This window comes from Centruroides vittatus, unplaced genomic scaffold (assembly GCF_030686945.1).
Source record: "Centruroides vittatus isolate TY-2023 unplaced genomic scaffold, ASM3068694v2 contig_14, whole genome shotgun sequence".
Taxonomy (NCBI): Eukaryota; Metazoa; Arthropoda; class Arachnida; order Scorpiones; family Buthidae; genus Centruroides; species Centruroides vittatus.
Window position 1 is genome coordinate 95587 of NW_027120879.1, and position 144179 is coordinate 239765.

The 144179-nt window shown below is 33.5% G+C and overlaps 6 protein-coding genes and 2 long non-coding RNA genes across 10 annotated transcripts; 2 read left to right on the forward strand and 6 right to left on the reverse strand.

The window, feature by feature from the left end:
- Positions 1-3879: 3879 nt before the first annotated feature.
- On the reverse strand, positions 3880-4213 carry LOC136968123 (uncharacterized). The gene is made up of 2 exons (XR_010879608.1): positions 4048-4213; positions 3880-3970 (listed from the first exon to the last, which is right to left on the reverse strand). It is a non-coding gene; the product is annotated as an uncharacterized lncRNA (long non-coding RNA).
- Positions 4214-9663: 5450 nt separating this feature from the next.
- Positions 9664-91957, reverse strand: LOC136968125 (uncharacterized). 3 transcript variants are annotated; one of them, XM_067262084.1, is made up of 3 exons: positions 91707-91953; positions 90690-90706; positions 9664-10914 (listed from the first exon to the last, which is right to left on the reverse strand). In XM_067262084.1, the coding sequence occupies exons 1-3, from the start codon at positions 91904-91906 to the stop codon at positions 9884-9886; spliced, it is 1248 nt and encodes a 415-aa protein (XP_067118185.1). In that variant the 5' UTR covers positions 91907-91953; the 3' UTR covers positions 9664-9883. The 3 variants fall into 3 exon arrangements, with proteins under 3 accessions (XP_067118185.1, XP_067118186.1, XP_067118184.1); XM_067262085.1 differs by lacking the exons at positions 90690-90706; positions 91707-91953 and adding an exon at positions 12727-12929 and having other exon boundaries at positions 9664-10928; XM_067262083.1 differs by lacking the exon at positions 9664-10914 and having other exon boundaries at positions 89616-90706; positions 91707-91957.
- On the reverse strand, positions 18889-28915 carry LOC136968121 (cholesterol 7-desaturase nvd-like). Its single transcript, XM_067262080.1, has 7 exons — positions 28723-28915; positions 28454-28649; positions 25682-25870; positions 21661-21839; positions 21366-21593; positions 19126-19299; positions 18889-19041 (listed from the first exon to the last, which is right to left on the reverse strand). The coding sequence occupies exons 1-7, from the start codon at positions 28894-28896 to the stop codon at positions 18889-18891; spliced, it is 1293 nt and encodes a 430-aa protein (XP_067118181.1). The 5' UTR covers positions 28897-28915.
- LOC136968112 (cholesterol 7-desaturase nvd-like) lies at positions 54883-79771 on the forward strand. Its single transcript, XM_067262061.1, has 8 exons — positions 54883-55153; positions 56988-57190; positions 57264-57459; positions 63276-63464; positions 66804-66982; positions 67050-67277; positions 79360-79533; positions 79619-79771. Exons 1-8 carry the CDS (start codon positions 54883-54885, stop codon positions 79769-79771), a joined length of 1593 nt encoding a protein of 530 aa, XP_067118162.1.
- On the reverse strand, positions 81906-83061 carry LOC136968124 (uncharacterized). The gene is made up of 3 exons (XR_010879609.1): positions 83027-83061; positions 82181-82271; positions 81906-82108 (listed from the first exon to the last, which is right to left on the reverse strand). It is a non-coding gene; the product is annotated as an uncharacterized lncRNA (long non-coding RNA).
- Positions 91958-110955: 18998 nt separating the features above from the next.
- On the forward strand, positions 110956-113627 carry LOC136968127 (uncharacterized). The gene is made up of 3 exons (XM_067262086.1): positions 110956-110996; positions 111802-111869; positions 113287-113627. The coding sequence occupies exons 1-3, from the start codon at positions 110963-110965 to the stop codon at positions 113593-113595; spliced, it is 411 nt and encodes a 136-aa protein (XP_067118187.1). The 5' UTR covers positions 110956-110962; the 3' UTR covers positions 113596-113627.
- Positions 113628-125420: 11793 nt separating this feature from the next.
- Positions 125421-127509, reverse strand: LOC136968114 (uncharacterized). Its single transcript, XM_067262062.1, has 2 exons — positions 127244-127509; positions 125421-126465 (listed from the first exon to the last, which is right to left on the reverse strand). Exons 1-2 carry the CDS (start codon positions 127507-127509, stop codon positions 125421-125423), a joined length of 1311 nt encoding a protein of 436 aa, XP_067118163.1.
- Positions 127510-134941: 7432 nt separating this feature from the next.
- On the reverse strand, positions 134942-135655 carry LOC136968128 (uncharacterized). The gene is made up of 3 exons (XM_067262087.1): positions 135526-135655; positions 135077-135454; positions 134942-135008 (listed from the first exon to the last, which is right to left on the reverse strand). Exons 1-3 carry the CDS (start codon positions 135631-135633, stop codon positions 134952-134954), a joined length of 543 nt encoding a protein of 180 aa, XP_067118188.1. The 5' UTR covers positions 135634-135655; the 3' UTR covers positions 134942-134951.
- Between the last annotated feature and the right edge of the window lie 8524 nt (positions 135656-144179).

The following is a 144179-nucleotide window of genomic DNA, read 5'->3' on the forward strand; positions in this document are numbered from 1 at the left end:
CCTACGGATGCCCTGTTGGTGTTGGCCAACCTGATCTCCATTCATATTAAAATACACCACATTGTTTGGAAGTGGAACCTTTTAAATAAGGATTTACCCGAAAGGATGAGAGAGAACACACGAAACTCACAGGACATAATTAACGAGAATGACTATCCAGACAGCTGTCAGAAATTACTTCAGCTAATTGGCACCTACCATGTTGACACGTACCATTCTGGTGCGGAGGTAAGACAACATCCTGCCGAAAGCAACATCACGTTGATACACAAAGAAAACGACGAAAACATTGCGGATGTGAACTGAAGTATATATATCGATGGGGCAAAAAATGAGAATGGGATAGGGACGGCTTTTATTGTGAGAAACAATACCACCAACACAGTTGTTCACGAGGAATATTATAAGCTACAAAGCCCATTGCTCCAACAATCAAGCGGAGCTCTGGGCAATGTGTAAAGCCCTAACAACAATAACGGCGAAACTAAAAACCCTAAAAGGGAATTTTCAATTTCTATCTGACAGCAGATACGTCCTAAATGTGATAAAAGGCACGCAGAAGCGTACCTCAAAATAAGGAGAAATGTTTACTTTTGCTGGGTCCTAGGTCATAATGACATCAGCGGAAATGAAAGGGCGGACGAGCTAGCAAAAGAGTACTCACCTTCCTTCAACACGGTGCCTATAAGCTATCATAAATGGCTATCTTCAGAAGAAGGCTCTGTCCGCTTGGCAGTCTGAATGGACTGCGTCTAACACTGGGCGTACTATCTTCCGCTTCCTACCCTCAGTGCAGAGCCGGCAACGGCTTTTTCACATATTTTCCACCTATAGCCTTACTCAGTGTCTGACCGGGCACGGGAACTTGTTTTATTATCTACATCGGTTTGGGAAGAGCAACTGCAATTCCTGTGACTGTGATGGTGTGTTTTTGGGGATGTGTTTCATACTTTTATTGACTGCCCGCACTACGATGCAGAACAGCACGACTTATTTGTCTACTGTATGCAAAAGGACCAAAACTGGCCACCCCAACTCGACTTTCTCTGTGCGAACAAGAAGTCTTAACGGCACCTAGTGACTTTCGTCGAATCCTGCAGCATATTCCGGGCAACACAGACTTCAGCACAGCCTGCAACCTGAACTACAACAGCAAGATACTATTCCCACTGTTAAGGGACAAGCGGAAAAAGCTTGTTGGCCTCTCTACCATGGACAGTTTATAAACTCTCACATTCTGTGGTACGTGAATGTGTCTTTCTTGTGTACTGTGTAATGCTGTATCTCTGTTTCAATTTGACTTCATTGAACACGTTCGTGTATTGGCTTACAACATACTGCGTATTGATGCACTAGCCGTTAAACTCTTGTTGTTTTGTTCTCATTGTAAATTACAGTTTTAATCTTTCTTGTACACGCATTTATCTTTCTGTATTACTTCCTTTCTTACAATGTATTATTGGATTATGTGACTCGCTGTACTGATTGCATCATATGTTGTATATAAGTGCACCTACATTCATCTCTGCCAAATTGGAACTTTGTATGTATTTTATTACTGTTTTCATAAATAATTGCGATGTAAGATCTCAGGAGATCCCATTCCCACTTCCTTCCTTACTTTCCTCCTGTACTTCTCTCCCATCCTTCGCCAGGCTATGTCTACCAGACAGCTCCCTACTCTGTAACTCTACTCAGTATCTGAATACCAAACGTCTTAACAGCTCTGATTAATGGATAAATGAAGTTAAGTGTTTCTTGATAAGAAGAAACAGACATCTACGATTGAATATCGTGGGATAATTATTAATCAATAATTACAAATTGCTTGATGTATTAGTATGACCCACGATTTACACGAAATTTAGTGAAAGATTATTCTATATTTCTTAACATGTTACTTGTAATAGACTGAAGTATCGAAATGATTCATAAAAGTACAGATGTATAGTACCTGTACATATCGATTTTGTATTCAGGTAATATGGAAATTATATATCTTAATGCAATGCAATGTTGTATATAATTAATATAATGAGTATAGTTTATCAATATTTCCATTAGCATTTAAGAAATATTGACACGAAAGTAATAAAATAGAGTAGTGTGTTTAGTAAACAATCTGATGGATGTATTAAATTGTAGTTTTATAAGTTGTGTCCTAGGCCATGTTTTGAATAATTTTCGTTTATAATATACAGGTAGGATTTTAAGTGAGTAATTTATTGTTATTTATATTAAAATTTCACATTAGAAAATTTACTTTAAATACTTCTAAGTACCGTATTTCTTAGATTCGCAATCGATAGTAATGCATTTTCATTTGAGAACCACGAACAAAGAGAAACAATAAATATAAATTATAACATATTAATAACAACCATTTTTATTATAATAGAATTTAATTTATGATAGTTTATATGCTTATAATTAATGCGTGTAAGCATTAAACAAATACAAAAAAAAAATAGGTAAATTGATAGCCTTAAAAGCCTATTACATCTATAAGGCTAGAAATAAGTCAAACCATTCATATTTATAGTCCTCATTAACACGAAGAAAGAACGTAATTATCATTCAAATGCTTGCAGCTTGTATCTGACAATTATAAACTTTTTTGATGATATGTTTGTAAATACAAAATCTTGAATTATACCAACTCGACTAATGACAATTTACCTTTCAGAAAGAAAATTTACATTGATAAGCACTTTTTATATTTAAATTCAACTTTATTGGCTATAAAGAAAACAATTTAAAATTCATTATCCAGTTCACGTACACAGACATTTTGCGGAAATTTTACACAGTAATACAGTAAGAAGTAATTATTCGAATTATATTCTCGTTTAGATTTCACTTTTTTCCAAAGAAAAACTTTTCAATTCAAAAATATAAATCAACCAAAAAGTAAATATTATCCATAAGGTTTCTGTCAACGGTTAGAAATTTGTCTTCGAATTTCCTGGCATCTGTGTCTTCTCCGCTCACAAAGAAACTCAGATAAGGTGAAAACTCGACATCGGGTTGGACATTTTCAACGAGGAAAAAGAAAGCAAATAAACGAATTGACCAATACTTTTCTAGAAACAACTTCGTTTGCAGATTCGCTACTCCCTCTGAATTGCAAACGGCGTCAAACGAGAAATGCCCGTTGTCCAAAGAGTTAATATACGCGTATACGAACACTGGAATACGTACGCCTAGCTTCACCGGAAATCGAAGAGCCGTGACGTAACAATCTTCCCTAACAACTACTTCGCTGCTAAAAAACGTGTAACCTTTCATGTCACTTTTTCTGACTATAGAAGCATCTCCAAGGTTTTTGTACGAGACCAAATTACAATAATTTATTCTGTTTCTGGTATTTGTTTCTCGACTGAAGTAATGCGGATAAAAGGAATAATCACCAGTCTTAAAAGCATGCCAAATATGATTCTTTTCTGCTGTAGTTAACAAGTTCAGCGTATAAACACAAGATTGCAATTCGTTTTCATTTATGGCAAGAAATCGGATTTTTCCAATAAACGGCTCCATTACATTTCTTATTACATTCCTTTTCGATTCTTTATTCATCGTATGGAATTTGTCTGCACCCAAATTTCTTTTAACTTCTTCCTCGCTCCACTGGTACAAGGCTTGGAGTAAACGCAATTCACTGACGGATTCGTATATCCCTCGAGACACCAGTCTATCAATTGTTGCAATTTTACAAGACATAAAGTCGACTGTTGTAAATAGTCTTTCTCCGAGTTCGTCGAAAGCTTGCCAGCAAGAATAAATTATGACCAGATCACCGATCATACGTGCGAAATCGTGGATTGAGCAGACGGTATTCAGTTTTATTTGCTGAATGATAAATGATCTGCATTTCAGTCGTAAATTCTCTAACTCGTATCTTATACTTAGATTATACAGATCGAAAGCGCGTGTAATACAGGTCAATCCGGGATCGTCCGTCTGTACGTAGCTGTTTAAAAAATATAAATTATAATTTATCACAATGTATTGAAATTAATTGAAAGGTAAGTATTGTGAAAAACTTACGTAACGAAGTGTCTCAGGATCTCTATTGTATATGGCATAAACAGTACTTTCGAATTTCCGAAATGTCTAATGAGAAGTTCGAAATGTCTGTTCAGGACTCTTTTTAACTGAATTTCTGGTATTATAATTTCTTCGTCTTCGTCGTTTTGGATTCGTATATCATTCGAAGAAATCCTAAACAACAAAAAAGGTATTTATTATAACTTTTGAACAAACATCTCTGTTGTACGTTAGTTGTAGTATTTCCAACAATGGTGTATGAACAATAAATGTATGACTAATATTTTAAATTCTTTGTATGATCGTTCAGAATAGTTGATATTTGATTGTTTATAGATATTAACACTAATGGCAAAATGACCTTTTATTAATGTGAAGATTTTTGTTTATGTGTATGGTTTTTACGGAGTATGCTTTTGTTAAATAAATGTATCTTCGATACGTGTTCTACCATTTCCGGTCTAGAATTAAAAAGTAATTTTAAAAAAGACAAACTTGTCTGTACAATTTTCGTTATAGAAAATGTAAATAATCCAGGATTCTCGTGGAATTATTTTGTAATTCTTTATTAACAATAATAGGTTATTCTGTAACCTATCATATTCTGAATTCATGTGTATAGGTCATTGTATACTGTACTGTTATAACTGATAATGTTGGTCCCAAACTGCGATTTCCTGGAATTTTCCATTATTTTGTTATACAAGCCTGAAGCTTCAATGTTAAGTCATTATGCCAACAATATTTATCAATCAACATCCATTGTAAAAAGTGATTATACAAGTTTGTTAAGATTGGAAGCTGGAGACTTTTTCACGACTTGGAAATAACTTACAGAACTTTAATTTTACAAAAGATAAACAATTATATCTTATTTTTCGTAAGAGATAATAAAAAGTTTAGGATTTTTTCTATCAACGCTTATATCATTTTTAAAAATCATTATACAAATGACAAGAAATGTTTTACTTACAAGGGAAAGGTGTGTATAAGGTAACACCGTCGTACCTATATCTGTTTATCATATTCATTCTGAACATGATTTCTCCTGCTTTATAGATCGATAAATAATAGATCAGTCGAATAATTGAATTGCTCTGTATAGTTATTTGGTACTTTCATAATGTGAAACTAACTGTGAACAAATAACGTTTCAAAAGTGCTGCTTTAACACTCGTATTGGATCTATTGTGTTTAAAATGTCTATTAAATATGTCTCTTTGAAACAAAATTAAATAAAAACGTTTAACGATCTTAATGTAAATATTTACCAACAAAATAAATTATTAAAAATATTGGAATCTTATTCATCTTTGTACAAAATGTAATTAACTAATTCATTCATTCAACTGCCTTAAACAAATAAATTACCAATTTTACTTCTTAGAATTCAACGTCCCACCTACTAGTTGATGAAACTGAGGAATGAGCGATTTACACGTCGAGGAACCCTGAACTACCCGAATTAAATGTTGCAGAAATGAAGTGAATATAAAAAATCATTTCTGTATTGAAAAGTAAACAAAGCCTACTAACTTTAACGACAGAAAATAATTTCACTAAGAGAATGAAAATTTTAAGCTGCTTAAATCATTTGACTTTAAAAGAGTCTTTCGTGAGTTCGGACATTGTAAACAGAGGGTTATTTACACAAGGGAATAAGCTTATTATGAAGTTTTTCTTAGTCATTGTCTCCAGTATAACATTCGAAACTTTTGTTAAGTACTTATAGTTTAAATATGCTAGAAATATATATATATATATATATATATATATATTTCTAGCATAATATATATAATTATATATATATAATTATATAAAAATTCAGTAAGAGTACGTTCATTTGACTCGAACAAGTGATGAAATAATTACAAATAACAGACATGTCAATTATCACGTTACAAGTTTCTTTTTTTAATCTCTTGATAATAACAATAGAAGCAGTACATCATCGCTTTCTGTCTTAAATTTTATAGACCATACGATAGTTAATGGCAAAACAAAGAATTATTTAGGGCCCATACATGTAACAACGCTATAAACAGAAAACAATACAACTACTTACTGATTCTGCACCTTTCGAAATGCCATTTCTTAGACTCGTTTCCTTACTGGATTCGTCGAAGAATGAGGCTTAGAAGTAGAAGTGAATCATCGCGGTAATTGGCTGCAGATGCCACATGACTTTGACGTCTCCGACTCTCGCTTTCTCTCCCGCAGAAACACTTAATTTTTTAATTGCATTATTTGTGTATTCTGTATATCCGACATTAAAACTGGCTTTATACATGTATTTAGTGTGATCTCACATATTGGTTTCTAAGAAATTAGCATGTGAGTACGAAGACCATTACGTGCTTACGAGTAACAGCATGACGTTAAAGTCACAAAGTTGAAAATTTTACAATCAATTAAAGCCTTTAGAATTTACATTGTGTACAGCGTATCCGGTGGTGTGTTGTGTGCACGTCAGTTTCGTACTCACGTGGTTGTTGTATCGAGACCCGTTGGAGTAAATGTGGTTTTCTTTTACATTATAATTTTTTAATTTGTTATATTGTCAGATAGAAAAATTGATTTATTTTTAATAAACTACAAATGTATTGCAAAATAAACAGGTTAAACAACAAAATGGACTCGATTCAAGTGTCAATAACAATGAAGAAATGCTGCGTAACAATATTTATTTAAAAACAAAACATTTTCTGTATATTCGTGTTCAATATGTAATGTACTGTTCGTCATCGTCTTATGTCTTGACGTAATAATACAATTATTAAACAAAAACAATTGATATCCGAAGAGAAACCTCTGAAATGTAAAAAAAAAAAAAAAAAATTATAGTTTTGTAGATATGATGTGTGATTCAACGTTTTATTGCATAACTGGAAACAGAACGGCTTTTCTGCTGTGTGAATCCTACGATGAATCCTTAGAGTGTGACTTCCAACAGAATTCTTTGTCACAATTTCCACAGGAAAACTTTCTTTTTTCGAAATTTGATTTGTGAAATCTACGAAATACAAAATATTAAACTTGAATGTTAACGTACGAAATACTTCGTTTATGTTAATTATTACAAAGAAAAAGTTACTTCTTCACATCTTGGAAGTAATTACTTCACAACATTTTAACAAATAAACCTAAAGTTATGAAAAAATAAACGGGATTTAGTTTGAATATAGGTTTAAAATGAGGTTTAACCCTTTTCTCCCGACATCTTGTTTACGTTTATTTTGCGATCCCTCCTAAGGCAATATACGTCAGTCAGGCGATATTATTTTAAAAGTTCACCAAAAATCAAATTATCATTATATCTGTATGAAAAAAAATCACTTACATTTACTAATATCTTTAGTTTTAAATACGATATTTTTCAACGCATTTTATTAGAAAATTTTATAAGAAAAAAATAATATATATCAGAACTGACACATAAACTTGATATTTTGTAACATTTTGAGAAAACTAACATAGTCTAGTTACATAGTTGTTTGCTGGCACTGAGTTAGAAAGACGTAGAATATTGTTTTGTACTATTTGATATAACACTTATGCACGTATGTTTATTCGTTGTGAAATTATCGCACGTTATATCAAACATTTGTTTAAAATCAAAATTTTATACACTCAAACCTGTTTTTGTGCAGTCTTTTTTTTTGTGCGATTTTTTATATGTGCAATGTGTTTTGTGCAATTATTTTTGTGCAGTATACCAATGCGATTGAAATTCATATACCGCACACAAAAAATCACACAAAACAAATCGAACAAAAAAAAATCGCACAAAAAAAAACCGCACGAAAACAGGTTTGAGTGTACTGCTATCAACTAATATAATGGATTATTATACTTTATTCACTTTATATCGAACGAGATTATATCTGATGTTAATAAATTTTACAAAAATCGATATTTACCAAAGTAACGATCAATCGGTACCCTCGAAGTTTTGCTTAAAAAGCCAGGGTACCGATCGATCGGTGCCTTCGGGGACAAAGGGTTAATTAATGTTAATAACACAGATGTGTGACCAATATTTTCAATAAATATCGTATTAAATAATACAAATGTTTTAATCCCAATCATCACTTTATTTATTTTCCCCAGACATATTTATGTAGCTAAAATTAGTTTTAACTAATGTTAAAAGTTAAAAAGTTAATGTTTGATTTTAGTTTTATCTAAAATCAAAACATGTACAGCAGTAAATTCTAGTTTTAACTAGGCAAAACGGGTTATAACAATGACATCCAGTAAAAACTAGTTTCAACTAGTTAAAACGCGTTTTCACTAAAAACGGGTTTTTACTGTAACATATATACATATAATTACATATAATTATATTAAGACACGACGATTTAATTTACAATAAAGAAAAACTTCTTTTTAGACAATACATACAATATAAACGGCCGGATGGCCGAGCGGTCAAGGTGGCGAACAGGTCGAATAATCCCCAAGAGTTTTTCGAGGCGTGATCCATTCGGATATGTCGGGCCCTGTCTCTCACCACCCGGTCGCCCCATTGTGGGCCTGGCCGAACCCATAATGGGCCGTCTAAAAGAGGCCCTTTTAGTGCCCACAGGGCGGAAAGAGTAAAATATATATATATATATACAATATGTGTCTTTTCAATCAATCTATTCAAACACCGTTGAGGAACATGACAATTCTACGGCGGAGTCGACCTTTTATTTGAGACTGCTCGTCCGCCTTCAAATGTAAAACAGTCATTTATTCTTAAAAAACCATATTTACAAATTAAACACGCATCACTTAAGAGTACTTCACACGTAAATTCATGTTAATGTTCCCGCATTCATTCATTTTGTTTTCCTTTTCGCCCCGTGAGAACTAACGGTCCTTTTCATCACGTTCATTGCTGACTCGACTACTCCAACAATAGTGCGACATTATAGTAAAAAACGAGGCTAGATATATTGGGTTTTGTCCCTCACCAACCAGCCGAAAAAAATTACTGGGATATTTTACATCCAGATTAGCTCCCGTGTTTCCTGAGCATTGTTTTACGTTTTTCCCTGTGGGCATAAAGTCTCTTTCGTGGGATTCGTTTCCGTGATTCCAGAACAACATGACATCTTAACCACTCGAACTCTGCCCTACAGATTGGTTTTGTAAGTGAAATAAGTCAAAATTATATGAAAATAACTGTGGAATTGTTATTGGAAAAATAATAAGACCTAAACATTTATGACATTACCGTTTCGTCGTCTTATAAATGTTACTGCTACAAGAATAATGATTAAACACTATTTAAATATTAGTTTTCCTTACATAATTATAACATTTGCATATCTTATACAATGAAATTGTTGAACTCATGCAGTATATTAAATTGTTTTCGGAAATTAATTTCAATAAATAAAAATGGATATTTTAAAAATGTTTAACGTAGATTATTAAAAGTATCATATAGCGAAAAAGTTATAATTTATCGTAGTAAAATAATAATAAAAATAATTATTATTTTATATTTGTCTCATATGACATGTCATTGGTAGCACGCTTGTATTGAAATAAATACATAATACCTATTCCATATTATCTGATAAAAAAGGCGATAAAACTGAAAGACAGAAGTTCCTAAAATTTATTGTCTTTCAATAATTCCACAAGAATTGTTTCGTTTACAACAACTATCTTACGTATACCAAATATTTACATTGTGTAATTATTTAAATACCCGAAATTAATTTTCGAATTCTGTAAAAACCACACGTCAGTTCAATTACGAACTTTCTTAACAAGAAATGAAAGCATTCGTTGTGTTAAAAGTAAATAAAGTATCCGATATTAAGCAGTTTTACAAAATTTAGAAAATGAGAGAAATTTCACAACTCAATATTGTTTTCTCCCATATAAGTCTCATAGTTTCATCTCCGAGTTTGTATATTGGGGTATATTCGGGAGTGCGTTTTGAAATCTCAATGAAGGTCGATTTTATTTCTTCATTCGAAACCTTGACTAAAAATATGTTAAAGCTTCGCTCCCGCAAATATTTCATTTTTCGAAAATCTACAATTCCGTCCATATCACAGATCGCTCTCTCGTAGACGAAATCTTGCGAATACGTCGACTTCACACCGACTAAAACCTTTATTCCTTCAGGGTTTCGATGAGTAATTGGCAGCCTAACCGCATTCACTACACAACTTTTGGCAACCCATAAATCAGCCATAAACCGAAAAATTGGTTTAATAATTGTATTTCGTTTGAACTCCTCATTAGACATGAAATTTACGGCAGTTAACAAAGAATATTCAGAAGCTTTTCTCGGTTTAGCGTAAGCAGATATTACTGATGGAAGAGTCACGACATTTTTCCGAAATTGATATTTTCTTATGGAGTTAGCTTCTTTCGTCGAAATGCAAACTTTGCTAATCATGTTCAAGAGCTGTTCTATTAACTGTGGTTCCAAGATGGAGAATCTAATCAACGGCAGGAACGGTCTTATTATTTCTCCCTTCGAAATGTCTTCGTTTGTTCTTCTCAGTTTAGAAAATTTCAGCTCGACCCAGTCGAGAATCGCACGCAACAAATCAGATTCTTCTATTGTGAAAAAGACGGAGCACCTCAATAACTTGTAAATGGTACTTTCTGCACATTGCTTGAAATCGTCTGTGTGGAAATAGTTCTTTTCGAGCCAATGAAAACTTTGCCAACAATGAAATTGTAATTGTTTTTCGTCGTGTCTGCAAGCGAAATCGTGGATGCGACAAGTGTTGGTAAAGAGAATCGACTCTGTAAGATAATCGAAACACGTTCCTTTCAGTTGGCTAATAAAGTAACGTTTTCCGATGAGATACATTTCGAATACGTTATCCGCAGAAGTAAAAATAACACCTTTCTCCAAAAACCTGAAACGAAACATTTACAAAGTCAGCTATTATGAATAATTTACATATTATTTTACAATTTTTTCGCGTAAAGAGAAATCACGGATAATCGGAGACAGTTAAAACTTCTTTCGGAAGAATTGTCTTAATCTTTTTGTCTGGAAAGAACACGAAAAATAGAATTTCAGACTCGATCGGGGTGGTTAAAATGCCTCATCCATAGAAATTATTATTTCGAGAAAATATATTCTGACGAAGTAATGTGAAATTTTAAATTTAAAGTGAAATATGCTGTAATTGAAAATATTGCGACATTCTTTGATTAATGAAAACATTAAAATAAAGGGGATACTATAGATTACCACCTATGGAATTTCGGGTGTTTGGGTATATACCTGAACTCAGGAGACCGAGACGAGTTCAACGATACCCTACTTTTGGACTGGAGACGAAGAATAAAAAAGTTATCGTACTTTTTTCCAGCGATCGCGCGATGATAGGGAGTCGCGTCGCTCTCTCCGCTAAGTCGGCTTCGCTATCGCAATCAAGAGTCGCGTCGCTTGCCGTTAAAATTGCCTTTAGTAGACGTTTCCCCCTTTTTTTTTTTTTTACTTTGTTCAAGAACTACCGTGAATCAATAACTAGTGACGTTTAGCACACGGCGGCCTGCCGGTGGATCCCCTCCGGCAGGTCAGTCGGGAGCAAGAACAGTGGGAACGGCCGCCATGTTCGCTGCCATAAGTAACATTAACTGAAATGGCAATCGCGCGATGATCAGAAGTCGCGTCGCTCTCTTCGCTCTCGTATCGCGTGTTTAACCCTCCTGGAGATGACCGTAGTCCGACGTCATGGTTTGCAGATTTTACCGCAAGATGGCAGTACTAGCAACTATGGTGCCGTCTTCATGAGAGCATTAAAAAAGTATGATAACTTTTTTATTTTTGTCTCCGGTCCAAAAATAGGGTACCTTTGAACACATCTCGGTTACCTGAGTTCAAATGTATAATCAAAGCCCTGAAATCTTATAAGTGGTAATCTATAGTACACCCAAAATAAACATGGAGAAATTTTAATGGCAGGAAGGAAATGAACAAGGAAAACTTTTAAGTGTAATGTTAAATATATTTGGTTAATGTTACCTATGGTTCCAAAATGGCGGCTCGTCTCTGATTCAAGCAAATAGAAGAAAGGAAACAGTGGGGACGCACGTTCTAACCTAACCTATTCTAATAAATTACCATAATTATTACGAACAAAATTACTAGAATAAGTTAGGTTAGGTTAGAACGTGCGTCCCCACTGTTTCCTTTCTTCTATTTGCTTAAATCAGAGACGAGCAGCCATTTTAGAACCATAGGTAACATTATCCGAATATTTTAATGTTTAAAATAGGTCCAAAATTTCGAAAAAACCTTCAACCATTCTGTCGATTTTTATGCATCATTTAAAATATACTTGTAATTGGACTTCACACCGACTAAAACTTTTATTAATCGCGATTGGTAATTGGCAGCAAAATCGCATTCACGACATCATTCGGTCGTCCAATATGCGAAGTAATTATTTATTAAGTGTTTCGTTATTAAAAAATAAATGAATTTTACGAATAATTGCATTATTTCAATTCAATAAAGTATTTTTTCGTCCACTACTCTTCGGTTTTATTCCAATCATTAATTAATCTACGCAAAGTATTATAAATAATTGGAATCTATAAAAAAAATAATAGTCTTTTCCTTTATACGGGTTTTTGTATTGTTGCGAGGTAGATTAATACACTAAACACTAAAAAACGTATATATAACAGATTTGTACAAACCCGGCAAATTCATTGAGAATTTCGAATGTCAGAGGTAATTGCAGAATGAACTTCATTTCTTTCGGACACACAATTATAAACTTTTTCAGCATTCCTCCGTTTTGTATCAATGACGTTCGTGATACGACAACAGATTCTCCATTTTCGTTAAACAGAGTCACTTCGTCAAAGTTAAATCGTTGTTCTTCCACGTTTGCCATTTTAGTTCGTTCCTTACAATAATATTAGAAGAAACTCGTACGAATAATAAACAATATTGTCCGAATCTCTCAAAGTTTAGTCAACTATTTTCTTCCTCGACACTTTACACTCAAAGTTATGTTCACCTAAATAGAAGTTACGTCAATTATATTTCAGTTTTTATGCAAATTAGTAAATTAAATACTTAATACCGAACACCTTTGGAAAATATTATTATACTTAAATATTTATTATGCTAAATTATGCAAATTACCTGCTTTCTTAATCATGTGAATTTTATAAGACATGTTAACAAATCAGAAAATATGAATTAAAGAAAACAAATATTTTTTGAATTTCTAATTTTTGCAAAAAATTCAATTTCTTGTATCCGCAGTGAGAGAAAATCAAGTTATAAGAAAACCAGAATATAAAGTAGAAATTTCTCATGTATTTATTCAGTAGCATATAATCGCACTACAGAAATCCAAGTGTGTATATGAAAGTAAATACAAAAATAGCAATACGTGAGAAACGGAAAACGCTATTTCTTAAAATATAGCTTTCATTCCAATTGGTCTCATATTTATGTGTGTAAAACAGGAAACGGAACTAAGTCCCTGGTCAAACGCCTTAAAGACAAAAGGGTCGTTCTCATTGGGAAATGAGTCATAAACAATCGGAACTCTTGCGAATTGCAACATTTCCAATAATTGAAAGCCTGGACACTATGTAATGACGTTATACAAATATAACTATGTTTTTCTACGCCAATTATTGCTGATTTCTGCTGTTTCTGAAGTAAATTTTGAACGACCAGATAATTTTTCAAAATTTAAACTTTTACTCTCGTTGAACTTTCGTGATTAACAAGTTCAATTACTTCTTATTCATTCTTTTATCAACACTACTTTAGACAGTTCCAAAGTCGTCACTATTAAAGTTGTCAAGAATTCTTGATATATTCAATCATCAGTCTGTGAGCAATTTTCGGATTAGTTTTAATAAATGAATTATTAATAAATAAGTCTTTACTAAAAAAATATAACATTTAAAGATAATAATGGGTTGAATAAGATAAAAGTCTTTAAACGAGGAAGAAATGGAATTTGAGAAGATCAAGCAATAATTCTTGCATTAAATAGTTTAGCGAAAAATTAATTTTCAATCGATCCCATAATCAATGAAAAATCAACGTCCTTTTTTTATTTCCCTTTCAAACAAAGTAATGTGTGGTGTATTCAAATTCAATTATTAAACGGAATTATTACTCCAGTTTATTTTTCTCGTTATGTGAAACAACGAAGAGAAAATGTCTGGCTAACGACAGGTATTCTGATTAACTCAAATTGTTAACGTAGAACGGATATAAATTTACACAAAAGGTTTGTGATGTCGAGAATAATGTCTTTTATCCCGTGTCTGATTAACAATATTAAACGGAAACCAAAACTATTATTCAATAATAGTTCATTAAAAGGTTTGTTCCGTGTTTAATCAATAAAAGTTTGCGGATCACTGTTTGATAAACTGTGATCCTCACTCTTCACAGTCTGAAAAGAGGCGAAACCTGCGTTACGAAATATAACTCCGCAGCTCTGCTAGGTAGTGATTGCAATGGTTAGTTCAAAACTCAAAAGTACGAACTCTTTGTCTATAAGATAGTCGTAGGTGAATATGTCGGGGGTTGGTTTCTGGCTGAGGTAAATGCGATCCAAGGGTGATCACCGCACATACTTTTTACTTGTTATTTATAGCACGTTCTATTCGGTTTGTCTCTCAGAAAATTCTGTCAGTTTTTGAAAAGGCTACATATGAGTCTGTTATAAATTAAAGAAAATGCGTAACGGTCTGATTATGTTGTTTTGCAAATCACTGTAAGTAGACAAAAGTGTTGCATATTCTGAATATTGACGAAATGTAAAAGACATCAGTTTTTTTTCAATGTAGGTGTTTTGTACATTGTGTGTTTGAAATAGATATGTCTATAATGTATATGATTTTAATGTGTTTGTCAATGTTTGTGATCTGCTATCTGTTGTGGTAAATTGTTTTATGTGTGATTTTCGCTTTGTCGTTGTACATTTTGTACTGTCTATTTACAAGCTTTTAGTGTATTATATTTGCTACTTGACTATGTATATAATCAATGTATTGCATATGTATTGCAGTGTCCATATAATGTGAGTGTAAGTTTAGTGGTGCTGGAGTTACTGCTTTATGTAACTGTGATGTTTCTTCTTTTTGTAGACACATACTGTCGCAGTTCTGTATTTGTTCGTAGTGAAGGTTTACTATGTCAATCAGGCCATGTTCGCCATCTTTACGTAAAAGAGTTCATTTTTTAATTGTAAAAGTCTTGCTGTCCTTAAATTCTAATATTATTGTTAATTGTCTACTTGGACTGTACTTATTAATAGGATTTTATACTGGTGTTTAAAGATTGGCACAGTAATGAGAGTTAGTTCAGGAAAGTACAAAATTTTTTTATTATATCACCTGTAGTAATACTACAGGTGATATAATTAACAAATTTATTAAATAAAAGAAATTTATAATAAAGAAATTTTGTTCTTTCTTGAAGTTTTCCTCTGGAGTTATTCAAGATGTATGTGAGTCTAATATATAACTAACTCCAAAAGAATATGTGATACTGGAACGACATGTGTGCTTTGAACTTACCTGTATTCTGAGAATAGAGTTTAATCTACTTTGGTATTCTTTAATTAATCTCTGCTTTACTTGTGTATGTTCTGTTAGTTTGGCCTGTTCGAATCCAAAGTACCTGTAGAAATCGTTCTCTTCAATAAATTCAATAACGTCTTTATTTTCAAGTGCAAAATTTTCTTTCTTCAGAACTCCGTTTTCTATGTGAAGTGTTTTGCATTTCTCTAAGCAAAATTCCGTTGGTTTGTCCTTCGAGTGATAATACGTTATTTTCAGAAGTTGATGAAGCTGTTTTTGTGTGGATGCATAAAGTTTTATGCGTCCATCTACAGTACATGAGATGTAACAATGTAAACTGTGTTGTTTTTTATGTCTGATTTTGTAACCGTATTGCGTGTTGTCTAACATGTTGGATAATGAATTTAGGGCTAAGCAGAACCAGAGAAAACTGAAGGAATCTTCTTGGAAAATTCTTCGCCTAAAAAATATTTTGTTTGTTTGTATGGAAGTGTTATGAATCATGAAATGTATCGTTGTTCTCCAGTGCTGCATAGAGTTTTGGAAGAATGCAAAGACTGATGCATGAGTGATAAACGCACATGTATAGAATATGTAGCAGCCATCTGTGTGGAACACTGTAATGCTTTTCAGTACTCTATGTATGCCATGTTTATGTTTTTGTGTACTTGCCGTAGAATGACTGAACGTATTAGTAACTGTTTTTTGTATTCCCTTTGATTTCTAGGTAACATTTTGGTTGTTCTGTACAGAAGATGCATTTTTTAACATGTTCGTATATTTTGTTTGAAATACAGGATGTCAATAATTTTTAGTGTTGGAAGACATGTAATTGGTTTGTATTGTGTGGGGACTGTAGTATTGTTTTTAGGTTTAATACAGGTGATGCCCTGAGTAAAAACTTTTGGCATTTCTTGTAAATTGATGATGATGTGTGTAATGTGTTTAACTAGTTCGTGGTGTAGTGATGTAAACTTTTGGTACTAGAAATTGTGAATGATTTCTACACCAAGTGTCTTCCAGCTGTGTTCTGTTAAAAGTATAGCAGATATCATGTATGTTTTTTTCAGCATAGTGCATACTTGGTATGTTGGGCAAGATTTTGCACTCCTCCTCAATCCAGCCTGCATCAGCACTAAACCAAACAGAAGACCAATAAGTTGTGAGTTCTTTTGTTAGTGCCGCTGTGCTGTGTATCAGTGTTTGTTTTGGTACTAATTTGTCTGTAAAAACTTTTCATTGTTTGTAAATAACTTATTTTGTAGTTTTCGTAGCGTACATGTCTTGTATCGTTGAGACTACGTGCTTTGGCCGACGTTTTTGTTTAGTTTATAGATGTATTCTGTAATGTGTGTTAAAATTTTCATATTTTGTGTGTGTTTTGATTTTCTTGAAAATATATTTTTTTTAATTTGGTTTGTTATATTATTTTTCGTGTATTGTGTCAGCTTGCCTAATTGCTGTCTAACGTCATTTATTTGTGTTTCTGTTCTTCACTGTCAGGCAGACTTGTGATACAACTGAGTTGTGTGCATCTGTCTGTTTGTATTTTCAATCCATGGTGTGTCACTACTGTGACTGCCCTAGCATAGACTAATGTAGGAATGTCTGAGAGTGTTGTAACTGAATGAATGTAGCGTGGTAGTAAGTGAGTGTTTACATGATTTAGTGCTTTTTTTTACTACCTTTGACGTGTTAAATTTTGGAATTCGTGGTGTTTGTGTGGGATCTGTACCTGTATATTTAGTGAGTGTTTTCTGAAATAAAAGTGAAAGCGTATTAACTAAATCTATGTCTATGTTATCAGTGGTAAATGAAAAAGTGTCTGCAGTGTCATTAGTTGTAGTTGATGTGCGTGTGCCTGTTGTTGGATTATTTTGACAGGTTACATGATCTTCATGAATGTTAAGTGTTTCTGTCTGTTGATGTATTTGATCAGCAACCCATTGTTTGATAAGTTCGAGTGTTGTTTCTATGATAAGGTTGTGCATAATTTTTTTTTCTACCAACAACTCTCTCTTCGACGACAGTGAGGTGAGGATATTGCTGTGTGAATATACGGAGTAGTTGTTGTCTGTATGCTGTCATGTTTGTTTCGAGTCTTGTGATGGTGTAGTAAGTACGGATGATAAACTCGTTCGTTGTTATTGTTCATTTTATCCGTTGGAGTGGTTTTCCAGCCTTTGTGATCTTTGGATGCATTGTCACAGAAATATCAAGGCTAGGTTGATTCCTCACGTCTGTTGAGAGCATTGCAGTAGCCACGCTTCGGTAGGAGCTGGTAGTTATTGCCACCGATAGCCAAGGGAGACTGTTGTCTATTTTTCGAACGTCAGCCTAAACCAGGAAAGCAGACCTTGTTAATACGGCGACGTCGGAGTTAATATCACACTTAGAGCTGATTACTACCGTGTTAAATACCTCTGCAAAATGTGGGTGTGATCACAATTGGCTTCATTTCTCTCCATAGACCTAACTGACATGGGTGTCCCTACCAGAAGCTAGTGCTGCAGCCTGCATTGCCCTATGGTTCAGTAAAATTACTGGGCTCTCCCACCACGACCAGGTTGTGACCACGGAAGAGTTATTATTAATATTATTATCATTATTATTATCAACCCATTTCGATTATATTATAAGATTTCTAAATAGACTTCAGAGTGTTATAATAGATTCTATAACAACTTAAAGTTCAGTTTCTTTGTGAACAGAAGTAAGTGATTGTATGTAATGAACATGTAACTTATTACAGTCGGTTCCTAAACAAACAAATGACTATAACTACACGAGCCATCAATAGACAAATTTTTCACGTCGATTTCATATTAGTTATTCGATCTCAATTATTGTCATCATTGTTCATTACTAGATTAAACAATGTGATTTCTATTCTTATTTTGCTGTTTAGTAGTGTTTGTTATGCTATACGAATTTAATCTTCAAACTATATTAGAAATGAAATACCTTCTTTAGTCATTTTACTGTCAAATGGTTTTTGATATCGATTAGCAAAATGTTTTAAAAATTGTGAAGAGAAACAACAATGAAGGACACGTACAATTATTTTCATTTTATATTTTATAGCATAAACAAGAATTTAATCATAAAAATACAAAAATAAAATAGATCTTTCACATAATAAGTCAATTTTTAGGAGTAATGTTAAAGTAATGCATCAATATTTTACGCAATAACACGAACTACAATTCAAAATTAATTATGATTATGAAAGGCCGGAATTTAACCAATATATGTAATTTACGTCAGAAACTCTAGAACTAATTTTATACTTTATAATCACCAATTAAGATGGTCTTCAATTCTCAGGCTGTTTTCGCTGTAAAACTGAGAGTACAATTTTCTAAATTTGGCAATTGACTTGTCTTGTGACACGTAAAGTGGATTCTTAACAAACATTTTGTAATTAAATATGCGAATGTCCCGTTCTACCTATTAACATAAATATTTCGAAGTATTAATACACATACTTTATGTATATTTTTAATTTCAATAATCAAAATGACACAATCTCACCATGCGACATACAAGTAAAAGAAAAACAAAATCAAGTAGGGCTACAAATCGAGGAGGACAATAAAAATGTCCGATGTATTTCTGTTGAAACGGTCCTTCCGGTATAATGCCATATACGATGATTTTATTTCCAAAAAAACTTTTCACATGAACATGGTATATTGCTGGGCCTATCTAAAAAATAGAAATATATATAATAACTAGCAGATAAGCCCGGCGTTGTTCGGGCAAGAATTCTCGAGACGTACACTAACTGTACAAAATTTCAACTTTCAACTCCTAACCGTTTGGGCTCTGCGTTAATTATTGTAATTATTATTATTATTATTATTATTACCATCATTAACACATCTCGATTATATTACAAGATAATAAAAACGCGATCGTTTTATAAAAATCTATTGTTTGTAGACGCGTTTAAACTTTTCGCTTTGCAGCGAGTAATTTTACATATTAGTACTAACAAATAGTAGCATTGCTTCTATAAGGATTTTCCAAAGCTTCTATAAGATTCATTTTAGAAGAACTTGGTAACAATGCTCTCGTTGCATAAAACCCAACGAATGTAGTAAAAAAACTACAGGAGTTAAGTTTACTGGATGAAAAAGTTGGGACGATTATGGACTATGAAAATCTATATCTATCTATAAAAATATAATCCTGCTTTGAAGCATTAATGGAATTTATGCTCCACAAAAAGACGGAAGTTTCTGCATTTAAAAAAGATATGATAAAGTTAGCCAAACTGATATGTTATGAGTTTTTTTTACTTTCGATAAACAGGTTTACAGACAAAAGAAAGGGTTACCTATGAAAAGCCCGATGTCAGAATTATTGTGCTAACTAGTCCTACGCGACTTGGAAAAGAACATTATCAATGGGTTGAGGATAGATATTGTATTTTACAAAAGGTAAATAGACGATGTGTGCATGATTTGAAAAACAACAAGAGAATACAAGAGTTTGCACAGATAATCAACAACAGCAACAATGGTGGATTAAAACTTAAACTAGAGCAAAAGAGTCGTGAATGGATACATTTTTTAGATATAGACATCCAATTGAAAGGAGATGATATAACAACAGGTATCTATATATAACCAACACATAGTTCACTGTATATTCTGGCTAACTCAAATGACCCCACGGATACAAACTATCCGCCTTTCGTGCACTCATTAGAAGAGCGTATTCATATCGCTCTAATATGACAGGACAGGATCAAAGAAATTAATACAATCAAAGAAACAGCTTCAAACTTGGAATGTAAAAAGAGTGAATATAAGAACTAATTAAAAGATACAAACGAGGCAATATAATAAGAACTCAAACAAATCAGTTTAAAATTACCAGTTCACTTATAATCGAATCATCAAGAACATCATGAAACAAATGTCAGACAAAAAACATTCAAAAATAGTTTTCAAAAGCGCGCCTAACGTATACAACTTTTTAAGAAATGATATGGACATGATTAAAAAGAAGAAAAAGCGGGCGTATATAGAATTCTATTTCAAAATCAGAAATTGGAAATTAAGAAGGACTATATTGGTGTCACAAGCAGGAATTTCGCTATCAAACTTCAGGAGCACAAATATGACATTAATAAGGGGCACTGCAACACAGTATTATCGTGTATGGCGCAAGCAGGGGACTTTGTGATTAAATGAAATGAAGCGACTATTATCAAGGCTATGCCTTCCCTATCATTAGATGTGCATCAAGAAAAAATAGCAATTTATAAAATAAATTAAACAATAGTTGTATAACGGCCAGAGATGTAGATGAGCTTCATTTTTCATGGAAATTCTACCTAAAACACAGACTTTCTTAGCCCACATCTGCCTTATACATTTCTATGTATTTGTTTTATTTATTTCATTTCATTTCATTTTATTTTAATTTACACCTGTTATTTTGTTTTATTTTATTATCTGTTTGTTAATTTATCTACTATTTTGTTTAAATTTAAATGTAAAAGTGTTCGAACGTTTTCTCGTTCAGATGTTATGTTAAATACGTTCGAATTTCCGTTGCATCTGAAGATGGCCCATCATGTTAGGTTCAAAACGTTAGTGTCTGTTATGTAAACAGTTCTCAGCTATTGATGTTGAATGATACATTTCATATTTTAAAGAGCTGAGTTTGATATTTAATCACATATATTTATTTGTAAAATTTCTTTGAAACATTCTTCAATGTAGTGTAAATTTAAATACGATTATTTTGTTATTTATTACCTGTTGAACTTCAAATGTTGTCCGCTTTACAGATATTCCAAACAATTTGATAATAGTAATTCCTTTATATTTTCTATAGCATGAAGTTTCTTTTGAGGTGCAGGACATTTCGGTTGTCAACTCAAAAAATCTCTGCCAATTTTCCGGATGCAGAGTAATTCTAGACGTAATACCAAATTTGTGAACACAATTGATATGCTCGAAATCTGCTGTATTTTCCATAATTTCCTGCAGTACATGAATAATATCGTAAATAATGCATTTATTCATTTGGCACGGTGTTAGATAAAATTACCTGAATATGGCAATTTACAATGTGTTCAGCACGACCTCTGTACAGAAACAGTCGATTTTCTATTTCTGGTACAAGTGGAGGTTTCCATAGAGCAGGTTGACCTTCTGCATGATACCACACGTAAATAAATCCGTTTTGCTCGATAGTTTCCCAACTTTTTATTCTAGACACTTCTGGAACTGAATTTAAATACATAGAACGCCCAGTATCCTATTTGAAATTACTTTAAAAGCAAAAGATATATTAGCAGCAATGCAAGAATACAAGCGTATGGTGCATTGGTTCTAGTGAAATATTTACTGTAAAATTAGTTAATTCGTCTAATAGGACACACGTGTAAATCGAACTGCAATTTTGTCGTAATTCGTAAAATTTTCTATTTCTCTTGATCGCAAAGGGAAAGAAAAAAAATTATTATAATATATAGCTTAAAGTAAAAACAGTCTGATCATAAAATACAAAACCATTGCGTAATTTAACACAAAATCTGTCAACTTTATTTTGCTGTTGTACATGTGTAAAAGCAATGACATTAGCAGCACAAAACGAAATAGACGATTGAAACTGTCAAACTGGTACCTAGCATATCTGGCATGTTCCGTCTCAATTTCCGTACTCAGAAGGTCAAACAACGCATGAATGACGTGCTGACACCAATACAGCTGCCCATAGCATGCTGAACACGCTACACTAATGAATTTCGGTATGCCCGCAGAAATAAGGCGTTGAAATCAAATAAAAATATTTATGGTCAGGAAACAGGATTGTATATTTATTACTCGCGTATAAGACGAGGTTTTCATTCAATTTTCACTGTTTCAAAATCCTAAGTCGTCCTATACGTGCGAGCGAAGGATTCTTTGCGTTTTGGCCAACCTAGCAAAACTTCAACGCGTTTCTTACTTAATCTTTGTTTGTTTCTCGAGTTCGTTCTTACCTCATTGCATTGTACTGCTGCCAGTCCTTGTATCTTAGTTTGAAAGAAAATTATTTTATTTTTTTAATATCTGTTATTATTTGGTCTGAAACCCAAACCGGTTTTGCAATGATTTCTGTGAACCGTGCAAGTTTATGCAGCTATTATAGGTCTACATTCCATTTTAAGTTAACACCTATTGTAATCGAATTAAAAAAATTCTTCCTTTTGTTTATTGTTTTAAATTTACGTCTATCAATTAAAATCGCGTTGCATATGATTCGATCGCAGAAAACAGTTCTTCGTTATTTATAAAATCGTTAATGAAACACAAGTTACTTAGCAATGATTTTAACTAATATGGAATAACTGCATTTATATCGTTATTTTCAATGAATATTAGTACATTCTGAATCATTAAAAATAAACTTTTTGCGATCACGCGGATTATAATGCTTTTGTTTGTTTTCCATTTATCAGGTATTAAGGTAAACAAGTTGTGTGCCTTAATATGCGCATTTGATAATATTTCATCTCTGATTAAACGAAATAAAATTAGATGGTATTAATAAATTGAATTTTTTTCTATTTTTGTCTTTAAAGTCTCAAGTCTTGCTATATGCGAGAAAGTGCTATACGCGAGTAAATACGTTATATTGCCTATACCAGGGGAGGCTACAAATCGATCGCGATGCCAATTTTGGTCGATCGCTCGCAATGTCTTGACTTAATGTATTACACTTGTAACTGAACGCAACGCGTGAACGTAACGCGCAAAAGCAACAATATGCATGCAGTTATGACTGGACACGTACAAAACAGCCATTTAGCTTGAATATTTGATATGTCATACGGTAGCTTCTTTTCTTTAGTATTAATCAATATTATTTATTTGCGGTGACAACGTTGAGTTTCAATTTTTCTTCTGTTTAAAATGTAAATACCTTTTCTTTATTAAATTAAATTATGGTTTTTCTTACCTATCTATTTACTTGATACGTGAGCATTTTCGGCAAGAGACCTCTATGTTTATAAATTTTTGAAAATACGTCAATTGAGAAAAATATCTCAGTATCACCAAATGAAGCAGATATATTTATTCCTGTTTCGAAACTACGTACCTGTGTGAATTGGCATTTTCATACTTAAAGTTAACGAAGACTAAACATTCTGTCCTGACTGATTCTCATACTGAAGAATCATTATTATCATCTTTGTCAGGATATACAGCTAATTATGTTTCCTTGGTAAGAGACGTGCAAACTCAGTCTTCCCATTAATGTAACGTAATAAAATAATTTTTGGTAATAGTTTTTGTAATAGTACTTACCAAAAAACTATTTTTTGGTAAATAGTTTTTTGGCTCGTTAAATAAATACGTTGTTTTTCACGTAGGTAGATATACATGGTGTTTCAGTACAAGGTGCACTCCCGGATGCTATTGATAGATTAGCAAAAAATAAGTCTAAAAATCTTATATTATTGTTCCATGATAAATTTTTCTGGCCTAAATAAAAATCGCGAAAGTAAAACCTTATAATCAAATTATCAGCTGTACTGTGCATTTTCCTAACAAGTTTTTCAAGTTTACGAACAAATAGTACCACAATTTATACATTGTAATTAATAACAAAAAGATTACATTATATTTTAAGTTAATAAAAATTTATCTTAAAAGTGTCGAAAAATTGCTTTTTTTTTTTTTTTTTTTTAGTTGCCGCCTGTACAAAATGAACTCGTAACTGCAAATATCAAAAGGTGGGTCTGAAAATTTATTTCTTTATGAGCATATATTTGAGAACTTAATAAGTAACTTAAAAATTAAAAAATTAGTTTTAAACATACATTTTGCTTATGTACGCATAGCTCGTGGGTGTGCATTTTGTATGAAACACAGTGTATAAACATAGTATGTATTTTACACCCTATCGCTACTTATACTATGCCTACGACAACAAGTTGATCGCGATACATTTTTAAGATAAATAGTAGATCTTATGTACAGAAAAGTTGGCCACCCCTGGCCTATTAAACAGTATTTTAAGCCAGCGACTCCAGACAGAATTCGAATCAAGTGTTGCGCTGTAATCTTGGTCGCAAGCATGACGCAGTTGCTAGTAGTAGTAAGTTATGCCAAGTTTGCCAACTATAAAAGTTATAAATATAATCACAAGTCGATTAATAAAAGACTATCAAGCTGCTCACCCCACACACCATATCAGACCTTCTGCGTAAATCGTATCTGTATGGTATATTTCGTGCACGTGTGAAGCACTTACAGAGGTACATATTATGTCAATTCACCATTTTAGAAATAAGTGTCTAGTTTATCTATACAATATTTTGGTTTACTTGAGAATCGTATTTATTTACTAAGCACTTATTTCTAACTAGGCAGAACACTTATTTAAAGATTCACTAGGTGTACCCCGCCATAAACTCGTCACAATGTTTCAACAGTAAAATCTCAGTGCATGAAGCCTGCACGTTGTGTCAGTTACAAGTAGCAGTTAAAGTCGTGCTTTTTACGTATTTGTCTTACTGCTTCATATATTTTTGTATGTGTTAGTGTTCTCACATGCATAGAATTTTGCCTAAATCTTACAGTAGTGAAGGCCACGTTGCTTTAACAGTTCTATCGATTTTAGTCAAGCAATGTGTTACATTTAAAACTGTTTCATGTGCATTATGGTGTTAAATTATTTATAAAGTTCTATATGCTGCTTCTCGTTCGCTCCTTTTTGTGTTTTATGAAACCTAATGATTCATTTTGTAATGTAGTCCATGTGTATAAAACAAGGACACAGTGCCTTACAATTTCAGACTGTTTGATGCTTCTTTTTTATTTCGTTGTTGACAATGTCAAATGCTTCGTGATTTGTTATACTAAAACGTTACATTGCATCTTGAAATTAAAAAAACTGCTTTCAATGTACAGCATTTATTACAGAAATGCTCGTGTTCAATTAATTAATTTCTTTAATTCTAATCATCGTAGGTAAACTAATGCACCACATTGATATTCTCTTGCAATGCTAAGAAAATCAGTTTTACGCATAAATAAGCATAAATGCAATAACTATACATATTTTTAATAGTACTCACTTTTTTCGACGTAAGGTATTTTAACGCAAGAACCGTCTCGTCCAGCAAATCGCCATCCGTGAAAAGGACATTCGATACAATCCTCGTAAACTTTGCCATCAATTCCTAAATGAGCGCCCAAATGAGGGCAAAAAGCGTCTAAAACAAAACATTTTCTTGTCTTCCCACGAAATACAACGAACTGCTGACCTGCAAAGTTATTAAAATTAATTCTTAATAATAATATATTAAAATGTACTATTATTACTTTGTTAAATGTACCCTGCGTAAATATATATAATATACGTTTATAATGAATGTATTTACTCATTTATTTATATACTGTTTAATATTTAATTTGCATGCCTACAAATATGTGTAAAATCTATACTGAGTAGTGAAACAATTGCTAATTACAGTGAAAATACAAAACTTTATGAACGCAAATTATTGGTCATGTTTAATAAAATAAAGCATCAGATGTCTACGAAATGTCAACACGAATTTGTACTCGTAAGAAATGAGACAATTTATTTATTATAAGTAATTATTTACGAAGCATAAATGTCATGACACATTCGATTTCAAACTTAACGGACTTGTATAAAAACGAATTTATAAATATCAGTCACATAACCCAGTCATATTTAATCATTAAAATGAAAAAAGAATATGTTAATGTTAAGCACGTAAATTACGAAAAGATTATAGATTAAGTGAAGTAATGATTCTAAAAAGTTACGTTTAACATTCTGTAAAAAAAAACACATGGAGTATGATTGCAGCCTTTATAGAAAAGTATGGAAATGTGAAAATAATAATAGGAAGTTATATGCATTTAGAGAAGAAAACTGATTTAGGAGATCATCAGAGTTTATACGTGAAGCTATTTACGCGTTTTTAAAAGTAAATTCTTCGTAAATAAAGTTATAATTTCGATCTTTCAGTTAGTGTATGCACAGTGAAAAAGTATGTTTATGATCAAAACATAAGTAAAACGAAATAAATGGAAAATCGAAATTTAAAAACAGTTATATAGTAGCTAAAAACCATTTGCGAAAGTGAACAAGGCCATACGACGAAAACCCGCTTTTTCAGTAATTTCATTCGAATAGTTCCCGACGACTTTAAACCTTATTTGCACGTTTTAAACAAAGACCCTAAAAGTGCGTGTTGCAAGTAATTGGAAGCAAGGTTTCTGCCCAATTTATTTGATTTATTTAATTTATATTTAATTTGTTTTTTTTTAATCAAAACATTTATTATTATCGGACTTGCAGGAAAACACGAACCTCTGCACATTTAATACGTCTTTCAATGTTGTCGAATAATATGGCTATAATTAAACACCGATTTTTCGAAGAGCCAAGAGAACAGTCTACACTTTTATTCCATAGCAATCTTGTATGGTTTTTGAAAATCAGAACGTTGCAACAGAATAAAACTTTTTACCAGTTTGAAAACTTACGTAAGTAAGAATAAATAATTCCAAATGATCCAGTAAGATTCTGTAAATAAATTCATAATATTTTACGATCTTTCAAAATGATAAATTGATGTTTTGTTTTTCTAACTCTTTGGTTGCTTTTAGTGTTGCAAATATATAATATAACTTTACTACTTTTATTTCTATTTAACTTCCATTTTTAAACAGTATTCGCTGTTATTCGACTGAGCCAAAATACAGTGAGATAGATAGGTTTTTGTAGAAAGTTTATGAATGTTTGTATAGTGAGAAAGAGAAGAGTTAATCGATGGGATCTGTAAGAATATAAATGGGTAGATACTGAAAGAAAATGAAGAGAAGGAAAAAAAGATCTACAGTTTGGCCTGAGTTACGATTGTTAAACAGTTAACAGCGCATATTCAAATGGTATTTACATAATCATTTACGATTTTGTCATTTTGGTTGTTGATGGAAAAGGACTTCCTCTAACTGCTTCTTGCTTGTGTTTGTGAGTTTTTTTCTCAGGTCTACTTTTGTGTGTCTTGGGTCTATTGAGTGTTTTTCCTGCTGGATTTGGTCATTTTTGTTAGTGTTTGTGTTACTGCTTAAATTTTGAGTCAATTTTCTCGTTATCAATAAAATACGTTCCACATTTTCACGTGTTTCTCATTTGCTAGGCTTAGTATCACAATTTTTGTTTTGACCTTGCCAGGCAGAAACAGTTAGTTTCTTTCATTTAATCGATATAAAATTACTTTTTTTCAACTTCTTCTTGAGCATCATCTTGTTTTTGGCTGGCTTCTGTAAATTTTCAGGTTTTTGGGGGTTTCTTTTTCAGTTAATTACTCTTGTAAGAATAAGAATACATATGCGTAAAATTTAGCGTAAAATCTAATAAAACAGAAAGCGTAAAAGTTTTTCTGAAATTTCGGTTGGAAGATAACTGAAAAAAGAGTAGAGCATGTGTCTACTTTTTACGCCGTAAAATATTTCATGCCAAAATTCCAGTTTTTAGGGAGAATCGCTACGCGAAAAAGTAAGTCTCTCCCACTACTCTGGCGCCAAAATACTCCAAGGATATTTTAACCGGTAAACGACTTTACGGGGCATGAGCACTGATTAAGGCTGTTGCATCGCTTCAAAGTCATGCAGAACCAGCATCAGATGAACGAACGCTTAAATTCCTGTATTCGATAAAGATACTAAAATCATTCTTTACGTGTTGTTAGAAAATATAAACCCTGTAAAAAGTTTCATACGTTTATCATTATATCACATAAAATAATCAAAAGAAATAACTAATACTCTTAATCGCCATAGACTTATGTAATGTTTTAATGTCTTACCTAGAGCAGTAACAGGTTTGCACTTCCCTACGGGTACATCTCTGGATTCTAACAAAGGTATCCATCCATTTGGATAAACGGGAGGAAAATCTTTTGCACACCTTAATCTATTTGTTTCTTTTAATAACTGCACACGTTTTCTACGTAATTCCTTTGCATTCGTTATTCCATCGTCATAACCGATATCTGTCATGTCCTGAATCGATAAACGTTATTGTTAAATAGCAAAATAATATTTAAAAATTAATCATCTGTTTATGTTTACTTACAACAACTCTATTATAGGTAGAAAACGAAAAATACATGACCAGAATAGGAACAAAAATTAAAATCAGTAGATAGGGTTTATTTATAATTGTTGTACTAATGCATTGAAACACGTCCAGAAACCAGGGATGTTTCCACAATTTCTCCGCTACACTACCGTACACGAAAGTGAACATATTTGCTTGAATAATAATCTTGAAAATGATTGAAATAAAATAACCAATTAAATTGTTTAATAATTTATTAACTTTGATTAATTTAACACTTATAAATAATTATGACTGGTGATCTCAATAGGGTAGCATTGAAACAGATTGGGTTGTTGGTTCAATGGTAACGATTAATTTAACGTACTGTTCATCATATCATCATTATAACTATTAGTGGCCAGATAAATATTAATTCATGAACTAAACAGTGTGAGATAGGGGGCATTTCTGAATTACTTCGCTCATCATCACGATATTTGATACCGAAGTACAGGAGAGGTCGGCGAGATCTCGCCTTAATGTGTCAAATCCTGAACCAGTTTAGAAGAATTTTATTTTCTCTGAGTGGTCTACAGTAATGATTTAACCAGGGGTGGCCAACAAGTCGGTCGCGATCGACCAGTCGATCGCAAAGCTAATTTTGGTCGATCGCTCGCGATGTCTTTACTTTATGTGTCACACTTGTAACCAAACGCAACTCTTGAATGTAACACGCAAACGCAACAGTATGCGTGCAGTTATGACTGGACTCATAGAAAAACACAGCCATTTAACTTGAATATTTGGTACTGTCATAAGGTGGCTTTTTTTCTTTAGTACAGTTATTAACAATATTATTACTATTTTTCCCATTATTATTAAGGTAATAAAATGATTTCAATTCTGTCGTTTATCTGTAGCTAATTTGAATTAATAAACATTGTTAGTAATTACTTGTGTTGTTTTAATTCCCCTGGATGTTAGATTTTTGGTCCGTTAAATAATTATGTTTTTCTTTTTTTTACGTAGGTAGATATACATGGTGTTTCAGTACGACCCGCGTGCACTCCCGCGAGCTATTGATAGATTAGCAAAAAATAGATCTAAAAATCTTATATCATTCTTCCATGGTAAATTTTGCTGGCCCACAAAAATATCGCAAAAAACATATCTTAAAATCAATTTATGAACAATACTGTGCATTTTTATAACAATTTTTTTATATTTACGAACACATAGTACCAGAACTTACACATTGCAATTGATAAAAGAATTAAATTATATTCTAACTTACTAAAAATCTATCTTGTAAGGTTTTTTTGTTTTGTACCGCCTGTACGGAGTGAACTCGTAGTTGCAAATATCAAAAGTTGGGTCTGGAAATTTATTGTTTTTATGATCCTTATATTTCGAAAACTTAATAAGTGATTTAAAAAATAAAAAAAATAGTTTTGAGTATATGTTTTGCTTATCTACCATAGCTCGCGGGAGTGCACCTCGTACTGAAACACAGTGTATAAACATAGCACGTATTTCACACCTCCTTAGACTATGCCTATGACAACAAGTTAATCGCGACACATTTTTAAGATAAAAAAGTAGATGTTATGTACACAAAAGTTGGCCACCTCTGATTTACACGGTCGGAACTTTAAGGGGTTTATGGCTGGTACGTTGGCCGACAACAGAGTTAGACATTTTTAATAATTTAATCCATAACAAATTTACGAAAAATTAAATGCCACATTCATTCAAATAAAAAACGAGTAACAAATAAAAGTTTCTGTTTAAAGACATCAGAAATTATATAAAATAATATGACAAAATAAAAGCAGATTTCTACTCAAACTTTTTTTCTAAGCTTCGAAACGTCGATAGAGTTTACAAAGTACAAATTATTCTATTGTTTAAAGTACCTTATATGATCAAGGTATTGTCCTTTACAACAAACTTGTTTGTAAAGGTCTTTTTGACGAAACTGCCAAATTTCCAGCAATACGACGTGGTATTCTTTGTCGTTTTCGCAGGACATTTTGTTTTGCCAATTTTCGGTTTTTCGTTGACTATTGTCTTTCAGTACGGGCCATGACTTCTCTTCCTCCTTGCGAAAATATGAAGAAAACTTGATAAAATAAAACTTGTTAAATGTAAAATATATCATTTACCTTATACCGCCTACCTCGATGTCGTCAGAAGATTGGGCTTTCTCCCATTTCATGAATGTATTATTTACTTTCATCGTCTTATTTTCCATAAATATTTTAACAGAAATATTAGCCTTAAATGGCTTCACTTCAGAGTAACCGACATCATACACTTTGTTTATCTTTATCTGCCTCTGTTTAGAATTTCTATATTTCACTGTCAATACTTTTATCTTGTACTAAATAATGTGTATGGTGTTGAACGTCTTTTATATCAATATTCCATGCGTTGTAAACGGATTTCGTATTGAATTTTTGTTACGTTTTAGATTTTATTGTATTCCCAGGTGGAAACCTTTTCTGTAGGACATTACCTAGCGTAAAGAGAAATAAATGAATATATTCTGTTACCCTCACTCTACAGAAAATGAATATAATCAATCATTTTAATTGAATCATTCTAAATTAATAAGATAGAATAATACTCATTCAAAAAGTAGGTACAAAATAAGTTCGTGTACTTTGTGCTGACTATGAAATGTTTATTGAAGACGTTGATGTCTTTATAAACTCCATACATAATCATTTAATATAAATATTCAAGGAATTAGAGTGGAACATGAACGTAGTATCGTTGGGGTATTGTATATCAACAAAGTTGTTTTTATATCGATAAAATATTTTGTGTGGAGAATGACTAGATTTATGCCGGGCGAGCACAGTTATAATTTAATAAGATATAAAAGTTAACCTTTTATAATTTATTTAAGTGATTTTACAATCATCTGTCTATTATACAGTCAATTCCGCGTGTGAGTCTCCAGACGAGTTCGAAAATCAAATAAATCGCGAAAATTCTTGCGTTAAAAAAATGATAGCGATAAATTGTGTTACGAAGGAGAAAAAACCTTTGATCTAAACAACGCGACACATTGTTTAGATCAAACTTTGACTCGAGTTCAAAGTTAATCAAAGTTGATCAAACTTTGATCAACTTTGACTCGAGTATTTATAAATTTTTGACGGGATAAACTTTCTCGAAAAAGGGGAAATTTTTGACAGACGAAAAAGATCGTTAAAGTTTTAGACGTCAAAGAAATCACAAACAATGGCCTGAATTATGAGTGTAGGTGTTATAGTATTATAAACAATCCCGAGCAGAGTCGACAAAGAGGTATCAGATGTACACCTCGAATCGGACCTTTCCCGCAACCCAAGATGGTCTCGTTTTGCACTTGGAAACAAAGGGGGAGACCAATCGGAAAGCGAGAAAAGGGACGAGGGACCAACCCGAAATATGGATGGTGGACGAGAAAACGTATAAAAACTGGGACTTCAAGGTCAAAAGACAGTCTTCTCTGGATTAAGCTCACCGTGTGCTTCACGGTGGATTGTGTCATCGCCCGAGACGTCTTCGTGACTCTCCGATCATCCCCAACACCCAGCGATCCTTCTCGTCTGCCCCGGGGCTTCGACTGACGCCAAGGTTCTCGTCGAACTGTCGTTGATTGACAATGTAAGCACTGATATTAACAAATAAATGGTTTTCGTGTGAAAAACACTTGTCATCATTTGCCTCTTCTGTGACGACTCACATACGACCTCCTCCAAGGTTCATCCTGACGAGGAATTAACCGATCCCATCTAAAAGATGGTAACCTAACACGGGTGCCAAGGAGGGGTTTCCAAGTCCCCTATTTCCACCGGGTAGGCTACCTTACACGCATAAGTCGACAGCCGGGTAACTCGGTACCATCGGTTAAGTAGTCAGTTTTCTGTGGTCCCGGCTGACTTACATGTGTGAAGTCCCAAAAACGGGTTGACATTAATCATTTATATTAGAAAATTGTTAAAACGAATCTAGAAAATCGTCCATTGTTAAAGAAGACAAAAACCGATCAAAGATCGGATTAGATGCGTTAGGGCTGTTTCACACTATGACCGACTGGACTGACTGGTCCGACTCCAAGTCGTGTTGCCATGGCAACAGCAGTGGGACGACCGAGCAGTCGTTCCAGTCGGACAGATTTAAAAAGTTAAATATTTGTAGTCGGGTCGGAGCAGTCGGTGAGCTACAGCCAATCAGACTTTGGATTTATCCGAAGTTAAAAAATGGCAGAAGGTACAGTTTTCTCGGAACCTTTAATAAACGAAGTCAGAAAATACCAGTGGCTATATGATATTCGGCGAGCCGATTATAAAGACAACATAAAAAAAAATAATTCTTGGACGAAGATTTCCAAGAAACTAAACGTTGAAAATACGTGATTGACTATAAAACATTCCAATAAATATTGTTGCCAATGATATGGCCTGACGATAAGTTGTAACATATTCAGAACTACAATTTCTGGATACGAATGAAATATGTTTTAAAACAATTCGAAATGCACGATCGCTTTCCATGACGGCCATGTTTTCTGTGTAAATTGAAAAACTCACCACGATTGGCTAGTGTTCTGATCTTTAACACGCGTTCCAATTGGTCCTTACGAGTCGGCTACCGAGATATAATCGTACTCAGTGTGAATGCTTTTACTACTAGTCGGTCCGATTATAGGATCGGTCGAGTCGGTTATAGTGTGAAACAACCTTTAGTCATTTGAAACCGCGACGCCAAAAAGGGAAAAGATGTCGAAAGGCAAAAAAGACCTAATGTAAAATAAAACGCGATAATTGTAATAATTAATGGTGGTAGACGAATGTCCACCAGCAGAGATGGACCTTTCATAAGTTGCTCGTATACGAAATTTAGATAATCGAAATTTGGGAAAAGGGAAAGGTTTTTCATAGAAAGGAACATCACATCAAATCGTTAAATTTCAAAAACTTGGCCGACTAGATAACAATAGGGAAAATATGAGCGCAAGTTTCAAAGTTCCATCAATTCTTCTCATCCAGAAGTAACGGACGTTATCAAGTTAGATTCATCGAAGCAGCTCTTTCTCGTGACTCGAACAGGGGTCGTTTTTCGCCTAGAGACAGGCGAGGGACAAATTGAGAAAGCGAAAGAGGGGGAACGCGGAGCCAATCAGGATAAACGAGACAAAAAGAAAGAGGGAGATAATCGCCGAGCTGGAGAGACAAGAGGTCTTTTTCCTTCTGGGCGCTGAAAGGCCGGACAGAACTGAAACTGCTTACGGCCAATACGCGCACAAAGACAATTTATTTTTCGTGCATCGTGCCGACCTGCTAATTAGTGCCACTAAGGACAGACCACCAGTGACGAGAGGCGAACATCTCAACCTCTTGCTGCCCCGGGGCCTACAGTATAAGACGTCAGAAAAACGCCGGCGTGACTGAGACTTTTCGAATTTTTTAATCGTTTGAGAATAAGTCTGTACTAGGTGTAAGTTCTTTTACGTCTAAATAAACGTCTTTATGTGAGACACTTGTTGTCTGTGTCATCTCCCCCACACCCACATGCTTTAACATTTTATGTATTTTTATGTATAAAATAATAACAGATAAACAAAGAGAAAATATAAAATCTACATCAACGTCACACCAGATTCCAATTTTGTATTGTCTCATGCCAGCGGCATTAAGAATCCTTAGACGTTACTTGCCAACAATTGACAATTGCGAAGATGATGTTTTCAAGACGTTCGTGATCGTTGAAAAAGAAAGTCGAGACAGTTAAGTTTTCAAAACAAACAACACTGAACAAATGTTTTAGTTTTTCATCTACAGAGTAATTGTAAATGGAGGACAGAATGTATTGTAAGCCTATACTACTGTATAACGCACTACTGTATTTTATTAATTGTAGTTTTTATGGTTTTTTTTCCAACTTCGCTTTAGTCGTCACGTCGGATAACTCGACACATTTTCACTTCTCATTGGGGAGTCCACTTATGCAAACTCGACTGTATATACAAGAGAGTAAGTATGGCAATTAACAAAAAATAAACTTTGCAGATTCTTACCTTTTTGTGTTCAGAGAACGTGGAAATGTCAAAAAAATGCAAAACAATTCGAAATAATTTCTGTATGTATAGATGTTAGTGTTAGTGATAAAGGCACAATTTTGTTCATTTTGTTTGAAGCTTAATAATTCCTGTGAATTTTGTCGAAATTTTCTGAAATTTTGCAGGGAGGTTTGCTTGTTGGACCCGTTGAGTCTGTTATATTTTGGTAATTAAACCTCATGCGAGTGAGAAAATATAGAAAATCGTCTATGGTTGGACTTAATGTCGAATTTACTGGCTAAAAGCATTTTCGACTTTTTATAATATCTGTCCCTACCTTGAAAATTTTGCTTTCTGCCATTTTATAATAACTAAAAATAAAAAAATTTTTAAAAGTAAATACAATAGAAATGCAGTCATACGGAGTTCTAGTTTTTGCCATAATAGTTAAGCAACTCGTTGCTGGACCTTTTTTTATGGTACCAAACGACAATTACCAAACGACAATTACCAGTTTGTTTTTGAATGTTTCCTAACATTTGTAACCGAAAATACAATTAACAATTGTGTACTCACTTATAATTTCTATACTCAAATAACAGAAAAATAATTAATTAAGACTCTGGGTGGTTATTTTTGATTTTCTTGCCACGAATAAAAAAAAAAGTGAAAATTAAATGAAAATTCAATATAATCTTACGAATATACAAAAGAAATAATTTGACTTTTATTTTTCCGGCGTTCATGCATTAATAACAAGGAAAAGTATTAGAATCGTCTTAAATTTTATCCTCAGAGATTTTTTCAAATCTCCACGCTTTCAGATCACCAGAATTCAAAAAAGTAAAAAAATAAAAATAACTAAAAGTTTTATGGATGTTAGTGTATTCGTGTTTATTTCGCTTAATATGTCATAATGGGGTGAAGATGATGACACGAAACTTGACATGGCAGACGGTACGACAGGGGTATTGTGGCTATTAAATTTTGGTTGTTAAAGGTCGAAGGAGGAAAAGACAAATAGGAGTTGTTTGTCGTATCTCGAAAAAAAAGAAAACACGAAGAAGATTTTGTTAGTTATTGACATTTATATTTTCCATAAATGTCGTCCGTACCCTAAAAATTAAGCTTTTTGCCATTGTATAAAGATTATAAATATAAAAAGTTTGAATAGCAAAAGCTTACGAGAGATGGCGCTACACATCATTTTATTAATTTTACTTAATGCTATAGATGTTTTTTAAATAAAAACCCATACCAGCCGATAAAGTTACGCAAAATGCCCTTGGGTTATTTTTTACTTACTACACTTTGTTACTTTCAGACATTCTTAATACGACGGTAAACACCATAACAATACTATTTAAAAAAGGTTTATTAATTTAATGAAAACGTACAAAAATATTCAGATGTTCTTTTACTGTGACATGAATATTAATTTTAAAAATTTCAAATCATACATTTTAGTTAACATTAAAAATTAACGGCACGAATTATCGTAATAAGAAAACGAAGTCGTAATAAGAAAACCAAAAATTAATTAGACAAGAATATGAGGAATTAGAGTAAATACAGTTTATTTTTAACTTTTTGAGTAAAATATATGCATCTTTCGATAATAAATCTACATTAAGATGCAAAACTAAAAAAAAAGAAGAAAAAACAAAGAAAACGAGAAAAGTAAGACATAAAACTAGAAAAATTTCTTTAATTACAAAATTAAATTAATATACAACACATTTTAAATTAATAAAATTAGTTTAAAACTTACAAATATATTAAAAACGTTTTATTAATTTCATTTGAATAAAATAAATATTTTGAATGTTTTGTTAACATTAAGATTACATATCAATCTTGGAATTATACAGAATATTATTTAGATTACATTTATCAATAAAATATCTCTGGTCTAGATCTGAAAATAGGAAAAGTTCAATGTTATATTTCAAAACCTTACAAACAAGATTTAATTATTATTACATCATAAAATTTATACACGAATTTATTACTTAAAATGTAAAATATTATTTAATTAAATTGCATACTTACCTAAAATGATCTCTTATTGATGAATCGTTACCAAAACGACTCGGAATTAACAGCCTTCATCCTTACATTTTGATAATGTTAAAGTATCGCACACGTGTTACTCGAAATAAATAAAATTATTTTCAAAACCATTTAACATTTTTATTGCGTTATTTTTATTCTAAATTTAGCATAGGCCTAAACATTCTAAATTATTCACTAAAAAGCAATCTTTTTTTATTCCTGCCGATATTTACGAATTTTCATACATTTTATAATTTGAGTGTGTAAGTAAAATTAATACTTAAATCTGTTACAAGGTAATCGGTTTCATATACTTTTCGCATATATTTATTGTGTAACAAAGTTGTTACTTTTGATATAAGATATAATATTTAAAGCTTACTTAAAACGAAAAATAAATAAATAGTCGAACCATTCGACAACATATTCTTAAAAATAATTTATTTTTAATTATTAATTACGAAAAGAGTCGTGCCGGCCATCTATCTAACTGCTTTCAGGGAAAAATGTTCGAATTGAAATAATAACCTGAATATATTTCAAAGAATAGTTATAAAAACGATAGAGTCAGAGTTTCTATTTTTCTTACTTGTAAAATATACGAAAAAAAAAATATTTTTCTTCCAGTTCTGACTTATGAATGTCGTATAACTTAAAAAAGGTTTTAAAACATTGCATAAACAACGAATAAAAATAATTAACGTTAAAAAAGTTAAATAAAATTAACTTGCAGAGAGAAAACCGTTTTTATTTACATTAACAAACTTTTTAAATGCATTTCGCCCTTCATGGAGGGCCTCTTCAGTAGGTTTGATCGTACACAGTTCATATTCCGACAATACTTTGTTAGGAGAAACCACTTATATACTGTAGTTTAGAAAGAGTAAGGTTAAAAAATAGTAATTCTCTTATCTTCCAACACTGTAATATTAATAATTGTTAGATCAATACCAATAAATTAATAATTATTTTTAGAAAAAAACAATGTAAACAGGAAAATAAAAGAACATTTCGCAATCATCATGCAGAACAACAATGTAAATTTGAATACAAGTATGCTAGCGAAATGCACGGAATTATTTGTAAACTATATAAGTGGTTTCTCCTAACAAAGTATTGTCGGAGTATGAACTGTGTACGATCAAACCTACTTAAGAGGCCTTCCAAGAAGGGCGAAATGCATTTAGGAAGTTTGTTAATGTAAATAAAAAAGTTTTTCTCTCTGCAAGTTGATTTTATTCTACCTTTTTAATTTTAATTTTTTTTATTTATTGTTTATGCAATGTTTAAAAAAATTTATTAATTTATACAATATCCATAAGTCAAAACTGGAAAAAAATATAATTTTTTCGTATATTTTACAAGTAAAAAGAATAGAAAGTTTGACTCCATCGTTTTTATAATTATTTTTTTTTGTAATAAGCTGAATTTCGGATTATACGGAAAATGTGTTTATATTATAGTTAATTGAGGCCATCTGCCCAAAAGCTATTAACATGTGGTGTCATCTTTCACGTATCTTACTCCGTTCTCTCGATTAAAGAACAGACATACGGACGAACATCAGACAGCTAGATTTTATAGATCTACAATTTTTTCAAATAGTATCCCAATAAAAGACATTTCTTGTCAAAATCTCTAATCAAAATCAAACGAAATATCAAGAAACAGAAACAGTTCATTATTACTTTCCATAAGGAGGCTGCAGCAGTCAGAATCTTACGAATTAAAACCGAGTAATTGTATATTAATTATATACTATAATATAGAAAACGATGATATAAGTAGAATAATGAGTGAAAATTATTTATACCGTGCAGCACGATTATTTTCGACCTAAATACTATGCACTTGAAAATATTCTTATCTGATCTAGATCATTTACGACTGAATTTACATCTGATTCAAGATTAGTTAACCCGTCGTCACGGGCATGCGCAGTGAAATCGTAATCACGCGCCTTCGGTCAATTCGGCACCAAATTAAAAAAATTAATTAATAAAAATTTAGCGTCGAAAATCGAATATTTTTACTTTAATCCAGTTTATTAATATGTTTGTAATCGTATTAAGTTAAAAATTTTCATTTCTTTATAATTTGTTGAAGATTTTAATTTTTTAATATTAGAACATAATTAGCGTAAATTACAAAGTGTCGTGTTTCATCTTCTCTGCCGTTCAAGTTTATTGTTGTAGACACGAGCTGATGTTTGTTTTTACTTCTACTAATGATTAGGCTCTTATTTCATCCTCGTCCGTTTTGGTTACAGAAGATGGGGAGACGGGCGTCACGTGATCGCTTACCTCACATTTCACCACAGAAATTTCCTTACCTTGAAAGTTTTATTTTCTTTTTTCTGAATTCTAGTTATTATTAACTATTTTTTTTTTGATGGATTCTGATATTTATGTGTGTTCTGAAGTTGCAGGTATTTTTTAAAATTAAGTTTTACGCATTTATATTTTTTTCTTTGATTTTTATTTATAAAATTACTATTTCTATTTGTTTGTTTTATTATATTGTTTTACAGTACTATTACGAACAGATGTAGTCAATTATTTTGTAAACATACTTATTATTTTAATTTTTATAAATTATTTAAATTGATGCATCGCGACGCGCGCGTGAATCAAATAATTACTGTCGCGCGTTATTTAAGATGGCGACGGGACTCGATACAATTACTTCTACATTTTAGATGTTAATTATTTTAATGTAGTTTTAGACATAGTGTATGTTTATTATAATCAATAAGTCTATATAGGAGTAATATATATTACTAACTGTATTTAAAAACTAGAAGAACCGAACAAAAATGTATTAGAAAAAAATATGTTTATATAATACTAAAATGTTCTACATCTATTCTACTTTTAAAATAAATCGTGCGTTGAATCTCGGCCGTTTGTAAGCGAATTGTTACGATTTCAATTCTAAAAGCTTAAGGCCTACTTGTCGCAATGTAACGGCAGGATTTATAAAGCAAATTAATGCAATTTTTATAACAAAGTAATAAAACGATTAGCAGTTTGTTGTTTTTCACAGTAGAGGTCTCGCAAGTCTATTATATTCGCTGGAAAAAACAAGTAAGCTTTACTAGTCTGAAGTTGTAAAATAATACCATCCCATGAAATCTAACAAATCTGATGTTAATAAATGAAAGTTGAAATTATAATATTATTTTCGTCTACAAGTACGTAATTTCTATTATCAGGACTTATTAGACTGGTTTTAAGAATTCTGCAACACAGTTTAACAGATCAGAAATTTATTTTATTTGGTAGTTCTGTAAAATAATAATATAAATAAAATAAATTTCTGATCTGAGAAACTTATTAGAAAACTTATTAGACTGGTTTTAAGGATTTTGCAACACAGTGTGCAGAATCCTTAAAACCAGTCTAATAAGTCCTGATAATAGAAATTACGTACTTGTAGACGAAAATAATATTATAATAAATTAAGGACATTGAGACATATTAATTTAAAATTATTCGTAGTCAATTGATACTTTATAAGTTTAGTTTTTTCATTTTCAAATTAAACTATGGAAAATATAAATACAAATTTCATTTTTTAGTACACCAACAAGTATTTTATACTGTTAGATAATAGAGAAAACGTAGAAATCGAGGATGTAATCGTATTCAAGCATATACTGTATATAAACATGGCTACGATAGCTGAAAAATTGTATTCTTTCACTCAGGGAGATGTTGTGATGGTGTCATAAAACTTTATAAAATAATATAAAAAATACTATTGTAAGAAATTAAATTATTTTCGATCAAATTTCAGTTTATTAGAAGTAATCCACTTTGAAATAACGCGATTATAAAAAAGAAGCGCGCGCTGCCGCTGCGGCTATTTTTAATAACAACGACTTGCGGAAATTTCAAAATTGAAATCCGAGATCACGCGCGCCATAGTGCCGATTTGACACCAATAATTAAATAAAAATTATGAAATGCTTTAGGCAAAAAATGAATTGCGCATCGTTGAATTGAAGAAAAATTACAAACGTAATAATTTTTTCAGACTTTTCACACAATTAGAATTTTCACACGAACTAACTAAAGATCGATTAGTGCTGAATCGGCACTAAGCACGTGTCAACGAATTAAAATTCAGCCCGGCAATGTCGCAATATCAGAATAAATAATTACTTGATTTTACGTACATTTTAATAGAAATTAAAAAAAGGAAAATGTGGTTATCGTTGATTTAATCCATGACCTTAATGCCCTGTACATTCAGCGAAATTGTATATGTCAATTATCATTGACATATAAAATCGCTATATCTGATCTTTTCCCAGGCAAAAGCTGGATGTTGTGACGTTCTCACTTCTAACCTTAAATCAGATGTAAATTCAGTCGTGAATGATCTAGATCAGGTAAGAATATCTTCATGTGCATAATATTTAAGTCAAAAATAATCGTGCTGCACGGTATAAATAATTTTCATTTATTATTCCACTTATATTATTGTTTTCTATATTATAGCATATAATTAATATACAATTACTCGGTTTTAATTCGTAAGATTCTGACTGCTGCAGTCCCCTTATCGAAAGTAATGATGAACTGTTTCTGTTTCTTGATATATCGTTTGATTTTGATTAGAGATTTAGACAAGAAATTTCTTTGATTGGGATAAGATTTGTAAAAATTGTAGATCTATTAATTCCCGCTGTCCGACTGTTCGTCCGTATGTCTGTTCTTTAATCGAGAGAACAGAGTAAGATACGTGAAAGATGACACCACATGTGAATAGCTTATGGGCAGATGGCCTCAATTAACTATAATATAAACACACTTTCCGTATAATCCGAAATTCAGCTTATTACAAAAAAATAATTATAAAAATCGATGAAGTCAGACTTTCTATATTTCTTACTTTTAAAATATACGAAAAAATTATATTTTTCTTCCAGTTCTGACTTATGGATATTGTATAACTTAAAAAATGTTTTAACGCATTGCATAAACAATGAATAAAAAAAATTAAAGTTAAAAAGGTAGAATAAAATCAACTTGTAGAGAAAAAAACTTTTTAATTTACATTAACAAACTTCCTAAATGCATTTCGCCCTTCATGGAAGGCCTCTTCAGTAGGTTTGATCGTACACAGTTCATATTCGGACAATACTTTGTTAGGAGAAACCACTTATATAGTTTACAAATAATTCCTTGCATTTCGCTAGCATACTTGTGTGGGAGGCGGGGCGCCATCGGACGGCGAGGGACGAAGGCGAGAGTGGGACGGGGCGAGACTTGGGTGTAGCCAGACGACGTTTGAGAGGAAAGGCGGGAAGAAGACGGAAGACGAGTCCAGACGGGACTTCATTTTTCTTTTCCACTAAGACGAGACGATTCAAATTTAGTGTTCAATGTTTATGTCGTTAATTGTAATGTCTAGTGTCACAATTAAATGTTAGTTTAGTAAGCAATTAAGTGTCTTTACTGGACTAAACACAAGCGAAGTTACAAAAGTAGGAGACAAGACGAAAAGAAAGTCCTACAAAAGTGGGGGCCCGTCCGGGATAGGAATAGGCTTGGATGTGGATTAGGCTCAACTCGAGAAGATTCGACGAACTGTGCTTTGGTTTTGTAGGTACACTGGACATTTACGGACATTTCTGTTTTGTTAAAATTTCGACGGTGGACAGTCCGAAGACCTCCGGAAGAACTTCGACTTACATTTCGGCAAACCGTGAGTAATTCTAAAATTCTATTTTAAGATGGCGACGCTCGTAGAAATTATCGGCGAAACGCTAAAGTCGGCCTCGACAAATTCGATAAAATTGTTGCATCAACTTGTATTCGAAGAGATTGGAGATAGAAATAACAGAAAAAGATTGAGAACCTTTGGTGGATTCAATTTTCCATCCAAAGAGGACGAAAACCTAAAAAAGAAAGTGCAATATATTAATGAGAACTTTCGATTAAACGATCTGGTTGTTTTGTGCAACTTGTTAAATGTTAAATATGACGGTACTAAAGACGAAATCGTCGAAAGGCTTGTTCTTTCTCTTTCTGACTTAAGATCATTGCAATCAAATCGGATCTTGGCAGACGTTGATACCGAAGACGAAGATGTATTAGAAGTTCAGTCTGTCGATGATTCACCTGGCAATAATTGTCCGCGCGTTTCGGATATGAGCAAACTTTCCATTAACTTTCATGACGTGAAAAACGTAATCAAACCTTTCGATGGTAGTGAGTATTGTTCTATCGATAAATGGCTGGTTGCATTCGAAGACTTTGCTAAAATGATGACTTGGTCCGATTTACATAAATTTATATTTGCAAAACAATCCTTAACAGGGTTAGCGAAATTATTTGTCGAAAGTCAAAGCGGTATTAATTCCTGGGATAAATTGAAATCGGAATTAAAAGCGGAATTTGGTAGTAAATATAACTCAGCGCGATTGCACGGTATGTTGGCTAAACGCCAAATGCTCTCCAATGAATCTGTGCAAGAATATTTCTTTAAAATGCAAGAACTCGCTAGTCATGGAAAAATTGAACCTGACGGGTTGATCGAATATGTTATTTCTGGTATACGTGACATACCCAGCAACAAAGCGATGCTATACGGAACAGATAATTTAACAGAATTTCGTGAAAAGTTGAGAGTGTATGAGAAGATCCGGTCTGCGTATTCTCGTTCGGTTCAGTCTAAACCGAATCTACCTACAGAGCATCGAAAACCCCAGCCTTATCGGAGTAAGCATGACGGTAAAACTGTCAAATGTTTTAATTGTAACGAAATTGGTCACATTTCGAGTAATTGCTCGTATAAATCTGAAGGTACTAGATGTTTTAAGTGCCAAAGATTCGGCCATAAAGCTAACGCTTGTCCTCAAAAAGAAGTAAACAAAATGGGACTAAGCCATTTCTCTGGATGTAACAACAAGATTGAAACGGATGCTGAAATCCTAGGTGCAAGAACAAAAGGACTCGTCGACACCGGGTCGGAAGTAACGATGATATCGAGGCATTTTTATGAAAAAGTAGGAACTCCGAAATTAAACTCAGATAATGCATCTTTAATTGGATTAGATGGGAATAGTGTTTCTCCGTTAGGTTTCTTCGAAAGCGAAATAAAGATCGACGAATACTCTCTTCCTGCAAATATTTACGTGGTAGAAGGTGATCTATGTAATTCTATGATAATAGGAACAGATATTCTGAATAAACTGAACTTCTCTATAACAAACTACGGATTCAAAGTCATGGGAAAGCGAAGTCAAAATACTATTCGTGTTAACTATACTCGAATTTTTGTTCCCGATGGAAAGTCTGCAGCTGAATCAACACTCGTTAGATCAGATGACGCCCCTAGAAAGGAGCAGATGTCCCTTTCGCATTCCTCTGAGAAGGGAGAGGGAAACGGTTTTCAAAACATTAAATCACTTGGCGAGCGACCACCCCTTGTGGTCAGTGACACAAACGACTTCGGCGCAAATAAACAAGAAAAGTTGACTTCCAAATCTGATACATTTTCGATGCCTTACGATAGAAGCAAAAAAATACAATCAAGTGCAGATATGGGCAGATTGAACCGTTTTAACCATGTTTCGTTCACCGACGACAGGGAGTATGATTTAACTGATCCTTCAGAAGCTGAGAGCGAAAAAACATGCTTTTTGAGTCAATTGGCAGATGCGACCGATTGTCAGATAGACTTAAGTCACATTCTGGACACAGAACAACGACAGGATTTGATGAAACTAATTACAACCTATGAGCCAAATAAGGTTAAGGATACCGGGTTGAAGATGCAAATTATTTTAACTGACGAAATCCCCATTAGTCATCGCCCACGTAGAATGTCATTCGAAGAACAAAAAATAGTAGAAGACCAAATCCAAGAATGGCTAGACGGTGGCATAATCAAACCTAGTTGTTCGGATTACGCTGCGCCAGTAGTTTTATGCAAGAAGAAAAACGGAAAAATTAGATTGTGCGTCGACTTTAGAAAGTTGAATCGGAAAACGGTCAGAGATCACTTCCCCTTGCCTTTGATTGAGGATGTGATAGATCGTTTGGAACAATCAAAAGTGTTCACGTCGCTCGATTTAAAAAATGGATTTTTCCATGTTGACATTGATGAGAAATGTAGAAAGTATACCTCTTTCGTTACACACGAGGGCCAGTACGAATTTTTAAAGGTTCCTTTTGGCTTGTGTAATAGCCCAAGCGTATTTCAACGTTATATTTACCATGTGTTTAGACCGTTGTTACAAGATAGAACTGTAGTAATTTATATGGATGATATCCTAATACCGTCATCAAACGCACAGGAAGGGTTAGAAAAGTTGAAGCGTGTACTGGAAGTAGCTTCAGAATATGGGTTGGAACTTAATTTCGAGAAATGTCAATTCTTAAAGAACGAAGTAGAATTTCTCGGTTATGTCATCAAAGACGGAACAATTAGACCTTCTCCGACTAAAACAGCAGCCGTTCAAAAGTTTCCACAACCCAAAACCGTAAAACATGTTCAAAGCTTTCTAGGACTCACGGGTTATTTTAGGAAATTCATTCCCCACTATTCGAAGATAGCAAAACCCTTAAGTGATTTACTTAGGGATGGAGTAAAATTCAGATTTGGTTCAGAGCAACTAGAAGCGTTCCAAAAATTAAAGGACATGCTATCACAAAGTCCAGTTCTCCATATTTTCAAGCGTGGTGCTCCATTAGAATTGCATACAGATGCAAGTTGCCTTGGGTTCGGAGCAGTTTTGCTACAGCAAGCTGACAACGGAAAGTATTACCCGATTAATTATATGAGTAGGAAAACATCACCTCAGCAAGAAAAATATAACAGTTACGAGTTAGAAGTACTCGCGATAATCGAGGGCTTGAAAAAATTTCGAAACTATTTGTTGGGTTCCAAATTTAAAATAATTACGGACTGTGCTGCGTTCCAACGAACACTCGGAAAGAAGGAGCTTACCCCAAAATTAGCAAGATGGTCTTTATTACTTGACGAATTTGACTATGAAGTTGTCCATAGGAAAGGCAGTCAGATGAAACATGTAGATGCACTAAGCCGCAATACAGTTTTACTAGTTACGCGCTCTTCCGACGAAATAACGACAAGGATTGTGTCTGCGCAGGATACTGACGAGGATATAAAAGTTCTTAAAGATTCAGTGGGAAAAGGAGAGACAAATGACTACGTGCTGAAAAATGACGTTCTATACAAATACGAAAACGGACTAGAACTGTACGTTGTACCCAAGTCGATGCAGACTGACTTAATCAAACACGTACATCGGAAAGGTCATTTCGCAGCGGCGAAGACGGAGGATCTTCTAAAATGCAATTTTTATATCCCAAACGCTAGAAAACACATAGAAAACGTCATACTGAACTGCGTTGACCGCATACTATATAATAGGAAAAGGGGGAAAGGTGAAGGCTTATTAAATCCTATACCAAAGGGAGACAGTCCTTTGAGCACATACCATGTAGATTTTCTCGGACCACTACCCTCAACGAACAAAAACTACCAGCACATATTCACGGTAGTAGATAGTTTTACTAAGTTTGTGTGGTTCTACCCCGTTAAGTCAACAACTACACGAGATGCTTTGGACAAGTTGAGGATCCAACAAGCGGTATTTGGAAACCCGTCTCGTATTGTCACGGATCGTGGAACTGCTTTTACCTCCAAAGAATTTAGCGATTATTGCACCAACGAGATGATTGAGCACATTACGATCGCCACAGGTATCCCTAGAGGAAATGGACAGATAGAGCGTATGCATAGCATCTTGATCCCCGTTTTGGCGAAACTCGCGCAAGAAGACGCTACAAAGTGGTACAAATATGTTTCAGACGTCCAAAGAATCATCAATAGTACACCAACGCGTAGTACCAGATATACACCTTTCGAAATTTTGATCGGTACCAAAATGAAAAATAAAGAAGACCTAAGAATAAAAGAGATCTTGGAGGAAGAATTTTTAAATTTTACGATGCAAGATAGAGACAAGATCCGAGAAGATGCCAAACAAAACATCCTGAAACTACAGGAGGAAAATCGTAAATCTTACAATAAGAAGAGAAAACCAGCTCCCAAATATCAGGTTAACGACCTTGTTGCCATTCAAAGAACTCAGTATGGGACAGGACTCAAACTAAGACCTAAGTTTTTTGGGCCTTACAAGGTTACCTCGACGATGCCTAGGGATAGATATGCGGTTGAGAAAATTGGTCATCATGAGGGGCCTAATGCGACTGTTACTGCAGCTGACCACATGAAGCCATGGCCCATTGACCTTGACTGACATCAAGAACTTTTTCTTATGTTTTTGTGTGTGTGTGTGTGTGTGTTGTTTTTTTCTTTTTCTTAATTTTCCAGTCGTCTCTCCGAGGACGGAGAAAATTGCAGGATGGCCGAGTTGTGGGAGGCGGGGCGCCATCGGACGGCGAGGGACGAAGGCGAGAGTGGGACGGGGCGAGACTTGGGTGTAGCCAGACGACGTTTGAGAGGAAAGGCGGGAAGAAGACGGAAGACGAGTCCAGACGGGACTTCATTTTTCTTTTCCACTAAGACGAGACGATTCAAATTTAGTGTTCAATGTTTATGTCGTTAATTGTAATGTCTAGTGTCACAATTAAATGTTAGTTTAGTAAGCAATTAAGTGTCTTTACTGGACTAAACACAAGCGAAGTTACAAAAGTAGGAGACAAGACGAAAAGAAAGTCCTACAAAAGTGGGGGCTCGTCCGGGATAGGAATAGGCTTGGATGTGGATTAGGCTCAACTCGAGAAGATTCGACGAACTGTGCTTTGGTTTTGTAGGTACACTGGACATTTACGGACATTTCTGTTTTGTTAAAATTTCGACGGTGGACAGTCCGAAGACCTCCGGAAGAACTTCGACTTACATTTCGGCAAACCGTGAGTAATTCTAAAATTCTATTTTAAGATGGCGACGCTCGTAGAAATTATCGGCGAAACGCTAAAGTCGGCCTCGACAAATTCGATAAAATTGTTGCATCAACTTGTATTCGAAGAGATTGGAGATAGAAATAACAGAAAAAGATTGAGAACCTTTGGTGGATTCAATTTTCCATCCAAAGAGGACGAAAACCTAAAAAAGAAAGTGCAATATATTAATGAGAACTTTCGATTAAACGATCTGGTTGTTTTGTGCAACTTGTTAAATGTTAAATATGACGGTACTAAAGACGAAATCGTCGAAAGGCTTGTTCTTTCTCTTTCTGACTTAAGATCATTGCAATCAAATCGGATCTTGGCAGACGTTGATACCGAAGACGAAGATGTATTAGAAGTTCAGTCTGTCGATGATTCACCTGGCAATAATTGTCCGCGCGTTTCGGATATGAGCAAACTTTCCATTAACTTTCATGACGTGAAAAACGTAATCAAACCTTTCGATGGTAGTGAGTATTGTTCTATCGATAAATGGCTGGTTGCATTCGAAGACTTTGCTAAAATGATGACTTGGTCCGATTTACATAAATTTATATTTGCAAAACAATCCTTAACAGGGTTAGCGAAATTATTTGTCGAAAGTCAAAGCGGTATTAATTCCTGGGATAAATTGAAATCGGAATTAAAAGCGGAATTTGGTAGTAAATATAACTCAGCGCGATTGCACGGTATGTTGGCTAAACGCCAAATGCTCTCCAATGAATCTGTGCAAGAATATTTCTTTAAAATGCAAGAACTCGCTAGTCATGGAAAAATTGAACCTGACGGGTTGATCGAATATGTTATTTCTGGTATACGTGACATACCCAGCAACAAAGCGATGCTATACGGAACAGATAATTTAACAGAATTTCGTGAAAAGTTGAGAGTGTATGAGAAGATCCGGTCTGCGTATTCTCGTTCGGTTCAGTCTAAACCGAATCTACCTACAGAGCATCGAAAACCCCAGCCTTATCGGAGTAAGCATGACGGTAAAACTGTCAAATGTTTTAATTGTAACGAAATTGGTCACATTTCGAGTAATTGCTCGTATAAATCTGAAGGTACTAGATGTTTTAAGTGCCAAAGATTCGGCCATAAAGCTAACGCTTGTCCTCAAAAAGAAGTAAACAAAATGGGACTAAGCCATTTCTCTGGATGTAACAACAAGATTGAAACGGATGCTGAAATCCTAGGTGCAAGAACAAAAGGACTCGTCGACACCGGGTCGGAAGTAACGATGATATCGAGGCATTTTTATGAAAAAGTAGGAACTCCGAAATTAAACTCAGATAATGCATCTTTAATTGGATTAGATGGGAATAGTGTTTCTCCGTTAGGTTTCTTCGAAAGCGAAATAAAGATCGACGAATACTCTCTTCCTGCAAATATTTACGTGGTAGAAGGTGATCTATGTAATTCTATGATAATAGGAACAGATATTCTGAATAAACTGAACTTCTCTATAACAAACTACGGATTCAAAGTCATGGGAAAGCGAAGTCAAAATACTATTCGTGTTAACTATACTCGAATTTTTGTTCCCGATGGAAAGTCTGCAGCTGAATCAACACTCGTTAGATCAGATGACGCCCCTAGAAAGGAGCAGATGTCCCTTTCGCATTCCTCTGAGAAGGGAGAGGGAAACGGTTTTCAAAACATTAAATCACTTGGCGAGCGACCACCCCTTGTGGTCAGTGACACAAACGACTTCGGCGCAAATAAACAAGAAAAGTTGACTTCCAAATCTGATACATTTTCGATGCCTTACGATAGAAGCAAAAAAATACAATCAAGTGCAGATATGGGCAGATTGAACCGTTTTAACCATGTTTCGTTCACCGACGACAGGGAGTATGATTTAACTGATCCTTCAGAAGCTGAGAGCGAAAAAACATGCTTTTTGAGTCAATTGGCAGATGCGACCGATTGTCAGATAGACTTAAGTCACATTCTGGACACAGAACAACGACAGGATTTGATGAAACTAATTACAACCTATGAGCCAAATAAGGTTAAGGATACCGGGTTGAAGATGCAAATTATTTTAACTGACGAAATCCCCATTAGTCATCGCCCACGTAGAATGTCATTCGAAGAACAAAAAATAGTAGAAGACCAAATCCAAGAATGGCTAGACGGTGGCATAATCAAACCTAGTTGTTCGGATTACGCTGCGCCAGTAGTTTTATGCAAGAAGAAAAACGGAAAAATTAGATTGTGCGTCGACTTTAGAAAGTTGAATCGGAAAACGGTCAGAGATCACTTCCCCTTGCCTTTGATTGAGGATGTGATAGATCGTTTGGAACAATCAAAAGTGTTCACGTCGCTCGATTTAAAAAATGGATTTTTCCATGTTGACATTGATGAGAAATGTAGAAAGTATACCTCTTTCGTTACACACGAGGGCCAGTACGAATTTTTAAAGGTTCCTTTTGGCTTGTGTAATAGCCCAAGCGTATTTCAACGTTATATTTACCATGTGTTTAGACCGTTGTTACAAGATAGAACTGTAGTAATTTATATGGATGATATCCTAATACCGTCATCAAACGCACAGGAAGGGTTAGAAAAGTTGAAGCGTGTACTGGAAGTAGCTTCAGAATATGGGTTGGAACTTAATTTCGAGAAATGTCAATTCTTAAAGAACGAAGTAGAATTTCTCGGTTATGTCATCAAAGACGGAACAATTAGACCTTCTCCGACTAAAACAGCAGCCGTTCAAAAGTTTCCACAACCCAAAACCGTAAAACATGTTCAAAGCTTTCTAGGACTCACGGGTTATTTTAGGAAATTCATTCCCCACTATTCGAAGATAGCAAAACCCTTAAGTGATTTACTTAGGGATGGAGTAAAATTCAGATTTGGTTCAGAGCAACTAGAAGCGTTCCAAAAATTAAAGGACATGCTATCACAAAGTCCAGTTCTCCATATTTTCAAGCGTGGTGCTCCATTAGAATTGCATACAGATGCAAGTTGCCTTGGGTTCGGAGCAGTTTTGCTACAGCAAGCTGACAACGGAAAGTATTACCCGATTAATTATATGAGTAGGAAAACATCACCTCAGCAAGAAAAATATAACAGTTACGAGTTAGAAGTACTCGCGATAATCGAGGGCTTGAAAAAATTTCGAAACTATTTGTTGGGTTCCAAATTTAAAATAATTACGGACTGTGCTGCGTTCCAACGAACACTCGGAAAGAAGGAGCTTACCCCAAAATTAGCAAGATGGTCTTTATTACTTGACGAATTTGACTATGAAGTTGTCCATAGGAAAGGCAGTCAGATGAAACATGTAGATGCACTAAGCCGCAATACAGTTTTACTAGTTACGCGCTCTTCCGACGAAATAACGACAAGGATTGTGTCTGCGCAGGATACTGACGAGGATATAAAAGTTCTTAAAGATTCAGTGGGAAAAGGAGAGACAAATGACTACGTGCTGAAAAATGACGTTCTATACAAATACGAAAACGGACTAGAACTGTACGTTGTACCCAAGTCGATGCAGACTGACTTAATCAAACACGTACATCGGAAAGGTCATTTCGCAGCGGCGAAGACGGAGGATCTTCTAAAATGCAATTTTTATATCCCAAACGCTAGAAAACACATAGAAAACGTCATACTGAACTGCGTTGACCGCATACTATATAATAGGAAAAGGGGGAAAGGTGAAGGCTTATTAAATCCTATACCAAAGGGAGACAGTCCTTTGAGCACATACCATGTAGATTTTCTCGGACCACTACCCTCAACGAACAAAAACTACCAGCACATATTCACGGTAGTAGATAGTTTTACTAAGTTTGTGTGGTTCTACCCCGTTAAGTCAACAACTACACGAGATGCTTTGGACAAGTTGAGGATCCAACAAGCGGTATTTGGAAACCCGTCTCGTATTGTCACGGATCGTGGAACTGCTTTTACCTCCAAAGAATTTAGCGATTATTGCACCAACGAGATGATTGAGCACATTACGATCGCCACAGGTATCCCTAGAGGAAATGGACAGATAGAGCGTATGCATAGCATCTTGATCCCCGTTTTGGCGAAACTCGCGCAAGAAGACGCTACAAAGTGGTACAAATATGTTTCAGACGTCCAAAGAATCATCAATAGTACACCAACGCGTAGTACCAGATATACACCTTTCGAAATTTTGATCGGTACCAAAATGAAAAATAAAGAAGACCTAAGAATAAAAGAGATCTTGGAGGAAGAATTTTTAAATTTTACGATGCAAGATAGAGACAAGATCCGAGAAGATGCCAAACAAAACATCCTGAAACTACAGGAGGAAAATCGTAAATCTTACAATAAGAAGAGAAAACCAGCTCCCAAATATCAGGTTAACGACCTTGTTGCCATTCAAAGAACTCAGTATGGGACAGGACTCAAACTAAGACCTAAGTTTTTTGGGCCTTACAAGGTTACCTCGACGATGCCTAGGGATAGATATGCGGTTGAGAAAATTGGTCATCATGAGGGGCCTAATGCGACTGTTACTGCAGCTGACCACATGAAGCCATGGCCCATTGACCTTGACTGACATCAAGAACTTTTTCTTATGTTTTTGTGTGTGTGTGTGTGTGTGTTGTTTTTTTCTTTTTCTTAATTTTCCAGTCGTCTCTCCGAGGACGGAGAAAATTGCAGGATGGCCGAGTTGTGGGAGGCGGGGCGCCATCGGACGGCGAGGGACGAAGGCGAGAGTGGGACGGGGCGAGACTTGGGTGTAGCCAGACGACGTTTGAGAGGAAAGGCGGGAAGAAGACGGAAGACGAGTCCAGACGGGACTTCATTTTTCTTTTCCACTAAGACGAGACGATTCAAATTTAGTGTTCAATGTTTATGTCGTTAATTGTAATGTCTAGTGTCACAATTAAATGTTAGTTTAGTAAGCAATTAAGTGTCTTTACTGGACTAAACACAAGCGAAGTTACAAAAGTAGGAGACAAGACGAAAAGAAAGTCCTACACTTGTATTCAAATTTACATAGTTGTTCTGCATAATGATTGCGAAATGTTCTTTTATTTTATTTTTTTACATTGTTTTTTTTTTCTAAAAATAATTTATAATTTATTAGTATTCATCTGAAAATTATTAATATTACAATGTTGAAAGATAAGAGAAATACTATTATTTAACCGTACTCTTTGTTAACTACTGTATATAAGTGGTTTCTTTTAACAAAATATTGTCGGAATATGAACTGTGTACGATCAAACCTACTGAAGAGGCCCTCCATGAAGGGCGAAATGCATTTAGGAAGTTTGTTAATGTAAATAAAAATGTTTTTCTCTCTGCAAGTTGATTTTATTCTATTTTTTTAACTTTAATTTTTTTTTATTCATTGTTTATGCAATGCATTAAAACATTTTTTAAGTTATACAATATCCATAAGTCAGAACTGGAAGAAAAATATAATTTTTTCGTATATTTTACAAGTAAGAAGAATAGAAAGTCTGACTCCATCGTTTTTATAACTATTTTTTTGGAATACATTCAGGTTATTATTTCAATTCGAACATTTTTCCCTGAAAGCAGTTAGATAGACGGCCGGCACGACTCTTTTCGTAATTAATAATTAACAATAAATTATCCTTAAGAATATGTTGTCGAATGGTTCGACTATTTATTTATTTTTCGTTTTAAGTAAGTGTGAAATCTGGAAGTTAAAAACCTAGAAATTTCTGAATTTGTTCACTCCAGTTATAAACAACTTAATCAACAACATTCCATACCCGGGAAATTATTGACCTCGAATGGCAACGATTGTCCCCTAACTATCAACAAACCGTTATTCCTTCGGAGCAGGTAGAATCATCTTGCACGATGGTTTATAGAGAGGTTTCAAGGTCGCATGTCACGTGATAAAACACACGTTTGCTCCGCCCATTCGCCATTTTTGTGGTAGTTTTCGCTCGCTTAGCTTGCACGTAGTCTGTTATTCGACGTCTTTTTTTTAGTTTAAACGTACAAAAATACTGCAGTTCTATTATCATGGATTAAGTTAAAAAAGATTCTTTTCTTGCAAGCTATTCTAGCAGTCTAACAGGACGAGATGCAGCTCTGTACGAAGAGAAAATTTCGTTATGTCAAGGCGATCCATACGAAGCCAGTTTATCAGACTTCGTCGTATATCAAGAGTTGTGGCCGAAAGTAGAATTTGGTGACATTATAAACTATTTGGTTTTTACAACAAATTTCTACACCCTGTCACAAATGAAAGCTTATAAATCTTTAGAGGCCCATAACTATTTAACAAGTGGCTGGGTTTCTCCTGATATAAAAGTAAAAGTAATTAATAACAGCGAAGTAATATTGCTTGGAAAGATATGTTTTCTTTTGTTTGTTTAAACTCGTGTTTTTACGTATTTCTTAAGTAAGAATTTTTGTCTGAAAGTAAAAGTCTAATTAAAAACAGCCGTGGAAATTTTTTAATTCAAATTGTTCAGTACCTTTATTTTCTAGTTGAAACTAGCATATAATAAGTCTACTTGCTTTTCGTTTTAACGTGTAATGTTTATAAGTTTGCACTAGCTAAAGCCTGAAATTACGTTAGTTATTCGTTTATAAATGCATTATACCTAACTAAATTAATATAAGCAAATCAGTAAACTCTTTTAGGTTTTAAAATATAACTTAGTGTTTATTAACGTAAATATTGAAATGAAATGTTTCTGACAAACTCTTGTATTGATATTCACTTTATTCGTAACGAAATTTTTCCGGTTAATTCTCGAGAGCCATGCAGTTTGCCTTCGTCGTGAAAGCTCCTCAGTTTGAGATCCTTGATGACAAATAATGCCGGGAATTTTAAAAAATGATGTTCCTTTGTTCTTGAGTGAACTAGCATTACACCCAATTACACAACAAATCACCATAGTGATATTCGCGACGAAAAAAACAACACAAGAACTCCAGTTAAAACGCACGTGAACACACACAAAACGTAAACAAGTCACAAACAGTCACAAAGATGGCGCTGGACAATTGCGCATGCTCATGACGTCACTCGTGATGTCGACATGAAACCTCTCTATAGTTAGCGTCCGAACTAGTCGTGTATTTAATATCCCGGGAACACCTATAGCCCTAATAGTGATTCGTTTTCGATCACGTGACATGTTTTCTTATCCAAAACTTATAAAAGACGCTTCCTTCCCCCCTAAAGGGCTCTCCGATCGTCTCTCCAGTACGAATCGCACGGTATCGTCGACCGAGCCCGAAGTCTCTACGTTGCCCAGTGCCACTGACCCGCCTCGAGTTTTTAAGGTTCTACGTGCCAGCGGCCATTATTTTGACTCTCCGTCATCTCGAAGATTTCTATCACTTCGAAGTGAATATTTACCTAAGGGACCTTCGCTGGACTCCGACTATTACGCTATTTATAGAGGTATGAACCAAGATTTGTAAACTCTCTCTCTCCGGCCCCTTTGTGTATATGAGAGTAGACATATAGTTTTGTTCGTTTCGATTTTAATAAATCTTGTTTTGTTATAAAATGGTGTCTTTCTTGACTGTCGGCTTCGCCTTATCGTCGGCCCCAATCTTCCTCCTCCTCCACTCGCGTAACGAGTAACGCGCCGTCTACGTGACAGCCATCCTAGACACGTGAGTCGCCGGAAAAAGAGGTACGACAACCTCTTACCTCCCCGGGATCTCACACATTGGTGACAATCGAGTGGGTTTCCGACTTATTCGGCACCCCCTGATTTCACATAAGCTTTAAATATTATATCTTATATCAAAAGTAACAACTTTGTTACACAATAAATATGTGGTAAATGTATGAAACCAATTACTTTGTAACAGATTTAGGTATTAATTTTACTTACACACTCAAATTATAAAATGTATGAAAATTCGTAAATATCGGCGGGAATAAAAAATTATTGCTTTTCAGCGAATAATTTATAACGTCTAAGCCTATGCTAAATTTAGAATAAAAATAACGTAATAAAAATGTTAAATAGTTTTGAAAATAATTTTATTTATTTCGAGTAACACGTGTGCGATACTTTAACATTATCAAAATGTAAGGATAAAGGCTGTTAATGCCGAGTCGTTTTGGTAACGATTCGTAAATAAGAGATCATTTTAGTAAGTATGCAATTCAATTAAAAAATATTTTACATTTTCAGTAATAAATCCGTGAATAAATTTTAAATTTTCACAAGGAGGAAAGAGAAGTCATGTCCATACTGAAAGACAGTAGTCAACGAAAAACCGAAAATTGGGAAAACAAAATTAGCAGAGTTTTAGATCAGATTTCGTGCGAAAACAACGAAGGATGCCACGTTGTATTGCTGGAAATTTGACAGTTCTGTCAAAATGATTTTTACAAACAAGTTTGTTGTAAAACATAATAGCGAAGTTGAGGCCGAAGTTTTAAACGCGAAAACGGAAAGCCAGGGGAATCATGTTCGACATTCTAAACGCCATTGTCAAACTTCTAGACTTACGGGAAAGCGGCGCCGAACGTCCGACGTACACGTTTTCACGTTTAAAACTTCGGCCTCAATTTCGTTCTTATCTTGATCGTATAAGGTACTTGAAACAATATAATAATTCGTATTTTGTAAACTATTTCTCTCAAAGTTTCGGACGTTAGAAAGCTGCTTTTATTTTGTCATATTATTTTATATAATTTCTGTTATCTATAGATAGAGACTTCTATTTGTTAATCGTTTATTATTTCGAAGAATGTGATATTTTATTTTCGTTAATTTTTTATGGATTAAATTATTAAAAATATCTTACTCTGTCGTCGGCCAACCTACCAGCCGTAAATCCTTTAAATTTTTGACCGTGTAAATCGTTACCGTAGACCACTCAGAGAAAATAATATTTAATTATTCGCGAGTTGAGACACGAGTATATTTTTTTTGAACTGGCGTCAATATTTGACACGTTAAGGAGAGATCTCGCCGATTTCTCCTCAACTTCGATATCGAATATCGTGATGGTGAGCGAAGTAATTCAAAAATACCCCCTATCTCACTCTGTTAAGTTTATGAATTAATGTTCATCCCACCATTTATGGTTATAATGATAATATAATGTAACAAACGATGAACAGTACGTTAAATTAATCGATACCATTAAAACAACAAGCAAAACTGTTTCAATGCTACCCTATTGAGATCACCAGTTATAATTATTTATAAGTGTTAAATTAATCAAAGTTAATAAATTATTAAACAATTTAATTGGTTATTTTATTTCAGACATTTTCAAGATTATTATTCAAGCAAATATGTTCACTTTCGTGTACGGTAGTGTAGCGGAGAAACTGTGGAAACATCCCTGGTTTGTGGACGTGTTTCAATGCATTAGTACAACAATTATAAATAAACCCTATCTACTGATTTTAATTTTTGTTCCTATTCTGGTCATGTATTTTTCGTTTTCTACCTATAATAGAGTTGTTGTAAGTAAACATAAACAGATGATTAATTTTTAAATATTATTTTGCTATCTAACAATAACGTTTATCGATTCAGGACATGACAGATATCGGTTATGACGATGAAAAAACGAATGCAAAGAAATTACGTAGAAAACGTGTGCAGTTATTAAAAGAAACAAATAGATTAAGGTGTTCAAAAGATCTTCCTCCCGTTTATCCAAACGGATGGATACCTTTGTTAGAATCCAGAGATGTACCTGTAGGGAAGTGCAAACCTGTTACTGCTCTAGGTAAGACATTAAAACATTACATAAGTCTATGGCGATTAAGAGTATTAGTTATTTCTTTTGATTATTTTATGTGATATAATGATAAACGTATGAAACTTTTTACAGGGTTTATATTTTCTAACAACACGTAAAGAATGATTTTAGTATCTTTACCGAATACAGGAATTTAAGCGTTCGTTCATCTGATGCTGGTTCTGCATGACTTTGAAGCGATTCAACAGCCTTAATCAGCGCTCATGCCCCGTAAAGTCGTTTACCGGTTAAAATATCCTTGGAGTATTTTGGCACCAGAGTAGTGAGAGAGACTTACTTTTTCGCGTAGCGATTCTGCCCTAAAAACTGGAATTTCGGCATTAAAATTTTACGGCGTAAAAAGTAGACACATGCTCTACTCTTTTTTCAGTTATGTTCCAACCGAAATTTCAGAAAAACTTTTACGCTTTCTGTTTTATTAGATTTTACGCTAAATTTTACGCATATGTATTCTTATTCTTACAAGAGTAATTAACTGAAAAAAAACCCCCAAAAACCTGAAAATTTACAGAAGCCAGCCAAAAACAAGATGATGCTCAAGAAGAAGTTGAAAAAAAGTAATTTTATATCGATTAAATGAAAGAAACTAACTGTTTCTGCCTGGCAAGGTCAAAACAAAAATTGTGATACTAAGCCTAGCAAATGAGAAACACGTGAAAATGTGGAACGTATTTTATTGATAACGAGAAAATTGACTCAAAATTTAAGCAGTAACACAAACACTAACAAAAATGACCAAATCCAGCAGGAAAAACACTCAATAGACCCAAGACACACAAAAGTAGACCTGAGAAAAAAACTCACAAACACAAGCAAGAAGCAGTTAGAGGAAGTCCTTTTCCATCAACAACCAAAATGACAAAATCGTAAATGATTATGTAAATACCATTTGAAAATGCGCTATTAACTGTTTAACAATCGTAACTCAGGCCAAACTGTAGATCTTTTTTTCCTTCTCTTCATTTTCTTTCAGTATCTACCCATTTATATTCTTACAGATCCCATCAATTAACTCTTCTCTTTCTCATTATACAAACATTCATAAACTTTCTACAAAAACCTATCTATCTCACTGTATTTTGGCTCAGTCGAATAACAGCGAATACTGTTTAAAAATGGAAGTTAAATAGAAATAAAAGTAGTAAAGTTATATTATATATTTGCAACACTAAAAGCAACCAAAGAGTTAGAAAAACAAAACATCAATTTATCATTTTGAAAGATCGTAAAATATTATGAATTTATTTACAGAATCTTACTGGATCATTTGGAATTATTTATTCTTACTTACGTAAGTTTTCAAACTGGTAAAAAGTTTTATTCTGTTGCAACGTTCTGATTTTCAAAAACCATACAAGATTGCTATGGAATAAAAGTGTAGACTGTTTTCTTGGCTCTTCGAAAAATCGGTGTTTAATTATAGCCATATTATTCGACAACATTGAAAGACGTATTAAATGTGCAGAGGTTCGTGTTTTCCTGCAAGTCCGATAATAATAAATGTTTTGATTGAAAAAAAACAAATTAAATATAAATTAAATAAATCAAATAAATTGGGCAGAAACCTTGCTTCCAATTACTTGCAACACGCACTTTTAGGGTCTTTGTTTAAAACGTGCAAATAAGGTTTAAAGTCGTCGGGAACTATTCGAATGAAATTACTGAAAAAGCGGGTTTTCGTCGTATGGCCTTGTTCACTTTCGCAAATGGTTTTTAGCTACTATATAACTGTTTTTAAATTTCGATTTTCCATTTATTTCGTTTTACTTATGACAAACAACCAAACACCTTAAGTTGCTGAGAAAAATTTTAATAAATAACAAACGTTTTCAGCCAAATCTGTTGGCCATCATCAGGTTAAACAAATTCGAATGCAAACACAAAATGGAACAAAAAATTTAAATACAAATAAATAAAATAACGGATAAAATATACATATAAGAAAGTAAAAATTAAATATAAATAACAAAAATATATAAAAAATATATAAAATATGTATAGGTTAAATAATAAACTACACGAAACTCTAATAAATGCAAGAAGTGCATTTATCAATAAATTATACGAAATTCTGACAAATACAAGATATGCAGTGATAACAAAATCAAGGCATTAAATTAAGAGCTATCAAACCTCTTAATTAAATATTTCCATGCCGAAGGCAACCCTTCGGCATCCCTGGCATTAATGCAGGCATTATGTAATCTGCTCTTAAATATTTCAATTTTTTCGGCGCAAAACGCTAAAGTCGGTGAGTTGTACAGGTTTAATGATGTCTGCTTCACCCCACTTGACTACCGAGCCTTCAACCTGTGCCATCTGAGATAGAATTGTGGCGTTAGATCTTTTGCTGATGTTGTATTTGTGCTCCCTCAATCTGATCCCTAAGCTTCTATTAGTAACTCCAATGTAGTTTTTATTAATGCCTAGTTCTTGGTTTTCATAAGGAATTTTGTACACTCCAGCCATTCTTTCTTTATCAATACGGTCTTTGTCGTTCCTTAATAATTTGTACAAGTTGGGAGCCCTCTTGAAAATTAACTTGGTATTTTTGCGAGCTGAGATTTCCTTCATGATAGCTTCTTTCTTTCTGTCATACGTGAACTTTGTGAATTTGCGGAAATCCCTTCCTTGAGCTTTTGTTTTGTTATTCTTGTAGTTTTTGATTAGTGTGGTTATCATATCCGCCCTGTACCCTAGAGTTCTAGCGATATGCGATATCCTGTAGATTTCTTTTTGTCTATCAACCACACTACTGCAGTAGAGAAAAGCCCTGCGAACAAGGGCACGGAAAGCAGCCATTTTGTATTGGTAAGGATCATTCGAACGCGATGGAATGTACAAAGGGCTATGCGTTGGTTTTACGTACACTTTAGTAATCAAATGTCCTTCCTTGAATTCGATGTCAATGTCTAAAAAATGTATCCGTGAGGAACACGTCTGTTCAATCTTTAGCATGAGGCCGTCATCGTTGTTGTTGATTCTATTAATAAATTCCTCGATTTTCCGGTCATTTTTCCATATTACAAGGACATCGTCTACGTATCTTTTAAAATACATAATGTCATTCATGAAGTCACAAATAACACTCTTTTCTAACCTTCTCAATACAAGTTCACACAACAATCCTGACATAGGACTTCCCATTGGGACTCCCCTTTTTTGTTTGTATTGACGGCCATTAAAAGCGAAAAAAGATTCATAGCAGACAAGGTTAGCTAGCTCTATCAAATCATTACTGTAATTTGCCAAACCTGGGCTTTTGCTGTGCATGAAATCCAAAAGCGCTACCTTGCATGACTCAATTTTTATAGAGGGGTATAAGCTCTCGTAGTCCATTACGGTTCCAACCTCATTATCCATTAAAATTAGATCTTGTATCTCATTAACCACATCCCTAGGATCCTTTGCCACATATACGTTATTCTCGAGCTGAGAGGTGAGAAACCTATGTAATCTCTTTTCAAGAATAAAGGTTGGTCCTCTGCATCTTTCAACTATGGGTCTTACTTCCTTGCCCTCTTTATGGGTTTTGGCAAACGCAAATAATCTCGGCATACCTGGCCTAGGATTCCGACAATTTTTGAGAAAAGGTAATAAATTAGTGATTTTAGCTTTTTCAAGTTTCTTAACTCTTCTGTCGACGCTATCGATAATCTTTTCGTCAACACGCTCGCATTCGGTTTTCTTAATATAATCATCCAAAGCGTAATATGAAAAAATTGTAATATGAAAAAATGACCGGAAAATCGAGGAATTTATTAATAGAATCAACAACAACGATGACGGCCTCATGCTAAAGATTGAACAGACGTGTTCCTCACGGATACATTTTTTAGACATTGACATCGAATTCAAGGAAGGACATTTGATTACTAAAGTGTACGTAAAACCTACGCATAGCCCTTTGTACATTCCATCGCGTTCGAATGATCCTTACCAATACAAAATGGCTGCTTTCCGTGCCCTTGTTCGCAGGGCTTTTCTCTAGACAAAAAGAAATCTACAGGATATCGCATATCGCTAGAACTCTAGGGTACAGGGCGGATGTGATAACCACACTAATCAAAAACTACAAGAATAACAAAACAAAAGCTCAAGGAAGGGATTTCCGCAAATTCACAAAGTTCACGTATGACAGAAAGAAAGAAGCTATCATGAAGGAAATCTCAGCTCGCAAAAATACCAAGTTAATTTTCAAGAGGGCTCCCAACTTGTACAAATTATTAAGGAACGACAAAGACCGTATTGATAAAGAAAGAATGGCTGGAGTGTACAAAATTCCTTATGAAAACCAAGAACTAGGCATTAATAAAAACTACATTGGAGTTACTAATAGAAGCTTAGGGATCAGATTGAGGGAGCACAAATACAACATCAGCAAAAGATCTAACGCCACAATTCTATCTCAGATGGCACAGGTTGAAGGCTCGGTAGTCAAGTGGGGTGAAGCAGACATCATTAAACCTGTACACTCACCGACTTTAGCGTTTTGCGCCGAAAAAATTGAAATATTTAAGAGCAGATTACATAATGCCTGCATTAATGCCAGGGATGCCGAAGGGTTGCCTTCGGCATGGAAATATTTAATTAAGAGGTTTGATAGCTCTTAATTTAATGCCTTGATTTTGTTATCACTGCATATCTTGTATTTGTCAGAATTTCGTATAATTTATTGATAAATGCACTTCTTGCATTTATTAGAGTTTCGTGTAGTTTATTATTTAACCTATACATATTTTTTATATATTTTTTATATATTTTTGTTATTTATATTTAATTTTTACTTTCTTATATGTATATTTTATCCGTTATTTTATTTATTTGTATTTAAATTTTTTGTTCCATTTTGTGTTTGCATTCGAATTTGTTTAACCTGATGATGGCCAACAGATTTGGCTGAAAACGTTTGTTATTTATTAAAATTTTTCTCAGCAACTTAAGGTGTTTGGTTGTTTGTGATTTAATTTTGCTGAGTGAGTTCACTTCAATGTTTTACTTATGTTTTGATCATAAACATACTTTTTCACTGTGCATACACTAACTGAAAGATCGAAATTATAACTTTATTTACGAAGAATTTACTTTTAAAAACGCGTAAATAGCTTCACGTATAAACTCTGATGATCTCCTAAATCAGTTTTCTTCTCTAAATGCATATAACCTCCTATTATTATTTTCACATTTCCATACTTCTCTATAAAGGCTGCAATCATACTCCATGTGTTTTTTTTTACAGAATGTTAAACGTAACTTTTTAGAATCATTACTTCACTTAATCTATAATCTTTTCGTAATTTACGTGCTTAACATTAACATATTCTTTTTTCATTTTAATGATTAAATATGACTGGGTTATGTGACTGATATTTATAAATTCGTTTTTATACAAGTTCGTTAAGTTTGAAATCGAATGTGTCATGACATTTATGCTTCGTAAATAATTACTTATAATAAATAAATTGTCTCATTTCTTACGAGTACAAATTCGTGTTGACATTTCGTAGACATCTGATGCTTTATTTTATTAAACATAACCAATAATTTGCGTTCATAAAGTTTTGTATTTTCACTGTAATTAGCAATTGTTTCACTACTCAGTATAGATTTTACACATATTTGTAGGCATGCAAATTAAATATTAAACAGTATATAAATAAATGAGTAAATACATTCATTATAAACGTATGTTATATATATTTACGCAGGGTACATTTAACAAATCGTAATAATAGTAAATTTTAATATATTATTATTAAGAATTAATTTTAATAACTTTGCAGGTCAGCAGTTCGTTGTATTTCGTGGGAAGACAAGAAAATGTTTTGTTTTAGACGCTTTTTGCCCTCATTTGGGCGCTCATTTAGGAATTGATGGCAAAGTTCACGAGGATTGTATCGAATGTCCTTTTCACGGATGGCGATTTGCTGGACGAGACGGTTCTTGCGTTAAAATACCTTACGTCGAAAAAAGTGAGTACTATTAAAAATATGTATAGTTATTGCATTTATGCTTATTTATGCGTAAAACTGATTTTCTTAGCATTGCAAGAAAATATCAATGTGGTGCATTAGTTTACCTACGGTGATTAGAATTAATGAAATTAATTAATTGAACACGAGCATTTCTGTAATGAATGCTGTACATTGGAAGCAGTTTTTTAAGTTCAAGATGCAATGCAACGTTTTAGTATGACAAAGTACAAAGCATCAGACATTGTCAACATCGAAAATAAAAAAGAAGCATCAAACAGTCTGCAAATTGTAGCGCACTGTGTCTATGTCTTATACGCATGGATAACATTACAAAATGATTCATTAGTATTCGTGAGAGAACAAAAAAGAATAAACGAAAAGCACATAGAACTTTATAAACAAACCAACACCATAATGCTCATGATGCGGTTGTAAATGTAACACATTGCTTGACTAAAATCGATAGAACTGTTGAAGCAACCTGACCTTTACTACTGTAAGATTTAGACAAAATTCTATGCATGTGAAAACACTAATACATACAAAATGTTTTAAACATTAAGACAAATACAATAAACGCACGACTTTAACTGCTACTTGTAACTGACACAACGTGCATACTTCAGCACTGAGATTTTACTGTTGGAACGTTGTGACGAGTTTATGGCGGTTATACCTAGTGAATCTTTAGATAAGTGATCCACGTAGTTAGAAATAAGTGCCTAGTGAATCAATACGATTATCGAGTAAAAGAAAATATTGTATAGATTAACTAGACACTTATTTCTAAAATAGTGAACTGACATAATATGTACCACTGTAAATGCGTAACAGGAGCACGAAATATACAATCCAGATACAATTCACGCAGAAGGACTGATTTGGTATGTGTGATGAGCAGCTTGATAGTCTTTTATTCATTGACTTGTGACTATTATATTTATAACTTTTACAGTTGGCAAACTTGGCATAACTTGCTATTATTAGCAACTGTGTCATGTTTGCGATCAGGATTACAGCGCAACATCTGATTTAAATTTAGCCGTGAGTCACTGGCTTAAAATATTGTTTTATAGGCATCATACCGTATTTACTTGCGTGTAACACGTTCTCGCACATAGGAAGAGTTGTGACTTTAGAGATCAAAATGAAAAAATTTAAATTTATTAATACAATTTTAATTTAATTTTGTTTAATCAGAAATAAATTATTGTCAAATGCGCATATTAAGGCACATAACCATGTTTATGTTAATACCTGATAAATGGAAAAGAAAAGGAAAGCATTATATTTTGCATCATCAAAAAAGTCTTATTTTTAATGACTCAGAATGTGCTAATATTCATTGAATATAACAATTTAACAACATGATATAACTACATTTATAATCATTGTTAAGTGACCCGTATTTCATTAATGATTTTATAAATAACGAAGAACTACTTTCTGTGTTCGAATCATATGCAACGAATTTTAATTGATGGTCGTGGGATTAGAACAATAAACAAAAGGGGGAGTTTCTTAATTTGTTTACAATAGGTGTCAACTTACAATAGACTGTACACCTATAATAGCAGCACAAACTTACACGGTTCACAGAAATCATTGAAAAACCGCTTTGGGTTTCATACCAAATTATCACAGATGTTAAAAAATAAAATAATTTTAATTCGAATTAGTAAACAAGAATGGCACCAGTATAAGGCACGTGGCGAGAATGAACTAGAGAGGGAGAAATTTTTAGTAAGGAATGCGTTAAAGTGTTGCTATGTTGGCCGCAACGCAAATAATACATCGGTCACGCGTTTAGGTGTCCTAGGTTTTTGAAATAGTTAAAATTAAATGAAAACCCCGTCTTATACGCGAGTAATAAAAATACAATTCTGTTCCCTGACCACAAATTTTTTATTTGACTTCGACGACTTATTTCTGCAGGTATACCGAAATACATTAGTTTAGCGGGTTCAGTATCATATGGAGTGGCTGGACTGGTGTAAATACTCCATCCATGCGTTGTTTTGACCATCTGAGTACACAAACTGAGATGAAAGATGCCAGATTTGCTAGGTACCATATACATTGACAGTTTCAATCGTCTACTTCGTTTTGTGCTGCTAATATCATTGCTTTTACACATATACATCAGCAAAAATATGTTGACAGTTTTTGTATTATATTACGCAATTGTAAGTTCGGTTGGGGTACAGAGTTTGGAATACACTCGTTGTATCACATAATCGTTTAGGTTAGCCTCTAAGTCGAAGGAAGGCGTTTAATGAGTGAAAATGGAGATCAAGATCGTGTGATCCAGATCCACGTCAGGAATGAGACTAGTTAAATTAGTTTTCGCGGTTAAACTCGCGTATATATATTCTATATATGATGACTAGGAAGGCTATTCTTCGGTGAGTTGTTCAAAGATAATAAACGTATGGAATTCAGATATAAAGTACACAAACATTATTTATTAAACTAAAACGATAAATTATATACAGGATTCTACAAACTATATAAGCTGGCAAAAATAACATATCGAACTCAACGATTCTATATAAACTATTTTCTATCCCTCGCATGAATGCTATACCTGAGAGAGAAAAAGCTTAAAATAAACACACAGGCCTATGTATACTACCTCGACTTATGTAGTATTCGTAGTCTTCAATGAGGAACTTAGGAGATGGGGAATGCGGATCGGGAGAAACAATCTTCTATGCGCATCAATTTAAAACATAGCCGAGGCTACTATATGGCACTTTCAGTATTATGGGCGGCTGTCCTGATTTACATGGCACATTCTGTCTTCGATGAACTGCCTCGTACGGCGAGAAAATTCCTTTTTTAAAGGGACCTGTGCCCGATAGCGTCTGAGGAACGCACGAGATATGTAACGAGTGCAGAAAGGGTAAACCGACATATGGCTATATGAAATAGCGATAAGCCTTTATGAGAAAGTAAGTCGATTTCCTTTTGACAGATGTCACTTCCTCCCTTGTAAATAATATTTTAGGTAATTAATGTATTTCTTAAAATAATTTAGCCTAATAAACCTCGATTCTCACACAATGCTTTTATATTTTATAATCAGACTATATATTATAATAAAATTTTCCGTTTCGTTTGCAATCAACGAAGGTAGAAAATTTTACCAATTACGACAAAATTGTATTTCGATTTATACGCGTGTCCTATTAGACGAATTAATTGATTTTATGGTAAATATTGCAGTAGAACCAATGCACCATACGCTTTTATTCTTGCAGTGCTGGTAATATATCTTTTGCTTTTAGAGTAATTTTAAATAGAACGCCCAGTATCCTATATATTTAAATTCAGTTCCAGAAGTGTCTAGAATAAAAAGTTGGGAAACTATCGAGCAAAACGGATTTATTTACGTGTGGCATCATGCAGAAGATGAACCTGCTCTATGGAAACCTCCACTTATACCAGAAATAGAAAACCGACTGTTGCTGTACAGAGGTCGTGCTGAACACATTGTAAATTCCCATGTTCAGGTAACTATAACTAACACCGTGCCAAATAAATAAATGCATTATTTATGGCATTTTTTATGTACTCCAGGAAATTATGGAAAACATAGCAGATTTCGAGCATATCAATTGTCTTCACAAATTTGGTATTACGTCTAGAATTACTCTGCATCCGGAAAATTGGTGGAGATTTTTTCAGTGGATAACCGAACTATCCTGCACCTCAGAAGAAACTTCATGCTATGGAAAATATAAAGGCATTGCCATTTTCAAATTGTTTGGAATATCTGTGATGCAGTTATCATTTGAAGTTCAACAGGTAATAAATAACAAAATATTCGTGTTTAATTTTACACTACACTGAAGAATATTTTAAAAAAATCTTACAAATGAATGTATGTGTTAGAATTTTGTAGATAATTTTCGATTATTTTCACCAAATTGCCCTAATTGATCCATAGATTTTACAAATATATATTATTAATGCGTAAATCACAAAAGTATTCGGTATTGACAAATAATTTCACGATTTTCTAAACGTTTTATTCATACATCACATTCAGGATATATTCAGCTGTTTTTGCAGTGCAGTTTTTGCAGTGTTTTTGCAATATGAAGCTGTTAAATAAAGTTAAGACATAAGTAATTACTTTTAATGATAGTAATGTACAAAAATAAATATTTCTCTCTCAAATATTATTCCAAATTGATATACTAAGAATTTTTGTAGAGTATTACCTATATTCATATATGAAAGGTCTGATGTCTTTATTATAGATAATCAATGAAACATTTGGTTCAAACACAACCAAAAACAGATATATCTTATTCTTCTCTTAATTAAACAGAGCAATATCTAAAGTTAATTGTTGAATAAAAATAAAATAGTATATGATAAATCTGTTGTCGGTTGCATTTAAACAAAATATTTAGTAATTACTTAAAACACTGTTTATCCCATAAAAACAGGCGAAAAACCATGTTGGAAAAGTAGAATTCAGCAGAAGCATGTAAATAAAGTAAGCTTTTGAAAGTTGTGGCATAAAAATAATGGAAGCAGATTTATAGGTAAGACTCGACAAGCGAAGAAAGTGCAAATTACCTAGACTACAACTAAAGGTAGTTTTGCATAAAGCATTGTCATCTCGATAATAAATCGGAAAACAAGCATTGTTACAGAAAAAGGCTTCTAGCTTTACTTTGTGCTTTGAAGTTTTTTTCCTGACACTACTAAAACATGTTTTACGTTCAACCCAATTAATACACTGCAATTACTTTAAGATTCAAAGTAAAGCTAGAAGCCTTTTTAATGACAATGCTTTTTTCCCAATTAATTTTCGTTATGACTTATTTGTCGAAAACTTTCTGTAGTTGTATTCTGTATAATAGGTACTTTAGTCATATGTTTAGATTTACTGTCAAATCAGCTTCCAAAATTTTTATGCCACAACTTTCTAAAGTTTATTTATTTAGATGCTTGTGCTGAGCTCTACTTTTTCAATTTTGTTTCAATCATCAATAACTTGATAACGAAATATTTTTTATAATACCTCTATATTTTCATGTCACAGTAACATGATATCCTGGATATCTTTCTTAACCTTGAGTCAGGTGCGCAAGGTTTTCATGCATAGTTCAGAGCATGGGGTTAATATATGCCCCAGTTTCAAAAATCAATTTTGTAAAAATCATAGTTTTTTCGTGGTTTTTAGATTTTGGATGTTTGTAGGAATGTGTTTTTGATGTACTAGTCAACAAAACGACTCAAAATATATCATTTTTATTTATTTATAACAAAAACAAAAAAGAATTATGTTTTAGGAACTTTTCAGAAAAAATCATCAACTTTAGAAGCGTTTTTTTTACAAACGATAAACAAGTCTACTGCTATCTAAATTCTGACCCGCTATCTGGTATGTGTCTTTTAATTGTTTCAACTGCTAAATGCTTTGTACCAAACTTCAGTTCAAAAATATTTTAGTATTTCCAAAAAAACACTCCCTAATACTCTACAGCAACTAAAGGTAAAAAGGCAGATTATTCGCTAATAACATCGACAGTATACTTCTTTTACACTGTAATTGGATAATTTCTTTGTCGGTTATTAGATCTACCAGTAAAAACAATTGCCGCTAAATTTCCCACGAAAAATGCCACGCCCCACAGACTACCACTTCAAATTATGTAAACAGTCGCTATAAAATCACGTGTTTTAATCGTTTTTTTCACTTCTGATTTGCTAATAAAAAATGTTTGACAGTATTTAGACAAATAAACATGTTTTCAAAACCATTTAGCAATAAGTATTCATGGGAAACTTCACTTTTCAAACTTTCAATTTGAAGTCTATGGGAGACCTTTTTGCCATTAGTTGGCTTTGAAAATCCTGTTTATATGCCTTCTATGTTTTAATTGGTCATTTCTATCATGAATGACCCGATATCACACAATGAGCGTTTTTCAAAACCCTAACTTGCTTCCACCCTCTCGGTTAGTTGTGCTAATTAAACTTCGTCCATTCGGTGTGTGGGGTACACATGTTACCCCCTAAAGTTTGGTGTGGTTTCTTGTAAAAAAATTTTTTTTGCTCAAATTTAAATTTTTTCAGTGTGATCTTCAGTACTTTGAAGGAAGGTACTGAGGAAATTATTTTTCAGCATTTAATAGATTACAAAATACACGCATTTAAAAATGGCTGGGGTAGCCCTGAACTCTGTGCACGTAACCCACGGTTTTAATGTTGCAAAAAATAAATATGAAAAATCTGATACTGTTCTCACATTCTGGTGTCAGTCAAGTGGGATTTATTCGAATCTTGTGGGTGGAGTGTTCATTTGTGTTTGTTTAGTTGAATAGAATAAGATCCAATAGAATATTAATAGCTTTAACTTTAAGTTTAAAATAAGATAATCTAAGTTAACTCTAAGTTAAAATTTAGATAAATTTAAGACAGAATGAAAGCTGAAAACCTTAGAGCAACATTAAGTAGTGTAGGAAGTTTTTGTCCCGTATCTTCGTTCCTACGCAGAACATTGCAATGAACGGCTAATGGAATTTTTTGAGTTTTTAGAGGAGACAGGAAAGTTAGCAGCCTGGACAAAGTCCCAACAATTGGCTGTAGATTAAAGCAAGCTGGGATCACACAGCAATTTGCTAGGAGAGACAGAAGAATTAATTAAAGATGTTGACAGTTATGAAGAGTTTAAGATGATGATGATAGAACGCTGTGAGCGAGTACCATTTAATATACAATTACAAAGGTTTTATGCCTGTATCCAACAACCTGGAGAAGATGTTCAGGCTTATGCGGTTAAGTTGTAGTCCCTAGCTACTGAAGTGGAAGTGGAGCATGAAGGAGTCGGTGAAGCAGAAATAGCTGTTATCAAAAGGGTGAAGGAAAAGAGTTAGATGAGAGATTGAAAATGCAGCTTTTAGCCTGAATAGATCTTAGGATTAGGCAAAGAGTTATCTCTCTCAAACCTAAAACTTCCAATAAAGCATTACAGGTAGCAATATAGGTCGAGGAGATTGAGAAACGTACTACGGGACAAGGTAATATGGTCAGAATTATAAATGAGGAAAGAAAAATTCCTTGTACTCTAGATACCAACTCCATAGAGGAGGAAAGCGTGTATATAGACAAAGTGCGAGAGTTAAAAAGACAACTAGATGAGTTGGAAGAAAATTTGCAAATTATAAAGGGAAAAGAGACTTTAGAAAACACTAAAAGGGAGAAAAATAATAGATATCTAAATCCATACATCCGTTATGGCAGAGAAAAGCGAGATCAGTTTAGTGATAAATATTTTTTGCCCGTGTCAACATACAAAGAATTATCGCATGACAGAAAGCAACCATTGGAAAGGTCAAATGACCACAATCAAAACTCAGAGAGAGCCATTTATCCTCACTTATATGAATAATATACCGATAAAACTCAAACTCGATGAAAATGCTGAGACTATGCTTTTGTCAACACAAGTATCCGAAATGATAAAGCATAAAGCTCCGAGGCACTACGAAATGGCAACTGAAATAGAAAATTCCCTAGGTGAAGGAGTACTAGTTGGAGGCATAATTTCGCCTACATTTAAGTTAAGAGAGTATACCGTATTTTACAGACTATAAGACGCACTTTTTTCTTCGAAAAATTGCCTCAAAAATTTAGAAGCATCTTATAGCCGTAGCTTCTTATAGTCCGTAAAATACGGTAATTTTGTAGAATAGTATACCCTGAAGTAACAACTCCCTGCAATAGAATTATTGAGAAGGATATTTTAGAAGGAAAAGACATAAAAGTAGATAGTGCAACTAAAAGAATAATTTTGACTAATAGAAAATTAGTACACTTCTGTTCCCCAATTCCCATAAAAAGTTGATAGACTCAAGCGAGATGTATAAAAAGAAAGAAAACATTTCAAATTGCAACTGGAGATATTCTGGAAGAAATTATGTAACAACTGTTCTGCTGTCTTCTCACAGCAGATGCCATATACAGAATACACATACAAAAGATGATAGAAAATCTTTCAAAATTAAATATAATAATTCGAAATTTTTATCAAAGTTACACATCAAAGAGAACAAGAAACAAATGTTTCCTGTGTTGACAGTCAGTTCCTGAGAGATATCTTTATCTCCCATGACTAAAAGTCTGACTAAACCCAAAAGACTCATCATGACACCCAGTCAGATTATCTTAATTCTTAATCTCCATTGGAAGAGAAAAATAGTACAAATACAAGATACGTGCCAAACTCCATGCACAGGACAGCACAGCACATCATTGTATCCTCTGTAATGTAAACCTAGTGCCATACATCTTCAGATTGAACTTCTGTCCAAAGAAATTGATTCGCATAAGTCAAGTTATTACAGAGGTAATATAATATTGGTTGTAAATTCTCTCTCATATCTCCCATATTAGGGATTATTATATTGTTAATGCTCTCTAAGTTAGATGGAATATTTAGTTATTTTATTTGTAATCCTTTACTTTTGTTATTAAAATTTAGTTGTTTACTTGTTCAGTTAGTTGTTGTCGATTTACAGCATCATGGTCTCCTATCGACTTACTTATGCACTCGTCAGTTAATTATCCCTTCTTTTAATGATAAAAATTTATAAATCGTGAGTTAAACCACTATTAGAAATAATTGTTTAACTGGTGTCAGGAATCCTGACGTAGGAGACAGTGTTTATACGATCATCTAGTTTCCGCACGATTAAAATAAACATTACAATCACCATCCTTCGATGCAGAAGGCTAGTCGTACAGACTAGTAGCAGATTAAGTAGTAGAGAGACTAACCCATAATCTGTACTCCTGGCCAGCCCCTCACAGAGGGTTTAAAAGATAATAAAAAGAAAACAAGGAGGGATGAGGGTGTCCAGGTTTCAATCGTAGTCTATATTTTCTTTATTGTCTCAGAAAATAAATATAATCAAAAATATGTAAATGTATATATATCTACTCTGCAGTGATCGACAGATTTATCTGTCAAGAGCCATCACATGGCACTGGAGAACAATGTCTACATCTGCAAAATATTTTGCGGATATCACCAAAAACCAGCCAAAAATTACAGCGAAAAAACTTCACATAAAAAAGGAATTATGTGAAAATAAAAAATAATTTTTCTATACTTTACAGTTTAAAAATTTTTTTTCTGAAACAGAAAACGAGAAAAACGCGTGGAAAAGTTCTTAAAAAATTTTTTCACCTTTATTCTCTACTACATGATGCTAGCGCTATACCTGGCTAACCCTCTGTACAAAGAATATTTATTCATATGTACATATATGTACTGTACATATGAATAAATATCCTTTGTACAAAGGGTTAGTCAGGTATATATATATGTTACCGGCAAAACCCGATTTTACGCTGAACCAGATTTGCCTACGCCAAACTAGTTTGGCATAAGCGTGTCAGGCCAAACTAGTTTAGAATTATTATTCAAGTATATTAATGGTTAAATATATTAACCCTGCGTTAATAGTTAAAATAAACTTAAAAGGCAATCAATTAGATGAACAATATTTATTCAAACATAGTCTACTTAATTATAAAAAACAGAGTTGATGTTACCCTAGATATCGAAGGTGGTGGCTCCTCTCCGATTTCAGCAATCAGAAGACAGGGAACAGTGGGGACGCACATTCTAACTTAACCTAATCTATTCTAATAAATTACCATAATTATTAGCAACCAAATTATTAGAATAGTTTAGATTAGGTTAGAACGTGCATTCCCACTGTTTCCTCTCTTCTGATCGCTGGAATCAGAGACGAGCTGCCATCTTCGATACCTAGGGTAACATTAACCAAAAACGGTATTGATTAGAATTGACACAACACTTGTACAAAATTATAAAATAAAAATAAACTAATCAGTACTTATCAATTTGTATATTTTTTATTAAGCCATGCACTTTTAATGGTAATTAACTTTCGAAAATATTTTCAAAAATTCAAACGAAATAATAAAAATAACTTTTAAAATCAAACTAAAATTAAAAATGAACTTATTTGTGTTTTATGATGAACTTAAATTAACCATTAATACACTTGAATAATAATTCTAAACTACTTTGGCCTAAAATCGGGTTTTGCCGGTAAGATATATATATATGTAAATATAATCATATACATATATACACATATATACTGTAATCTATATATATAAATAAGAATGTTTGTTTGTTTGTTCCCTATCCATTCTTAGGTCGTTTGACCCATTGCTACAAAACATGGCAGTTACTTTTATATTTCCCTAACTTAGAAAATGTAATACGTTTTACCCCAAAATATATATTGGATTTCTGTAAATTAATTAATTTTTATTTTCTTTTGATTTGCTGATTTACACACAGCACTATCTATCAGTAGGAAATTTTACGAAATAATAAAACTAAAAGTAATTTTTATAAATATAATATAATTTTAAAATATATATATTATATTCATTTAATTACTGCGACATGATATAGAGCAAAACAGATGCACTATATAATTACTGTAATGGGTAGCATATAGCACTTGCCTGCATGCAATTGAAAGTGATACCCTGTGAAAAATTTATAAGTATTTAATTTACCACATATAACGACTCGGATTTCCACATTTCTGAACGGTACTTTCTTAATTCTAATATGCGTCTTCCAGTAGCCGAATGCATAAAACCACAAAACTGTGGTAGCTAGTCGTTGGTTCGGACATGGCAAACAGATTGTCACGTAGTGTTGTCCAGGTATTCTTCACCTAAGTAGAGTCCAGCTTCCCATAAAAGTTTTTTAGGGGTTGCATCTCGCCCGGTAGATTACTCACATGTCGTGTTGCAATAACCAAATAAATCCAACTAATTGTAATCAGCGATTATTTATTGTGATATTATTACAATGCCAGCATGCAACTTTTCGTTACAAAGTTCTTAATCTTTTAGTAGTTGTTCTGCCCCTATACATAATACCGTACTTGTTAGCAATAGAGTTGTGCTGGTCGGCTATCTAACTTCGTTCAGAAGAAAATTTTGAACGATTACAGGTGACATCCGTTTTAAACCCGTTATCTTACAAAAATTTATACACTTCATTATAGCATAAAATAATTAATACCTAGCTAGATGCTTCTTAACCTACATAAAAACATTTTATCTCATCGAAAATTATTTATTGACCGTAACGAACGTGTCAACCTGTTCTGCACGCCATCTTCAGATTTTGAATAATCATGGAATGTTGATAACTGTTAAGAACACATTTAAAATATAAAATTCTTTAGAATATTCAGCTATTTTAATCCAAAGAATAATTTACAATAATATATGTACAATTGAAAATAACAGAATAATAAAATAGATTTAAAAAAAACAACGTTCGTTAAAGGTTGAAAACGTTCGTTACATTTAATAAATAATTCTCAGTGAGATAAGATGTTTTTCTGTAGGTATAACAGTATAACACAAATGCAATTGGTTCCACAGATTTACAGGATTTTTTTATTTGAACAAGTCATATGAAGTTTTTTTGGACATTGTTGTTAGCAAGTCAATCACATGCAGAACCATCACAACCTGTTTATTACGGACCACTTTTCAAATATTAATAGTAGACTTGTATTAATTAGTAGTTGTTGACCATCCTCTCTTCGGGAGGAGGTCAACGACTACTTTTGATCAAATTGCTTCAATCCCCTTCCGCCATGGCCCTTTTCTTCTACCGGATTCACGGATATGGTAGCATTCGAACAGAAAAATTACGTTACTGGCAAGCACAAAACATGATTTAAGTGGTTTTGTGGATGCAGAGGTTAAATATTTGGTCCGTTTTAAATTTGATTCATTGTCAGATGGACATTTGATATTCAGCTATGAGTCGAACCGTTTCTTATAGGTAACATTCATAAAGGTAGAGAAAAAATTATATCTGAAAAAATTTGATACTAAATTTTTAATTGGTGTCTGCTTGACCAATGAAATTGTGCCATTTCGTAATGTTCGAGTATCGTGATAAACCTGACAATGGTAGGCTAAGAAACCAAACTCTTTATATGGATTTCGTTTTAATATTTATTATATTATAGTATTTTATTTATATAACTACGAAGGTAATCTCACGTAAGGGTTTATCACACCGAGCGACTAATCTAATACATTTTAAAAATTATTTATTCCAGTACTGTACACAATTTACAGAATTTTTAAAATGTATGATATTAAAATCTTGGTATTTCAAACTCTTAAATAAGATAACATTCGTAGTTATGTAAATTACATACTATAATATAATATAATAGAAAGGTTACAAGTACGAAAAATTTAATATTCTTGATGCTTGGTTTTATTTTTTGCCCGATAAACGGCGAGCTCATCTACTAGTAATAAATATAATAGAAAGCTAAAAACAGAGACACACACACATTATATCGTATAGTTAATGTTACCTTAGGTCACAAAATGGCGGCGGTGGGATTTTTTCCCTAAGTTGGAGACTGCTGCGGGGTAAAAAGCTTTCCCTCGATTCAAGATGGCCGCGATTCCGGCCGCCATCTTGATTTTCTCTGCAGACTCCGCGGATGTTAACCGAAATAAAAAATAAAAAAAAAGGATTTTTTTACTCACGTTTCGATGGTGGTTGCCTGCTTTTTCCTATCTTTTTTTCCTTTCCGAACGTACTTTTTAATATACGCCCTTTCTCGTACTTTCTTTTACATAATACGGTCTCGTCGATTTCCACCGTTTTATTCGGCCATCCTATTTTAAACGATGTCAAATTACTCACAGCTATTAGCATTACAAACCGTATGAGATTTAACCAATCGACTCCCGTTTTTCTTAATATGCCCGCCGCAATCGCCGAGGTCCTCGCCGTATATTCCAGACACAGATAGTGCCATATAAACGTCAGAATGCAACCCCAGCAAATGTGGCCAAATTTACTTTTAATTGTTCCTTCGAAGGCAGTAGTCTTCGTTCCGCCCTTACTACGTCGCAATAAACAGCTTTCTCTACTACTCCGATAGTATAATTTGCATATAAAAAGGCAATGAATGCAAACGGACTCGGTCGGCTGTAAACTTAATTTTACAGCAAATTTCAATGCGTTATCGATATGGGGAGGCAAACCTACCTCCAAAAAGTCGTCTTCCATTAACTTGTAGAAATCACGGGTGGTGCATCTCGACCAAAATTCAGCGTTGCAACTCAAATCGACAATACTACTCGTTATCGAACAATTGGCAATAAACTAAACACGGGGAGGTGGGGAGGAATAAAAATGAAATATCGTAACCAGAAAAAAAAAACACAGCAATTATTCCAATACGCAATTCGTCGCAACACTGCGGTAAACGATTCCGACTGAAAACTAGTCGATTTGCATAAAATTGCATTGAAATTAACGGAAATCACGTCACAGATCGAGCATTTGCATATTCGTTCGTAACACCACTACGAATTCCCCGCCGATATTACTCTCGCACGACGTCACGAAAAAGCTCCCTCTACCGTCGCAAATTTACACACACGACGGTCGCTGTTTCGAGGTTACAGGATAGTCGGCAGCGTCGAACTCAGGGTTGTAACCGAATGGGGAAAAATTCTCAACGGCGTCGACGTCACGACTGTAGGGAAAAAATTTTTCCTCGCAGCGGTCTCCAACGTAGGGAAAAAATCCCACCGCCGCCATTTTGTGACCTAAGGTAACATTAACCTATCATATTATATGACAGTAGTAGACAAATGGTTTCAAAACGTAGAAATTTGCAAAAACTCGGAAGGTCAAATTTCAGAAGATTCTCACATTTTATTTTCTTACGTGTAGGTGGTACATAAGAACCAGAAAACTTAGAATATAAAATACAGTAGAGCGTCGAAAAGTGGAACCAATTGGGGACTGGGGTCCTTCCAGTTAATGATTTGTTCCAGTTTCCGACTTTGTACGAAAAAATACATTAACCTCTCCGATGTTCAAATTTTTCTCCGTTGCGTATCGCTTCCTGTTGAATTTTTCTCCGTTGCGTGTCGCTTCGTGTTGAATTTTCGTCGATTTTAAGCCTAACGAAAATTTTTATAATAATCATCGAGGCTATCGTATCGTTAAATATTATTTCTGCATTTTGTACAAACAAAATAAATATATTAAAGAATATAAAAAACATGAAAATTATACTTTAGAAGTAAATTTAGTATCAAAAACATTCGATTCAGCACGACACAGTCCGACTGAAAATCGTTCCACTTTCCAGTGATTTCCACTTAGTCGTCCTTCACCACTGCCACTCGATCGTCTTGGACGACTATTCTCGTCCTTCACTGTTAAGAGGTTAAGATTGTATGAATTAATAGATTAAACGTAATGGAAAACGTCATTACGTCACGTGGTAGACGATCGACCAATGAAATGTTAATTCTCAAAAAGTGAGCTGCAATAATAAAACTTCTGAATATTTATAAATAAAACTTACAAGAGGACCACAAAATAAATGGTCATTTTTCGAAACAGCTACTAAGAATTTTCAGCAGTTTTGTGTCAGGAAAATATCTCTCGTAAATCTAGTGCAAAAAAATGCTGAATTATGGATTGCGTAAACTTAAAAGAATGCAACTAATTTATTCAAAATTTAAGATAACCATAGTCTTCACGGCTGAGAATGAATATTTTAGATTTCATCCAAATCGATTTATTAGGTTTTGAGATGTTAATGGTCAAATTTGGTACTTTAACATTAGACGTGTGGCTAAGCACTATAATAATTGCGCTACCACCAGGTACAATAAATAGATTCGAAAATTCTAAAATTCAAGAAAAATACGTTTTTATCTGTTTGTTGCACTGAATTTTTAAAAATAGTTTCTTCTCGCATTCCCATTGAAAATACTTTAAAAATTTTAGACATTTCTCCCACCGAGATCATCGAATTCTAAAACAAAAATATTATTGCTCCTTTTTGCTACTTTGGCTCCTAATGAATAACCCGAGACATTCCGAAAGTGCAGAAAATTAAGTTTGCCATAACATATTGACCAAATCCTAACATTACTTCTAAAACTACACAGATGGCAGTTTGCTAAATTTGACTATAAATTATACAAAATAATAAAGTAAATTCAGAAATTTGTCACCCAATATCAGTAAAAAAGTCATGAATTCTTGAAAGAAAATTTTTGCACACCTGCGCACCTAACATACTTCTGTCCGTAATATGCATATATAAATAAATATAGCTAATGAAACTAAAAAGTGAGAAACAGCAATATCATTCGGTGTTTCATCTATTTCATTCAATTTTATTTGAAAGTAAAATCAATTTGAAAATATTACTAAAACACTATCAATGAAAAATCTATGCCCAAAACTGAATAGTAATTAAAACTAATACAAATAGTACATAAAGCATAACTGTAATTAATCACAGATAGGTCATCTCGAAATTCGTCGGAAATGTTCCAGTCGTTTCAACATCGCCTCAGATCTCAGCGAGGCCAACACGCGTAATTTTATTTATGGAGAACAGAAGCCTCATCACAATCCAATATTTTCACTTCATTGTGTGGAGTTAGAGTATGTGATAGATATTTGTTTGCAAGACCAGGCGCTGTTAAAGATTAGCTTCGCGTTCAGCGCCACACTTATTGGTTGTCACATTAATTAAAACACTATTTGCGAGTTTTCGCGGTCTATTCAATAAGTGTAATGAAGTTTATAATTTCCTGATACAGTTTGACATATTGGAAGGGTGATATTAGTGTAAAACGTTTTTAGAAGGTATGCCACTGCTTGTTAGTACTAATACGTAAAATTACTTGCTGCAACGCAAAAATTTTAAACGAGTCTACAAACAATAAATTTTTATAAAACAATTGAATGTGTATTATTATTATATGTATTTCTATTTTTTAGATAGGCCCAGCAATATTGCATGTTTATTACAAAAATTTACTTGGAAATAGAATAATTCTATATAACATTACACCGGAAGGACCATTTCGACAGAGATCCATCCGACATTATTACTCTGATGCTCGATTTACAACCATATTTGATTTTGTTTTTCCCTTACTTGAATGTTGCATGGTGAGATTGTATTATTTTGATTATTGAAATTTGAAAATATATATGAAATATGTGTGTTAATACTTCGAAATATTTATGTTAATAGTTTGAACGGGACACTCGCATATGGAATTACAAAATGTTTGTTAAGAATCCAGTTTACGTGTCACAAGACAGGACAATTGACAAATGTAGAAAATGGTACTCTCAATTTTACAGCGAAAACAGCCCGAGAATTGAAGACCATCTTAATTGGTGATTATAAAGTATAAAATTAGTTCCAGAGTTTTTGACGGAAAATACATATATTGGTTAAATTCCGGTCTTTCATAATCATAATTAATTTTGAATTGTAGTTCGTGTTATTGCGTTAAATGTTGATGCGTTACTTTAACATTTCTCCTAAAAATTGACTTATTATGTGAAAGATCTATTTTATTTTTGTATTTTTATGATTAAATTCTTGTTTATGCTATAAAATATAAAATGAAAATAATTGTACGTGTCCTTCATTGTTGTTTCTGTTCACAATTTTTAAAACATTTTGGTAATTGATATGAAAAATCGTTTGACAGTAAAATGACTAAAGAAGAATATTTCATTTCTAATATAGCTTGAAGGTTAAATTGGTATAGCATAACAAACACTACTAAACAGCAAAATAAGGATAGAAATCACATTGTTTAATCTAGTAGTGAACAGTAAAGGAAAAGATGCAGCTGTCCAGGTCACCGCCCCCTCCACGAGGGTGTCAGTAGGTCCCGCTTTGAACTCTCGGTAAGGTAACCGTCCAAAGTTACCCCGGTGGACGATCCCTCAGTCGTTCTCGCGATGTACGATCGAGGATCTGTCAATTAGGTCGGGAATGCGACAATTAAATCGTCTCGCACACCGGTTCTGTTTACGAAATAAGTCACCGATCTAATGGCTCCAACTCGACAGCCAGTTTCCCGACGGCGGGGTAGAAGTCCCGGCCTCACATTTTTAACGGAAATTGATGCTGTTAAATTTTGCTGATTAGAAATCGTAGGTTTGGGAAAATAATGGAGGTGGTGTGTATCTCCAAGTAGAGTTGGACTTAATGACGATATTACTCGTTATTAATATTTACAATTTATTATAACACTCCTCCCTATCTTCAAAATTAAGTTTTTTTTTGTCATTCTATAATAATTAATAATATAAAAATTAATTAATAATAAAATATCGTAACAGATGGCCTCACGCAAGCAGTTATTAATTTTGCCAGGAAAGTTGGATAAAAGAACTATTATAAAAATCCCATCAAGTCGTTGATGGATTTTTATTAATAATAGAAAAATTACTTTTTTAATACAGAATGAAATTTTATTTTATCTGACAATTTCTTCATTTTTTAAAGATTGAAAAGACTTTTTATTTTTAATTTTTTATGCAATACAATGTAGTTATGATACAAATGCATTTGAAACAATGTTCGAACGACGTTGTTAAGAAATACAAAAAAAAATTCACCAGGTTTCATAGCTTTTATTATCAAAATTAATTTTTTTTTTATATTTGTCGTGCAAGAAAACGCGAGAATTTGCGTATCGCTATCAAACGTAGCGATCCGATTTAAAAATAATTGAAGTTTTGGTTTCTTTCCAATATAAGTATTTGTCTGCGATATTTAAAGGCAACAGTATTTTAATACTCGTGTGAGGGCTTGTAGGGTTAATGCTGAAATAAAGTTGGATAAAGATGGCAAAATTGAGTAATTTCAAAAATTAATTAATATTGTTTAACGCAATTGTACGTTCCTCTCTTCTCTACACTTCCGAAAGTATAGGTTTTTAGGCAGAAATTTTAAATGTAGTTTTACCTACTTTTGTTAAAAAATTGTATGGGCTCCCAAGATGTACTCCTGCATAGTTCGTGCGTATAAAGCCTTGCACGTTCTTGAACAGATGTGATACTTGAGTTTTAAAACATTCTGCACGTCATTATTTGTAGTATCAACAAGTTGTTACACCCACGTATTCCTGCTGGTGATTTACTACAATGAGTTATGCGCTCGCCTGCCAACATTTGCTCATTTATTAAGACCTTAAATAAAATAAAGTAATCACTACGACATTACTCTATGTTACCAAACGATGAAACACGATCGATTTTTCAAAATGTTTTTCTGTTCTGGCTTTATTCTCTGACCACCTCCAATTAATCCCGAGGCTACTACCGGCCACATCAAGGGTAGTTGCGCCAACTTTAATATTCACTACACTAAAATATATTTTAATAACATCGTAATTTATATTCACTATTACAAATTTTATATTTTTTGTTGAAATAATTTGGTTCGTTTAGAATTATGTTATACGCGTGAAATGAGTGGAAATGTGTTCAGAAAGAGTTAAAAAATACAAACATAATTTTTTTTATTCATTATAATTTGTTTATTGAACAATTCATTTCTTCTTTTATTTTCTTTATCATTTTACCATTCACAAGCATTTACATGAGTCATTTATGCAGTTTCCTTTTTTGTTTTCAAATTTACGACAATACCTGAGACAAACGATAAGTTGACAGTTTACCCTTTTAAATCCGACTATCTTACCACCACAGAAAATAGCTTAAAACGAAAAACGGCACATAAATATTTTGTTTCAAATACATTTGGAATTAATAATTTATTTCAACTTACATTCGTGTATTGTCAAGAATAGCAGAATTAAAAGAATTCCACGCAAGTGCATCATGTTGTCACTTAAACGAATGCTGTTAATCTACAATAACTATTAAAATAAATAAAAAATATGAAATTAATTATAATATTTGATTTATATACCTTTATAAATCAAATAATAAATTAAATTATATAAATTAATTAAATTAAAATTCGGTTAATGTTACCTATGGTTCCAAGATGGCGGCTCGTCTCTGATTCCTGCAAATAGAAGAAGGAAAACAGGGGGGACGCAGGTTCTAACCTAACCTAACCTATTCTAATAAATTACCACAATTATTACCGACAAAATTATTAGAATAACTTAGGTTGTTAGGTTAGGTTAGAACGTGCGTCCCCACTGTTTCCTTGCTAGAATCAGACGAGCCGCCATCTTGGAACCATAGGTAATATTAAGCTAAAATTCTAAAGAAGATTTAACTGCATTGTGACAAAGATGAATATCGTGTATCAAAAATGGGAATTACTCGATGAAAGTTTTAATTGTTAAGTGATTTTCTTAACATCGTAGTTCAAAAATTTTTGCAAATGTTATCAAACCTGCAATTCTATTCATTTGTTCAACAGAAACAAATGAATAGAAGGAAACTCTTGTAAGGAAACTCTTTTGTATTAGAATAATTTCAACCTAATCAACATAATAAAACTCCAAATGAAATAAATGATTAAAGATTGTAAACAGGCATTATGATGACGGCACAATGCACAATTGCTCGTTTAATTTACTTATTTATCAGCAGAATGATAACTTCTGTAAAATTGCAATGAATTAAAATCAATTTAAATCAGAACATCTATACTCACGTTTTATTATAAATCAGGTTATACTGTACTTAAATATTATAAGACGAATATGAAATTTCGTGCACGAAGCAGGTATATATAGAATGTAATGACGATATCAACCAATAGAAACTATCATTAAATTTATGTTTATTAATAAATATTTAATGCCATTAGAATGATTTTATTATTATATTTAGACATAAAACGAATTATGAGTAGGAAATAAAACATAAAAATAGATCAAGAATAAACAGTAGCACTCATAAAATATAGAAAATAAATAATTTTATATATAAAAATATACAAAAGTAACTTTTAACTTGCAATTTTAATTACATTTATCGAAATTAAAAATATTCGGCATTAATCTCTGCTGCCAATTCAAAAGTGAGGAAAATTACGAACTCTGAGATGATGATAAACTAATTTTCACTCGAAATTCGATAAATAGTTTTTACACAACGCTTGATTATTTCACAAGGAAAACGCTATATTCTCTTAGAGATTTTAATGAGTTTTCCTCAACTATATATTTATTAAATGATTATGTTTTAGGTACAGAAAGTGCTCATTATTTTTATTCTTGTTGATATATATCGAGTTTGTAACTTAGTTTTTGTAGATGCAATATCAAAAATTATGTACTGTTCACATGAAACAAAGTACAAAAATTTCGTATTCTGTTTCATACAACAATAAATTTAATTTAATTTAATTAATTATTTACCATTGGTGTAAATTTTCACAAAATATTAAATTTTAATAATGTTGTTTATATTAATATATTAATTTTATAATTTAACAGTATGTGGAAGTATTACGTAGAGGTAAAGAAAGAATAAAAATTGTTTATTGTTTGAAACTTACTAGAGTAACGTCGCAAAATTTCTACTAACATCTGCAGGATTTTATTGCGCATAATTACTGTTTGGTTTTATGACTCTTATCGTTTTTGTCCTGTAATTAAATTTTATTACAGAAATGTTTAATCTACAGTTAATACTTTTACTTTGTTTCCAATAATCAACAATTAATTTCAACTTAGAGAATAGATATCGGCGTTAACTTGTAATTATAAAATATTCAATCAATCAATCTTACAGGTGTTATTACAAAGGGGGTTAAAGAACATTGTTATTTTAAGTTTCATACATGAACAAAGAAATTACATAATTTATACAAAGTTAGCATGGAAAAGTTTAACTATCCCCGAATAAAATTAAGTAACAAATATCAGTGTGTGCTCGAGAGAATATGTCGAAAATGCGATCGATCTATCAATTTTCGAAAAGTGATATCTTACATTTAGATTAAAAATCGGGGGAATTCCACAACAGTATTAGTTCAGTGATATAAATCATCTTGCTTCCGAAACAACCATGAACTAGACCAGTGATCGGCAAACAACGGCCGCCACAGATTTTAAAACAGTAGTATAGAAATTTTCAATTTCAATGTCTTAAAAAAACTCATTTAAGGGCGTGTTCCATTTTTGCATATGGAAAAATTTCCATAGAAATTTGGATACTTTTTACTTATTCAAAGTATAGTATAGTTGTGAGAATTTCTATATAAATTGATTTAAATTTGTAATTTTTTCCATCTAACACAAACCACAGAGAGACACGTGCGGTCTACAGTGTTTACAACTGTTTGACCTAGAGAACAGCTGTTAGTCGATATGCGCGGGACGTTAACATGAACCTCTGAGGGGAAGTCGGGGTTCTAGCAGGGAGTGTACTAGTTACCGCAAATATTCAAATATATCACAAAATTGTCGCTCATTTGTACTATTTATATAAGAAGGGATCGTTTTTCCGGTCCCCTCCTATATAAAAACTTCTATTCGGTATAAAATTACGAAATAAATATGCATAAAATTATTATAATATGTACTTCTTGCTTTTATATTTAAATTTACAAAATAGTAACAAGATTTTTCAAAAAAATTCAATTTACCGCTTACGAGTTTATATTAACGATAAAAAAGGCGCTAATACTTGTTTATATGACCACATCAAAAAACATTAGTCTGTTCAGGAATGTAAGCAAAGCTGGAACACATTCCCTTGAATGGGTTGAATGAAAAGATGACAGAAAGGCCGACACATTCCAACTTCATAAGTTTCGAATGTTAGTGTCATAGTGGTAAATTTATTAAAAAGTATTATTGTTGTTGGTGTTTGGTAGTTTGATTGTGGATATTCGTAAAATATTTCAACCCCATAATGTCGACTAAAACACGTAATATTGATTCAGAGTGTGGTGTTTCAAAGATGAATGGGAAAGTGTACTGGAAGTACTTTTTGACATTCACAACTGTGACGTGAAATGCTGTATTCTTTGAAGACTGCTGAGGTTTTATTGCAGAAAAGATCTCTGTCTCTTGTCTGCAACGAAACGCCAGTAATCTTCAAAGAATACAACATTTCCCGCCCCTTCATTTCTAAGTATAAAAATTATAATCACGAAGCAATATCCGAATACGAAAGAAAACGAAATTATCGGTTCAGCAAATTTTTTAAAAGAAAATAAATAGTTCTTAGGAAGTAACTACACGTGCAGGTGCGTACAATATTGCTAAAAGTAATAAAGTTCTCGCTAATGGGGACTTTGTTAAACACTGTATGCCTTAAGTTTGTGACGTTTTATGTCCTGACAAGAACAGGATTTTTTGACTTTAAGCTTATCTCGAAAATCCGTGACTTCTAAAATCGAAGCCATAAATAAAAATCTGACATCACAGTTGGAGTCAAAGATTGGTCAATTTAAATTCTGCTCCGTTATTATGGATGAAAGCACTGATATAAATGAGACTGCTCAGCTAGTATTATTTATAAGAAGTGTTGACTAAAACTTTTTTATTACTGAGGAATTGGCATGCAAAGAGAACAACAAGAGAGGCTGATATTTTTCATGAATTTCTGGAAGGACTTTAACTTTGAAAGTACTCATAACCAATACATGTAATATGACCGATGAAGAACAAATTATGAAAGGAAAAAATTCGGATTTGTTGGGATCTTTAGTCAAAAATACAACGGGAATAATGTTGTCTTTCTAACTGCATTATACATCAAGATGCCCTGTGTAAATCTGCCTTGAATACGGAACTTGTGCTTGCGTGAAGCTTGTAAATACTATCTAATCTCGTGGGCTTACAGACAATTTCGAGATTCTCTTGAGTCCATGCAATTTGAATATTCTGATGTGCTGTGTTACATGAATGTAATGTGGCTTAGTGCAGGACACGTCTTCGAGCGAGTTTGGCAGCCGAAAGACGAGAGCTTGTCATTCTTTTATGATAAACAGTAGTCTGTGGAGTGTGAAGTGTTGGAAAATACAGCATGGCTTACAGACTGCATTTTTCACAGATTACACTATCTGTATCAGATCAACAAGTTGAATGTCAAAATGCAAGGAAAAAATCAATTTATCGATGCTATCTGCGATATGTAAGAGGTTTTAAACTACAATTTGCTTTGTTTGCTAATCAGCTAGCTAAGAACGACTTGTCTCACTATTTGAGATTCAATTTAATATTCCTAGTAAATAAAGACGAACTTCAGAAGTGCGAAGATGGCCTGATAAAAATTTATCTTGAGTATGAACGAAGATTTCAAGACTTCAGTGCCATTGAAAGCGACTTGGATATTTTCAGCATGCTTTTTAATGTGGATTTTGAAGTAGTGAGACCGGACTTGCAGCTTGAGTTAATTGAATTGCAATCTAACAATCACCTGAAGAATTTGTCTCTCAATGTCCCGAAAGTAGAGTTCTACAAACCTTTGTCAAAATCAAGTTTCCCAAATCAGATACCTCACGCTCGGAAAGTTAGTGCAATAATCACTTCATCCTATATACTTAACAGGTGTTTTCTGCAGTTCGAAAGAGTTGTATTACAAGCAGACAGTCAGATAAGCATTTAATTTCACTTTTCAGAATCACTACGTCACATATTGAAGCAGATTATGAGAAACTTTCAGAAATGCAGTAACAGCTTGATTCGTAGCATTAATATTAAAAAATTTTCAAAATACACTATTTTTGAGCCTTTATTGCGTTTTATGATAAATTATATTAGCCCGCCTAAATTTTTTCTTTTGTTTTTTTGGCCAACTCCTAAAATACTTCGCCTATGACTGAATTAGACTATGGACTACGTTTATGATGGTTCTCTCTCGCGAAATTCTCACTTTATGACGTGAGAAATGGCTACACTCGAAATCATTTGTAATTTTTTCACCATTCCAATTAGAGTAGAGCCCCTATAACACGGGTTCATATAACACGGATTCGTATAACACGGCGAAAAAATTGCGATTATGTTCGTATAACACACTAAAACAAGCTCGTATTACACGGTAAAATGTCATCGCCGACTCGTGTCGCGACAGGATTGGTCGAATCTGGACCAATAGCGGATATTGTACAAATCGTTGAGTTTAAACAAGCCCTTGACCTACTGAAAAACATTTATTATTCAACGGCCATAAAAATTATATTTATATTAATGATGTCTCCAATGTTTAGCGAGATTTTCGCAGAAAAATAACTTATCAGGAAACACGCGCCCGCCGTTCGATAAGCTGCTCCGCGACGAAAACAAGCTTAATCAATGGCGTCGTCGAACGGTTCACACTCGGTAAGTAATCCTACAATTTTTTGTTTATAGCATAGTTTATATGAATTATTCCCAAAAAATTATACATGTTTTGGAAATATTGAGTCAAATTAGATTAGAATCGGTTAATTATATGGAAGAAAACCTTTCAAACAGTCGTATTCCCTAACTGCACACGTGCCCGGCTGTAATTGGCTCTGTATTTAAGTGACTCGTACAACACGGAATTCGTGTGACACGGAACGTATCTACCGTGTTATAGGGGTTCTACTGTGCATTTCTGTTTCTTTTTACACGCGAGATGGCACTATGGGTGAGGTGAAAAAACAACACGTGCATATAATGAAAATATCGTAGGCTGTCCGTTATTTCTCAAACGGGCTTTTGTTGTTTCAAACGTTGTTTCAAATATGTTTTTATCGCGTTTATAAATATTTTATGCGCTTAGAAATGACTTATCTAAGTAATTATCTTTGCCATGTGACTGAATTTGTAAAAGAAAACAAATAGAATTTGTAATTTAGTACTTTTCAAATTGGCAAGATGTAAATAGCAGGTTTATAACCGTTCGTGTTTATGACCGTTATACAAACAACAAATACCATAATACGAAATAAAAACACTCTGCAAAAAATAAAGACCGAGATCTATTTTGAAGTGTATTTAGATGAATTACGATTCTACAACGTGGCTTTTGAAAACTTTACTTGTATGAAAATGGAAAAGCAATAACAGAAGTTTTATTACGGTGATTTTTATCGGCAAATTTTGTAATTAACTTAAATTGTTGTTGTCTTTTTTAAATTAGAATCGACACAGGAAAGAATAAAAATTGTTTATTGTTTGAAACTTATTAGAGTAACGTCGTAAAATTTCTACTAACATCTGGAGGATTTTAATGCTCATCATGACTCTTTAGTTTTATGACTCTTATCGTGTGTGTTTTGTAATGAAATTTTATTACAGAAATATTTAATATACAATTAATAGTTTTACTTTATTTTCAATAATTAACGATTAAATTTAACTTTAACAATAGGTATTTGTAAACTTGTAATTATAAAATATTTTACAACGAGCTGCGTAACTTTCTCGAGTTGTGAAAAAACTAATACACCAAGCAAAGAATTAAACTGCTATGAATTTTTTTAAAATTAAGTTCAATATTATTAACCTCCTCGGTTCTCACATCTGGAAACATTTTTTATTCAGATAAGCTCCCATATTTACTGAGCAATTTTTTACTCTATTTGCTCTGTGGGCATAAAATTTCCTTTGTGGGATTCGTTTCCACGGTCCCAGAGCAGCATGATGACACCTTAACCACTCGAACCCTGCTCTACAAATTGACTTATTTCACTTAAAAAACCAAAATTATGTGAAAATAACTGTGGAATTGTTATGGGAGCAATAATATCAATAAAACCTAAACAATTATCTGATGACGATTTTGTCGTCTCATAAATGTTACTGCTATAAAGATAATGATTAAATACTATTCAAATATTAATTTTTCTTACATAATTATTTCGTTTGCCTATTTTAATCAATGAGATTATTGAACTTATGCAGTATATAAAATCGTTCCAAGGATTAATTGTAATAAATGAAAATGGATATTTTTACAAGTTTTAAGCAGTTTATCGTATAGGTAAAGTATCAAAACTACAATATCGTAATAAAATAATAAGAAAAGTAATTATTATTTTATATTTCTTGTTATATAACATGTTATTGGTAGACGGCTTGTATTGAAATAAATACGTAATACCTATTCCATGTTATGTGAAAAGATGCGCTACAAAAAAAACGAAAGTTTTTAAAATTTATTGTCATTCTATAATTTCACAAAAATTGTTTCGTTTACAAGAATTACCTCACGTATACGTATAATTATTTAAACACCCAAAATTAATATTTGTATTATGTGAAAACCACAGACGTCAGTTCACTTACAAACTTTGTTAAGTAGAAACGTCGTGTTAAAAGTAAATAAACTATCCGATATTAAGCAGTTTCAAAAGATTAAGAAAATAGGAGAAAATACACAATTGAATATTGTTTTCTCTTCTAATAGTCTTATAGATTTATCTGGGAGTTCGTATATCGAAATATATTTGGGAGTATGTTTTAAAATCTCAATTAAAGTCGATTTCATTTCCTTTTTCGGAACCTTCACTAAAAATATGTTAAAGCTGCGCTCCCGTAAATGTTTCATTTTTCGAAAAGTTACAACTCCGTTCATACCACAAATCTCTCTCTCGTATATGAAATCTTGCGAATACGTCGACTTCACACCGACTAAAACCTTTATTCCTCCAGGATTTCGATGGTTAATTGGAAGCCTAATCGCATTCAACACACAATCTTTGTTAACCCATAAATCAGCCATAAACCGAAAATTTGGTTTCATTCTTGTATTTCGTGCCAGCTCTTCATAACTCATGAAATTTAAGGCAGTTAACAAGAAATATTCAGAAGTTTTTCTCGGTTTAGCGTAAGCAGATATTATTGGTGGAAGAATCGCGACATTTTTTAGAAATTGATATTTTCTTATGGATTTAGCTTCTTTTGTCGAAATGCAAACTTTGCTAATCATGTTCAAGAGCTGTTCTATTAACTGCGGTTCCAAGATGGAGAATCTAATCAACGGCAGGAACGGTCTTATTATTTCTCCCTTCGAAACGTCTTCGCTTGTTCTTTTCAGTTTAGAAAATTTCAGCTCGACCCAGTCGAGAACCGCACGAAACAAATCAGATTCCTCTATTATAAAAAAGGCGGAGCACCTCAATAACTTGTAAATGGTACTTTCTTCACACCGTTTGAAATCGTCTGTGTGGAAAAAGTCCTTTTGGAACCAACGGAAACTTTGCCAACAACGAAACTGCAATTGTTTTTCGTCGTGTCTGAAAGCGAAATCGTGGATGCGACAAATGTTTGTGCAGAGAATCGACTTTGCAAGATAATTGAAGCACATTCTTTCCAGTAGGCTGATAAAGTAACGTTTGCCGATCAGGTACATTTCGAATCCGTGATCCGCAGAAGTAAAAATACAACCACCTTTCTCCAAAAACCTGAAACAGAAGATTTGAAAAAGATTACAAAGTCAAACATTCATACAACATTCAAAATATCGTTGTAGTTGGTGATGTCACAGTATGCGAATTGGACTTCACACCGTCGAAAACCTTTATTAATCACGATTGCTAATTGGCAGCAAAATCGCATTCATGACATCATTTGGTTCGCCAATATACAATGTAATTATTTATTAACTGTTTTGTTATTAAAAAATAAATGAATCTTATGAAAAATTACATTATTTGGATTCAATAAAGTTTTTCTTCGTTCACTACTTTTCGGTTTTATTCTAATCATTAACCTATGCAAACTATTTTAGCTAATTGAACCGATTTCAAAGAAATAGTCTTTTCAGTTATCATGCCTTTGTGGCCTTTATGATAGCTTAAATTTATCTATGTATACTAGTACATTATCAATTAACAGGACTTATTATACTGGAAACTATGGATGCAGATATTTAGTCATACTGATCAGAAATAATATTTTTTATTTAGTTCACCTGTACACATACACTTTAAGCTTGTGTTTCGAACTTGTTCGTCCCTCCTCAGCAGGCATTCAAATAGCACTTTCTACAAATTAACAGTTAAAATGTTTTTGTTACAATTGCAAATAAAATTAATGATAATATTAAAATTAAACAATGTGTATATTTTAAATTTTATTTGTAATTGTAACAAAAAACATTTTAACTGTTAATTTGTAGAAAGTGCTATTTGAATGCCTGCTGAGGAGGGACGAACAAGTTCGAAACACAAGCTAAAAGTATGTGTACAGGTAAACTAAATAAAAAATATTATTTCTGATCAGTATGACTAAATATCTGCATCCATAGTTTCCAGTATAATAAGTCCTGTTAATTGATAATGTACTAGTATACATAGATTAATTTAAAATAGTCTTTTCCTTTATACGGGTTTTTCGTGTTGTTTGGAGGTAGATTTCTACACTAAACACTAAGAAAAGTCTATATAATAAATTCGTACAAACCCGGCAAATTTAGTGAGCATTTCGAAAGTCAGAGGTAATTTCAGAATAAACTTCATTTCATTCGGACACACCATTATGAAGTTTTTCAGCAATCCCCCATTTTTTATCAAGGATGTTCGTGATACGACGACAGATTCTCCATTCTCGTTGAATATAGTCACTTCGTCAATGTTAAATCGTTGTTTGTCCACGTTTGTCATTTTATTTCGTTCCTTACAATAATATTAGTAGAAACTCGTACGAATAATAAAAAATGTTGTCCAAATCTCTCACATTTTACTCAACAATTTTGTTCCTCGACACTTGACACGCAAAATGAACACTTTTTCACCGGAAACGTTCACTTCAATCATATTTTAGTTTTTATGCAAATGAGTGAATTAAATACTTAATGCTGAGCACTTATGGAAAATATTATTAAAAATAAATATTTATTGGCTAAATTATGCTAATTACCTACTCTTTCCATCACGTGAATTTTATAAGACATTTTAACAAATCAGAAAATCTAAACTAAAAAAAACCAAATTCGTTTCCGAAACCAAATTTTATTTGAATTTCTAATTTTTGCAAAAAAATTCAATTTCTTGTATTCGCAGTGAAAGAAAATCAAGTTATAAAAGACCAAAATATAAAGTAACATTTTCTCGTGTATTCACTGAAATAATGTATTTATTGAGTTGCATGTAAACGTACTACAAAAATCAATAAAATCCAAGTGTGTATCTGAAAGTAAATATAAAAATAGCAATAAATGCAGAACGAGAGACGCTATTTTTTAAAATATATCTTCAATTTTGATTCAACTCATGTTTGTGTGTGTAAAACAGGAAACGGAACTAAGTTTCGTGGCTTTAAAGACAAGGTTCGTTTTCATTGGGAATTGATTCATAAACAATAGGAACTCTTGCAAGTTGCACCACCTCTAATAATTAATCAATAGTTAATCAGAAATGTTTAACGAGACTGAGAGTTTAAATGTGGAAAAATTGTCTGGTCGTTCAAAATTTACTTTAGGAGAAACAGAAATCAGCAATCATTGGCACAAAACATTCTGATATTTCTTACGACGTCAGTACATAATCCCCAGGTTTCAGTTATAGGAGTGTTGCAAGCAGAGACTTAGCTATCGTGGAGTAGTTGGAGCAAACTGTCCAGGAGCCCGAATCACGAAGGCGATAACTTAGAAAAACGAAAATGAAAACTTGTAAAAACATTTACAAAAAAAAAAACATTTTAGATTTAATAATTAATGAATTAACTCTTAGATTTGAATTTGTTCGACAATTACGTACACTTTTCAAGCGCTTATCGCTCTCATATCTTGTCACGTCATCTAATAATATTCTGAAAGGATCAGAATTGTTACATTCGGCATATTTGCTTAGTTTTGGACCTCAACTGCTTCGATTTAAAATGTGCTTTTATAGTCAAATAAAATTAATTACTTGTATAAACGAAGTTGCTGAACTACTTTTATTTCACGCCGCAGCCTAAAATTGGTTCTCCGACATTATTGCAGCATGGCTCATTTTTTTAACTTTACGAACGACAACAACGACAGCAAAACCAAGTTTTTCAAAACTAAAACTAATCAAAACTTATTTAAGAAGCAGCACGTCACAACACCGTCTTAGGTCTGGTTACTATATCAACTGAAAACACAATAGCTTTTCAACTTGATCTGAAGAAAGTGATTGACCGATTTGCAAACGAAAACGCGGGAAAACAATTTTTAAGATTTTTTTTATGTATTATTATTATGTATTTGTTATGAAACTAAAGTTGTTTACATTTTGTCAATACAGTTCATGTAATATGTAGTAAATATTATTAGTTAACCCTCTCCCTCTCTCGGGGTGGAAAAATTTCGAAAAATCCCTTGTTAGTGTGCATTGGTATTGCGTACTCTGTCTACGAAATTTCAACTTTCAACTTTTAACCGTAATAATAATAATAATCGCTAATAAAAGTACGAACTATTATAATGCGATTATTATTATTATTATCAACCAATTTCGATTATAAGATTTATTAAATTTAATATCTTATTGTTGAAATGTCTTAAATCTCAAACAAATTGTTACTGAGTAAGGTTTTAAATCGAAATAATTACAGTAGACCCCCTATAACACGAATTCGTATAACACCGAAAAAATTGCGATCGTGTTCGTATAACACGCTAAAAGAGGCTCGTATAACACGGTAAAACGTCATCGCCGACTCGTGTCGCAACAGGATTGGTCGAATCTGGACCAATAGCGGATATTGTACAAACCGTTGAGTTTAAACGAGCATTGGACTAACTAAAAAACATTTATTATTCAACGGCCGTAAAAATTATATTTTTATTAATTATCTCTCCAAAGTTAAGTTATTTTTCTGCGAAAAATTCACTGATCAGGCAACACGCGTCCGTCGTTGGATGAGCCGCTCCGCAAGTTTAAGCAATGGCGTCGTCGAACGGTACGCACTTGGTAAGTAATACTACAATTTTTTGTTTATAGCATAGTTTATATGGATTATTCCCATATAATTATACGTGATTTTGAAATGTCGAGTCAAATTAGTCTAGAATCGATCAATTTCATAAAAGATAACCTTTCAAACAGCCGTAGCCCCTAAACTGCACACGTGCCCGGCGGTGATTGGCTCATGTATTTAAGTGACTCATACAACACGGATTCATATAACACGGAACGTATTTACCTCTATTGTAAATATGTTTTTAAATTAAATGTTCAAAATAAGTTTTGCGAGACCTCCTCCCATGAACAAGAAAACGCACAGATTCGACTCGCTGCAAGGCGCTGAATGTGTAGCTATGTCATTGGTTGCAAGAGTTCCTGTTGTTTATGAATTATTTCCCAATAAGGACGACCCTTTTGTCTTTAGAGCCTTTGACAGTTCTGTTTGCTGTTTCAAACACACAAACATAAGTTGAGTTAAAATCGAAGATATATTTAAAACAAAAAAAAAATAGCGTCTCTCGTTCTGCATCTATTGCTATTTTTGTTTTAATTTCAGATACACACTTGGATTTTATTGATTTCTGTAGTACGTTTATATGCAACTCAATAAATACATTAACGAGAATGGAGAATCTGTCGTCGTGTCACGAACATCCTTGATACAAAATGGAGGACTGCTGAAAAACTTCTTTATAGTGTGTCCGAATAAAATGAAGTTTATTCTGAACCTCTGACATTGGAAATGCTGAATGAATTTGTGAGGTTTGTACGAATCTATTATATAGAAGTTTCGTGGTGTTTAGTGTATAAATCTACCTCGCAACAATACGAAATACCCGTATAAGGGAAAAGACTATTTTTGTATAAAAAATCGGTACAATTTTTTTAAATAGTTTGCATAGGTTAATGCGTTAATGATGGGAATAGTTCGTGTTTACTTAATGTTTTTATTAATTAAAGAATGTCGCAATGTCTTCCAGTACGGCATATTTCACTTTAAATCCAAAATTTCACATTACTTACCTTTCAAACAGCCGTAGCCCCTAAACTGCACACGTGCCCGGCGGTGATTGGCTCATGTATTTAACCGCTTCGATCAAATCTGAAATTCTATTTTTGTGTTCTTTCCAGACAAAACAATAAGACAATTCTTCCGAAAGATGATTTACGTGTCTCCGATTATCCGTGTATTGTTTCTTACGAAGTTAATACTGAAAAATAAATTGTCCTTATCAAATCTTAAGTAGTTGAATTTTGTTGTAAAATGTTACAGAATTACCGAAAACGTAACAAATGCAATGTCTATCAAACTGTGGTCCGCGAACCGTTCCAAGTCCAAAAAGTTCTTAGGAAACACGTCAGAAACGTCATGTGTTTGAGGTGAACAAAATTTTGAGGTAGTTGCGTGACAGGTTTTGTACGCCTGCCGTCCACTGTAATACTCAACGATGGAAACGAGATTAAGCAATGGCGGCCGAACGATGAAGAGTCTCTAAGTAGTCCTATTGGTTTTTGTTCATAACGTTTTATATATTGGTCACCAACAAAAAGTTCGTTTTTTGTCTTTTGGAAATGTCTATGAAATATGTTTTATAAAAAGCAAAATAGAAGAAACCGTGTAATAGAAATAATCAATAGTTTATGAAAAATAAGTATAAAATTAAATAAATAAACTTGAAATTTTTACTTACCGTATTTAGGTACAATTCTAGATCTGTGTGAGGGGGTTGGGACCTTAACAGGGCTGTAGAGCATATTAATAAGAACAAAAAAAGTCTAATAAACCATGGGTGTACGGGCGACCCTTCGCGAGATACAGGCCCCCCAAAATGACTATATGTGAACTTTTCGAGACCCTCAAAAATGGGGTAAAATTTTCACCCCTTGTAACAGAAATCGAACGCTTTCTGTTACAAGGGGTTTCTGTCCCCGCCCCTCTCACATACATCTAGAATCTTGCCAGTATTTATATATGGCTCTATAGATTTCTTATAGTCTACTAGAAAATTTATATAACTGCTTTTTTTAAAATAATTATACTGTTTATGACAGTTAGTTTAATAATGTGTTGTTCTAAATATTTATTAGAAAATTAATCTTTCTTTGTAGAAAATTCCTAAAATGGAACAAAGAATAAATTAATATGCATCTACAGAGACATCGTCAACATCTCTAGGAATCTCCTGTAATGTGTTGGAAATACCAGAAATTCTACAACATATATTTAAATATTTAAACGATCAGGACTTACAACAGTGTGGCCAAGTGTGTACTTCCTGGAAAGATGTTACCGAAGACACCTTTTTATAAGAAAATACCAATATTTCGAAAGGTAATTATGTATTTAATTTTTATACATCTAATTATTATTACACTTTTTACTGTATATACTGACAGCTTGCTTAATTTTAATTATAGCAATAGAATTAATTATATGCTTAGTTTATAAAAAATTTGAATGCAATTCCAAGATAATGGTACAAAACATACGTTACATATATTGGATTAAAAGATTATGAGAATATCGAACGTTCTATATATTTGTATGAGAATGTATGAAATGAGCGTTGAATAATGCACACAAATTTAATAATGTAGTCAAACATGCATAGGCGGTTTAGAGGGAAATATGAACTGTTTATAGTTAGTATGAACTCGTAGATTCTTCATACAGTGACCACTCGATATAGTAAATAACGTCGTTAATCTTTGCTAGTCATCATGCATATGATTAATTCCAGTGGTAAATTTTCATCAAAAGTAACTTGTAGATTACAAAATCCACAATTTTACATTAGAAAAGTTATATAAAAAACCATTTTAAACTATCTTACAAAATTTATCATGTTTGCATGCCCCAATCAGTTTTTAAATTAGGATACCACTTATTAAATTTTTACTCTGAAGCTTTATTTTTAAAATCGGTTAAATAGTTATCCACCATTCCTACCAACACATCAGACATAGTTACATCACCTTGATAACAATAACTTTCTAACAATGCTAACAATTGATTCTTCCATGTCAATTTTACACCAATAGAAATCACATAATAAAAATAACTCTGTTCCAAAAAGAAGTGTATAGGCTTCACCAGACTGCAAGGATCGATAATACACACAAAATAAATAACAGCTCACATTTAATATTAACAAAGAAATACGTGTTGAAATTGGTGTATTTATTGTCTTCATTCTATTATAACTATTCAGCAATTTGAACAACAATAAACATATTTTCGGTATGGTAAAATATATGAATGGAAAGAACTTGTCTAATTTATTTGCCATATTTTAACAGAAAATGCCAATTTCAATACTGAACTTCTTGGCAGACAACCCTGAAAAACTACGTTCTCTCCTCGTATGGTGATATGGTGATAACTTTTAGTACTTATGGTTTTGTTTGGAACCATGTATCGTTTGCCATTGGGTGGGTCCATGTTGTCACAGACACTTAACTACACCTACAGAAGATGAATTATTCGATGCACTTGTCTTCTTCCATAAAAAGAAGGACAGTAAGTATTTGTATTTTTCACAACTATCGTTTTTATGATGAACAGTATTCATGTTTACCATTTACTCAATTATAGATGAAAACGCCCAACTACCATTTAATGTTCATTTATCAGCAGAAAATGAAATCGAAATAAATATCGCAATATTTCCATCAATTCCAGGCTTCGATGTTCGTCATTTTTCATTTACAACAGAAGATATAAGACCAATTAAAATAGGAAAAATGTCGTACTTATCACAGCTAATCAACATACCAGAAGAGAATCTGAAGTGCGTCATCGGAATTAGAGATTATGAGATCGATTTCCATGACGATGGAACTGGTGCATACGGTACTTACTCGCTCGAAAGGGAGAAAAGAAGGGGCATTGCTTTCTATGGTGAGAGAGTTCGGGGACTTTCTTTATGTATCAAATGTCTAGAATGCGATTATTCTAGTGTCAAAGAAAAGTTAGAGAGAATAAAACAGTTGAAACCGAAAATAGTACAAGAGAGATGTTTCGCATTCATGTTCTGTAGGATATCGAAGAACAGTATAAGTGCAACACTGGAAACGTTCAAAACAGAATTTTCTCTCGTTACCACTGTTAATTATCTCTATTTTCCTGAATTCTTAATGTTGAATCTACCCGAAAACTACAATTTCGATTGTCTGGCAGTAGATTCTTCATTTCCAGTATTTGCAAGAATAGTTTTTATATGGTACGAATGAGAACGTAGTAATAAAATGCAATATTTTTCGTTATAATACTTTGTCGGATGGTTAAAATTTTTGTAAAACAAAGACAGTCGATTCAAAATCTCTCTTCGGAAACCATTTTTTTTTTTACGTGTTCGAGAATAAAACTTTTAGACGACCTGACCTTCCTTTATAGGCTACTGGACCGTATAGTCTTAAAAACACAAAAAACTTATCCAATTAAGAATATAAATTAAAAAAATTGGAATTGGTGGATCTTACGACGTCTTCCTTCTTTCCATCCTGTTCCATTCGTGAATTTCGGCCGTTTATATCCACCGAGAAGCAATATTTTTCGTCTCGAAGCAAATAAAATCATGTTTCAACATCGTACATTCTTTTGTATTGGGCTAAATTATGTTTTAACATTGGTTCAATATTGTAGTGAAGAGTTTGTGAAGGTGTGAATACTCTTATAAAGATTTCAGCACTTATTTCAATGTCGTTTAAAAGGGCGACATTAATGCGAATTTAGTTTGAAAATAATAACAATTCACGTGTCCGAACTTAAGTAATATAAATTTACGAATTAAAACTGTAGTTATTTCATTAATCGTATGTTCTGAAGTTGTAACCTATTCTTATTTTTGTACTTGGCGTGAATACCATTTCAATAACCTAAGTGAAATTAATATTAAATATATTTTAGTTAATTAGTAAGTTATAATAATAAATCAGAGGCAAAATAAATAGTGTCATGTACAAGTTTAGATTCTTTTGTTTAACGATTGTAATAGAAAACATTTGGAAATAAATAAATTTGATTTCTGCTATGATACGAAAAATCTTATTCTTAATTAATATTTTATAAATCTCTGAAAGAACATATTTAAATATTGTGTCTAATGATTGTGTTCCCTAATAAAGAAGCATGCGTGCATGAGCGTACAGCGTACTTATGAGCCTGATGATACTTACGTATGTATTCTGAAAGTGAAATGTGAGACTGTATATAACTAATATGATTCTAAAATTGTTGATTATGATAATTATATTAAAGCATTTTTGTCTTACGGTATAAAATATAAAAATACATAAATTACTAATATAAAAGCCGTCGTCTGTGTGTGAATTCCTTATAACTCCTGCAATTTTTGTCCAATCCAGATGAAATTTTGGTTATATTTGTCTTATGTTCTGACGGAAAGTATAGGCTACTTATTTCATAAAAATACTGGCTATAAAATAAACATTTTATCGATTTAGGATTGGTAATGGCACTATTGTTGCGACCGTAAACGTCATTAGCCACTTCACGTTCATGCTCGAGGAGGGAATTTCCTTTAGGTTGGATTTTTACATATTTTGGTAAATTTTAAACTTCGATTTAAACTTTACTAATAATGGCCGCATAGGGTCACTTCTTTAGAAAATCTTTTCATAATTACCATGTGACGTTTTATTATCCAATCGAAAGTTTCAATCTAATCAGCCTGTTATTTCGAAAGTGTTATCGCTCATCTAGTTAAAGAAATCATACAAACGTGAGTAGTAGAAAATTTTTACCTGTTTAAAATTATATTTTGTATGTTGGGAAAAAGAAAGTTAGACACTGAATTGTTAAAATTTAAATCAGCAGTTTAAATTATATCAGATAGTGAAAATTGCCTAGAAGCGATAATATTGTAATATCGTAAATGAACTAATGTAAATTTTTGTATAAAGTATACTATAAGTAATGATCTATAGTTTAATTTATATATATATATATATATATATATATACATTTATAAGGAAATACAACTGAAGAGGGACCAGCAGGTCAATAATGTATTTTGACATATATTTTGTATACATGTAAGCGGGTATAAAATGATATCTATACCAGCGGCATGCGGTGATAAATTTCAAAAGAACTGGACGTGAAAAAATCCATTTTTTATACATTATAACAATTATTATTACACCTGGAAGAAAATTCATTTATTTCACATAATATTGGGGCATTAATTTTACTTTCCGAGCTCCCCTATAAAGTCCAAGTGCAGTTTAAAAAATTTATAACTTTATTAGTATTTGTGATATAAAAAAAGATCTGTAAAAAGTATTAGGAAGCTTAATTTACCGAGTTTTGCGTAAAATTATTTAATAATGGACCACCTCTTCCCAGACTTGACACTTACATTTTTTATGGGAACATGTAAAAAAACAAAAACAATGTTTGTAACTAAACCTCGATCGATAGAATACTTGAAAGCTAAAATAACTAACGTGATTTCAAGCATTAATGTAAATTAAATGGCAAATGTTTTTAGAGAACTACAAAATTGTATTACCCTTCGTATTACTAAAGATAATGGCCATGTGGAAACAATAAAATGCAATAAAAGAATACAAAAAATATAGATTTTTTTTTATTCTACATAATTCCTCTATCACAACTACTAAAAAAGTTATAAATTTTTAAAATTTCACACGGACTTTTAGCAAATGACATAAACAGTGTCTGTAATTCATTAACAGCTGGAAAAGTATCTATACTGTTGTGAAAACCCGGACTTGACGAAAAAGTTGGGCGTGAAAAATTAAATTTTTCAGAAATATTTTAGGTAAAAAAATTTTCCCAGCGAAAAAATAATTTAATTGTCACAGGATATGATCGTACCTTTCGCTGGAGTCACTTTCATTCCCAGGGGACACATCGAATGGAATCTAACAAAAATCATTATTGGACAGAGAAATCAACATTACCAAAAATGCGCAGGAGAAGAAAGAGTAGAGGACCCCCAAATAAACGGAAGTGTCCGATGATGCCATAAAGATTTCTCACATCGAGGTTTCTGCGTCTAAACCCTAGTATTTATAAACTCACAGATTATTGTGAACTCTCTCTCGCGCGCGCGGTCAGGGACATGCAATATTAATGATAATTGCTACTTTGTAGAGATAAAATTAGCATCTAGCTAAGATCCTTATAAAGCTTATGTACAGAAATATAAAATGCTTATTGTATTGTTTAATGTTAAATTCATGGTGGAGTGCACTTCTCTTTGTTGTCTCTCAGACTCTTCGAATAAAACGAACTTAACGGCCATCGAGGTTTCTGCGTCTAATAATTGTTACTTTCACAGCATTTTAAAATGATTTAGTAAATGTCGTAATTTTAAATACGCTTAATTAAATATATAATTTAAACATTAAATTTAAAAAGATCGCCGCATCCTGTTGCTTCTATAAAAAAAAAATTAAAAAAAGATTTTCCATAGTAACAACATGGTGTTCTATTATTCAATCAAAAGTAATGATCTAATAAGCTCGTTATTCAAAATGTATTATCGCGTATCAAGTATGTTCTGACAGTCAGTACAAACCCGTTAATTCGTATAATTATTAGCAACTCTTCTTGAATATTTTGCAATCTCTAATCTTCTCAATTCTTCAGTGTCCATTTCTGGTAGAAAGTAGTTTGTCATGTTTGAAGGCAGGATTTTTATTACAGTGGAACCTCGCTTAACGAGCACCTCGCACAACGAGTATTTCGCATAGCGAGCAAAACAATTTGTAAAAATTTGCCTCGCTTAACGAGCGATATTTCGCATAACGAATAATGAGGAGAGGGAAAGTCCCGAATTGTGCGCATACGGCATGCTCCATGAGTCTGTTTAGCACTCCTGCTAGCATCTTAGCATCGCTTGTGATCATATATTTTTTCAAACTTGTGTTCACACATATTACTTATAAACATCAATAACCATAGCCCATTTATATAATAAACACGCCAAACAATATGCCAAATTCTTGGGTCATTAAATTTTATGACCGATTCCAAATTAAATTTTAGAAATGTCTGAATTAAAAATTAACTATTTATAATTATTAAATTTAATATGAGATAAAAACATAACTGCCTACCTCTGTACCTACCTATTGTATATGGATTCGGTAGATAGTTCATGTGTTACGTTAACTTATTCTGTCAATATAGTAAATTTCATAAAATTATGATAATATAAATGTATAAATGTTTCAATGGTCTTTGCTGAAAATTCTACCAAACATATCAGTGCATTTATCTGGATTTTCAAAAGTGCTGCGATCTCCAAGTGTTGAAAAGTAGATTCGGTTTCGCTGGTGAGATTTTACGATTCGTGGCGGTTGCTGTACACAATTATAGAGGCTCTACATGCATTTGTATAGAGTCTCAGATGAGTGGAGAACTAAATAGGTCAATCCTGACCCCAGCCTTCAGTACGCCTGGCACATTAGGCTTTTAAGACTGATTTGTGAATGCCGAGTTTTTTCCTATAACTCGACCGTTTTCGAATTTATCAAATAGCTGTGACATATTGCGATTAAATATTGTTAAAATATTCACTGGTGTCATTTTAACTAATAATTTTCAAGCAATCCTCCTTTGGGACAACGTTCTCCTCGTCTTAATTTCTCCACTTTCAGAAGAAATAGAAAAAAGTCCAACAAGGCATTCCACAACTAAAAAACGCAATTAATAACAATAATATATAATACATAACAATATAATAATAATAATAATAATAAGCCCATAGAAGGCGTGCTAACAACCTCGAAATAACTCGCGCTGGTGCTACAACTTCTCAAAACTATAACATGCTAAATCACGTCATCCAATACTCTTGTATTATTTGCTAATTACGTGCTAAATGAATGAATGTTTGTACTATTAGAAAACAATTGCTGTTGGGATGATTCCTGTGTAAAATGCCAAATTTAAGATAAACACATTGATTGTATTTTAACTTATAAAATCAGCGGTTTTCAACGGTTCTTACTTGTAATAAATCGGTTTGAAAATTCAAAAAAAAAACTTACTTTGATAGCGATGCTCCTCTTCACAGTGAAGTCTAATAGAGAAATTCCAATGGATGGTCCAGTGTATCTCTTCTGAATGTTGGTCATCTTAATAAAAATTAAATATTTTTCTACTTTATATCAATATAAATATCGTATGCTGTATTTATTATTATGTCAAAACAGAAATTTATATAAATGAGTGCTTTTAGAATGAACGAGAGTAAAACACTCCCTTTAATCTATAGAATTAGTGGACTTGAAAGCATTTCGAACAAGATTGAAACTTTGCAAAGTATAAAAAAATATGTATTAAACAAAACAGAAGTTTGAAAATTAAGGCAAATTCGAGAATACGGAGAAAGAATAGGAGATATTAAACATAAACACTAAAAAAGTAGGTGTTCAGCTAACAGCTAACAATTCTACATTAAAAATTTTAACGTTAAAATATGAATATTACGTCGTAAATATTATCAGAAAAAGTTCAAAAACCAAAAACTTATCCTAATTAAAATTAGAGCAAAATTTAATTCCAATTCGATTAATGAGATGAAAAATAATTTGACAGAGATTCTGCAAATATTCTGTAATTGTTTATATCATACATCATATTACAACAGTTTTCCCACCAATAACTGCAGTACAATGCATGTAAAAGATACCACTGTTTTTACATTGAATATCATTACAGCGAAAAACTTTATTGAACTTACGGAATAAGAAGTTGCTATTGTATCCGGCTTCACGCAACACTTGTCTATGACAATAAATATAACAAATCCTATTTGAACACTTCAAATATTTCTTTAAATTAAAAAAGTGTCTTAAAATAATAACATAAGTGAAGCACGTAGTTATTAGCGAGGTTGAGGCCGAAGTTTTAAACGCGAAAACGTGTACGTCGGACGTTCAGCGCCGCTTTCCTGTAAGCCTAGAAGTTTGACAATGGCGTTTGGAACGTCGAGATGATTCCACTGACTTTCCAAACGCCATTGCCAAACTTCTAGGCTTACTTGAAAGCGGCGCTGAACGTCCGACGTACACGTTTTCGCGTTTAAAACTTCGGCCTCAACCTCGCTATTACACAAAAAATAAACTTATAGTGAACTTATAAATTATCTGTAATTTTATTGCTAACAAAGTAAAGAGCTGGCAGTATTTATATGCCAAGGTTTACACTGATAGAATTAAAATTGGAAATGAAACGAATTTATTGTAAGGTTGTCGCAATGCCGGACTACAATATTTAATTTATTTCATTTAAAATATATATTCTCCACCTCAAATTAGTGCTATCTTGCCCCTTTACGTCATACTTTTTCTTTAACAAATAGTCGTGCCGATCGTGAATTAACTGCTCTTAGGGGAAACATTTTAATTGAAATAACGTGACTTTTGATGCAAATCGGAAGTTCACACAGTCAATAAAAACCTCCTGCTCCTAAGATTTCCATATTTGATTTCGAATTTCGTTTATCTAATTCCGTTCTCGAGATTTAAAAAAGATAGTGGGACGGGCAGTTAGTTATCACCACTTAGACAGATGAAAGTCGATGCCATGTATGAAATACTTAGGGGCCGGAAAACCGATTAACGAACTTTCAAACTGGACCAGAAATCTTATGATTTTTAAAATTTAAAAATGGTTAAAATTGCAGCCTTAAATTGTCCAGCTTGGAATTAACAAAATAAATCGCATACTTACCAAAAGATTGTCCATTGCATTCCAAGTTGTGATGAAATACTTGTGTAATTCCTTCAAAGGTCGTCTAGCCTGTAAATAATTAGAAAATATTTGTTTATTTGTTTGTAAATGAATTACAGTAGAGCGTCGTTTATCCGAAACATCGGTTATCCGAGAGTTCCAGTCCCCAATTGATTCGGATAAACGACGTACTACTGTATTCTATAAATATTTCATGAAAATTTATTACCGACATCCATAATTCTGCGGCAATTAGAGCACAGATGACGAGAAATACGAAGCAAACAATAAGGAAAACCAAAAAATACGCAAAAAACATCCAATTCTTCTTTGTAAAAATCAATATGTAAAGATTGATGCAGCACGTCGAAACTGCTAAACTGTAGATGTCAGCAACAATGATCTTAGCGGAATCGTTAAATTCGTCAATCATTTCCGTGTATCTAACGTATCTTCTGTAGACCGAGTACAGAAACTCTCTTAAATGTTCCTTTCTAACGTGGGAATTCTGGATTTCTTCCGTAAGTACGTCGAACTTATTTTTCATTAACATAAAAGCAATTAATGCAACCGGCACGCCTAGTAAAACGTATCCCGAGATGTAAATAAAAGTAATGCAGGCGGAGATTGTACAGAATGCAGCATGCCATTCTCCAGATTTTCTCAAAACTGGATTCCCGATGATTATAATTAGAACAGAAAATGTACACATTAAAGGTACGAAGCAACATATTTCTAGAAGATGTAATGTATTCTGTATTCTGTAAGCGAAGTATTCTTCTTCGGGGGTTTCTTTCTGTAGTGAAGAACAAAATCTTCGGTTAAGATGAAGGTGATTAATGATGCAGTTAACTGCCGAAACTAGGAATATGTCCAGGAACAGTACCTTAATCATTAATGCGTCGTCACCGAAAATTTCCATTATTTCTTCGCAAGGAAGGTGTCCGGGGAAGAGAATTGATACGAAAAGGTAAATTACAATCATCCAAAAATAAAGGGATACTGAGGTTTGGTAAATTTTGAATATTGAACGAGAAAGGGAATCGTTTCTTCGTGGACACTCTAATATCAAAGTAATGCCAAAGATCCTGGCACAAATCTGAGATGGATACAAAATGCATCCGAAACAATCGCATTTACACAAAGCAGGCATCGATGTCACCCTTATAGAAATTGTTTAAGATAGCAAATAAATTTTTTGATTATTATACTTATTTCGGTGGAAGGCACTGTACAAAAATGGTCAAGTACGTTTGGATGATCATTTAATAGTATTACCAGATTATAGATATCTTATGACTGCATTAGAATTATTGTTTTCTTAAAGAAAAGGAAAACATGCGTGCAATAATGGATCAGTGCCTCCAGTGCTGATTTCGAAGCTTCAATATTAAATACGGTAATTGATTCTATCGATTTATTTTATAGGTAAGGTTGATATGTCTACTGCTGTGCAGTTGGACATGACAACATTAATTCGGTAGATGTGCACTTCAACTTTGAACGCCGAATATGAATTATTAAATATTATTGATTTATTATGACAACCAAATTTATTTATCCCTTTTACATATCGATGAATCATTCAAAATACTAAACTTAAATCATTCCTTCGGTCATATTCACACGAGTATTATGATAAATGCAGGCCATTTATGCTAATTGCTATTATAAATCATCCAATTCTGTTTAATTCAACTAATTAAATAGTCTTTTACAAACGGAACGTCTCCTTGTCTGTATTTACTTACCGGGATTTCCTCTCTGGTATTGACTATTGTGACTTCATTTCAGAATTGAAGCAGTTATGTTAAATATAATTTACAGGATATATTCCTGAGTAATTATAAAGAAGGATAAATGATAAATATAAATATTTCGAGGGTTTTTACGTAAAAACTTTAATTTGATTAAAATAGCTTAAGTCAGCTTAAAAACATTGTTTGAATTTTCAATTAATTTGTTTTGATTTTACTTCTACGTTTAGTTTTAATTTTGGTTTCGGTTTTGGTTTAAAGGCCAGAGTTTTTATTATTACTTTAATATTCTTCATTTAAAAATTGTAATTAAGGGTTAAAAAATGTAGGCTAAGTTAATGCAAAATTAAATAAATAATAAATTAGGACTACTTAAAGAACAATTATATAAAATTGAATATCTAAAGCCCACCAATGGTCAACATATATTGCCAGGTTTATAGATTTTGAGTCTAATGTTTAATTTCGGAGTTCTTACGTTAGTAAAATTCAAAAATAGTCTTCATTTCTTGTTAAACGTCGCATGAAAGAACATTACACTATTAAGAAATATGTAAATACCATAAATTTGAATGGTATGTGTGTCAATGCAGGTTGGGATAGCTTTGTCAATTATAAAAGCACTTGAAACTTGATACCAGTATCCACTGATGAAGTCTGATTTGGCGAAATGCATTTGGATACAGTAGAAAAAGTATAATAAATATATATATATTTTTTTAAATTGTTAACTGTCTAGTCGTAAATCCTTCGAAGTCGGTGCGGATTGAGTGTATTATACTCGAAGAATTTTTCTAAATTTCAATTTTTAGAATTATACAATTAGTTTTATATGTATAACCGATCCTATTGATTACTGGAAAACTGTACTTTTTAGTACAACTGTGATTTTTCGTTCTTCAATGGCCAGCTCAAGTTCTTCAGCTATCTGCTCGAGTTGCGAATTGCGTTTCCGCGACGTAATGGGCTTCTCCGACGATCATATCAAATAGGAAATGGTTAGCCATGGTATTTGGCATGATAAAGATAATTGCAGTCGGTGTGACAACGTTCAATTGCGGAAGAAAATAGTAGATTTCGATGCGGGTAACTAATCCGGCGAGAAAAGCAACGTACGGGAAGTTGCAATTGGGCCAAATCTATTTGGTCTGGGATGTGATTGATGAGGCCAAATTTGAAAAGCGGAAATATCACGGAGAAAGAGTGATTTACAGGCAGTGGCGTAGCGTAGTGGCGGCGGGAAAATTTCACAATAAATAATAATAATACGTAAATTACAAGGCGGCAAAATTTTCCTCCGCCCCGGACAGCTGACACCCACGTTTTTTCTCCGCCATTAATATTTCTCCGTGTTTATTTTAATGTTTTCATTAATCAAGGAATGTCGCGATGTCTTCGAGTACAGAATATTTCACTTTAAATCCAAATTTGACATTACTTCGTCGGAATATATTTTTATGAAAATAATTTCTATTGATGGGGCATTTTAACCGCTCCGGTCGCACCTGAAATTCTATTTTTCGTGTTATTTTCAGACAAAACAATAAGACAATTTTTCCAAAAGGTTATTTACGTGTCTCCGATTATCCGTGATTTGTTTCTTTCGCGAAAAAAACTGTAAAATAATATATAAGATGCAAATTATTTATAGTGATTGACTTTGTAATCTTTTTAAAATGTTTCGTTACAGATTTTTGGAAAAAGATGGTGTTATTTTTACTTCTGCGGATAACGGATTCGAAATGTATTTCATCGGCAAACGTTACTTTATTACCCAACTGGAAAGAACGTGTTTCCATTATCTTGCAAAGTCGATTCTCTGCACAAACATTTGTTGCACCCACGATTTCGCTTGCAGACACGACAAAAACAATTGAAGTTTCGTTGTTGGCAAAGTTTCCGTTGGTTCCAAAAGGACTTTTTCCACACAGAAGAGTTCAAACGGCATAAAGAAAGTACTATTTACAAGTTATTGAGGTGCTTCGTCTTTTTCAGAACAGAGGAATCTGATTTGTCGCGTGCGCTTGTCGAGTGGGTCGAGCAGAAATTTTCTAAACTGAGAAGAACAAACGATGACATTTCGAAAGGAGAAATAATAAGACAGTTCCTGCCGTTGTTTAGATTCTCCATCTTGGAACCGCAGTTAATAGAACAGCTCTTGAACATGATTAGCAAAGTTTGCATTTCGACAAAAGAAGCTAAATCCATAAGAAAATATCAATTTCTAAAAAATGCCGCGACTCTTCCACCAATAATATCTGCTTACGCTAAACCGAGAAAAGCTTCTGAATATTTCTTCGTAACTGCCGTAAGTTTCACGACTAATGAAGAGTTGAAACGAAATACAAGAATGAAACCAATTTGTCGGTTTATGGCTGATTTATGGGTTTCCAAAAGTCGTGTGGGGAATGCGGTTTTGCTGCCAATTAACCATCAAAACCCTGAAGGAATAAAGGTTTTGTCGGTGTGAAGTCGACGTATTCGCAAGGTTTCGTCTTCGAAAGAGAGACTTGTGATATGGACGGAATTGTAGATTTTCGAAATATGAAATATTTGCGGGAGCGCAGCTTTAACATATTTTTAGTCAAGATTTCAAAGGAAGAAATAAAATCGACCTTTATTGAGATTTTAAAACGAACTCTTGAGTATATCCCGATATACAAACTCCAACAAGAAACTATGAGACATGTACGGGAGAAAACAATATTCAGTTGTAAAATTTCTCTTATTTTCTAAATTTTGTAAAACTGCTTAATTACTTTTAACACGATGAATGTTTTCGTTTCTTCTCTAGAATGTTTGTAAGTGATCTGACGTCTGTGGTTTTTACACAATACGAATATTAATTTTGAGTGTTTAAATAATTATACAATGTAAATACTCAGAATACACGAGGTAATTGTAAACGAAACAATTCTTGTGAGATTATTGAATGACAATAAATTTTAAAAACTTTCGTTTTTTATTTTGTAGCGCATCGTTTCAGATAACATCGAATAGGTATTACGTATTTATTTCATACGAGCGTTCTACCGATGACATCTTATATGAAAGAAATATAAAATAATAATTACTTTTATTATTATTTTACTACGATAAATTATGATATTTTAGTTATATGATACTTGTAATAAACTACTTAAAACAATTTTAAAATATTCATTTTATTTATTAAAATTAATTTCCGAAAACGATTTATTATACTGCATAAGTTCAATAATTTTATTGTATAAGATATGCAAACGTAATAATTATATAAGGAAAATCAATATTTGAATAGTATTTAAGTATACATAACGGCCGGAAAGTAGAAAGATCTTGAATAGGCTAGGAAACTCACCAGAATTGTTCTTTATTTAAAGTATTTAATCCATTTGTAGAAATTGACTGCAAAACCTAACAAACCATCAAACAAGATTTAAATTAAATTGATTCAAAATTCGTCTTAAATAATGTCAATTTATTATTTATTTTAAAGGAATAAAATCTATAAATGGGCTGAAATTTGAACAAATTATAAATTTACACAGTCGGATGACTGTCTGTCCTTCTTTAATCTCGAGAACGATGAAAGCCAATAGCAGATATAGAAAGACTACAGGCAGAATGCTTCGATTAATCATATACGAACTTCCGCTTTGTACAGGAAGTCACGTTATTTTAATTAAACTTTTCCCTTAAACGGAATTAGATACATGACCGGCACGGCTCCATTCATAACGGAAAAGTACGACGTGTACGGACAAAACACGATTAATTTAAAGTGCAAAGAATATATTTTAAATTAAATATATTAAAAATGTGATTAAAAATTGCAGCCCGGCAATTGTAACGACGTGGAAATAAATAATATTGCTTGTCGATAAGAAAGGAGAATTAAGCAACTATTAGAATATCACCATGTATATAACCACGATTTCACATACTCTAAATATGCATTAAGTGAAATGACTTGTTAACATTTTATTTAGAAACAAATGTTTATATGAAAATATTCATATTAAAAGGCCAGTCCAAATAGCTACTTATTTAGTTTTTTCGTGTTTTTTCAAGTTGTTGTCATTTAAGGATCGGCACATTGTAATGCAGTTAAATTATTCTAGATATTTCAACTGACTGTACCTTTCCGATATTAACGAGTAATTCACTATCATACGTCACTGTAAACAAGCGCTGTGAGGTTAGCATCACGTATTTACGTTTTCTATTGTTACGTTAACAATACGCGTTAATAATATAATATTGACGATTGTCGAGATTTAATTGTCGAAGATTTTCGATGCGAATTTTTGAATGAGAATATTTTTCTACATTATGAGTTATTTAAGTAAGTTAATTCGTGTTTATTTAACGTAAAATCATATTAAGACTTTTATATAATGTCGTAATGCATATAAAATACGAAACTGATAATAAATTTTCCCGAAACGTTTAAATAACCCGAAAATATTATACAGTAAATTGTAATAACCACCGCTGTTATATTCTCTCTCAAATAGAAAAGATTAGAAGTAAAAATAAGTCGATGCCATTAATAACAATTAATTGTCAAGAATTAATTTAAAGTAATTTAATTCTGCTGTTTTCAAAGTAAAGTAACGCATACAAATAAAATAAAACAAAATCTCTTAGCGCAAATTTTATAAGCCAGACCAACCACTGAGCTAATAAGAATTACGACCGAGGAAATGTGTTACGCATTGATAATACTTTCAAACTTAAGTATATTTAGTTATTTATTTATTACCTAGAAACTGCATTAAGAGAATATCTTAACTGCAAAAACTAAACACACAAGAAATTGGGGGAAGTATAACGAAATACTGTACTTCTGAATGTTATGGTAGATATTTAATTATGTTTGTGACATTTTGAACGTTGAACAGATTCATACAAATAATAGTTCACGATTTTCTTCTTATCTAACATTCCGGTGTTACATGCGAAATGGAGATAAGTCAGATAACACCAGAAATTATAAGACATTTTAATACAAATTCATTTTACACGTCTTTTAACGTGACTGGAAGATTTGTTATAATTTATTCAAACATTAAAAGAAATTATTATATTTTAATTGTGTTGAAAAAATATATATATTGAAATAATATTTATAAAACGATTGTTTTCAGATTGTGAAGATTTATTTGCTGGAAGTTACTTGCCGTTAGGTAATAACTTTTACTTTAATAATCATCAGGTAAGTTTACTTGAAAATTCTAATCTATGCATTACTTAGAATCGAGTAACTAACATTCCGACAGAAACAGAAGTAAAGTATATTCTCACGTAAGCAAAATACAAAGCAAAAATTAATACGTAAAGACACTGAAAACTTTAATCTTTTTTCCAAACACTTTAAAGGAGCGGGCATATGAGCTCTCATGCCAGTATTTAGTTTCTTACTTACTGCACAATATAACATATCATGCACACTGTATTCCTCTAACGTCAAGAATGTGCAGTTATGTTTTTAGTGTCCAATATAGAAACGAAATATTTTAATTACACCAGATTTAAACAGAAAAAGCTTACAAGACATTTTACATTGGTTCGTGTATCTGTAAGAAAATAAGATTTGATATAAATTAAAAGTACTTACATTGAAAAAATACCAAGAATTTATCAATATTGCTCTATTAGATAACTTGTGTTTAAAATATTTTGAAGACGAGGATAAAAATTATTTTAATTTTCGAACAGATAGATTGTGAGTGTTGTGTCGAATGTTTAGTGTGACTAATCAAAGTCAACATACGAGAAGGTGCATCAGTTACGCTTGGACTTTATAAATTCTGTATAATAGAAATGTTCAACATTGAACAACATCATTATCGATCTCCAACAATATAATTAATAAAGAGAACAATAATTCTTTTACGAAAAACCATTAATTTTTAAATTAATACATTTCTTCTATTTCTTGTGTTTTTATTTAAATTTAATGTTACATTATTTAATATATTATAAGCAATGCGTGACTTATGTATAAACGTCAATGCTTTAGAACTACCAACTGTAAGACATTTTACAGAATGACATTTTATATTTAGAAGTGTGTACAATGTCGATATTTAAAAGCCTAATATACGCCACTAAACAATATAAAGTTTGTTTCAGAAATTTACTTCTCTGGGATTAATGTTAATTACTTCAAATTCTATTCATACACTGTACACATGTAAAAAACAATTTAAGTTTCGTGAAACACAATTTTAAAAATATAAATTTATTTTTTATTTTTTAAGTCAGAATTGGAGAATTGTTTTTCCGTGTACTGGTCAATAGTACAAATAAGTAAAAACTGATTATATGACTCCATTGTTTTTAAAATAACTTTTTTTATTAATCACTAAAGTATTTCATGAAGGTTTAAATTAATATCATTAGGTAATAAATAAAATTGTAAACAATTAAACAAATTATGCCTATTGGCTTCATATATTTTAATAATTATTAAATCAGAAAATAATTCCTGTTAAATACTTTTGTTATAGTATATTGTGAGAAAAATAATTGCTTTTAATTATAATGGAAAATAATTAGAATTTAAATGAAACATTCAGTGTGATACTTAAAATCGTTATTATTAATCAATTTTATTCTTATTATTTCAGGATAGAATGCAAATGCCCCAATATGGGCTTGCTACTGAAGTGCCTGAATTGCATGGGCCGGTGCAAGATGTGGGTGGATACGAACCACCGATTCAAATGGCCGAAAATGAGCCTTTTCAAATCCCAGAATACGGGATGGATGCAGGAACACCCCAACATATTCCAGCGCCTGGATTCTATCAATATGGGCAAGATGTAAGTGGATACGAACCACCGATTCAAATGGCCGAATATGGGTCTTCTCAAATCCCACAATACGGGATGACTGCAGGAACACCCCAATATATGCCTTCGCCTGGATTCTATTAACATGGGCCAGTGCAAGATGTGGGTGCATACGAACCACCGATTGAGATGGCCGAAAATGAGCCTTTTCAAATCCCAGGATACGGGATAGCTACTGGAACACCCCAATATATGCCATCGCCTGGATTCTGTCAATATCAGCTAGTGCAAGATGTGGGTGGATGGAAGTCGTTAATTCCGTTGCTTAAAAATAGTTCTTGGTCAAAAGTGACCGGATATAAGCCAGTATTAGAAGTGTCTAAGGAAAAACGAATTACAGAAGAATCAAATAGTGCATCGTTGGCACAAGTTGCAACGTATACACCATCATCGGTAGCTTTCGAAATTGAGCCAACAACTGAAGTGTTGGTATGTGAGTGTACCGCTGGAAATATAGCAGAGACTCCTCTCTCCTCAGGTTCGATGGAATGTTCACTAAATCATAATAAAGGTACACATTATTGATATTATTACAGTATTAATTTGATTATAATATACAAATATTTATGAAACTTAGATATATTTTTATACATTGCTACTGTCGAGATTGCAGTTAGATATTTGAGGTTGTTATTTAAACCATCTTTAAATCTGGTGTTGTCTTTTAAGTAAGGGAAAAAATATCTTACGTTTTCACTAAGCATTAAATATATAAAATAAAATGAATTAAAAGACATCATTTGAAACATAAGCGAGAAACGAATGATAAACATAGCCAATACGAGACAATAATAATTTTATTGTATTTTAAAGTAGCAATGATCGTATACACTCAGAGATGTAAATTAAACAACTATTAGTTTTTAATCTATAAATTTTGATGACATTTCAGCATTTTTAATCATCCAACAATTCGATATTGTGGCTCAATATATTATTTGTTGACATTGCTGAAAACATTTATAACGTTAAATTCAGTTTTCATAATTAAACAAATGGAAACAATACGCATTTTTTAGAGGTTATCACATGTAATTATTTTTGTTTTATTAATTAAAGTTATACATTAATTTCTGTTAATATTCATCGCGACTTTGGTAGTATAAAAATATTTTTTGATTTAATTCTTATTAGACAATAAATTGAAAATTAAATAGGCGTTACAGACAGAAATTTAGTTTTTATTTTTCACGTTTAAATATCTATAATGCAGACTTTTCATAATTAAGCCAAGTTGCCAATGATAAGGGCGCATTTCCATTTAATGATAACATAATATCTGCAATTTCTCTCGTTCTCTTTTATCAAATAATCATGATTTTGTAAGACTCGAAGAATTTATCTCGATTTTACTTCTGTAATTTTTCTCTTATTTATATAATTCTAAATTAACAATATGAAACCGATAATATTGCATTGTCTTATTGTTGTCTGCGACATTTAGAGTTCAATTTTTACAACATTCAAGTAATGTAAGCCCAAATCTTCAGCCCTATAAAACGAAAGTAATTCGACCAAATACACGCGAGTATTGTTTATTTCATTTGCGTTTGGCAGTGTTGCAAACCAATACCAACAATTATTTGTTCTGACATTGTCACAAAGCCGGGCTGCAATTTTTAATTATATTCGAAATTAAATAAATTTTTAATTCGCTTTCCATCTCAAATGAGTAGTGGCTTGTCCGTATCCAACTGCATTCGGGAGGAACTCTTTAAATGGAAATAACGTGACTTTTAGTTTGCATCGAAAGTTCATATATAGTTAGTTGGGTATGCTGCTCCTAAGGTTTTTATTTATCTGCTTTCTTATATATAACTCCGTTCTTGATATTGACGAAAGACAGACTCACAGCCTTACAGACAACAGTGGAAATTTATAAGTCGACAATGTTTTCAAATTGCAGCCCAATTATCCAGCACATAGCGAGTACATTTTATACTTGATCCTGATGCTTTGCCTACAACATTCTCTGATGCGTTTCTTTTTAAAAACACTGAATATTCATTGTGTTCTTATATTTATAAATATCTAAATTTTACTATAAAATTATATTCTAAATATACGTTAAAATATTGTTATATAATACTTGAATTCGCCTGTTTTAATAATTACTCTGTTTTCTTTAATATTCTAGTTTCTAATTCTCCAACTGATGTCGAAGACACGAATGAAATTATCTCTTCTGATTTAGATAAGAGCCGTGCAGGAAATTTCACCAAACATACAGATATTGCTGAAATTAACGAACCTGAAATACACTTGAATACAAAACTAGAAAGAAAAATCGGTGAAATTTCTGATATTTCCGATGACGAAGAATTTTTTTCTAATGTAAGCTGATTGATTATATTAATTCAAAGTAATTCTTACGTACATTTAAAATTTATTACCGAAAAATAAATTAGGGTAATGTATTATTGAAATGGCTGCAGGTTCCAGAAGAATTCATGGAAACTGTGGACGACTTGTACATTCACAGACCGTTAAAATGGGAATTTATAAATTTAGAAAGATTTTCTTTTGTAAATGAAATCATTTATGAAGAAGACGAGTTCGAATCCGAAAATGCATCATCGGAAGACGATGATTTCATCCACTCAGACAGCGAATTAAGAAACAATGAACATTCCGATGATGACGTCGAGTCGATTAAAGAAATTGAACAAACGAATAATGAAAGTGATGCGTCATCAATATCTTTCACGAAAGATGGCATTGAGGAAGAAAACTTTGTTAATAATATAAATACAACATCACTACAAGTCATTCAATCCACTACAAGTGAAGAATCTGAAAAAGGTAAGATTACAACAATTATTTATTATATACTTGTAGCCAAGTAAAATGAAGCATCGATAAATTTAATACACAATTAGTATACAGTAGACCCCCCTATAACACGGTAGAAAAGTTCCGTGTTATATGAATCCGTGTTGTACGAGTTACTTAAATACATGAGCCAATCACTGCCTGGCACACGGGCTGTGATTGGCTCATGTATTTAAGTGACTCGTACAACACGGATTCATATAACACGGAACTTTTCTACCGTGTTATAGGTGGGTCAATGAACAATTAGTATACATTTATGGAAATTATTTCGTATGATCTTAATATTTTTTTATAATTTCAATACGTTAAGAATATTGTTGACCGAATTTTGTGTATTAGATGTACTACAGTAACCACACATATAACATAAATGTGAAATAGGCATTTGTAGCGGTGTAACGTGAAAGAATAATTCGAATATTGTTTTAATAAAATTACAATTGTCTCCAAACAATATTACGTCGATGTTCGTGTCATTTATGCGGACAACAACAAAAGATGCAAATCACTTAATTAGGCTGTGGTTTTCGGCAACACATATTTAATATTATATAAAAAGAAAATACAATTTATTTTTGAATGAATATTTACTACAATTGCAAGTAATTCTTATACATAATGGCGTAGTTTCTTCTTTTCCGCCAATCCTAAAGTCTTGAAAGTCATTTTGACACGTGCAAAGCAAAAAATGGCGTCATTGTATTATTGAATAGAGCACAATTAGAAATAGAAATATACTGTTGTTATTATAATTAACTTTAAATAATCACGACGTTTAAAATATAAATTGTTTGTTTTAGTGAATCATGATAAACAGAAACAAATTCATGAGTTTCAAGACCTAACTGAATGCGAAGATAGCGAAAATAAGGACGATGGATCTTTATTCACAGCCGAACCCATCGAGAAATACGAGAAAGAAGTAACAAAATATTTTATAAATTCCATTAGTTTAGACTCATAAACACATATTCACTTTTTTTTTTCTAAATTTTTACTCTCGATTTTATTTCGGAGTTCAGATTTCGATTTTTTTTATGTACGAAATCGTTAAATACACTTTAAATGGAAGTAAAATTTGTTTTCAGTTTTAAAATAATTTATATATTCTGATTGTAAAAATTTAAATATTAAATAAAAATCACTGAAGTTAGTTCATTTCCTTAGAAATAACATTTTCTGTCTTCCAATACCAAATTTTATACTCGTTTACAAGAGTAAATATCCAATTATGTGAAATTGTTTTATTATATCCAATACAAAATATCCAATTATGTGAAATTGTAAAATTTTATATATGAAATTCTTTTAATTAATCTTTATACTCTTTGTAGAAAACTGCTAACTGCATGGACGTTTTTTGGCATTTTCTTCGCAAGTTTCCAACTGTAGTGTGTCCATGTGTGAAACGAAGAAAGTAGAGTGGTCGTTATTTAAGAAGGTGTGTAAAGTATTATGTCAATTTTAATTCTTTACGTTTCGTTGATAAAGGTTAATCTATTTAGCATGTTTATGTCAATCACTTCTAAAACAGGTAATTGTTCACACAAAATGCCACTGAATTTAAATTAACACGACGTCATTATATCAGTGTCCCAACAGAGTTAAATGCTGCGACGTCCTGTCATAAACACTGACCGGAAAAATTAATTGACTTATAAAATAGTGTTAGAGATTTAGAGCAAAAAAATGGAAAGCAAAATTACACTTGGAGAAGTGCTTCAGTCTTCCTGATTTTCTCCACTTATCAGTCATCCTGACACTAATGCTATTTAGATTATGCAAAAAAAGGTTGTTAATATTTGTTTCATTACACATTTATTTCTCATATTTTGTATATATTTGCCCTAGCAACCAGTGGTAACTTGAGGGATTCGATGCAATCGGCTCGCCGATGTTTATCTGTATTTTAAAACGTCGATTAATGCCGCGTATCTCGATGCAACAGCTGCTTTATTCTAAATAATTAAGTGTAATTTACGATCTCGAAGTAATGGAGATTTTGCAGTGAACGGAGTTACCAACCACTGTAATATTTTCTTCGCTAAGACGGCATTTTCGTGCCTGGAATATAGCTGTGGCGATACAACACTTCTGTTACGCTTACAGTCTAGTTTAGTAAATAAAATCGGCTAAAGCAGAAGCTTCCAGTGGTTATTGCTCTTAAATAGGCTTTACTGTATTAATTAAGTGAAATTTCGTATTAAAATTAAAACTAACACCATGATACGGTTGTTGCTAAGCTGTAAGAGTTTTCTACTGTATAATCTATGCAGCAGATTTCTTCCCTGAGTTATGAGGGTGTTCTTTTAATTAGAATAGTGATAATACATACGTTTGAAAAAATTATAACATCGTGGATTGTGCTGCATAAAAGTTAAATACATAACAATGGAATTCGATGGTTTGAAAACTCGAGCGCAGCCATAGATGCTGTATAAAACAATCTATGCGCGCTCAAGTTTTCAAACCATCGAATTCCATTGATTCCATTAAAATCAATGGACGTCTGCATACCACCATACGTATATAGAGCATATCAATGTGACTGTGTGTCTATAACTAAGCACGTAAACTCGGTTTTATATTATATTTTGATATAGCACAAATAATGATAAAAAAAAACTTATATTGTAAAATAAACCAACATTGTGAACACTAGGGCAATCCTTCGAAACTAATTTAAGATCCTAGGAGTCCGCAATACTTTAGTTTGGGAAACACAGATCGGTTAGACTATGGGAAACATTGGCCAAGCAGAGGCCGTTTGTTCGGATGCAGGACAATTCTTTGGATGTTATTAAAATGTGTTTATTATTTATAGAGAAAAGGTTATTAAATAAAATAAAAATATAAACAAATTTTTACATTTTAATTTTAAATAAAAATGTTTTTAAGTGAACATTGAAATTATTAATATTCTTTCAGGAGAAACTGCAGAGAGGGCCAATTTTCTTCTTTTTCCTTGAATATTTTAAAAATTTCTGTTTATGAAGTTAATCTGTTAGAAGAAATGTGTTGAATCAGTTACGCTATTAAATAAGAATTTAGTAGAAAGTTGCTTGGTCCATTGAAAAAAAGAAGTCATTTGAAAAACGACAGACGAAATCGTATTTAAAAAACATATTTTATCTTTTCAACTATTATTTCCTCACAAGAGAATTCTGAAATTTATATAAATCTGGACGCAACCTGCAGTTCATTTTGGGCACGATCGAATGCTTTTAAAATTTTGTCTGCAGATTTTTTGTGGACTTATAGTGATTGTTATAACCATAAAAGCGTAACGAGTGCTTGAATTATTTTTTGATTATTTTCACCACTTTGTTACATTTCTTCTGGAACAAGCGAGTTGATCTGTGTGTTGTTTAAATTTAAGTAAATTAATTTAATACAAAAATGTTTAAAATTATCTACTTGTGATGTTTTGTGCAAAAGTATATTTGTGCTTTAACTTATTTAGACCTAATTGTTAAAATTATTGAACTTAATAAAGCACAAATCGTTAACATTTATGTTTTATTCTTCTAATCAATAAAATTAATGTGCCTTGGTGATGTGTATCGTTAAATTTGTCAGAGGCAATATCTGAATATTTTTACATTTACACCAGAAAATATAAAGAAAAGTAGACACTCACAGATATATAAAAGTGTTAAAGTAGAATAAAGGGGGTAAGAAAGCTTTTTGGTACGAGGGAATTGAGACGTAATGGTTTCAGTTATCCACCTGTATAAAGCGTACAATATAACTGTTTAAAATATTTGATAATACCCTAGTGTGAAATCCGCGAATTTAACGCAGTTGTTGGAAATTTAATTGTAAACAAATCCGATAGAAAAAACGCTCGTTGTGAGAATTAGATTGGAGGTCACCGTTTGAGATAACAATCGAATGGGAAAGTCGACACATGGGTGTCAAGAATGCACCGTTATTGTCAACATTTGACGATCACGTGACCCCCTTTCTCACGTCAATGAGTTAAAAGCGAGAGCTACCGGGAGCTCGGGACGATTGTCATAGGAAGTGATAATTGGTGATAGTGCCAATCTCGACCTCCAGCGGACCCGATCCAGCTACAGTGAAAAGACACCGGTTGGAGGATACCGAGGACTCCTACCGCTTCCATGCACGCACGATCGTCGCATACTGCTCTCCATATTCGTCCTTAGAAGTATTTAGGGGGTAAACTTTGTAAACTTTCTCTCTGATACGCAGATTAGGCACGCGACATAGTTTCGAGATTAGTCGCCAATTTTGTGTAAATAATATAGCTAATAACCTTAGAACTTATATAGCCCCCTGTAATCTAGATTTACTTATTCAATAAATGTTTAGTTATTTTGATAAATCTGTCTCCTGTCACTCCAAACCACCTGTCGACTTTCTCACCTCCCTTGCCACTCGATAAAATGCCATCCGAAACGACAACGTAGGCGGTCTTTGCAGACTGTTGACGAGTAAGCGGTCAGTAGAGATTAACCCTTGGCCCACTTACCCGGTAACAGTCTGCAAAAACCGGCCACGTTGTCGTTTCAAATGGCTTTTTATCAAACAAGCTAGAAATTCAAGAATATCATCTAGAACGTCAGATAGAAAAGAAAGTATACGACATTAACATGAGACCGTCAATTGGGCATCCGACATCAGGGTGACAAAATAAGAGATGAAGAGTTGACAAAATAGAAAACTTTTTATTGTTTCCTCCATTAAAATCACCATTATTTTCTATTAATCCCAAAAAATTTAAATAATATGTTTTAAGAAACGAATTAAACGAGTTAAAAGAACGATTTTGTAATTAACACGTTATTTATTTTTACAAACAAGTAGGAAAGTTTCAAAGGACGATTGCTGTCGACCCCCAAAATTAACAAATATACGTAAAAAGAAAGACAACAGTTATATAAAATTAAAGACATTACATTGAAACGAAACAGTATAACAGTTCTTCAATAGAGCTTTCTTCGAAGAATCGGTGTTATTTGACGTGCATTGATAACCTCTTCTGACATCCAATAATTAATGCCAAATTATTTAACCCTGTATGATAATGAACATATGACAGATGGATGCTTCTTATAACATAATACAGTTCCATTAATTTGCGAAGGTAAGAGCGTTAGAAGTATTTGTTTTTTAGAAATTTGTCCATTAGCATTACTGAATTATATTTACATTGGGCGTGTCTGCAAGACCAACAGCTACGCAGGCAAGCCTATGACAAAATTTGTTTAATGGAAATTGAAGTATGCCATTGTCTTGATTAGATGCTTGTCCTCTAGATGCATCCGTAATTTAACATGAAAATTACAATCTACGTAAGCAGGAAATTTATTTTTCTATTATTATAAATTATAAATTTGATCGTGTTCGAGATAATTTGAAAATATCATATTAATAATAATTTAAAATTAATGATTGTTTAACACTAACAGACTCACGCTTTACACATTTTTATCATGGGAAAAAGGCCTAGTGGTGGTTTCTCTCTCTTTTTTTTATTAGAATAAGTGAACCACTCCTATGGGTGTATAACACTAAGAATACGTAAACCAAAATACATGATACATAGTAAACATAAAATTAGTATTCGGCTTTTAGTGAAAACTAAAGGGTAAAACTAGAAATTAGAAATTATAGTCTTTTCTTCCATACGTTTTGAACATAATTGTAAAAAGCATCGAACAGTGGCTTCTGAACAAGCATGTCGGGTGGACATGCTTGATAGATCATATAGTCAACGGTGTCTAGGTTTTCTGTAGAGCAATAGCAAGAGGCAGTTTCTGCCCGGTTATACATCACCAGGTAGCTTCTAAAATTACCATGCTCAGTAAGAAGCTGAGCAGTAGCAAAACGTTAAATCTTGAAATGGCAATGAGAACCTGCATTCACCACTAGGAAAATAAATTCTTTGTTGGACTATGAACCCAAGGTTGAGTTTTAAAATAAACACTTGGCTTTATTTCCATGTTTATTTAGTTGATACGTGCCATTTGCACGTTTCGGGCATAGAGCCCCTCATCAGTCAACTAAACAATATAATAATTAAAATAATTAAAACATTAGCTTTAGTTGTGTGAAAGTTGCAGTTGCTCGCAACTGTTTGCAAACAACCTTTCTCGGAGAAAAAGACACTTGTGGTATGGAATGACTAAAATAAAGGACAGAAGATGATATTGATGTAAAAGAAGCTGGTTGTGAGAGAGGAGGAATTTAACTCAAAAAAATGAGCTATGTAACATAAATTACATTCACCATATCTGTTTATTATGTATTATTGTTATATAATTTTACATTTTTAAATTAAAGAGATTAGTTATATAAAACATACATGTTATTAAATTTAGATAATAAATTTATAGTTATACTAGCAGATGAGCCAGGTTTTTCTAGGGAAAAAATTAACGATAGCGAAGATGAAATTAAAATTATTAGATTATAGCCGATTTTAACCGTTTTCACCGGGTGCCAGAATTACGTCCTCCTATCATGAGGCTAATTGGAAAATTTTTAGATGGGTTTATGTAGAAAATCCTTTTGACTGTCCAGATAGGATTTAGAATTCGACGAAATAAAGTTGAGTTTGTTAATTAGTCTTTATCTGTTCAGTGCATTGTGCTAATTGCTCAGAACAAGTCAGTGTTTTTCGTGTAGTCCGTAAATAGTAATTATTTTCGGCGGCTACAATACCGATTAAGCGAGATTTGAAAATTTCGAAAGCAAAAATAATTGAAAAATATTATTTTGGTTAATGTTTTAAAATTATTCCTTGTTTTATAACCGCAGACAGATATAAGATTTTTAAAAATTTTTTCACCAAAACATATCTTTGTTATGTGTTTTAATGTAACGTATGTGAAAAGTGAATTCGATTGATTGAATAAACGTAATGCAACACAAACAATATCAAAAAGGTAAATGTCTCGCAGAAGGAAAGTGGCACTTGTTTCGCTGTCAAACTTCAGGTGGTCAGTCCGTTGGTTTTTTAACTCTTTTTTGTAGTAACTACAAGAAATTGTAGTTTTTTTAAAAAAACTTCACACGTCATATCAAGCATTACGTGAGGCTGCAACGTAAACAATGAGAATGCGGGCAATTTCTACTCAGAAAAATGCTGTTCCAGAGACATTATTAATGAATCTATGTACCGAATAATTAGTGATCTTCTCCAAAACTCGCTAGGAGTCTGTGCTGGTGGATTCGCACGATGTTTCTGATGATTTATGACTCGCAGCAAGATGATCGCCGATTGTTTTCAGCCTCTGCTATATCACTTTGACTTTCAACAACCCCATTTCCACGGTTTTTTCTCGTGATGTCTGTGATTTTTTTGTGTGATTTATACATCGAAGTAAGTCCACACTTTTTGACTGAAGAGCATTTACCACTAGTTGCAGGAGCGCTGAATATTTTGCTATGACACAAACACTAACGCTATGACACAATGAATTCTGATTTTGTAGCAGCACAATGCACTTTTCTCATTGCATTGTTACCGTCTGTTGATAGTTTTTCAAGCTCCATAACGATTTTGCATAATGTTCCTTGAATTTGGCAATACTTTTATATTTTTGAGACCAACTGGTTTCACAGAGCATTGGTATATTCGGTATGCATTTTCGACGAAGGGCCGATTCTCGGAAGAATCTTATTATTTCTATTATTGTGGAGACCGTATTTCGTATCACTGCTGTGTTGTTTAAGTCGTTTACAACTAAGTTCAGTTTGTGACTAACACAGTGAAAGTATAACGCTCTCGTATACTTTCCTCGAAGAATTTTCTGGACACCACCATCATTTCTTGCCATAGTAGAACACACATCGTATTCTTGTCCGACGCACTTTTTTGGATCAAGGCCTAATCCGCCAACCAGCTGTATTTGAATTTTCTTTTTAATTGCGCAGCATCCGTACCAAAGTCATAACCTGCAGTTGGTGACCAACAGTTTTTTAAAACTTCCATTTTTTGATATGAGGTCATACTACACGAACGTCCAAGCCAGTGACCCACATCATTATCAAAATACGTTTGATCCTGTGCACCAGAACCAGATGGTAGCGAAGATCCACTTGATGCATTTAAAACAGCAATAGGTGCAGTTGTACAAGCGCAAACATTCTGCTTAGATTTCTCTTACAACACACAATAGAAGTAAATACAACACTTATTAATGGACGCAACAAATAAACCTTGCTCGCGATATGTTCTGAACAAGCTCAAATGCGTCAGCTCACTCAACTGACTCACTCGCACTGATTGCAGCGCTTAAGTAGGGAATAGAAGATGGTAAAACTTTCCCGCTAAATCTGAACCTCGAACATTCGAGTCTTACCACAGACCATCCAGACCTTGAACCGCAGTTCTCCACTCGTTCACCAGAGAGCGATCCCGTCACGGACCAACATGATAGCGTATTCCCGGCACGATTCAAACATGCTTTCTTGCCGCGCAATACGATTACAGTATAACCTATTGACCTATCATTTTTCGTAAGATTAAATGAGCGGGGGACTAGCGCCCCACCCTGGCTACAGCCCCGCTATGGATATTGTTTATGACTTGAACAAGTTTTTTTTATTCAATAGAATTTATATATATACCATTTTTTCAGTCCCCATGTATTATAATAGCACAAAAAATCGGAAAATTTGCGTTATATTTGAGTATATATGGTAATTAGATCACACCCTGCTTAAAACCTGTCTTACTCTGAAGCGTACACGCGAATGTCCTGGCAATGACTGTCAACAGCTGTTCCAAAGGTCTTCCAGTTGAAAACTGTAGACTGCAAGTGTCAAGTTAAGTGTGGTTTCAAATGAAAGAAAATATAGCTTCAGGGATTATTCTAACTAAAAGCATTTCTTTTAAATTATTTTATATTTTAAATATTTATTATAAAAAAGTTAATTAATTTCCACTTAAATTAAAAAACGGGTTTATCTGAATGGTGGTATGCAAAAAAAACAGGAGTAAAGGGGTTTTAAAACGTCATTTTAATACAATTATTTGAAATTACAATTATTTATATATATAAAAGGATACGAAATTTCAAACAGTGTTTACGTTAATATCAAAATTGCAGCAAAATGTCACAATAAAATTCGAACCATTCTTTACTTTCTTTTTGACACAATTCATCATAATCTGCTTTACGGATGTAACCGTCAGCGTGAGAGATAATATAAATTCCACTTCTCCAATTTGCGTATTCATCCGATATCATAAATGTAAAGTCATAAACGTTAAACTTATTCAGATATTCAGGTACATTCAGAGTTATTTCACCGTCTTTATTGCACACAAGAACATCAGAAGAAATACGTTTTCCGTTTTTGTATGCAACATAACTAATGCTAACACCGTCGTCCAGTTGATGACGTATGGGAAGCTTCACTGCATATGCGAAACATTCCTTCCTTATAAAAAGTTTTGCTCTGAACGAATGGTCAGGTCTCGCATTAATATTCTTATTGTACTTGAAATTGTGGCAATTCCATTTGTCAAACAGCGTGTGATAAACGTCCATGTTTCTTTTTGCTGTTTTGTTACAAATAAAACATGAGCTATTTGGCAAAGTTTCGTTTTTGAAGTAGGATCTTATCCAGTTAATCTCTTGTGGTGTCAAGATGCCGAGATTAAACACGTGCGCCTCTAGATCTGGCAGATCAATTGTAAGTAATCTGATGGCTGGAAGCAAAGGTCTGATCACTTCACTAACAGGAGGTAAACGTTGACCGTTTACCACTTTCCACCGGGCTCTGCGATACATTCCACGGAAGAGATCAAGCTCAGACAGAGTAGAGTAAACGGGGCAGATAAGTAACCTTCTGATAGTGGCTTCTTGACAGTTGAAGAAGTCTTCACTCTCCAAGATTTTCTTCCACGAGATGTCGAATTCCTTCCAGCACAGATATTCAAGGTGCTTTTCTTGTTGAATGCATGCCCAATCATAGATGTTACAAACGTGTCCATCGATTATTGACTTTTTCAGGTATGCGAAAGTGATCTTCTTCAGCTTATTCATTTCAAAATCTTTACTAGCTCTGAATGTCTGTATTGCAGTTTCGAAAGAGATTGATTGCCGATCAAACACATAATCATCATCTTTTAAGTACCTACACAAAAAATAAAAATAAAGTTGTTACATAAATATTTTTATTTAAAATTTGGAAAAATATTTAATTATGATTAAAATCTGCTTTATGATTATTTAGCTTTTACAGTTGTAATTTCTATCTGTTATTTAGAAACGATTTCATGTATGCCAAGGCTGTCTGTACTTTTCTTACCAATGAGGTATATTTATATATAGATGATATCGCGATCCACCGGTATACGAGAACGGTACAGTTGGTATAACAAATCATCGATAGCACATGTCTCCTAGTGTCATTCTCATTATTTATTTTTGCCATATTCCTTATTAGAATTAATTACAAAAATAACATTTATTGTTACTGCCAGATCAATGTTCCTTGTCTACGAGAAGTTGGAACTGTTATAGGGGCCTTTTGCAACCATTAAAACGTCCAAAAACAACCTGTTTCAGGTCCTCCTTCAGGATTAGGGCTCTTGAAGTTAATGCTCATTTCATTCATAGTATATCATGTTAGGGTTAGGTCTTTTATCATTAACTCTAGTGTCATTACTAAACTGAAAGATCTAACATATCATCCGCTCATTAAAGCATTTCCAATCCTTCCCAATAGCGATAGTTATTGAGAAGAATTCCGAATAATTTGCACAAAACAGCTATTATAGTATATCGTAATTATTGAACAATACGAAAATTTAGTTTAATTAAATATACACAAATTTATTTGTAATAAATAAAAATAAATAACTAAAAATACAACCATTGTTTTTTATATTTATTATTAAAAATATACTTACTTGGCAATAACGCGGAGCACATTTATCGACAGTGGTAGTAGAATAGCTCGTGTTTGTAAAGAAGGAGATTTCAATAAAAAGGATTTTAATTTTTCTCCTCGTTTTAACAAATCGGAACTGCTAACTGCAACATCTCCTCCTTTTATAGATTGCAAAATTACTTCTTTCGGAACATTCATAATTGGTCTTCCTCCTGTAATCGCTCTCCAGATTATCGATGCTTGTAATTGAAGAGCAGCTATGTTCAGGCCAATCAATGACGACATACACTATATGATCGGTTGCTTAAATGAGTAATTTCTAGATAAGTGCAATTTATTAATTATAAACAAGTAAAATAATAGATTAAAATATAATTGTATAAGTAAAATAATACAAAATGCTTTTTCCCTAATACAGTTATGCAAATAGACTAAATCACCACGTATTAAAGTTTAGTGATAATTAATACATTTTTATAAAATGTTGTATAACAGACAATTCTTTGAAGAATGCTTACAAATTGTCTGTTGTTTTGTTAATGTTTCAAGAACAGTAAAATCACATTCCATTTAACTATAAAGAAAAAATCGAAATAAGTTATGGATTTTAATTCTATTTCTTAGTACTAAGCCCTTCAGAGGGCGTGGTGGTATTACGAATTGACGGCTTTAATTGTATTTTTCCACTGTTCACGATGTTGTGCCATTTGGATGGCTTCATACATTGTATGTCCTGTAATCATCATTTTAATTAAGAAGAATTAATTACACTGAAATATACAATTATATTTGATTAAAACAGTTTTCTTTTTCTGAAATGACGCTGCTTGCTACTGACAAAGACTGCGTGTCTTTTGAAGAATAATAAAGAGTATTGTTGTTGTAGTTATTTGTGTACGGCAATGCGACTCACGGCTGATCTACGGATAATGTTATCCGGAAGGACTTTCAATGAGAAATTAGCTTCTATTTCGGTGTTAAAAATGTAAAAATACCGGAACACGGAGTATTCAGGCTGCCTGGCGGAGAGCAAATTCACGACTCGAATTCAGTAGCTTTATCCATTTGACCACTTGTAGTGTGTAAATAACGCATAAAATTCCGGATAAAGCATATAGGCTACACCGAGATTTCAGTTCGTCTGATCGGAACACTTGAGTCGACTTCGATCGTCAATATCAATTCTGACACGAAAGCTGAGAAATCGATTAAAACTTTTCGACGCACCATAGAGAATTATTAAAAACACTATGGATTAGGTTAAACTTACTAAATTCTTGGCAGAGTAAAACGATCAGAACAAGAGCAGTCAAAACTCTAATTTGCGGTGTTGTACGAGGATGACCGAAGACCAGAGCCGTAACTAGGATTTTGGACGCCTATGGCCAAGAATAAAAATGGCGCCTTTTTAATTTTTCTTATTAAAAAAATGCCATTCTAAAAAAAATTATCTAATGACATTCAATTTATTTTTCAACTATATATACGGTAAATAATTTAAAATATATCTTTATAAATAACCGTTTTTTGACTATCATGGATTTCACTTTGTTACACAGGCAAATGACTCCAACGTATATCCTGCTGCTTATCAACATTGTTATGAAGTTAATAATATCACTTTTAAATGTCAAAATTAAATAAATGTTTAACCCTTTATTGGTATGTTACTGGTAACAAAACAAAAATAATAATTACTTAGTAATAAACATAAAAAATAAAAGTTTATAATTAACATATCAGATTGATGAACGTTGACAATATTAACTAATATCTTTTGAATAACAATCACAAAATAAACTTAAACAAGATGAACTTTCCTCGCCTTCAGATTTGCAAATTCATCTATAACGTCCTCAAAATCAGTTTCTTCAAAATATCATTTTCTATAGATAATAAATTTAAACTACTCAATTTGTCTTGCGACATTGTAGAACGTAAATAGTTCTTAATGATTCTTAATTTACCGAAACTTCTCTCACCTCAAGCAACAGTCACGGGCAGAGTAGGCATTATCCTTAATGCAACACTGATGTCGGGATAAGACTCACAGAGATTCCACTTGACCATTCCCTGTAATATTTGTAAATGGTGTAAAGATATCAAATTTTTAAATATTATTATTGCTTGACTTTGAAAGCATCCAATTGCACTATATACAAGGCAACAGTGGGCTGCAGCTTTTTAAAATCTACTAACGGCATGGTAACCAAATTTTTCCCATTTAAAAAATCAAAAATCTATTATATTGAACGCATATTTTTAAATCGATCACCTGGTTGGGATATAATGTCAACAACTTCATAAAACAGATGTGAAGATAAATAGAAAAAGTAAAGCTTTCGTATATTCCCACATGAAAAACAGATAATTATTCGGAAATCGGTCGATTTATTACAAAATTTGACTGAAAATATTTGCCGTCCGCGTGTTCTGTCTTCAACCGAGGTAGCCTTAAATAAGCGAGACACAAAGAGCCTTCTCCGACTTTCGTCGACGTCTCCTGTCTTCTCTCGAGGGGTTTTATAGATGCGAACACACACACTTAATAGAGCATTCCTTTGTTCCTAGTGCTTGGCCGCATCAGGAGTTTATGTGCTCTGCTTTATTCCAGTGTATCGTGCTTCGCCAAGCTTTGCAGGAGTTTACAATTTTTGGAGCGGTCGCAGCCGCGTTACAATTTTTTTCCCGACATAAGTATGTTTTTTGTCATAACATTTACACACTTTTATAAAACTCACTCCTACCCTCAAAATTAAGCCTTTTGCCATTTTATAGTAATTAAAAATATAAAAAGGTTTTATAACAAAATTTTTTTGCATACAATTTTATTTTTGCTTAATAATATAAAAGTTTTTTTTTGTATTAAAAAGTCGTAATAGCCGGGAAAGTTACTCAACTCAGATTGCTAGATTTTTTAGTTATTTAATTTATGTAAAAATTTCACACTTATTTGGAGGGAAAAAATATTCTGTGACCGCGATTCGATCTCTCAACCTAGCGAATGTGTAAGAAATAAACAATAGCACAAAACATTTAATAAATGAAACTCATAAAACTTGCTTATAAGTCACTGAGGAATTTTTAATGCTGATTTTTTCCGAAATGTTTGAGAAGTGCGCTTTCTACCTTTTCTTAATAAAGGGTTATATTATCGAGTCGTATCCACACACAATATTACTGGATCCGTGACACAGACCTCGTAAGGTCTCCTGGTAAAATGTCCTGACATAAATATGGAATTGCAAAACAGTAAGGACTGGGTTAAAAACTCCGTACAGCAATCATATCCGTATCCGTAAGTGTTTGCAATGCTGATACTTATGGCAGTAGTTATTAAATACCATAAGATCGTATCCGTAAGGAACTAAACTTACAACGTGAGAAATCAACGAGTAACGTGCTCTGTCACGTTCTTAGGACAAAAACATCTCTGTGATACAGATAATAAATAAAAAGAAGTAAATATTACGAGGGAATATTTCTTAAGCTAACTTCTTAGGGGGAACCACACAGATGAAATTAAGAATATTCAGTCAGAATGTTAGATTCTTTCATTGAATGTAGGAAGACATAAACTAAACCCAGCGACATTGGAAATATAAGTGAGAGATAAATTACAAAATTTCTTCAACAATTAATACGTTTTGTCAAGCTCTAGAATATATTTACAGAATTGATGGCGCTACCATCGTCAAACGAGCAGGCGACAGTCTATAAGAGATTGAAAATTGGCAATACAGTAGATTTGATTCGGAACACCAAATTATCGATATAAGCAGAAAAAGAAAGGATCGAACCTTGTTAAATACCTCAGAGAGGAAAGAATAGAATAGTTTAATTTTACACGTTCGAGCCATAAGCGAAGTCAGGATGACTAATATCAAACTAAATAATACAGGCTGCTCGCTTCTTTTCGAAGTTGTCGAGTATTATAAAAATGGTGTCGACTATATTAATAGTCGTTTTTACTATATGATCACATACTTTAGCGTCAAATGTATATTCTCTTCTAAAATTAATATAAAAATCACTATCTATACAATATTTTAGAAAAATATACTTACCCAAATGTTTTAATTCTCTGACTGAAAGCAGTGACAAAACTAAACTTACGAATATGCTTATTCACGTGTTTACCCCCACCAGCGTAGCGCATTGTTTGAACTTGGAAAATAGACTCTCCCAGTTTTAGGGGTCGAAAGGCAAATCGAAGTTTCGCTTTTTTTCTGAGCACTGCTAATAAACTTTATTTATTTAAGTATAAAATCTTCATATCTCAGTACTTCAGTTAATTTGAGTAGCGCTGAGTATCAATCTGTGTACCAATTTCCGCCAATGTGTCCGCGGGAACTTTGAGTTCTAAGAAGTACTGTACTTCTTAAGCTTAGTTCACACTGAGTGAATAGCGAAAGCGAATGTGATAAGCGAAAAGCGATTTTTATTGCGCTTAGCGAAATACAACCAACAACCCTACAACCCTACAACCAAAAGCGATTGTGAATTTTAAGCCGCCAATCATTTTCAAGCAAGCGAAAACGTCATCTTGTAAAACAAAAATGGCTGCTTCCGATATTCTGTTGCTAACTACATATTATATCTATATTGAAAATTTATTTATTTTTTTAAAAATAAGGAAATATAATAATAGATTATAAATGCAAGTGATAAATGATTTGTTTGATAATTTTAGGTATTTAGCTAGTGGAGATTATCAAATTTCCCAAGCTTTTGCATTTCGAATAGGTAGATCAACTGTTTGCACCATAATTAAAGAAACTTGTGAAGCTATTTGGCATGTGTTGGCAAAAGAATATGTGAAGTTTCCAAGCAGTGAAGAATTTGCCAATCTTGCTATGGAATTTGAAGAAAGATGGAATTTTCTTCATTGTGTTGGTGCTATAGATGGGAAACATACAAGTGGATTGCCCTTTATATTATAATTATAAAGGCAACTTTAGTAAATTTTTCCTAGCTGTAAGTGATGCCAAATATAGATTTATATATGTTGATATAGGAAGATTTGGTGGAAGAAGGGATGGAGGTATATTTTCCCATTCGAGTCTTGGCAGATCACAAGAAACAAGAAAATTGGATTGGTCACGATCATCACCAATAAGTGGAATGCCTAGTAACCTACCACATTTTATGGTTAGTGACGAGAAATTTCCATTAAAAACTTATTTACTTCGACCCTACCCTGGCAGACAGTTAACAACGAAAAGAAGAATATTTAACTACAGACAGCCTAGCTACACGTGTTATAGAAAATACATTTGGTATTCTTTCTGCACGTTGGAGAATTCTACGCAGATGCATTCAAGCTACTCCAGAAATTGTTGATAGTATCGTAAAATCTTGTGTGTGTCTGCATAATTTCTTGATGACAAAAGAAAGTAAACTTAATACACACGTGAAATATTACTGTCCCCCATTTTACTGATAAAGAGGCTGCCGATATTATAGAAGGACAGTGGAGAAAGGAGATAGGAAGTGGATCATCTCTTCCTCAAAGACCATGTCAACAGCATAATTATTCACAATGTGCAAGAGACATTAGAGAGCAATTTGCTACTTATTTTCAAGAAAATAATATTTTACCATGGCAGTTAAATTACATAAATCGTATCGAATAACAAATATATAATAAAATGTAAAAATCAGAAATAAAATAATTTTTAAATAGAGTATTAGAATTTTTATTTGCAAAACTTTTTTATTATTATGTAGAACATAATTATGTATAACATTTATGAATGTTCTGTGATGTTATACATAACTTCCTCTATCTTAAAACGAGCCTCTGCTCGCTTTTGTGATGAAAAGTTTCTTAATCTGTCAACTAGACTGACACAATAATGATACAGCTCGTCTACTTTTTGTTGTTTATTCACCATTGTCTCTGTTAGCAGAATTAAACTATGCACATCATCATCTGATTTTTTTTTCGACGCTTTGGTAGCAAAGATTGTTCCGTAGATGACAATGACGTGCCAGGTACTGTACATCCATGCCAAGAGCCGCTCCTTAATAAATAGAGCAATTATGCTATTCAATTTTGGGGCTTAATGTTTAAGGGGAAAGAAGATAGAAAGAGTCGTGTTTCATACATATATCGAGACAGGGTCGATTTTATTTGGGTTTGTTACGGTAACGTGGGTGATCCGTCCGAACACCTAAATAGAGGCCAGCTTTTATGGGAAGCTGGCCTTTATTTAGGTGATACAGGCGTAATGAAAACCCGGAAAATTCCACGTGGCCAGCCAGTTGGTGAGGTGCGAACCCCGACAAATTACCATTGTTGAAGATTTTCTGAAAACAGTAAAATAATTGCTACATAAAACATAAAAACCACAAAGTATTTCATGTGATTAATGATATATTTATCCTATTTCTAGAATAGTAAGTAAGACATAAACTGCTTGCTTGCTTGCCTGCCCTCTGGCAGAATGGTTAGGCGTCAGCTACGATGGCTATTTCGCCCAGATATAAACTGTTACTATTTAAGAGAATCCTCCTCGTAGTTTCCTGTTGACACGGGTCTCTTTGTAGTTCGATCTATTTTACATGAAGTAATGTTATAGTTACGTGAAGTTTATGATGAGATGTCACAATGAAAATTGGAAAGTTAGTAAATACAAAGTATTCGATTAGATACAGGAAATTCATTTCAAATTCATTTAAATCAAGCGCATATTTAACATAAAATATAATGTATTTCTAAAAAATATTGGCATTTACAATTTTTTTTAAACCCCCATACCTATCCTCAAAATTAAGCTTTTTGTCATTTTATAATAGTTAAAAATATAAAATTTTTAAAAATACAATATGACAACAGATGGCGCCACCAAACGTTGTCAAGAAAGTTAAGCAACTCGTTGATATTATCATCTGCTTAGAATCTATCAAAACAAAAGTATCTATCATCCTGTGACGAAAGTACATTTAGGATATCCTTTAGTTAAAATTCTTTATACACTATCAATCTAGGAGTAAATTATTTTCTGTGTCAACATGATCAATGAAAAATTTACATTTTATTCAGAACAATATGTGCAGAAACAAGGCACTAATAAAATCAAGGCCTTTTAGTTCGATTAAAAATTGAAGCCCGGCATTGTGACAATGTCGCAGTAAACAATTCAATTATTTACATTAAATTTTATTGCCTTCATAGGGAACTAAATTCGAGCTCGATTATCGCGGTCAATACTGTAAAAGTTTTGAAGTGATACGAACAGAATTACTCATTATTGTGTTTCACTTACTTTCTCTTATCTGTTCTTAAACCAGCCATAAAACAATTGAATAACTAACAACATACATCCACACTTAAATGTCTGTATCGTTGCATTTAATATTGACCGAAATAAATGACGTAAAGTTAATTAACCGATGCCACGCCTCAATAATTGTTCCTTTTATTGTGCAGTTTTATATTTATGAGAGAAACTCATTGTGACTAAATAGTCACAACTTCACGGCCAAATGCAATACGAGACTATCAAACATGTTTTTGTTTTGCAAAGTTTTTATTTCACTATTAAAATAGTTTTTTTTACAGAATTATAACGTTTGTTTAAAATTTAACGTAAAATCATTGTTCAGAAGATTTTTTGGCTAGATCTTTACAGATGAAATTCTATTTGTCACTTCGGTACGAGGACTATCGAAGCCACGTCAGTCATCTTTACATAAATATAGCACAAAGCAGCAGGAGGAGCTCAATTAGAGGGATCATCATCTGTATCAGCAGTAGCAAAGTTTCTGGTGAGCACTTTCTGAAGGAAGAAAAAAAAAAAGGATTAAAATTTTGGTTTTAATTAGATCTTAAGTAAAAAGCAGTTACCATAGTAAAATTTGAACAACTAAGTAGGTACAGAGTGATTGTAATGGTGTAAATCATAGTAGCGAAATTCAAGACGTTGCGTACAATATTAGTTGACTTCTCCCAATTAACATTGATTTTCTTTCGTTTCTCTTCACCATTGTCTTCTTTACTATTGTCTTCAAAATCAGAGAATATTTCTACAAAACTATGCCTCCATCGTTTTAAGACATCGCTTTTATAATTCAATATCCACGATGCCTCCGTGTAGTCTATAACAGCTTTCTTGTTCTCTTCGTCCCAATCATAGGACAGCTTGTCCACACATTTCAGACAATACAAGAATAATATCAAGGAAATAATCGGTATGCCCAAAAAACAAATCGAAATGGCGATAATCTGAAAAAAAGGGGGTAAAGAGGAAGTTAATATCCAGATATATTCAATTACATCAAGTCTAATTCACTTACTTCGTATGAAGCAACTTCATGCATGAGCATCTGAATGTGAGAATTTACGTAAGATTTACTTAAATTTTCAAGTATCTTCTGTCCTATTTCGTAAAATACACTGGCCATGTCTAAATAGAGTCGTGTCTCACACTATATATTTTGCTATTTACAGAAAATAAGAGCGATAACGATACACGAGATCGTCATTCATTCACATTTATACTCGAGAAGGACAGCGGTATGCAAATATTACGCTCGTCTGTTATGACGTAACAAAAAATATTGAAAGGACGTAATCTCAAATTGATTTTTAAAATGTTAATAAGATTTATTTGCATAAATATTTTATATTAAAGTAACCCTTACGCTTGTGTAGTTGATTCAAATTAGCATAATTGGCTGCGTTATGTTCCTCCATTGTCTCAAGCGTAATCGTTAATCCCGCGACAGGATGGTTCTAGGGTCGTTCGCGTGTGGGTGTGAGGGAGGATGACACAGACAATAAGTGTCTCACAAAGAAACCCGTTTATTTAAATATAAAACAACTCACACTATGCACAGATCGTTACAAAGGTGAACGTTCGAACGTTTTTGTGCCGATGTGTTTCCTATCGTCGCTCGATAGAAGGCCCCGGGGCAGCGGCAGGTGCAGCGACTCGTCGGTTGGCGTCGGCGGACCTTTCGATGGACACCTTGGAACACCTCTTGTCTCCCTCGAAACCTCTCGGAAAAGTCTCTTGTCCTTCCAATTCGGCGATTACTTCAATCTCTCTTTTTCGTATTGTTCATGTTGATTGGCTCCACGTCCTTCCTTTCTCTCTTCTCGATTGGTCCCTCGCTTGTTTCCAAGCGAAAAACGACCCCTGTTCGAGTCACGAGAAAGAGCCGCCTCGACGAATTTACTTGACACCCTCCGTTTACTCAGGTTGGAAAGAATTGATGGAACTTTGAAACTTGCGCTCATATTTTCCCCATTGTTGTTTAGTCTGAGAGATTTTTGAAATTTAATGCTTCGATATGAAGTTCCTTTTTATAATTAACTTTTCCCTTTTTCCTAATTTTAATGATCTAAATTTCGTATACGAGCGACTTGTCAAAGGTCCATCTATACTGGAGGACATTCGTCTACAATCATTACTCATTACAATTATTGCGTTTTATTTTACATTAGGCCTTTTTGTCTTTCGACATCTTTCTCCTTTTTTTTCATGCGTCGCGGTTTCAAATGACTAACGCGTCAAATCCGATCTTTGATCGGTTTTTGTCCCTTTTAACAATGGACGATTTTCTACATTCGTTTTAACAATCTTCTAATATAAATAATTAATGTTAACCCGTTTTTGGGACTTCACAGGGCTCCCCGCCATTTAAAAATGTGGCTTCGAGGCTAGCGACATTTTTCCTGGCGGCTCTAGAAGCTGTCAGTCCACGCTTCCGTCTTTTCGGAAGTGACATAACATCAACAATAGTCTACAGTTTTGTTGTTCTTTCGCACGTGTCTGATCTCACGTTACATTGAAATCGGGTGTGTTTTTTTTTCAACATCTCATTCTCATTTGATCGTACAAAATTTCAATTGATTGATGAGTTCGTGTAACATCTCTTGACTTCTGTCAAGGTACGGATTATTTTGACAACATAAAATTTTTTTTTTCATTTGGCGTTCGAGCAATCCATATCAATCCCTATGGTTCCAATTTTCTTTCAGAAGGCCGAAAAGGGGTTTGTCTGGTCGGTCTGTCACTCAGAAAATAAGTTTCTTTGCTACTTCCGGGACACGTGGACGTGTTGACTTCATGTCCGATGGTCACGTGTCTTCCGAGGTGCATTTCTTTTTTTTTCTTTGGAAGTTTCCGGTTTCCAACAGAATCTCGTCAAGTACTTTGGAGCGACTGTTCTCCATTTTGTACTAGACAAGGAATGAAAGGATGTCTGCAAGGACGGTGGGTGTCTAACAACCTGGTCATCCTCTGCAGGCAGCGCTTTTTCCGGGTGAATACGTGACAGTTTCTGCTATCGGTTTCCGATGCAGATTACCGCAAATCAAGGTCACGTAGTCCTGAGGGGACATTTTCCTCGATTCTGTTGAATGTTTGACTCTGGGTGGTTGATTTTGATGACGACTTCGACATCTCCGAATATCGTCATGTTTCGTTGAGTCCACTCATTCGACTGTTACAATTCCTTGTGACAGACCTGATTGTCTCGCGCGCGTTTAAAATAGGAGGATCAATTTTCCTCACAGTTGGACTATATGAATCGCTCAATCCATGAGGGATTTTGCTTGATTGTTTTTCGCGACAATGTTTTTCCTGCTGAAGTTTTGTTTCAGATTCGGTTTCAATTTTTTCGGTTTTGATCCACGTGTGTGAATCTTGATTTCACATCTCATTCTTTCCAACAAAACATAATTCCTTTTCTCGACAAAGGTACAAAATTCAAAATTTCGTTGGCGACACATATCAACAAGAACGAGTAAATTTTTACAGTCTTTTCTCCATTATCTATCAAAAAGGTTCACATTACTAAAGTTCCGTTTACGCGACAATTTGTCTAAATGCGCACGCGTTTTTACATTGGACCTCACTCCATCTGGACGATGATATCCTCTCTTTCATAAGAAAGAGAAGCTACCATTTACAACTGGTGAATAATCCGATTGGAGTGTTAGGTGGCAAACGCGGGAGACTTTCAGTTTGTGGCATTTCGGACTCGTCCGCGTCTTGCACCATCGTCACTTTCGGCTGAACAATTCCCGATGATTTAGGGAGGACCCAGGGATAATCACTCACTGGTCCTTGACTTCGGAGTGCATAGGGGTGTGCAGGTGGCGACAGGGTCGGGGGCTGATCAGCCTCCGCTTCTCTGGTGGAGCTCGCGATATTTGTCTGTCTCTGCTGCAATGATTCTAGAATAATCTCATCCCAGGGGTCGACTGGTTCTATCTGTGGTTGGGCTACGATTTGGGGTGACAAATTTATGTCTTGCGCGTTTGTTTTGTCTTCTCTCGCCTCTGGTGGTGCAAATTCTAGCCTAGCGATCGCTGGTTTCAATCTGTTAGCATGTGTGTGCAATTTCTTTCCAGATTGGATGTGTTGTACTATGAAATCTACGGGACTCGTCTCTGCAATTATTCTGTATGGACCGTGCCACCTAGGGGCTAATTTCCGCTTTAAACCGGAGGGAACAACTACTTCGTTCACGAAAACTCTATCTCCGATTGAAAATTTATAGGGTTTATTTTTGCGCTGATGATATGTGTTCCTATCATTCGCCGCTTTCTCCGCGTGCTCTTGAGCTAACTTGTGAGCTGAGGTCATCCTCGCTTGTAATTCGCTCGCATAATTTTCGCTTATATCATATCGGGGTCTATTGGGTTCTGTCACTATGTCAAAAGGATAAGTCGGATCGCGTCCATATAAAAGGAAGAAGGGTGTTTCATTGGTGCTCGAGTGTACCGTTGTGTTGTACGCAAAGAGAGCATAGGGGATCATCTCATCCCAATTTCTCTGATCCGCGTCAACATAGTGCGTTAGAATGTCGATCAATGTTTTGTTCAATCGCTCGACCATTCCGTTACATTGGGGGTGATAAGCTGTAGTAAGAAGCCTTTCCACGCGTAGTAATTCGCAGACCTCCTTCATGACTTTAGAGACAAAATTTGATCCTCTATCTGTGAGCAATTGCTTTGGGACTGAATGTCTAAGAATAACTTGGGTGACGAACGCTTTCGCCACGGTTTTTGCGGTGATATCAGGCAAAGGGATGGCTTCTGCCCATCTAGAAAAATGATCAATGAAGACTAATAGATACTTGTTGCCGTTGTAAGTATTAGGAAGGGGACCCTGGATATCCAGCGCAGTGCGTTCGAAGAGTCTCGATACTCGAGGGAACGTCTGCAGCGGGGCTTGATGTCCGTGTTGGGGCCTTCTCCTCATTGCACATTCCTGGCAACTATCACAGTAATGCGTAATGTTTTTGTTCATCTCAGGCCAAAAGAATTGTGTCTGCAATTTTTTTTTCATTTTTTTCGCGCCTAAATGTCCCGCACTTGGGATATCATGAAATAATTTTAAAACATAGTCGATCATGATTTTGGGTATGACCAATCTATCCCATTTTTCGTTTCTCTCGGGATTTTCTTTCCTATGATAGAGCGTATCATCCGCGTCTAAATAATAATTCCTAATGTCTGAATTTGTTCCAAGGGAGAACGGGTCTCCCTTCAGTTGTTGTCTAATCTGTTCACAAAAGGGGTCCTTTAATTGCTGCTCTTTTATTTGTGCTTTACTGTATATCGGTTGTATTTCGTCTATTTTCGTTATGGGCAAGCGGCTCAGCGCGTCAGCATTCGTATGCGTTTTGCCTGGTTTGTGTATGATCTCAAACTGATATTCCTGGAGCGCTAGGTTCCAACGACTTAGTCTAGAACTTTCATCTCTAACATTAATGAGCCATTTAAGGGGTCTATGATCTGTGATAATTTTAAACTTTTTTCCATACAAATAGGGTCTAAAATGTTTGATTGACCAAATTGCAGCTAGACATTCTTTCTCTGTGGTACTATAATTCCTCTCGGCTGGTTTGAGCAACCTGCTTGCGTAAGCCACCGGAAGTTCTCCACGCGCATCTTCCTGCGACAACACCGCACCTATCGCAGTGTTAGATGCATCGGTTGCCAATATGAAGGGGCTATCGAAGTCTGGTGATCGTAGTAATGGGGCTGATATTAATGTTTCTTTTAACCTTTCGAATACCGCTTCATGGTTCTCGGTCCAATGGAATTTCTCATCCTTCTTTAGTAAATCGGAAAGGGGTTTCGAAATCCTTGCATATTGAGAAATATGTCGCCTATAGTAACCTGTTAATCCTAAAAATGCTCTAACGTCCTTCTCACTTTGTGGTCGGGGAAAATTTTTAACGCACTCTATTTTCGTTGGGTCGGGTCGGATGCCTTCTTCCGACACTTCGTGTCCCAAGAATTTTATCTGTCGTTTCAAGAAACTGCATTTTTTGGGTTTAAGTTTTATCCCTGCACTTGCCAGACGTTGAAAGACCAATTCTAAGCGCTCTAAGTGCGATTTGACGTCAGAACTAAACACTAGGATGTCATCCATATAAACCAGACAGATTTTGTGTTTTAAGCCCGTTAGTATCAAATCTGCAAGACGTTGGAAGGTTGCAGCTGCATTGCAAAGTCCCATAGCCATGCGGTTAAACTGGTAATGCCCTGACGGGGTACTGAATCCTGTCTTTTCTTTTGAGTCTGGGTCTAATGGTAACTGCCAATATCCACTTAGGGTGTCCATCGTGGAAAAATATCTTGCCTTTCCTAGTAAACTTAATGACTCTTGAACAAGGGGCAAAGGATAAGGATCTATTTTTGTAATTTTATTCAATTGACGGTAATCTACAACCAATCTATAGCCTTGCGGCCTCTTAGCGACCAATAAGGCCGGTGCTGACCAAGGGGAGGTAGACGGTTCAACCACCCCACTTTTAATCATATTTTCTACTAAATCGTCCATTATTTCTCTTTGCGCGTAAGGGATTCTGTATGGGGCACGACAAATAGGAGGGTTATTCCCTGTATCTATTTTATGTTCTATTAAATCACAATAGCCCAAGTCGAAATCATCTTTCGCAAACACGTGTTTATATTTGTATAGTAGGTCCAATAAAGGGGTTAGTTTGTCTTTTCCTATTTCGTTAAGGTTAAACAGATTTGCAAACTGAGCTCTAGTTAATTCATTTTCATTTGATCGCATCATTTCATTTCGCTCGGCCTCTTGCTGTGTTTCTTGTTCCGCTAAGACAAAAGTTCCTACTTTACTTCCCTTATTGATTTTTACAGGCCGCGTTTTTGTATTTAAAATTCTAACAGGTATTCTACCTTGCTTCCGGGTATTTACTAATGTACTCGCAACAAAAACTCCTTCTCTTTCAAAGGGTGTAGGTTCAACTACTCCTATCTGATTTGTCGCGTGTGGATGGACTTTTCCCTCTACAATAACCTCTGATCGCGGAGGAACGACGTAATCGTCTGTTAACGTCACTTCCTTTGGGATGTCCTCTCTCTGCTCTATGCTATTAACTGCTGTTTGTTTTTGTTTTTCCCGTCTTAAATTTCGCTTATTCTTTTGCACCCGTTTGTTTTTCTTTTTCATTTCCGCGTTTTTTCTAATTTTATTGTCTTTATTACTAGCTAAATTTTCATCATTTTCTGACGATGCTCGTGTCTTTGAGTTAGCCTGCTCGCTATTAACTTCAACGCTTTCCTTTGGTTTGGAACTGTCGTCGGTTTCTTTTATTTCGGTTAAACCCGAAAAGGTCACCGTGTCTCCTGACGGGAAACTAAGCTTCGCGTTCTTAACCGAGATTGTAACATCGTATTTTTCGAGAACATCTCTACCTAAGATTCCATCATTAGGCTTAGTAATCTCGGGGTTCACTACATAACAATCGTGGAAGAAGATCAAACGCCCGATTTGGAGCTTTAACCTGAACTTTCCGAATGTCTCGATAACATGCCCGGTAACGCTAATTAACTCTACTGCTCTACTTTCAGCGCGCGGTAATTGTGTTATATCGGGAAATAGGGCTCTAGAAATTAAAGTGACAGCTGCGCCTGTGTCTATGGTCAGCTGAAGCTCTCTACCTTCTACCTTGCAAACCATTGTACAAGGAGGCAATTCTGTACTCCTTGATTTATTGATTCCTACTAATTGGGTTGCATTCGGACCTACCGATGGTTGATTTGTTTCGAAATTTTGTTCTCTAAACGTAACCGACGTGACTCTGTCCGAGTCTCGAGTTTGCCTATTGTCTACTGGACTATTTTCCGATGCGGGCAGCGCTAAAAATCGAGGGATAGCCACGTTATTCGGCGCGCGCTCCATCTCGAAGCTGCTTCCGGACCAACCCAGACCATAACAAGGGGGGTAAAAGGGTAACGGAACACCTTGTCCATTGTTTTCGTATGCAAATTGTCTAAATTGTGTAGGGAAAAAAGGTGTCGGCTCGGACCGATTCGTTCTAAAGGGGTTCGGCAGATTTCTAACGGGGTTTTGCCATTTGGGTGCTTCTCGACTCTCTCTCCACCTCTCGTGATATTGAGGAGAAACATTTCCTCCATACCACTCGAGGGGTGTTGGCGTGGACTCTCCGTGTCCTGCCCAACTAGGGTTCCTTGAGTGAAAGTTTACAAATCTACTCCCACCTCCTCGCCAAGGGGACATCAAACCTTGTCCCGAGTTCCGATTAGAAGGGAAGCTGTAGCAAGGATATCGCGCGCGGGGTTGTCCTTGCTGGGCAGCGGGCTGTGATCGCGGGGGAAATCGATATGCTTCGCGGCGCGGGAGGCTCGGGGGATAACGCGGATTTCTCGTCTCATTATTTGTCCTTTCAGTTCCTTGTGTCCGGTTAACGCGTGAGGGTTCCTCTCTTGGGGACTTATTTGTAGGCTTGGGCGCTGACGGTTGATCGAGTCTTTTTCCTAAGGTTTCTAATTGCGTCGACAGTTGCGCGATTTTTGCATCGAGAGCCGATTCTCTCCGCGAATTGACATCTTCTGTCTGTGCGTCGTGACTCTCTACTGCATCGTCTATGCTGGCGACTACATTTCGCGTTTTTCCCACTAGCTGATCTATTGTTTCCTCGCGGATTGCTACTCTCAGCGCTTCCGCAAAGGTCGGAGGGTCATGGGTCATCACCTTCCTCTTTAGTTTATCGGACAGTCCATGCAGGAATTGGACACGCAATTTTTCATCCAGTTCCTGTTGCTGACAGCGCTTGATAACTGCGTTTTCCTGTTCATTTGCGCCTGCATGCTCTATCATTGTTGTGCTGGCCAGACTTTGCAATCGGACCGCGAATTCTTGTACCCTTTCGTCTCTTCCCTGCGCGCACGCGTGAAATTTCTGGACCCTAATCGAGTAAGGCTCTTGATCAAATCGAGTGATCATCGAGCGTTTGAACTGCCCGAAGTCGGTCACGCACTTCATATTGAGATCGTGCCACGCAAAATCTCGGGCTATGCCTGCGAGCTTGCATTTCGCAATACTCAAGCACTGTCTAGGCGTCCATCCTGCTAGACTCGCGATCTCTTCTAGCGTGTCGAAAAAGTCCGTGACACGTCCTGTTTCACCCGCGAAGGTCGGGATCATTCCTCCGAACGCGGAAAAGGAGGAAAGAGAACCGCTATTGCCACCGTCCCGAGGTCGCGTGGGGACACTTGCGTCTGCCTCCATTTTTCAACCCACTTTGGAAAAAAAATTTCTCTTGTCAGCGTAACTTACGGAAATTTTGGTGGGATTAAAATATCCCAAGCTTCTGACACCAGTGTAAGTTCGCCGACTTTTAGGGGGGGATCGTTAATCCCGCGACAGGATGGTCTAGGGTCGTTCGCGTGTGGGTGTGAGGGAGGATGACACAGACAATAAGTGTCTCACAAAGAAACCCGTTTATTTAAATATAAAACAACTCACACTATGCACAGATCGTTACAAAGGTGAACGTTCGAACGTTTTTGTGCCGATGTGTTTCCTATCGTCGCTCGATAGAAGGCCCCGGGGCAGCGGCAGGTGCAGCGACTCGTCGGTTGGCGTCGGCGGACCTTTCGATGGACACCTTGGAACACCTCTTGTCTCCCTTGAAACCTCTCGGAAAAGTCT

What these genes read in the sequence shown, in the direction of transcription:
- LOC136968121 (XM_067262080.1), bottom strand. Translation starts at nt 28,896, where the DNA reads ATGTTCACTTTCGTGTACGGTAGTGTAGCGGAGAAATTGTGGAAACAT. An exon ending in CTACCTATAATAGAGTTGTT is followed by an intron (nt 28,650 to 28,722) that starts GTAAGTAAACAT and finishes TTATCGATTCAG; the next exon opens with GACATGACAGATATCGGTTA. An exon ending in TTTTACTTGTATGTCGCATG is followed by an intron (nt 19,042 to 19,125) that starts GTGAGATTGTGT and finishes TTATGTTAATAG; the next exon opens with GTAGAACGGGACATTCGCAT.
- LOC136968112 (XM_067262061.1), top strand. Translation starts at nt 54,883, where the DNA reads ATGTTTTCTTATCCAAAACTTATAAAAGACGCTTCCTTCCCCCCTAAA. An exon ending in CAAACCTGTTACTGCTCTAG is followed by an intron (nt 57,460 to 63,275) that starts GTAAGACATTAA and finishes ATAACTTTGCAG; the next exon opens with GTCAGCAGTTCGTTGTATTT. An exon ending in CCTTACTTGAATGTTGCATG is followed by an intron (nt 79,534 to 79,618) that starts GTGAGATTGTAT and finishes TTATGTTAATAG; the next exon opens with TTTGAACGGGACACTCGCAT.
- LOC136968125 (XM_067262083.1), bottom strand. Translation starts at nt 91,906, where the DNA reads ATGACAAACGTGGACAAACAACGATTTAACATTGACGAAGTGACTATA. An exon ending in ATGCTCACTAAATTTGCCGG is followed by an intron (nt 90,707 to 91,706) that starts GTTTGTACGAAT and finishes CTTCTGTTTCAG; the next exon opens with GTTTTTGGAGAAAGGTGGTT.
- LOC136968127 (XM_067262086.1), top strand. Translation starts at nt 110,963, where the DNA reads ATGAGAATATTTTTCTACATTATGAGTTATTTAA. An exon ending in CTACATTATGAGTTATTTAA is followed by an intron (nt 110,997 to 111,801) that starts GTAAGTTAATTC and finishes GATTGTTTTCAG; the next exon opens with ATTGTGAAGATTTATTTGCT. An exon ending in TTTACTTTAATAATCATCAG is followed by an intron (nt 111,870 to 113,286) that starts GTAAGTTTACTT and finishes TTATTATTTCAG; the next exon opens with GATAGAATGCAAATGCCCCA.
- LOC136968114 (XM_067262062.1), bottom strand. Translation starts at nt 127,509, where the DNA reads ATGTCGTCATTGATTGGCCTGAACATAGCTGCTCTTCAATTACAAGCA. An exon ending in GTGCTCCGCGTTATTGCCAA is followed by an intron (nt 126,466 to 127,243) that starts GTAAGTATATTT and finishes TTTTTTGTGTAG; the next exon opens with GTACTTAAAAGATGATGATT.
- LOC136968128 (XM_067262087.1), bottom strand. Translation starts at nt 135,633, where the DNA reads ATGGCCAGTGTATTTTACGAAATAGGACAGAAGATACTTGAAAATTTA. An exon ending in ATGAAGTTGCTTCATACGAA is followed by an intron (nt 135,455 to 135,525) that starts GTAAGTGAATTA and finishes CCTTTTTTTCAG; the next exon opens with ATTATCGCCATTTCGATTTG. An exon ending in GTTGTTCAAATTTTACTATG is followed by an intron (nt 135,009 to 135,076) that starts GTAACTGCTTTT and finishes TTCTTCCTTCAG; the next exon opens with AAAGTGCTCACCAGAAACTT.